This window comes from Polypterus senegalus, chromosome 12 (genome assembly GCF_016835505.1).
Source record: "Polypterus senegalus isolate Bchr_013 chromosome 12, ASM1683550v1, whole genome shotgun sequence".
Taxonomy (NCBI): Eukaryota; Metazoa; Chordata; class Cladistia; order Polypteriformes; family Polypteridae; genus Polypterus; species Polypterus senegalus.
The window spans coordinates 82,009,610-82,153,788 of NC_053165.1; the positions used below are offsets into that span (position 1 = coordinate 82,009,610).

At 42.7% G+C, this 144,179-nt stretch overlaps 2 protein-coding genes across 7 annotated transcripts; one reads left to right on the forward strand and one right to left on the reverse strand.

The window, feature by feature from the left end:
• Positions 1-972: 972 nt before the first annotated feature.
• On the reverse strand, positions 973-106,368 carry LOC120541218 (dedicator of cytokinesis protein 7-like). Of its 6 annotated transcripts, XM_039772647.1 has the most exons (50): positions 106,260-106,360; positions 84,579-84,669; positions 78,541-78,716; positions 71,514-71,582; positions 71,170-71,299; positions 70,865-71,077; positions 70,034-70,119; positions 69,333-69,399; positions 66,482-66,631; positions 66,172-66,252; positions 65,884-66,040; positions 63,829-63,953; positions 62,967-63,060; positions 62,722-62,884; positions 52,454-52,571; positions 50,691-50,761; positions 49,698-49,836; positions 49,466-49,567; positions 48,833-48,919; positions 48,314-48,545; positions 46,869-47,033; positions 46,360-46,535; positions 43,389-43,493; positions 39,385-39,474; positions 36,256-36,351; positions 36,023-36,163; positions 35,731-35,844; positions 35,432-35,602; positions 34,569-34,708; positions 34,187-34,356; positions 33,751-33,905; positions 33,449-33,631; positions 32,253-32,379; positions 31,195-31,279; positions 28,262-28,358; positions 24,984-25,118; positions 24,183-24,335; positions 23,567-23,725; positions 22,358-22,458; positions 20,477-20,669; positions 20,202-20,345; positions 19,149-19,280; positions 15,551-15,565; positions 12,708-12,833; positions 12,217-12,306; positions 8,877-9,113; positions 8,557-8,700; positions 6,616-6,722; positions 4,708-4,875; positions 973-3,011 (listed from the first exon to the last, which is right to left on the reverse strand). In XM_039772647.1, exons 1-50 carry the CDS (start codon positions 106,307-106,309, stop codon positions 2,969-2,971), a joined length of 6,363 nt encoding a protein of 2,120 aa, XP_039628581.1. In that variant the 5' UTR covers positions 106,310-106,360; the 3' UTR covers positions 973-2,968. The 6 variants fall into 6 exon arrangements, with proteins under 6 accessions (XP_039628581.1, XP_039628585.1, XP_039628584.1 ...); XM_039772651.1 differs by lacking the exon at positions 43,389-43,493; XM_039772650.1 differs by lacking the exon at positions 39,385-39,474.
• On the forward strand, positions 56,638-61,803 carry angptl8 (angiopoietin like 8). Its single transcript, XM_039772654.1, has 4 exons — positions 56,638-57,237; positions 57,683-57,853; positions 58,485-58,592; positions 61,387-61,803. The coding sequence occupies exons 1-4, from the start codon at positions 56,893-56,895 to the stop codon at positions 61,396-61,398; spliced, it is 636 nt and encodes a 211-aa protein (XP_039628588.1). The 5' UTR covers positions 56,638-56,892; the 3' UTR covers positions 61,399-61,803.
• Positions 106,369-144,179: the final 37,811 nt, after the last annotated feature.

A 144,179-nucleotide genomic window follows, 5' to 3' on the forward strand; every position in this document is an offset into this window, starting at 1 on the left:
CCTACAATCACTCCCAACAAGATGATGCCAGCCTTGTGAGCAGCAGGAGTGGGCACTGCTGTGGCAGGTGGCATCCCTGTTAGGCCACTGTGCCATTTTTCACTTTAAGGTGAGTAAGTAACTTGAACGCTCACTCCGCTCATTCAGAAAATACCCAGCATAACCGGCAGTAGGGGGCACCACGAATCTCAAAGGCACACACCGCTAAACACAGTGCTGTATTTTATGCAAATATTTGCCCATTTAGACCTTCTGCATGCCCATCTGATGTAGACTCAGCAGCAGTAGGCTTGTGGGCATCATGTTTTCTAACACCACGCCGCTATGATTTCAGATTCAGACGAAAAGAATTGGCACAGTGGCGCCCGAGGAAGCAGATGTTTTAGATGATGGCCAGGCCTGTCAGGGGGCCCCATGACCGTCCTCTGCCACACCTCAGTCTGGTTTTTATTAGGACTAAAGGCCAACATGGGCAGGCCGCCCACCCGCTTGGCTAGTCAGGAAGCTGAACAGCTGTGCTGCTTGCTGCCAGTCTGACAATAACAAATAAGATGGCGAACACGGGCAGGCTGAGCTTGAGGGCAGTGGAGCTTAGCAAATCTGTGACCTGTTGGAGTTAATGCTAACAGAGAGCAGGGGGCACAGGTCTGCGCTTAAGTGGTTTGATTTGTCCACTTGTATGATTTAGCTAGAAACGAAGGGACGGCAATCACCCATTGTAAAGGCGCTATATGAAAGACTCCTGCTTCAAATGCTCCTGTGGAGTTTTCTTTCTACTGCTCCAGTTAACTGTTATTTCTATGGGTGTGCTCTTCAATGATTGGCTCCTGCCTTGTGCCCAGTGTTGCAGTGATAGCCCCCACCCCCCAAACTGCAGATATCCGAGTCGTGGGCAGCACCCGTCCATACAAGCCGATATGGAGAGGCTTGGCACTCACATGCCAACACACAGACACATTAGAGCCGTGCCACTGCTGGCCAAACGCCACTCTCCCACTTTTATTTCTGCACAACAGCACAACTTAGTGGTGTAAAGGAAAAGTGCACTTGGTACACAGCATTTGAAAAACCTCAATGCAGCTGCAGAAATAATTAGGAATAAATAACAAGGAGAACGCCAAAGAAGAAACAGAACGAGGCTGATGTCCTATTTAGATGCGACAAACTAGAAGTGGGGACACCTTTGGGTGTCTAGGTCTGATGTACCTCATTCGGTGATGGAAAACAAAACTGAAGGAAAAGCAGATCCCTTGTGTCAGGACATGGGGGCAAAAGCAGTCTGTACTGGGAATCACACTACACCCGACAAGGATTCCAGACTACACGGTCACTGCAGGACGCGTCACTCCATAAGAGAACTTAGAATGGGCAACAAATTCGAAGAATTCCAGCCAGGAGCAGACATGAGGGCACCAAGCCATCCATACTTGAGGAGACCTGGCTGATACTGGAAACACAGAGAGCTGTTAACCATCCAGCTGGAGGAATTCCAGGAAGTATTGGGAATGACAACACCAACCAAAAGAATTCCAGTCTGCATTGACAATCAAGTGTTCAACTCAAAGAATTCCAGTCTGCGCGCTTCTGGCTGACAGAATTCCAATCTGGTGCCCATACACAATCTTCAAATTGGCAGAATTACAGTCAGCACTGGGAAAGAAGCTTTTTAATCATAAAATTCCATTTGAACTGGAGAAATTTCAGTCTACTCTGGGGCAGCAGAACTCCATTGTATACATGGAATTAAGCTTGTGACTGAGAATTCCGGTCTACTGTGGTGATCTTGGTTCTGGCTAATAGAATTCCAGTGAGCAGGGAATCCTGCTTCTGGTGGACAAAATTCCAGTTGATATTTAGATTCAACTGGTGGAATTCGAGGCTGCAATGGGAATTAAGCATCCAACTGGCAGAATTTCAAGCTGCAGTGAGATGTAATTTCCTAATTGACAGAATTCCTTTCTGGTTCCCAGTGCAATCTTCCATCAGACTCAAATCCAGTCTACCAGTCTTCACCTGCCACAATTAGGTTACACACTGGGAAATAAGGACTTCCGTCTGACTGACAGAATTCCAGTCTGCATCAGGAATCCAATCCCTTGTCTCACAGAATTCCAGTTTTGTTTGGAAATGAAGTTTCCATTTGTTATTAGTAATCAGGTTTTCAGACTAATAGAGTTGCTGTTAGCACTGAGATGACAGATTTCCATTATGCACTGGGACTCAAGCTTCTAACAGGTGGAATTCCGGTCTGATTTCCTGTCCAATCCTCAAATTCTTAGAAATATAAATGAAGGATCTGAACTGGTGGTATTCCAGTCTGCAGCACGATGGCAAAATTTCATGACACACTTGAAAGTCAAACTTCTGACTGATAGAACTCCATTGAGCACAGGGCTTCAGGAGAGCCTTTGGGGGCTCCACTGTCTATTCAGAGGTCTAACTTCTTCTGCGCCAATGACAGTTTTCTCTTTCACTTATAGTATCTGATCTTCCATCCCAGCTTCCTCCAGAGCAGAAATGAAGGCTAAAAGGTGACATGAAATGAAGGCACTGTTGGCCAGGTCTCCTTAGGCACCCTCCACCCGACTAAGACCCTCCCCCCCGCACAAGTCGAGCCCCCAGTATTACAAGCTGCTTTCCAGTGGGTTTCTTTGGACAGAGCAATTGTTCGTAGTGCAAAGATGAGGAGCAGATTCCACCCTTCTGCCATGAAGGCAGCTCCTTGTCCACCTTCCTCCGTGTCAATTCGGAAGAAGAATGCCACCCGCAAACCATGGGGGTGGGGCTCAGGGAAGGGGTATGGTGTGGTGGAGGGGGGGTTGGGGGCTTTGAGTGATTAATAAAAGCAAAGGCAGGTCCATCTCTGCTTCAGGGCCAAGAAATAAATGCCATATGCACTTCCAAGATGTCTCAACCCCGCGCCCAAATGATCCAAACGTTTTTCACAGCTTACAAATTCGGAGCATCTTCAACCTTCAACTTTTCGGAGGCTTGATCGACTGAAGGAATTCCTATGAAAAGAGAATGAAAAAACAAAAGATCAACACATGATTGCGACTAAAAGCGCAGTTATTGGCACATATAAGTAAGAATTTCACTGTACTCCGTTTGACCGACCACCATCCATCCATTTTCTATTACTTATCCAATCCGGGTTACGGGGGCAAAGATGTTCAGACATTCCTTTTCTCTGCCACATCCTCCAACCCGAGGTCTCCTCCTGGCTAGACATGGCCAAAACCCCGCCACAGGGAGCAGTCCAGGGGGTATCCTAATAAGGCACCCAGACCACCTCAACTGGCTCCTTTCGATGTGTAGGACCAGCAGCTCTACTTTGAGCTCCTCATCCTCTTGCTGAGGCTGAGCCCAGACACCCTGTGAAGGAAGGTCATTTCTGCAGCTTGTATCTGTGATCGTGTTTTTTCCGCCTCTACCCAAAGCTAATGGCCATAGGCGAGGGCAGGAATGTGGATTGATCAGCAAATCGAGAGCTTTGTCATTCAGTTCAGGTCGGTCTTCACTACGACGGATTGATAGAACGTCTGCACAAGTGCTGATGCCACTCTGCCCTCACTTGTGGACAAGGCCCTGAGATACTTAAACTTGAGGTTGTACTTCATCTCCATCCTGGAAAGGGCACTCCACTGTTTTCAGGATGAAGAATGTCCAGGATTGTGTCCTCAGGATTGTACCTCTACCCTTTGAAGATGATGTGGTCATGTTTGCTGCAGGATGTGACAGAGTCTACAGTGGAGTGTGAAGTGGTTCTGTACCTACAAGACCGAGGGCACATTTCTCAGTTGGAAAAAGCGCTGGGGGTGCTTGGGGGGGAAAGGAATGTATAAGCCCATTAATTACTGCATATGTCATAAGAGAATATTCTCAGACTCACTTACACAATTCAAGGGCATGGTGGGACCAGAACCTATCCCTGTGGTATTAGGCCCACAGCAGGATGATGCCCGTCCACATGAGCGACTCTTCATTTTTACATGGAGCTCTTTATGTTACTGTATAAGTGGGCAAGTGATGATGAGCAGGACAACAATCTAAAAGTCATGAGAGATCACAACCTGGCAGGGATGCCCTGTCAGCTTGCTCTTGACTGGAGTTCATTACAAAAGAATGAGAATCCCTCAAGACACTAGTGAAGAGGAAGCTGCTCTTGTCTATGGTGTCTCAACTCCCTGCAGAGCCTCTTGGGAAGTGTAGTTTTTGCATGAGGGCTGACTTGGAACTGCTTCCTGAAGGGCTAATAGGCACTAGAAGGTCTTCTTTCTCCTCAGCTAAAAGAGACTGGAATTGGGAGAGGAGGAAGAGGCAGCTCAGAGGAAGACAGGAAGCAAGGCAGGACCTCACTTGGGGGTTTAGCTACTTAACCTGCCTAACTGTGTAAAGACAGACGCAGGAAGGCCACAGTGTTTTTCTTTATTATTTTTTCTCATGTGCCTTATTTTTGAGCAATAAATGAACCCTGCAGCCCCCTGGTGGACAGTACCGGTGTGCCTCTGGGTGTGATGCCCATTCTGTCACGTGTATTAAAAAACAGTCATATCCTTAACACTTCTAGATCATTCCAAAATACACTACAAGGAGAAGAGCTGCCACAGAAAACAAGCACTTGCAGCTGACAGCTCTGTGCCCTTTGGATAACGGAGTCTGGGAGATCCTGAGAGCCCCCCAACCCACCATACCCCTTGGCAGTACCTCTGGCTTGTGGGTGAGACGACCGGCTTGTAAAGCTGTGGAATCTTCCGGTGGATGAGGGGGTTCAAGGCCTCCTTGAGCCGGTGGTAGTTGCGCTCCAGCTCTCGGTGGTACTCTTTCTGGTCGGGGCCAATCAGGGTCTTGTTCTTGCGGAGGGCGTCTTCACACCTGAGAAGGTCAACCATCACAAGAGAGTTAGCGTCTGCCAAGGCTAAGACAGGTTTCTCACCAGCCTTACATTTAAAATTTTCCTAATTTGTCTTCTTTGTTCATTGTTTTCCATTATCTATACACAGTTGTGTGAAAAAGTAAGTGCACCCCATAGAAATGGTCCTTTTTTTATTTATTTATTTCAACATATGTGAAGAGGAAAACAGTAGATCTTCATGCAAACAGCACCAACCGATAAAGGGAAAAATAAATAAAACCATAAGGAAATATGTGCCATCATTTACTCAACAAAAACATCAATGGACGTACTGCCCTGCTGGGAAAGCATAAGTGCACCTTCGGCCTCAGATGCCGGTACTACCCAATTAGAAGAAATGACTCCTTGTAGCCATTTTGCAAAACTGCCCACTGGTCTCTGACATCAGCAGTTACATTTTTGAACATTCAGCCATGCAAAAGTCCTTCAGTTGCCACATGTTTGTGGGTTTTCTTGCATGCCCTGCCTGTTTCAAATCCCCTTAACGTTATCTGAATGGGATTCAAACCGGGGCTTTGACTCTGCCAGTCCATAAACCTCCATTTCTTTTTTGAGCCATTCCTTCATTGATTTGCCAGTGGGCTTCAGATCATCATCTTGGTGAAAGGTCCATTTCAAATTCAACTTTTGGACAGATGGCCTCACATTATCCTCAAGCAGAATTCATAGTTGACTCGATGACTGCAAGCTGCCTTGGCCCTGAGGCAGCAAGGAAAGCCCAAAACAGAACACTTCCACCACCGAGCCTCACAGCTGTTATGAGGTTCTTCTCCTAAAATGCTGTGAAACATGTCTACTGTTTCTACGGCCAGCAAAACAATCTGTCTAGAGCACATTGTTCCAGAAGGTTTGGTATTTGCCTAGATGTTTAATGGCAAACTATGGACATACCTTTCGTTATGAAAATTGTAATATTTGGTGGTGACTTTAGAAGTTCAACATGCAAACAGAGCATTAATTATAGAAGACTGTATGAAGAATAATCCTCGACTTATCAAGTTTGTGGTTAACGCAAACATTGGAGCAGATCCAGAAAAGCTGACTTTATGGAATTTTTGCTTCAAATGGCTAATGGTGAACTCAAGATAAAATTTACAAATACGTGACACTGGTGTGGCCATTATGCACATCTGCATCTTTGACTATGCTGAAGGACAGGATAATATTTACCATTTAATGAAGGCAACATCTGGATCATCTGCTAACCCTGAATGACTAAATGAAATAAAACGCAGCATCATCATTTGCCCCAAGAACATGTGCATCACATATTAACTGACGGAAGGCAAAGACAAGACGGACTTCAGTAGAGTCAGCAAAACTTCTGAAGATGAAAATGAACTTTTTCATGAACAATTGAACTTCTGCATTGAATTCATTAACTCAGCTAATTAGAGCAAACATGTCCAAAAGTGGTTTGGAGCTCCCACAAGGGGGCACCACTTGGTTTATAATGTTAGCTACACTCCACAGACAAGGCTGATATGCCTGTGAGGTTTCAGAGGGCTGGCAAAGCCAGGCAGTGTATGGCATCAAGGCTACCAACTGTGGAGAATTTCCCTGACCAGCCACTTTGCCTCCCCATCATTAAACCAATGAACAGGCTCGTAAATCAAGCGAGTCTAATTGAATCAGTTCAGAATTTTCCCATTGACTCCCACCCTGCACTACACGGTGGCCCAACAGGAGGAGGCTCCCACCTCTTGGTGAAGTCTTTGAAGCACAGCCGCAGCTTGTTATGGTGTCGAAACAGTTTTGGATCATCAGGGATATCGGCCAGGAAGACTTGGGCAACTTCAAGGGGGCCCTGTGTAGAGAAGGGAAATAAAAAAAAAAAAACGTTCATAATGAGTCCTTGCCAACAGAAGACCAACCACAGCCTACAGGTGTGTCCCTCAAAAGTGTGGTGGGAATCCAAAGGAGTCACATTAAGTCAAGAATGCTGGGTGCCTCCTGCCATTTCCCACAAGGTCTCACTTTTTAACTGCTACATGTTCTGCCTGGTGACTGTGGCATGCCAAAGTTAGCAATGTAGTGGCCGACTAGAAGGTGGAAATCAATTTAAAAAATATTACAAAAAAAAGGCTAAAAAGTCAGAGTCATCAAAGACCAAAAGTCAAGGCCAATCTCCCTAAAATAATCTTTAATAACCAACCTGCAAAACATCTTTTAAAAATGCAATCAGAAACTTAAGATGCTGACAACAGTGTGGTTCCATCTTAAATAGCGTTTACCGCCAGATGCCAGCTTCCATCTGATAAGTGTTCACATTAACGCCAAAACAAATTGCACAAAATGGAGGCACCCGACAACACAAATAATCACACAATCAAAAATACCCTCATAGTCAAAATAAAAATAATAAGACACAGAAATACGAGTTTAGCGCACCTCAAACCCCAGAAGTCTTCACATCAGTGAAGCAACAGAGCCTGATGAACTAAATGGTCTGCTCTTTATTGTCAAACCTCTCATGTTCAAGAGACAGTTGACTCAGTGAAGCACCCAAATTGAAACTGCTAGCTAGCCGGCCAGTGTCTGAAGTGTCCGGGCACACTAACTGCCCCACCACACCACGGCCACCTTCACCCTGTCTGCTCCTCATTGGACATTAAAACTTTACATTATGTAGCATCTTACAGTTAGCCAATGTCAGTCCTGCAACGCAATCCCCTTGTCATGTGGCGAGGACTTGTGGCTACAGGCAGTGACACTTCAGCACAAGGATGCTCAGGTGCAAACCCTCAAGCAACTTACTTCAAACGACAAATGTGTGCTGAAGGCTTTTGTTTTTGAGGTCAGGGAGATCTGTTAAATAATCACAACACTTGAGAGTGGAGAAGTGTGGCCTGTCAGTTAGTACTTGTGAGTACCAATGACAATAATGACAATGTATACCATAACAGACTGACTGAGAGATGGATATGAAAGGTACTATATGATAGATAGATAGATAGATAGATAGAGAGATAGATAGATAGATAGATAGATGTCAAAAGTGGACTTATAAATCTTCTGTGCAGACTGTTCATTCACAGTCTCCATTTTCCTCTCTAGAATGGATTAATAACATCCAGAACAAAGCTGGCACCACTTCTACCCCAAGGCTCACCTCTTCCTTCCAATAAAAATAAAAGGATGCAACTCCTAAGATCTAAAAGTCATTTGAGCCAGAGAGTCGGAGCTGTGCAGGCAGTTTTGCAATTATTTGATTTCCCACCAGAGGGCGCCACAACACCCTTTTTTTTGCTATTGGGAATTATTCTTGTATTTTTCTTTTTCTCTTTTCCACTTTCAGCCATCTGGAGCCCCAAAACTTTGGTGCTGTTGAATCTCCTTATTTACAACAGATAGACAGAAAATATATGAAAGGCACTATAAAATAGGTGAGTTAGACAGAAGTTTCAAGGTAAGTAAGAATTTCCCTGGACTCTGTACAGGTGATGGAGATGATGCAATGACCCTTAGTGTTTTAAATACACGATGAACATTTACTCAGTGTATATAGCACCTTTCATTGACTCACTGGGGTCCTCTAATTCTCATAGCATTTTGAATCTTCTTTCAGTAATGATAATTTTTTGCATATGTATATCACCTTTCAATGAACACGATTAGCACTTATGTCTTGCTCTGCATACCTGGTTGACAGTGGTGCCCACACAGCCCTGCAGCACCATTTGCAGCATCTTGGCATCGGCAGGGTCCTGATGTGTGGCAAATGCCAGCTCCTGGGTCTTCTTCTGCATGTCCTCAATTGCCACCTCAATAGGAATGAGTATGATCTACAAGAAAAAAGTAAGGGTAAGAGGGGTTCAAAACAATGGTCATGGGGCTTCTATGCCATTCTGTCTGATGTTAATCATTATAATGAGTGTGATGGGCCAGGAACCACAGTGTGGTCAACAAAAGACTATTTCAAAACTTTAAAATGGGACCCAAAGCTCCCAGTTCTACTCACCTCCTCTTTCTGGGTGACGTTGATGCGCGTCTTGATGTAAGGGAAGGCGTGTGAGGTGGTGAGGATGGTCTTACGCTTGTACTGTTCATGGAGGTCACCGTGCGCACGGCCATCCAGTGTGAAGGGTGTGCAGAACATGAATGTGCGCAGGTTGTAATTCTTGTCGAAGTACGTGACACGGTCCTTCAGCTCATACGTGTCAAAGAAAGGCTCCACATAAGTGATTTGGATGTATGCCTGGGGAGAAGAGGGACGCCAGAACGGTTTGCTCACAGGAGGGTTAGCATTAATACCCACGTTAGATACCATACCATTCTCAAAGCAATTCAGGTTCACATTGAGCCAGAGTTTATGCCAGAAGAATTTAAAGCAAGTCAGGACAGGATGGTAGCCTGTCGCAAGGCTCCCTCAGATTTGGAATTACAAGTTCATTTAATGTGGACCTCTCTTTGGGAATCAGAAATGGGAAGAACAAGCACACTCCAAATAGTCAACATCCAGGCATGGCATTTCAAACTTGGGATGCTAAATATGCGAGGAGACAGCACTACCCGTAACATCACCATGCCACACAAACACAAATAGATGGTGACCCCACCCTCATCAAACTGCACCTTGAATGGAGGCACACTTTTCACAAGCAGGTGGGGGAAATGAGGACATTGGCACACACACCAGTCTGTGTCATCGCCCAGCACGCTGCTGTGTTGTAACTCAAACAAACTACTCTGAGTTCACTCTGGCATACACAGTTGTTACCACATAAAGTCGGTGCCCATCGTTAATCAAATCCAGCAGCATTCAAACACACACTATAGGGGGCATGTGGGCAGCTGCAGCCTCCATGTTGGACCAATGCCAGAGAAAAGTTGTGCTGGTTAAAACATGAAGTCCATGCGGGCTGGCTTTAGGTCCACAGGTGCTGTTAAGGCTTCATGGAGGCTGCAGGTGAAGTGACTCTGTTCTCATTTTCAGCTCATATCGGATTTTTTTGTTTGACTGTTTACATTCATTTTGCAAATCTGATACGACTGTGTCCCAATATCTGTCCTGAACAGGCAAAATTAACACAAATTAACTCATTAGATGGGTGCAACCTCTTAGACAAAAATGAAAACTAACAACACGCAGACTGCAGATTATTTACAGGGCAGGATGTGGAAAGAGACTTTGAGTGGAGCCATCACCGCTAGAATAGCACGTAGAAACCAGCGGACACAAGAGACAAGAAATATGTGCATTTAAGAAAACGGGTCACAGCTGGACTGTACTGGCAAGCTTTGTTTATTGCATTTTATATTTATGTAAAATGACTGAATCGTTGTCGTATAGCAATAAACAAATGACTGAGCAGTATAAATGAGCATTATAAATGGTGGCGGCCTATTAGATCCACCAGCCTTAAAAATAATATCCAACTGTACAGCCACCACACTGTAAGTCAGCACAGGTCTACACCAGCAGTTCCACAACAGAAGTTACATTTGGGGGTCAGTGAGGTTATCATGTAGTGAAAATGGTGTCATGCATGTGCAAGTAGGAGGACATTGTATGGACCAAGTCAAGGTAATTCCACGGCAGGCCAGCGGGTGGCAGACTGCATTTTCAGTTCCCCTACGTTACTTCTGGTCTTTCACTTAAAACCGCCATCTTCCCAAACCTCAAACAGTTCATGTCTGGACTCCAACCAAGACACTTCTGTCAAACAAATCAACCCATTGCAGCCAGGGATAATATACTGGTGGCTGCCCCAAACCTTTTTAAGTGTGCTGAGTCGGATCTTTCACAATGGTTAGGATCAGGGGAAACTGGAGCCTGATTTACATATAAACTAAAGTTCCCAAATTAAAATGGCCAGCCTAATACAGTCACATAACTAATTGAAATCAAAGTATTTAGATAATGTACCCATAACTTTCTGTTTACAGCATCTAAGTCAGAGTATGCAAAGAATGCAATATCACCATCCAGTCAATGCATAATGTCAGAGTTTTTCCAGAGGGAGGACGACTATGGAGAACTTTGTTAGCATGAGAGGAGCGAATGTGAAGGGTGAAGTTAATAATGGTGAATGACCGAGGACGTCATCTGTGGAGTTTTAACACAAGTTTAAAGTTATGTCCATCTGAGAGAGGATTATACTTTCAATGAAATCAGCAATGCATTCAAAGGCCAGAGCTGCAGTCTATTACTTTGTTGATCTTTCAGTCTTATTTTGCTGCGTTTGTCATGACAGTTTATGGATTATCATTATTTTTGCTGTTATTCTTTGATTATTATCTTTGCTGTAGCCTCACCCCCCACTCCCCAATCAGTGCCTTGATTTGAAACCTTGCAGTGCCTGCTTCTTAATTCAAATGATGCCAATATTGAATCTCTTTGTTGTTGTTCCTGAAGGGCTAGAGAGAAGAGAGGCACACAGCATTCTGGGAACAGTTTTCTTTGGCCAGTTTGAATTTTGTTTTTTGATTTTTCAACTTAGTATTATGCATTATTGAAGTTTTTGCTATATGGAACCAAATTTGAAGAGCAATGGCCCTGTTTGTAACACGTGCCACTCAAGCTGTACTGTTTTTAGTCCATAAAAGCAATAACACTTGATTTCAGTTTTTGATGATGATGATTCATAGTTCTGTCTCTTACTTCCCGCTAACCCATTCAGACAGACAATTTCAAACCCTTTTCACCAATGTTCCCTTGGATAATGTCATGTTCACTATCCCAGTAGGCACTGGAGACAAAAATAAGGCAGACAAGTAGCTATGTGTTCAGAAAGAACACTCAATCCCCTTCTGTACTGACTTGAAGAGAGATGGGATATTTTTAATGAAAAGGACCAGGACAGAAAACAAAGTCAAAAAAACAGAGTCAGCAGGACCCATCAACAAAGCTAAAACAAGAAGAAAAATCAAAAGGTGTGGGTCAAGAACTAAAGATTCAAGAACTGGAAAATCAAACATAGAGGTCTTGGAAGTCACAAAAGAAGACGGATTTGCTAGCTGCAAACCTTGATACAACAAGACCATCGATGCCACCTTTTAATCTCTTACCACTTGACCCACGGAGTCGAGGTCACACCCCTCAAGACCAGCACCCGCATCATCAGGACTGGTGGCACCCAATGTAAAACAAAATGGTCATGTGGCTAAACGCAAAAAACGAGAAGTTCCTCAAAAATGCATGAACATATGGAATCTGACTTTGGAATCGAAACCCACGAGTTTCAAAACTCCAAAAGAGACATACAGTTAGCCAGAATTCATTCAGGACAAAGCATACGAAAATATATGAAAAATAATAATCATAACCCAATCCTCCACCAGATGATCGATCACCTTACCTTGTTTGGGTCCAACTTGGCTTTGTCCACAGGGTTGGAATCCTTTATAATTTCAATCATCTCATCACCAAAGCGCTCAGCATAAAACTCCTGAAGTATTAAAAAAGAAACCACAATTTTGTGAAGTAGTGACACACTTCAACGGTCCAGCACAGCCCCCATCCTCCCACGCAACTTCTGACATGTCACTTTGTCCCTTAGGAAAGCAAGGACCACCCATACGGTCACCAAAAGCAGCCGAACGCCTTTCCCCCTTCCATAGGGCCAGCATAGGCCACATTAACTACCAGTGTGTGCCCACCAGTGGATTCAGAAAGTCTTCGGTACTCTTCACTTTCTGCACATTTCCCTGTGTTGTCGATTTCATTTTGAATTGATAAATTTGCTATTTTTGCTCATCAATCTACACTCAATAACCACTAATGACAAAGTGAAAACATCTTTTCAGAAAGGTTTGCAAATTTATTAAAAATCAGTTACAAGTGCTATACCTCCAAGCGATGGGAAATCTCTGCTAGCTTAGTGATTGATGGCTCCTTGTAGACAAACTCCTGTTCATCCAGATCTCCAAATTTGCAGCCATAGAAGCCAACTCGGAAATAAGTGCCAAACATCCTCTGTGAAAGCTGTGGGATGGCGATAGGAGGAAAGCAACGTGAAAATGGGGACTAGACATCCACCGACAGCTAGGGACAGCCATGGGGCCCATCCTGTCTGTCGGGATTCTGCTCTTTCCATCAACAACAAAAAATGCCAGTGAATTTATTTGCTCTGTACACGCTTTAATTTTATGCCTACAGTAAATGCTTCCAGGTTTAAATGAGTGACCTCTGTAGAATAAAGAATCACTTACATTAAATGAAAGAAAACCAGGAGGTGTTTGCATGTCTTAACTATGACACAAAAACAAACTGCATACGCTTTGCACTGTAAGACCACCCAGTAATAGGAGACAAACTGTGACTTACCCCATTTGGGACGAGGCAGGAGGAGTGGGTTCATGTACAGGTCGATGAGACACAGCAAAGAGAAAGACAAAATAAACAGCAAGTCAGCAGAAGCCAAACAGAGCATCACAGAACTGCCTACATAAACTGCAAGACAGAAAATTTTGAAAGAATAGCAGAGGTCAGAGAGGGCGTTTTAAGGACTTTATACATTTGGAGCAGAATGTAATTTAATGAAGGATAAGGGATTATTCAGCAATTTTTTTATACTCTAGAAAAATCGTCCTGGCTATTTCTTTACGTGATCCTACCGAATACAACAGTATCACAAAATGATGTTCTGTTACTGTTATGACTCTACATCGGCCACTGACAACCTTTGTCAGCTGTAGAGGGCACCTACACTGCTCTGGATGGTTTACAATGCATTATGAAAGGCACTATATATAAGAGAGGTTGATTAAAAAAAACTTCTGCCATCTAATCTCTTTTACTATGGTGGTTTTTAAAGGTAAGCCCTCCCTAGTGCTAAGAACCTGTTATGAGGACTTCATACATTTAGAATTTAATCGGCTCCATTTCTGGACAGGACTAGTAATGATGTTGCCACCAGGCAAACTATTGTTCTCCCTACAAGAGAAAATATTCTCAAGAATCATATTGATAAATGATTTATATGATTTTCTGCTATACATCTATGAAATTTTGGCACAGTTGATGCAATGCCACAACAATTCAAGATGCTGGCCATGCTCACATGATAAATGCGTTTCAAAAATAAATGCTGTGTTGTAGTGTTTGATGATAGGGGAACAATGGAGATAGGAAATGCGGGAATTAGTTTAATGGCTGGAGAACAGGAGTTTTAAACCTGACAGCCTCTTAGCATGTTAGTTGGTGAATTTGGGCACAGGGCACGTAAATGGCACTAGAGGCTCCATTTTACACAAGCTAAAGTGCCACAACTGCCCCCTGATGTGATCTCATGCTGGCCATCCACAGACATTGTTCTCTAGGAACAGGGGAGGTAGGAATTTAGAGGGTTGTGGAAGACAGTCCAATATGTGGCAGAAGTAAAGGAGATTAAGGGTGCAGGAACAGGTTGACCTTCTGCCCAGAAGCAATAAAATGTATGCATAAATGTGGCACAAGGCTCTAAGACAGCAATACAAGAAATTCCCAAAGACTGAATGGGGGTGCGTTTTCCAGTGGCACGAGGGTCCTGCAGCTCACAGGCAGGTATGGGTGTCTTGCCCAATAGATCACAAAAGATGAGGGAGTTCAGTAAGCCCAGTAGCCAACAGAGGCACTACACTCTGTATGGGACTTTCATTGTTTTCACATAAAAATGTGAACATCTGCGGTGGGTTGGCACCCAGCCCGGGTGTTCGGATTCAGCGGGTTGGAAAATGGATGGATGGATGGATGGATAAACATGTGAACATTCTGTAAAACACGCTATATAAAGTATGACTGACTGACAAGTGGCTGGAAGTGCAGCTCCAAGAAGTCGGGGCAAAATCTCCAGAGCATGGAGTGTTTTGTCAGGCAGTTTAGGTTGCATTGTAAAGCATCTTCATTATCGTGCTTGTTGCAGAAGGCACTATATAAGACAATTTTTTTTTTGTTTACACCAATTCATCTACAAAAGAAATTAAACGTTTAAAAAACTAAACTAAAATGGAGTTCACATGGCAGAAATTATGAAAGGGTGAGGGATGAGGAACAGACTAAGGATGAAGTTTCCAAAAAGAGAATGAACAACCAAAGGCAGGATGAAGTGATTTATGCTTAGTAGAACTGCCTCTTCATAGTGCCCCAGAACTAGCCCCACCCATTCTGAGGGGGAGAGAAAGAGAGCCCCAGCACTAGCCCTACCATGTCAGAGGAGGAGAGCCCCAGTACTGGTTCTACTTCTCTGGGTGAAGAGAGACCCCAGGAGTATTTATCCTTTCTTTATTTCCTCCCCAGAGTATCCAGGGACCCCAGTATATGCCCCTCTCTCCTCTATTTTGCATGATATTTTTTTTTTAACTCCTCTTTCTATTTTAAATATCTCAAGCCCAGCTGTCAGCCATCACCTCATCCTTACCTCTGGTGAGACAGCATCCCAGACAAACTTGAATGGAACTTTTAAAGTTAAGAGGTTAAAGAAATTTTAAAAAGGCAGGCAAGCGGGCAGGCAATCCAGCTGAACACAACACAGCAGAAGGCGGGCGGGCGGGCGAGCGAGCGGGCTCATGCGATTGACAGAGAATGAAACTGAGCAAGTCAAGAATGAGATCCCTGTGAGGAAGCAGCAACAGCAGCACATGCAGGCGGTTGGTAGCAGGCAGGAAGAGCAGGAGACAAGACAAGGCAACAAAGTCAAACATCGGGGCGCCTACCTCCCAGCCTGAGCTCTGCGAACGGATAAGGGTTGGGGGGTAAAAAAGACCAGAGGAAAGAAAGGAAAAAAAAAAAAAAGAGAAAGACATTTAGAAGAGGTGTTGAGTTTGGAGAATCGTCTGAGACACATCCAGAAATTAAACAGAGATGAGAAGGAGGCCTTCTGGATAAGCAGCACTTTTTAGACTTTTAGCAATCTTCAGTGGGAGAGGCAGAATTAGTCAACTTAGAACAAGGCTTACAAAATGAAACATAAAGACGGTCAGCCACAGCCAGTAGTGCGTTTTATGGTGGAGGTGGACCAGAGGAACATTAAGTAATTGAGCCATTTTATGGACCCACTTATCCCTTTACAGCGTCAGAGGTAAGAAAGGACCCTACCTTTTTTCACACAGCAGTCCGTGCATGCATCTCAAATCAATCAAACAGCCGAGTGCCAGAATACCAAAAATGGAAAAGCGAAACACCCACCAAAAAAAAAAAAAAAAAGGCCAAAACCAATAATAAAACCTGAGTCCTACAAGCAGTGAGGTGCCAGCATTAACCAGTATGTCGTCAAAGCTCATTTTTGAAACATATTAAAGACATTGGTAGGTCGTGTGCACCAAAAACATTCAAAGGAAAAGTTTGTGCCCAGTTTGGAATTCCTTGGATTTCTGCATCAATTCCTAACCCTGTGGCCTGACGTACAGCTAAGGCTGGTGTCGCACCACATGTCATTTCTAATGATTTCCTGTCGTCGTTGAAGATGATTCAGAAAGTACTGAGACCCTGTCACTTTCAGCAGGCTTCATTGTGGGGTTGTTTTAATTTTAATTGGATACACTTGCCATTTTTGCCCATCTTTCATTAAGGTTTTTAAAAAATTTGCACCTCAGATACATGTTAAGGAGGTGGTATTTTTTATAGGATTAGTTGATATTGTAAGGTCTGAGAAATTACAAGAATGGATAGTGCAGGATTTTATTAAACTAATTCAGAAAACATTTCCAGCAGCATTTATTACATTTTTGCCACCTCCTGATTTAAAGGATGAGAAATATCAAGAGAGGATTAAGGAATTGATAGATTTACTTGAGCCAATATTATATTTTTCATCTTTTCCACAATGTGAGGAGTTAGAAAAGTATGTTAGATTATCTGAACAACAGGCGTTTGATCTTTTTGTTGAAGTGGTTCCTTATTTTGAATTTCATCCGGTAACACCATTATCTAAGGTAACTTAGACGGCCCACCCCCTCACTCAAATTCTAACCTTAAAATCAATTTAAGAAGTCTCTGATGTTAAGTTAGCAGTTAATTGGCTATCATAGTTTTTAATACTGTTTCCCTATTTTATGCCTAATCTTAAATTGATTATTATAACCCTAATATTAAATAGATATTTGGAGAACTTCCCTGATGTTAAGTCTATACAGGGCAAGAATTTGTAAGTTAGTAAGTTATAATTGTTTAAGAAAGAATTTACATAGATTCTTGGGATATTTGATGAAGCCTAAAGTTAAAACTATTACTGAAGCTTAATATTAAACTTTTTTATATGATAGCTTTTAAATAGTTACTTTTTTTAAAGGTACTTATTAAATATCAGTTAAGTATTTTATGTAAATGAATAGATTAATTTATTTATTTATTAATTGGGAATCTCTATGTCTTGTGTGGAAAATTGTTAAACATTTAATTTAATATCCCATTTAGTGTACCAGCGCGTTTTTTGCCCCATATTGGGGTTCATCCTCCATTAATCCTAACCTAACCCATAATGACAAAGTGAGGACATGTTTTCAGAAAGATCTGCAAATTTTTTTTTTTTTTTTTTTTTTAAATCAAAACCTGAAATCTCATTCATAAAAAGTATTCAGACTCTTAGAAGCCCCATTGTTCTAACTTTAAGTCTTCCTGGTAAGTCTCTACAAGTTTTGAACACCAGCATTTGGGTAGTTAATCCTATTCTTCCTGGCAGATCCTCTCAAGTTCTGTTAGAATGAATGGGACCTGCCATTTTCAGGTCTCTCCATACATGTTCTATGGAGATGTACAGTATGTCTGGGCCACTCAGAGACTTGTCCTGAAGCCACTCCAGGGTTATCATGGCTGTATGCTTCAGGACACTGGACAGTCACCGCAGTCTCAAGTGACATGCACTCTGGAGCAGATTTTCTTTTAGGACCTCTCTGTATTTGGCCTCAGTTCTGTCCAGTCTGCCTGACCCTGCACCGCCATCACATTACACTGTAGGGCTGGTAATGGCAGGTGATAGGCACTGCTTGGTCTTCACCAGACACAGTGCTTTTGTCTCATACAGTAAGACCTGGGAGTCTTTTTCATCAAGATCTCTGAGTCCTTTCAACTGTCATGTGCCTTTTACTCAAACGTGGCTTCCATCTACCAGTCCACCAAACACGCCTGATTGAAGGAGTGCTGCTGAGATGGTTGTCCTTCTGACGGGTTCTGCCACTTCAGCAGAGACCTTGTGAAACTCTTGCTAGAGTGACCACTGGCACCTTCTATACTCAGGTACACCTATGCCTTTCTAAATGATGTCCAATCAATTCAGTTGGCCACAAGAGGACTCTAATTAAAGTTCTAGTCACATCACGAGGAGAACTGAAGCAAATAGGACCACCTAAGCACAATGTGGAATGCCACAGCAAAGGAGCTTAATAATAATATAAATAGGAGATTTGAAATTTTGATTTTTTTAATAAATTTGCAAGCCTTTCTGAAAACTCGTTTTCACTTACTCACTGTAGGTCATTAAGTATAGACTGATGGGCAAAAATGGCAAATGTATCCATTTAAAAGTAAATACAACACAATACAGTGAGCTGAAAGTGAGAGGATCTAAAATGTTTCTGAATCGACTGCATGTTCTGTTTTATGGGTAAGCTTAACATTCCATGAACTTTTAAAGGAAACTTACTGAGGATTTCTATTGGGCAGCTCACTCAGAAAACTGATAAACCTGAGAGGCAACCTTAGTAAGAAATGGTTGCAAACCCTTGGCATGAAGCATCGCCATAAATTTTCTTCCATTTTCAGATCTAAAGTGTGCATGTTGGGGTAGACAAAATAATGGAGACCCCACATGAAACATGAGTTGAACATTAAAATAACTTAATCGTAACTACAGATGCAGCTGAGCTCTAGGAGGCTGATTGCCAATTCATCAAGTGTCCCCGCTAAAAGGGGTCTGACAATTAGCACTTAGACATGGATGGGGGGGAATGGGTTTGCTTGCAGGGGAGCTTTCAAAGGAAGATATTTCGAATTTCTAAAGAGGCCATTGATTTGTGGTGCAGCAACATGACGTGAAAAAACTGACCCCTTGTTCTCATTGAATCTGTTCTGAAATAACAAAGCAAGATTAAGAAAGACATACTGCAAGAAGCCAGACTGTTAATACAGATTCACAATCTGAACTTTATAAATAAAATGGTGCATGTTTTTATTTTTAAAGGGATGGGTAAAAAGTTTTGTTTAATGGTTCACAAAATAGCATTTATCAATCCAAATCCACTTATCAGCCCACCATAAAGACTGAAGACCCCAACATGTATGAAGTATCAGCCTTTGGGGCCGCAGAGAGCTTATTACCTGGTTATTAATTTTGTTGAAGGCATCCTGCAGCTTGCCGTGCAACACGCTCAGCTTCTTGAAGTCCCGGTTGGCCTCGTGAATGGGAATCAACAGCTTGTAGACTTCGTTGACGGCCTCGTACATGGACCCCTACAAACAGGTAGAGGAAAGTATGGGGAACAATGGGAATTGATTCAATGGTACAGACAAACCTCAGAGCATTTGAAAGGAGACACCAGGGAGTGGCAAGTTTAATAATAATAATAATAATAATAATAATAATAATAAAAAATAATAATAAAGCTGCATTTATGGATGTTGGCCCCATCCCCAAGCCCACCGTTTCTCCTTTTTTGGCTTTGCTGACTTGCAGATTCCTTGTATTGCTGGTTTATTTTAATTACTAAGAGAGTGAGACCTCCAGTCCATTTTCCACTGGTGTTGTGGCAATCACAAGTGCAGTCACCTGAGGGAGATTTAAGACTGGCAGTTGCTTCATCTCTTTGACATGGCATTGCTTCAGCTCCCCAGTCTAAGAATGGGTCTCCTAGTGCTTTGATTTTTACGTCTCTTGTTTAAGCATTTTAATGTTCAATGATTAATACCATGGTTGCTCCCTTGGTTGTTGATTTATCTTTAGTTGGTTATAGAACTGTTTCAATGAAAATAAACTGAGTCCCATTCCGACTGGTACAAGCCCTCACCTTAGTTCTACTGCCATTGCTCCATTCATGTTTCTCAGTGCTGGGTAAACTCTTCCACTGCTCAGTTCTTCCCTACCATAGTTTTATTTCTTCACACTAGCATCTTTCCCATTTATCCGTCGCTTTACCTGACCCCACTACCATAAGTCCATACATCTGCTGCCGCCCCTTCCCGGCCTATCATCACTGGTCTATTCACCAATCCTAGCTGGAATTCCTTTAGTACATTACTCTCCCTTTGTGTTATTCCTGCTTTAATCAATTTATTATCTCCCGATTTTCTGCTTTGATGGCTTGGTACTGAATACCAGTACAATCTCCCTCATATGCTCCCTCACTCACCGATAACCCTGCAGTGTACGCTCACCATAGTGAAGGAAGCAGCTGCCTGCTCCAAAAGCCCAATAAGCCCAGACTCTGTGAAATATTTCCCAGCACAGATCCCCTCCTCATCTGGTGATAGAATGTCATCAGAGACCGCCGATTCTTCCAAGACGTTTGAAGAGATACTCTGTGTTGCATAACAAAGAAAGAGAGAATGAAGGACAGCAAGATGCACCCTCGCGTGACCCACATTTCTAAGTTAATGTAGGGGCCTTTGGAATATTCTAGGATTATACTGGAGATGCTGCTGGGTTTTACCTGGAAGGTTACACAGCCCACCGGCAGATAGCGACAGTCCTCCAGCATGTTGAGGTACTCGGCCACTAGGGCTGCCGAGTGCACTAGGCACTGTGCTGCTTCTGCATGGTTTCCCCGGTCTGAATGTTTCCCTGCCATGTTATGCAGCCATGTCAGTCGGAGGTCTGGCGAGCTCTGGTAGCCTTTGGCGATCCTACATAAAGTACATGTTGTGAGAGGACCACTTAAATATGTACCCGTCTAGACCACCTGACACTTTACATTGTGAGATGGTCCAATTAGGGTTCTACATTCAGTTTGATTTGCCATGATCTCAGCCAGGGTCCCTCCTCTGGGTGGGGTACAAAGTCTATCCTTTTTGCTCTTTGTTGAGGCATTTATTTATGCCAATTACCTAATTATGATATATATATGACCAACCTGTCAAGGTAACCACTTTTTCTAGATCCCTTCAAAAACTGGGTGTTATATAAAGCAAAATGTTTGTATAAAGTGACCACCTGCCTATTGTGACCACTGACCACATCCTTGATCCCTAGGAAGAAAATCATCTTGGCTATAGTGACCAGATTAAAAAAAATAATTTGGGAAAACAGAAGAATTTGGTCCCTTGTTAAAGCTTCCAGAAGGGATGAACTTCCTAGAATGTGGCACACCAGAGCCATGTTTTTCCTGGACAGTGTCATCAGAGGTTTCTACAATTTGATTTTGACTTGTGCATTTTTTCTTTTTTAAATATTGTTTGAATGTTTTACTTTATTTTAAAAAAAGAATTAAAATTGAAATATTTGACAGCTAATATTTCATGTTTTTAATAATTATTATTACTACCAGTCACTTACATATTGTATTCATACTACATAAGATTTGTTCAATATGGTTTTTTCAAAATTTTTCACTGTATAAATGGAAAATTCCCAATTTTTCTTCAATATTATTACTTTTTTTGTTTTTCCTTGTTTGTTAGTAATAAATAATGTTTTCATGCTTCCCTTCGAATTTTTTATTCCGTAGAGTCTTGATTTTTCCTTCGATATGTCCTTCTATGGTTAAGGAGACCACCTGCCTAAGGTGACCATTTTAGGTTGGTCCCTTGAGTGGTCACTATAAGCAGGTTTTACTGTATATAAATATATATACACACATATAATCTTTTTGTGCACCTGTCAATGTTACTTAAGGAGTGTATATATACAGGTTCAGATATGTCCTGCATTTCTATGAACAGCACAATCACAAGAAGCGAGCCCCCCCTGCTGGAGGCAGTAAATAAGTGCCTCCTGCCTTCAGTCGTAAATGCATTTCCATACAATTTCCACTGTTGTCCTTGACTACTTGATTCACCATTAAGTTAAAAGAATTCTGCTGATCTACGTTATCAATGCCTATGAAGATTTTGAGGAACAGGAAAAGGTCCCCACACAGTCTCCTCTGCTCAGACTAAACAGTCGTGGGGACCAGTGCTGGCAAATGCATATGAGCAGCTCAACTCTGCAGGCAAGTGGCCATTGTTAGACTGCACTCACTTGCAGGATTCTTCTTCAATTACAAACAGTCAAGGTATGAGAAGCAAAGAAACAGACAAGGCTTTATAACAAGTTTGATTAACAAATCATCACCAAATGTAACATAAAACGTAACAGGTTGTTAGTTTATAGACACTCTGTTTTAAATGGCAGTGAATCCTAATACATATTTGGGAATGATAATATTATATGCTTCTTCACACCACACCATTATAAATTGTTTATTCGGTAGTTGTAGAACTTTTCACTGTGCATAATGTGATGTTTAAACCAGTCAAGCATTTCAAAGGTTTGTATAAGTTAATAAATCAAAGTACTGTAAGTTTTTATTAAGAGTTACCAGGAGATGTCTCACCTGTACATCAGGTCAATCAGCATCTCAGGGTCCTCCTGGTGCTCCTTCATTTTGACCGTATCCGTCAGGATCATGTGCAAGTTGAAGACCAAATCCTGTACCTGAAAGGAAAAGCAGAAGGGGGACTGAAGGCAGCCAAGGAGATCCCAGTTAAGCTGTCCATGATAATGGGTTGGGAATGCTCTGTCTAGTGGATATAGGCCGGTGGGCTATACTGGCACAGCACAAGATGGCAGGCACTTTTTTTTGGGTGGGTGGGTTTTTGGGGCGGGTGATTGATGTTCCCTTAGCTAATATAGGAAAATGTGTCATTCATGTCATCATCGTTGTGCAGTCCCTTTAATCTCTTCATTTTTATTATATCTGAATCCCTATGATGAATATTATATTCAAAGTGCAAAATACATTGGGGTCTCTGGACGTTTGGGGCCACATAATTAAGCCTTTGACCTCTTGTAAAGCCTGAATCTTAAAATTGTTGAAATTCCTCAACAAAATTAATTTAAAATATTTTATGGTGTTATAAATCAATGAGTGCCCATCACTAGGTTTACAAGAAGGTATAATAAAAGGCAGGTGACAGACAGGTGGGGCAGAACTGGACAGGTGAGTGGCAGGAGGCTGGGTAGGACTGGATTGAAGAAGCTTAAAGTATGATCCAGATAAAGACCAGCTTTAGGAATGCAATTCATACCAAAACTGTGCCACGTACAGCAGACTTGGTACTAAACCAGTTTCAGCCATGTGCCACATGCAGGCTTGGCACATACATATATTTTATGAATGAGAAACTCAACAACTTTCAAACTTCATGAATGCTCTGTGATCCAACTTGATACCAAACAAGCTACAAGGATGCAAGACATGCAGGCCTGGCATCAGACAGATCTTCAGGTATTCCCCTTACATTGCTGGGGTGTATCAGGTGCAAGTATGGCATCAGTCATGCCAGTGATTATGTGTGTTATTTGCTAGTTCAGTTTCGAGAGTGCATCTACTGTAATCCGAGATGGAAGAGGCAGCAAATGAAATTGCTGGGGAGAGACACTGGGGTGTCTTAATCCAGACCCGGCCATATGGCTCATGTAGTAAAATTCCCACCTTCCTTTCACAAAGGCGTGGGGAGATGCTTTCTAGGTAACATGCAGTGTGGGTCCACAAGAGGAGAGCTGATGCAAAATGCAGTAAAAGTGAAGCAAGCAAACACACCTGCTCTGGGAAGGTAGAGTCTCGTAGATCCAGATCCTCCTCAGCGTATGTCAGTATGGTCTTGAGAGAACGCCGCAGGTACTCCTCGTTGAAGTTTTGCGACGTCCCCACCAAAGAGGAAAGTGACATGGTCACCTGCATTTTAACCCGTGCAAAGTTCTGTGGAAGAGAGAAAAAACAAAGGGGATTGGGATGGGATGGGATGGGATGGATGGCAAGTGGACAACTGCTACAATGCATTTCAATTGAAATGCACTTGTTAAAGCCGCACTCCGACATGGTCCAAGTGTAATGTCTTGGTCTCAAATTGTACCTCGTCTCTCATTCCACCTTTAACAGCCATTTTTGTCATGCCCCTGTGCCACCTGCCCCTTATTGTTGACCACTATCATTTTCATCCAGAGTCAAACTGGACGGGTTCTTTACTTTGTCTGTGCCCCTTTGTTGTATGCATACAATTCTGTGTGTATTTTGAATTTCTAAAGGTTTGTACACATATAGAATTTAACTCATGTGGTTTTTACTGTATAATGTTAATTAATGTAACTCTTGATTTTTGTTGTTGATACCAAGTCTTGGTTTTGGTCTTCTAACCGCGTTACAAAGCTTTCCTTACGTTGCCAATCTCAAAGTTTTGCCTCATCAGCAGGTACAGGGAGGCGCTGGCATGGCCACGGACTGATCCTACACTGCTACTACAGTGGCGCAGGAGCCGCAGGCACAGGTCGGCACACAGCTCTGTGTCTTCTTCAAACAGCATCTCTGGATACTATGGAGAAAAAAATGAGAGGAAGAGAAAAGTCAGGCTGCAGTGTGGCCATATTACAGTGAGTTGAGAGAAGGTGTTACACCTGAAGCTGAAAACTGCCCATCGGAAAAACGGCCAAGAAGTGGAACAACTCAATTAGGAAATGAAGCAGAGAGTCTAAACCAGGAAAATTAAGAATCTAATGACTACACCAAAAGCTCTGTTACAGTGTGAAGCTCCGACAGATCACCAAAGAAATACAAAGCCAGCAAAAGGCAATTCCAAAAGTAACCAAGTTACAGAACAAAATACAAAGAATGGTCAGAAAACAGGAAAGAAATGGACAAAAATCTAGAAAAATCACAAACGAACGCTCATCAACTCCCTAGCCCATTTGAAATGAACCGCCAGGAACTGTGAGAGACCCTCCAGATTTACAGGGCGAAGGGCAATTCCTGGCAGGTAGTCTCACCCGTTGGGGAGACCACCTACAAAACACACGCATCTTACATACATAGACAAAATCAAGGAATAACGCATATCAGCAACAGCAAGTAACATTAACATAAATTAAAGAATCAGGAATGAACAAAACGTGAAAGTGAAACACAACCAGGCAGGCAATCCTGGCTGAAATATAAGAGTTTTACAGAGGCTGGCACTTGTTACCTTAAACACAAGAGCCCGCTGAGTAGCAAAGCAGTGCTGCAGAAAGAGGGCGCTCTGGTTACAGGCCAGACTATGCAGCAACACCCTCAGGACGCCTCCCAGAATGCTCTCCTTGGTCTCAGATAGCATCACCGTCTAGGGAGGGAAAAAAAAACAGAAGAAACATCAGCGGGAAAAAATAAGTCCTCACATTCAGTCATAGAGGTGTCACCAAGAAATGTGGTGCTCTTTCTGCCCTCTGCCCATGTCCTCATCTTGAAGCACTTCGATACACTGCTTATGTCAGACTTCAAGTCGTCTTCCTAAAAATGAAGTGTGGGAGCCTTCAAGAAAATACAGACAGTAGTGGGAGCATTACACGTTTACTCAGATCTTTTAACTCTAAATGACGGTTCTCAAAGTGGTCATGTCGTCTTTTACTGCAAAAAGTTCATCCTTTGTTTTCCTTTACAGAGTGAGCACGAATCCCACCCCAATACTTTTTTAACCACAAGATAGGAAAATGTAATATTTTTAACTCCATTACACCAGAGGAGAGCGTCTGTAAAAGATCAGTTTAGCAGGAAAGGAGTATGGAGTGGATGTGCCTTCTGTGATGTCCCTGTCACTTGGTTCAATGCAAAGTAGGCTGCCATTGTGTTGTGTGGTTCTCTTTGCTTAATGAGTACTCATGAGTACACAATTCCTGTTCTTCCCAGTTATGTTACAGTCAAGGACAGAAATGGGTTTGGCAAACACTGGCAACCCAGAGCCCTCTGGCTGACTATCAGAACCAAAATCCAAATAACTCTCTTAAGACAGCAGTTCTCAAAGTGTGGTCCATGAGCATGTGTCAGGTGGTCTGTGGGCTGACCTAGTCATCTTTCTTAAAAAAAACCTTCTTTGCTGATAAGGACACAAAATAGCTCTGAGTCATGAACCATGGAGTCTCTGCATGACTTTCTCACCTGTTAACATCTTCTGCTTCTACACGACTCATTTCCACTCCAGTCCCGTTTCATCTCTTTTACTCAAACTCACAGTCTTACTCTCCAATCCAACCTAACTCCTTCATCTCCTTTTTTATTATTCCACCCCTGGCAACAGCAATCTCTTAAATCTGATTTGAAGGTTTTATTATGAATCACCAGCTACAAAATGGGACCTTGAAATATAAAGCCAGTATGGCTTGAATGTTATTATTGTAATATAGGCATTCCTCCTACATGGGCAGGGTCCAGCACCTGCTAGGCAAAAGATAGAATAGGGACAAGTGTATGCCACCCAGACCTGAGAGAACACACCAGGTGAGCGGTAGAAACCTGTGGGTAAAGCCATCAAAAAGGAGTCAGCATGGTAGCTCACAGATTAGCAGTATGAGACAAAGAGCCCAAGGAGCAGAACGAGTCTGGCAGAGCTCTGTTTGTGTTGGGTTTTTTGTTGTCTTCCTTAGGGTACCTTTCAAAGACATAACAGCGGGTATAGTACTGGCATAGTACTGATTTTCAATAAATGTCCCACGTTTAGGCCTACTAACTCACTATTTTAGCTTGCATGCTAACTGTTCTTCTGAGCCCCTTGGGCCTTTATGATATTTCAGACAAGGGTATAGGGTTGGGCGGTATACCAGTACTTGAAAAGTTCCAAGAAACGCAAATTTTAAAATGGTACAGTATAGGCATTTCAGGATTTTCACTACCAGAAGTAAACATCCTCCCCAATTCCCCTTCCCTTAGCATGATTGAGACTTCAATGGGGACCTCCTGCCTCTTGATGCTTCAACCTGACTGGGACTTAACAGCTTCAGGAAAGAAGTGATGCTTCATGTGGCACAATAGCTTGTAGCACCAGAGAGAACAGCAATTGGTTGGTGTATCAGGGAAGTTGAAGTAAAACAGGGTGATGGGTTTGGAGTTATCAGTTACTTGCTTCACAACCAATACTGAAATCCAAAATCTATCATTGATACCAAAGTCAAAATTTTAGTACCAATCCAACACTACAAAAGTACCTTGTAGTAAAAAGAACTTGATAACTGTAACAAGGAATTTACAATAATTCTTGGCTGCTGGCCATAGTTGGCCTTCCACATCTCTGACTTTGACGAGAGGTCCTAGATCCACAATACTTTGAGAACCATTGCTCTAAGACATATGTGTGGCTTTAAGAAACCGGACTCCTGTGACAATCAGTCCCATTGAGGATTAAAACCCTAGGGGGTGACACAGAGCTTTGACTATAAGAACTTGCACTTGTATCATGCCTAGCCGAGTGTCCCAGAGTTGAAGTCCTAATAATTTGATTGTGTTCCATCCTCATGACAAACTGAAGTCAGAGTTTCAAGTACCGATTATGATATGCCAGAATTGGACTGGCTAGTTCAAGTTTATGTCACATTAAGCTGAAGACCCATTGGTCTTCATTAATCAAACCATCTACAGATACTCCAAAGTAGATATCCCTTTGACTTTTAAACTATGAAATTACACAAATATATATTCACGTAAAACTGGACCCGTGTTGGTCCTCCCATGGCTATCAGACATCAACAGTTAACGGAGTGGCCAATGGCTCTAGACAGCACGTTAGAGCAGGAAAAGGGAAAGAACTTGGCTCTCCATTTCAGGTTTAAAGAGAAATATTTCCAAAATTGTGTAGAATTGCCTGCTCTTCGGGTGATGCCATTTTACAGCTCTGTACAATTACAAATGCAGGCTGGAACGTTTTCATTTCAGTTTTTTTTTTTTCATTTTTCCACATGCTCAGCCCAGTCACTATAGCAGATGCCAAGTTTGTTAAAAAATAAAAAAGCTGACTTAACATGGTATGCATAAAGATGGTTCAGCTGGTAGCCCCCTGAAAGCGCACCCCTCTTTCATGGCCAATGTGAAGGTAGGAGTGACTGACTGACTGACTGGATGGGCCACTTAATTCACCGATGCTGCTGCACTGATGGCATGTCAGAAACTATTGCAGAGGGGTTGACATTTGTACCTTGTGAGCCGCCCTACTGGGTTTATCCACAGTCTCAAGATCTATCAATCCATCTACCTACCTTGTTAGCTCCCTCTTTGTTAGTCACATCTGTCCCACAGCAGTATTTCTGTACATTGGCTTTGAGTTCCTGATCACAGGTTACACAGAACTGGAGGAAGTGCAATTTATTTATTGGAAACAACTGGGGAGACTTTTACTGACCATTGAGATGATTTATGTGGTGGGGCCAGAGACCCTAGAGTTCCTTTAAAAGCCATCACCTCCTCAGGTGCTACTAAAGGGAAGAAATTACCACTTGTTACCTTGACAATGATCTCCAGTGTGTCCAGGACCACCAGCATGACCTCTGTGGCCAGGTTCCCATCCACAAGTGACTCTTGCTCCATTTCTGCCTTCGTCCTGCAGAGCAAAAACACAAAGAGCATTACAGACGCTACATATATTGACCTTGCGTTAAAAGTGGAGGAGAAAATGGCGCTTTACTGCTGATGACCACTTCTGGATCTCTGATGGTTTTACCTCAGGGATGGAGGTTTTATGGGTATTGGATCTTGAATGGACTTTGCATGGACCTCAGGTGGCTTCATGGTTTTGAATGCCGGTATAGCCCCAGCTTGTAACTTTGAGCAACTCCTTTATCCAGGAGTGAAAAACATGAATGTAAATTACAGTTGTACAGATCTGTAGCCATAATGGATTGTGTCCACCACACACGGTGGCTCTAGAAATAAGGCTGCTTGATTAATTGTGTGCCCAGTGACCTGTCAATTGACTTTATTTTATTTTAATAAACCCATGCTTAACTTACATCCATACTGCACATACTTACAATTGAGAAATATAGTGTAACTAGCTGTTCCCTGTGGCTTCACACACGTAGAAGTTAAACAGGATAAACTTTAAAAATCAATAAACAACAAGGTAATGCTAGCTAACTGGAGGCAAGTTACACTCCAAAACACAGAGGTAGACCGATTCCCCACTCCTGATGTCACGCTTGCCCCTCCCCTCGGCCCGAGGCCTCTGTCTCAGATTAGCACGAATATATTGCTCCTGCAAGCGAACTATGATTCTTAGCGCGCAAAATCAACTGGAATGTTCAAGAAAAATTCTAGAAAAAAACCCGATCTAAATCTGTTAGGTAGTACTCTTGTTCCCTAGCTAAGCAGATGTAAGACGCGCCCCGAGGCTGATGCGCGAGTCAGGAGGGCCCCGCTGCGTCTCTCTCGGATTTGCGCAAATAAATCGCTACTGAAAGCGAACTATGATACTAAGTGCGATGAGAAAAGTCGCAAAATTAGAAAAAAACCCAATCCAAATCCGAGAAGTAGTTCTCGTGTGAAAAGTGGACAGACTTACAGACAGAAAGACAGATGTTGGATTTTATGTATATATTGAGATATAATATACCAAGCACATTGACCCCACATAGAAGTGGGAAAAGACTCTTTGTATGCAACTAAAACAATTTGAGTATTACAAATGGAGGAGGCTCAACAAGGTCAAGTAAAAGGTTTCACTTTAACAGGAGCAGTGCTGAAAATAAATGGCATGTCTGATAATGGTCACTGGATGTAGTGTTCCTTATAGAAGGCTTTATTATATACAGGATTGTGTTAGGAGAGAATAAACTCCGTGTACAGTATTGGCCAGCAGATGTCATTTCATTGGCTACTTTTTTGGAACCAAGGACTGTCATAAAGGAATAATCTAATTAATAAAACTGAAAATCCATGTGTGTGTGTGTGTGTGTGTGTGTATGTCTGGCATACAAGTCCACACCACTGGGCCAATCTCTGCCAGCTCCCTCATTTGATAAGAGGAAGATCGCAGATTATATGCCCCAACTCCTATTTTTGACCTGATATATAAAAATATTTTGGGGTAAAAACTGTAGCTATGCCAAAGTTCACTGACTGTGCCGCACTGTAAAGGGAGTTCATGCGAATGAAGGGAGCAGGAAAACCAATTGATAGGCCACATGAACAGCACCACTGGCTCATGGGTGGACAGATGAAGACAGGGTGGTGTCCTGGACAGAAAAACAGACAGCAGCACATTAGGCGTGGAAAGTGAGGTATCATATTGAAGAAGAGCAGTCTGTGCAGCTCAAGCAATACATACTTGGCATGAGTGCTTTAAAGGTTGAGTTCCCGAGAGCTTTGGTGAGGCATCTCTAAAAATGGTTAGCAAGGCAACTCTGTTATTGCCGACTGTCACCCCATAAAGCGGTGTCTAAGAAGCATCTCCAGTCCGATATTACAGACAGAAGAAACACGCAGTAATATGTATGGTTAAATGATCTTGTTTATCAAAAAGCTCATACTAAACATTTCTAAAGCTAAAAATATGTTAAGTCAAAAAAAAAAAAACAGTTTGCATTAATTACACAACTCATTTGAACAAATTACATAACTTGTTTGAATGAATTATGTTTATTTTATTCCCTGGCTCTTATTTCAGTAGTACGGAGCCCTGTTTCATATTAATTAATTTGAACATATCATTTTCCTCCCTTGCAGTCCAGTTCTTATTACGAAGCCCTGTACGGTTCTCCTGGCATACAGTACAGTGAACTGTAAGTGAACTTTGAGGTGTGTATTAAAATCAGAGAACGGAAGAGGAACTAGTTTAAAGACCATTGCGGTTGAAATGGTTCTTTTGAGGAGTCCAGAAACGAGTTTTAAATGTGGGAGAAGTTACGAGAATGGATTAATAGAATTTTCTCAGAGAACGTGATATTCTGGAGTCAGTGATGCAAACATTAATAGAAGGAAAGGTAAGTTTAAAATCTAGCTGATAAAAGGCATTGAGCAGCGCAGAATTGACTGAAGCTATTGGCTGGCTCAACTCTTCCTGTTCCGGTTCACTAAACTGCATACCAAGAAAAGAAAAAAAAAATAAATAAATAAATAAAAATAATTTGTTTCAATGAGTTACTAATTTGTTCAGATTTTTTTTTTTGCCTGACACCTATGGGACTATGTAGAACTTTATTAATAATATCCACAATCTTGGATAACCTGTAAGTGTACAAATGCTGACCTTCATACTGTTGCAGTAACAACGTTACACACTTCTGGCTGTCCTACCATTGCAACAACCACAGTAAACAAACTGACCGCGTCCATAAGAGAGAGACATAAAATATTTTTTAACTCTGTGAAATGACAGCAAAAGAGAAAAACAACAGAAATTGGTATCTGGTAGCAAATAAAAACAAAATACAACTCACTTGTCAACTTTGTCAGTGTTCTGCTTCCAGTGGGTGACGTTCTTTCGCCATCGAACGTTCTCCTGATTCCCATAAGGACTTCTTTCTGCAAGAAAGAAAAAAAGGCAGAGGATGAGGAGGCGGTACATGTATGCATAGCCAACAGGGTGCACTGTCTGGTGAATATGGAGCTTCATAAAGCCCCAGACAAAATACTACAGGGCATGAGGGAAGTGTGGTTGGACTCCTTGAAGGTACTGTAGAGGACATCTTGTCTGGGCTTCATATACCGGGACCCCAGAAGTAGTCTGTGTCTGGGATCTTGACCATTCAAGTCAGGCAGAACACACAAAAGCTTGTCTGATAAAACAAAGACAGGTCACGATGTGAAGGCGGAGGTGGTGATGGTGAGTGAGTAGGAAGCATTAGAGAAGTGTTGTGTGTAAATGGACTGGCAGCCCACATAATGTACAGAATGTACAGTACATACAGGTGGGCTCTGCGAAACGTTAGGTCTTTATTACAGTATTTTTATGGGTTTGTCCCTGACCCAAGTGGAGTTTCTTTTTACTTAGTGTTTTAAGTATTATGTTAGTAAAGGGTATGTTTGATATTTTTCAAATTAAAGCTACTTCTTTACAAACATGGTGCAATGCTACAGCAATGAGATCACCGTAATCCTATATATATATATATATATATATATATATATATATATATATATATATATATATATATATAGGATTTTCTTTCTTTCTTTCTTTCTTTCCCCACTCTGGTTGGCAACATCATTGTCAGCGGTCACTAGAGGATGAGGACACTTACTGGGAATGGCAGATAGGCATGATGGTCCATTCTACTAAGGACGGCAGGACCTCTGTGCTTCATTAAAGGTGCTGAAGTGTAATGGTTTCCAATTCAGTGTTCCCACTTGCTTATTGTCTGGCAGGGACATCGCCCCCTAATGGGGGCTGAAACCTTGTTGAATTTTTCACACTATTTTTATTCATTTAAAGATATTCAGTAAAATCATGACGATACACCACAGCCCAGCGTGAAGTCGATGGGTAAAGGCCTACCTCTGCAGCGGCGGACCATCTCCTGTCGGGCCCCAATAGTTCCCAGAATGGCCTCTTCCAGACGGGCTTTCATATCTTGGGACTTCTTGAAGGTTAGGCTGTTTATTCGCTCAAAAGCCTTCTTCCCCTGTGCAAAGCAAGAAAAGAAAGTTGAGGGTGGGAAAAGCAGCTATGTAGACACATGTGAATGTATGTACCCTTCTGAGATGTTACAATGCTATTGAAGCTCCACGTGGAGCAGGAGAGAAGCTGCCCGAATGGTTAAATATTGAAGTGGCAATAACAGACTGTTGGTCAATTGACTGTATAAGATTTCATCTGGAACCCAATGCAGTCAGCTGACTAGGTGGAAAACTCAATAAACACCTTAAGCAGCCTGTTAACCCCTTAGAGAAAGTGAAGCTCATTTAATGTTGGAACACTCAAAAGTCTCACATGGCCAGCATCCTACGTATCAAACTCACAGACAATCTATTGACTATAAGTGTCCGGACAGCTTATTGGCAATATGAGATGCTATCGGTGTAGCCTGGGCACTTGGACTTCAAGGTAATTACCATTTGTGCATTCTGCCAACTTGATCATTCATTGGTCCACCATCACATGTTTGTGGTTTAGGACCAGGACAGTGTGACAACACAAGTTGGGTAGTCTAACAAATAAGCACAGTGAAATGGAATGAGATATGTGCCCAATACACGGACAGTATGACAAAATGAGATTCAGGTATAACATGAGGACAGTGTGTTGGCATCAGATGCTGGCTTAGGACCTGGACAGTGCAACAGCATGAGAAGCTGGTCTGCCACATCAACAGGGGGATGAAACAAGATGCTGACAACATGAAATGCTGGGCTAGGACCGAGACAGTGTGACAGCAGAAGATTTCAGGCCTAACGCCTGCATAGTGGGACAGCGTGAGATGCTGGACAACACGATGGCATGATATGTTGGTCTAAGACGTCAGCAGCGGAACAACATCAGATGTAGATGTAACAAATGGACATTGAGACAAAATGAGATGAAGGTCTCATATTCAAGGACAGTGTGATGGTATGAGATGCTGGCCCAACACACAAACAGCAAGGCGGCTTAGAGAAATTTTAATCTAAATGCTGTACAGCTCTGTTGCTCTAAATGATGACAAGAATGCTGTTGAACACATGGCTCAGAGGGCTTCAAGATATAAGTGGTACCTTATACTCAAAGCAGGACACGCAGAGATACAGGAGCTCAAGGAGTCGGTTGATCTGCAGCACAGGCAGGTCAGAAAACCACTTCTCCAGGTCATCTTCATTGGCGTTTTTCAACACCCACAGGAAACAAATAAGCAGGTTACGGCTGGACTCTGCTGACAGGGCACTATACTGGCGGGCGGCCTGCAGACAGATAAAGCATAATGAAGACTGAGTGACAGAATCAGGAGTGGAGGAACAGACAGCAAGGCTGTGGAGCCTACAACCCCTTGTGGCTGCAGAGATTCCTGTGTCCTACTCACCGTAGCAGGCAGCTGGAACGCGCTCACTTTGTAATGGGGCAGCGGAGAGCCTGCAATCGCCATGGCAACTGACTGGCTAATCATGCTGCCATTTTCCAAGTCAATGTCATCACTGTTGGGAGCAGAAGCATGGCGGACCCTAGGAATGTGGCTTTCTGCATATAAAACAGTACTTTCATGTGAATGGTGTCGTTGCAAGTCATTAATGAAAAGAACATGAGTGGTGTCTGACCACCTCCAGTACCCCCAACCCACCACATTTTTGCGGTACTTAGTTGTCTTATCATGACAGATGGCACTGCAAAATGCCCTTCTCTCCTTACGGGGATGTGGGCAGTCAAAACCGTCAAACTAACCTACTGGAACTCCAAGAAAACAAAGTTACCACCTCAATACCCAACAAAAAAAAGGTCACAATACCACCACCCCACAATACCTGTGAAGTCATACAGCTGTGGAAGGCTCTCCATGACAATTCCAATGAGTGGCAGGTACAATTGAGCTATCTGGGCCCGGACTTCGGGGTCAGTGTAACGAGGGTCCGTGTCATGGGAGCACAAGAGGTTGTGAATTGAGCTGATGGCCTTCTTGTGTAAGAAGAAAACCCTGAAGGTGAAATAACACACATTAGAAGGAGAGCGGAATGATCGTCTGATTCCACTACGTTGTCTGCTGAATTTACTGAGACCGAGAGCAACAGCATCTGTATGATAAAATTTGGTCAGTGTGGCTGCCGCTACTCAACTGTATTCATTCCAGCAGCAGCTCATAGGAGGCGTTGCTGAGGCCAAGATCAGTCTTTCGCATCTATTTCTTACCCTTCTCCATCAGGCTCCAAAATCAGTGCCAACTCTGTAAGCAGGAGGCCTGACAGAAAGTGTTGCTGGCGGAAAGGCACGGACAACTCAAACATGTTGGATATGCGCAGGTCCTGCACATGGCTGGAGAAGGCCGAACTCTGGGGGAAAAAGAAAAACAAAGAAGATGAAAATGCCACTTGATGAGCAGAGAGTGAATGTACCGTCTGGCCAGTCTAATCACACTCGGATTGAAAAACGACTAAGAAAGGAGAAGAAGAAGTAGAAAATGACAACACAGGAGGAAGGGAGAAGAACAGAGTTGAAGGAAGAAGTAGAAAAAGGGAGAATAAGGGGAAAGAAGTAAAAGAAGATCTATTAGGTTCTCTAGCTCCTTATGAGTCAAGTGAGTGTGTGTGGCTGGATAAGTGTCCTCTGTGGTGACAGACCACAGACTTGTGTCCAGCGATACCATATGTTGGACTAAACAAGTTCAGATGATTAGATGAGGTGGCCCTGGCAGTCACTAAAATCCTCCCAAATCCAAGGGAATCCACTGGTGACTATAAACTGGTCTGCTCTGAGTGAGTTTGTGGTGACCACCTGACCCCAGGTCTTGGCATCTGTTAAATAAACATGGGTAGCAATTGAAGAAATCAGCCAGAGTGCCTACATCAACTATGGATTTGAAAATCGACCCGAATGTCAGGGGACATAATTGGGCCAGTCTACAGATGATAAAGCCCATTCAAGCACATTTAACTTTTGATCCCACAACCAGTGTTGTGGCGGCACACAGATGTGTGTACCTCAGGACCCATTGGCACAACAGCCTGTCACATCTCTGTCACAGTACAACAAATAGAATGGAACCTCCTGTGCACCTGAGATGTGGCCGAGCAGATGGAGGGCGAAGGAGAGGCTGGAGGGCTGAGGGCACTGCATGGCAGGTTCAAGGTGACGTAGTGCTCGTGGCTGCACACAATACGCAAGAAGTCCATCCGCAGGGAGATCAAGGAATTAGGATTCTGTGTCGCCTGAAGTTTGTTGCCAATCTACATCAGTCAAAAAGAACAAAAAGAAAGAAACATGAACCCCACCGGATTCCAAAACAAACCGCCCAGTTTTAGCTAGTAGTGCTGAGAACAGCTTAATGGCACCCGGTTTGCTTTGTCAATCTAACCTGCTTGCAGTAGGTGCGGATGAGGCTGAAGACAAACCCTCGGTCCATCAATGAGAGTAGGTCATTCAGAAAGAAAGCCAGGTTGGCATTCAAGCGCTCCATCAGCTCCACGTCCTGGAGGAAAGACAGAAAGAGGATGAGTGTGAGGCACTATTTTGGGAAAAGGGTACAACACTTATAGTCTGTGACAATGGACATTGTGACACAAAGATATGGGGCGTTGAGAAAAAGAGGAGTAAGAGAGACCACAGAGGAAGAGCGAGAAAGAGACATGAAGGATGGACATGAGTACCTTGTGGGCCCGGCTGGAAATGTCAACACTGATGGCTCCCACCAAAGCTGAAATGTCATCCACAAAACGGTCAGGGAACCTCATCTTGCGGGGGGTATCCAGCTTTTCAGTCAGGTACAAGTGGTGGGTCATGCTTTTCACCTGCACAAGTAGAGGTAGACCAGACCAGAGCAGGATGGTCAGGAGTGGCAGAAGGGTAACTCAGAGAAGGGACAGAGGAGTCACCCACTTACCATGAGCTGAAAGAAAAACCAGGCTTGCTGCAAGGCGGCCTCTCGGACCGAGCTTGTGCTGACCACCCACTGGAGAGCCAGTTCTTCATGGAGCAGCTAGACACAGGAGACAGACTTTAGAATCACGGGGTCTGGGGGACACCTCCTGACTGCCCAAGAATGCTATGGTGGGTACACTTGAGCAGATTTGTGATTAACCCTTCAATTTAAACAAGAGGAGGTTAAAGGCACCATACTCACATTACAAGTGATGAGCCCTTCACACAGGAAACAGAAAGTGGTAAATGACGGTTATGGGGGTGTGCAACACACACACAGGAAAGGGAGCCACCCGCGGGTGCCACATCACTTCATTATCAAGTGAAAACCCAACAGGAACAATCATACAGGAAAAAGGAGGCAGCAACAGCCACCCCCGGGTGTTACATCACTTCACACACCAAACAACACTCATTGTTCACGAAGACGTGTTAGTAATAATCACACAAGAAAGAGGAGAGAAGAAGTCACCCAAAGGTGCTACACTCAGCCACCCTGATATGAAATACTCCGTCATAGATGTGACGGAAATTAGTTAAAAATGGACAACTTAAGGTGTCATACCACCTCCCACTGGGACAAAGGATCCACCCAAGGGTGCCGCAGACAGAAGCAGCAGCCCTTCACTCAGAGAGCAGCTTAAGTTTAAAAGTGCAAGTCTGACTCACACCCACCATACACGTGAAATGACACCACCCATGGATGCTACACAACTTCATTCACAAGTTTTGATCCGTATTAGTCATATGGGTGCCACACTAAGAACAGGAATTATTAATTAATGGCCACCTTAGGGTGCTGTGTCACCTCCCACCAAAACACAGATACCAAAGGGAACCATCCACTCATGTTCTAGTACAGTCATGGCAGCCCCTAAGGGTGACAGGGGGTGGTGATGGCCGGACCACAATGCTGCACCCATTCACCAAGAACATTAGCAGCAGCCATTTTAAGGGGATGTGTGTCTTCATCAATTAAAACAAATTAGCAACGGAACCTTGAGGGTGCCATGCCATCGCCCTCCCTCCAGGACGCAGATATTAAAATGAGCCACCCGTGGGTGTCACCATGTTTATATTTAAAAGAAAAAAAAAAAAGGTAGACTCAAGTAATAACCCAGACTTCACCAATCACACTCACTAATGCACTCTTAGAAAACAGCAGTTAGTGGCACTCACCCAATGGTGGGATTAGTGCCAGTCAACCTGTACTGTCAAACATTCACACTGACAGGAAGATGTCGTCATGGAGGCTGTCAGGTCTGTTTCCTGTGTGAAATGGCGTGAGAGAAACACCAAAGAGACAAGACCTACCCCCCTCCCCAATAATTCTGCCACCCCAAGGAACAGGAAACAAGTGTGAGAACAGCGGGTGCCACAATACAGGCAGGGCAGACCAGATTTGACCCATGATTCTTAGCTGGCACTCTGGTGTCAGTGACAGGACAGGCCCAACTATGGGTTAGCAGGTAACTGGCACAGAGAGAGATCCCAGTCAAGAAATCCACACCAATGTGTGCACACGGCCTCACGTCTACAGCAGCGTGGTGGTAAACTGGTCCCAGCTGAAAAATGACATAGCCTGACACTGCTGGTTTCTGATGATGTGAACCGTGCAGCCAATCAAAAGTTATGAATTGGTGTCAACAGGATGATGGCGTACGTGTTAGGGGGCAGTGGTGGGTTGGGGGTGCAGCTATTCAGTCAGCTAACATTAGGACTGCTGCGCTTTTTTTTTGTGTTTTTAAATTTTTTATGAACTTTGTCATTTTCTTTCACTCCTTGCCTGGTTGTGTTTTCATGTTTTTTTGCGTTATTTATAATTTGCTCTCCTTATAATTACATGCCTAAGACTTTCAAGAGTATTTTATCTGCCTGCCATGTTCTGGTAGTATGATGCCCACTTTGCCAATTATCATGACAATTTTGGAGATCGTAATTCTAAGGATGCATAGGAGACAGAAAATAAACTTGCAGGTCCTCAGCATATGCAAGGTGTGAACTTTCACCTGTAGGAGTTAAGAAACAGGAAAGGACAGTTGCAATTAAACAAAAAGGATCAGGACAAAGGGATTAGATTGCTAATTCTGTAAATAGTTAAAGTACTGCAGAAGTAAATATAAATAAACCCTTCCAAGACATTTGGCCTTTCCAGTTGCATTATTTATGACTCCATCTCTCCTATACTCTCATAAATCTGTTATACGGAGTGGCTTGGGTCTTCCATGGGTCATTACCTCCGTATAATCTTTTCGATATTGCTATTCATTTTGATCATTTTTCTTGTTACAGGCCATTTTTAACACGATTTTCATGGTGTTCACTGCCGTTTTTCTTCACTGACGATGACTTAGTGTTGCCATCACTGACCAATCGTGCACTCCACATGATGTCATCACAATGCCATTGTAGAAAGTGGTGGTGTGCACTGTAAGGTACCCGAGGCCTCAGATTGAAGGGAAAAACAAATTTTGGCCAGTTTTTCTAGTGACGCAGGACAGACATTAGACCCAGGACTTTTAATTTCAATACTCTGTTTTTCTTTTGTTCTCTGCCTGCCATTTCCTTTCCGCAAAACCTTAATTAGGAACTATCTAACTAGGAAATGATCTTTTGGCTGCTCTTTTTTGACAGTCATAACTTACACGGGTCCTCCTTACTCAGGCGATATTCTTCACATTTTGACCCCACTGTGCTCGCAGGAAGTGAATTCAGGGTTCTCACCCTGTGCGGAGTGCAGAACAAGCCTGAGGCAGTCACTCGACCAAAAACACTCTCGACGACTCTTCTTCTTGAGCTCCACTCCATTGGCACCCTCTATCATCTTTAATGTGTGCGTCAAGGGAAAGCTTCAAGATGAGCAATCGGTCTGGGAATTGGTCAGAAGCGTCGGAGCTTCGGATAATGTTGTTGTGCAGGTTGTTTACATCAAACGTTAAATGTTTACCACCACACAGCTGTGCACGCTGACCACTTGTTGTCCTGTGCCCTGGCAGGCCCTTCTTTAACAAACACCAGCATGAATAGAGAGATGACCACCCACCCAACCAACCAGACACAAACAAGAGGAGAAAGTGACTGGACTGTCTACCTTTCGGGCGATCTGCCGCGCCTGGGTGGAGGTGGAGAAAGTGGCGGCGTCGACAAAAGCAGACATGCGGTTAGGGCACCGCTCAGCGGCCTGTGGGGTGAAGAGTGACAGGGATGGACCATGTGGAGGACAGACAGAGAAAGGAGACTTTCAGAGATGAATAATGATGGCAGCAGGTCATGTGTTTTACCAGTGGCAACTGCACACAGAATTGCTAGGGTAGTCCAATGCGGGTGGGCCAACCAGCCCACAAGGGTCTGTTTTTTGGTTAAAGAAAACATAGTTAAAGCCATCGACGTACACATCAACAATTCACAATCTTCATTTATCAGATGGCAGCAGCATGGTAAAATACCAAAAGAGAACTTGACCTTGGCTTTTGGAAAGACCCCTTTAAATGCCACTTCGGCCCAACCTGCTGTGGAATTCATGGGATTAAGAGAGATGAGACAGACAGACAGACAGACATCGAGTTTCTGTCCTACTGGGAAATGAGAGGGGCAGGGAGATGTGGATGGCAGAGAGAGAGAGACATGCAGCAGACTACCAGCAGTGCCTGTCGAGACCCCAGTCCAGGGGGCGTCCCCCCTCCACCTACTGGATTCTCCAATGGCCATGAATAATAAAAATGACTGCTCATTTGTCACAGTGTCCTGCTCAACTGGAAAATGATGGCTCACCCATTACAACACAGTGGGAAAGGAACTGCTTATTCTATTTTAAAATAAAAAAAATCTAATTTTTGCATTTTTGGAACAAGGCGTCTTTACCAAATGGAAGAAATTTTTTTAATGTTGCTCTTAAATATTAATGCTGGGCTTATGCTCGTCACATTAGTGATACCCCAACATCTTACCGATTTTCATTTTTTTAGCTCCACAGACAGGAAGGCGTTAAATTTGATATGAAATCCGAGCCCCCAAAATCGATGTAATTTGTATCTTGAGGGGGCAAATTATTATCTTTTGAGCTCAAGGGCCATGTGCTCTGATCTGAGGGTATTGATGTGTGCACATAAGACCATGATGACGCACGGTACTATCAGGCTAAACTTAAACCTGGAAGGCCAGTTTTACATGATGGCAACCGAGCGTCTTACACCTGTAAAGGTCAATTTGAAAGAGTTGACGAATTGGCCCTCAAGGTCGCACAGATAGCTACTCTGTTTAAGGCGTCCCCCCAATGTCATCCTTTGACAGCACCGCACGTCACCATAGGCCTAAGCCAGCAGCTTCAGGATGGAAGTGCAGAAGTTTTATTCTCGTAAACATACAACATGAGAATTCTAACAAATACTAAACTTCTAAAATTAGGCAGTAAAAAGGGAAGAAGCCAATCAATGAGTGTCATATAGACATGTGATTGTCAGTAAGATACTATTAAGAGAATTATTTTCATACTTCTTGATGAAAAATTAAAATACAATCTTTGAGCATGACTGCATTTGTCAACGTTAGAAGTGTGAAGCTTTCCCAAACTGTCTTCGAGTGTATTTGAATAATGTGAGTGGGGACTTGGAAAAACGCAAAATGACATCAGAATGAATTGTCCAGCGGCGACTTCATTATTTCCATGACAGCTTCAAGTCTCTCAATATATTTCTGTTTGGCCCTCTAACAGAAGCCTTAAAAATGCTCCTTTGTTTTCAAAAACAAGTAATTTCTGCCATCTTAATTGTTTTTATTCTGTTATGTAACATTTTAAAATGAGTTTTAAAAACACTAACATAACTTCTGGTAGACATATGGCATTTAACACAAAAGTGCCTCAAGAGGGAGCCGGCCAGTCTCTGTACTCTGCTGCCCTCTACAGGTTATTATATGAGAGACACTTTGAAAATCCTGTTATAAATGGGAGTTTTTGTTAAATTTTAAACATATGTATAGAGAGCCTATTTTTGAGATATTTCAATGTCAAAGTACCTTATAGAGCAACTGTACCATATTTCAAATCTACTAGTACCCCGGGAGATGATTTGTTTTATGCAGATTGATGGAGGAATATTAATACTCTGCACTTCCATGCAGTATATACAAACTCTGCCTAAATTAAACTGACAATTTATAAAGGAGTACCTTTACTGTGGCACTCCAAACTGTGCTCAGGTCCATTCAGTTTGCTTTAATTGCCCTTGGGATGTGTTCACAACTTAGTCGGAGTCCATCTGTGGCAAACTGAACTGACTGGACATCATTTCCAAAGGCACACGTCTCTACCTGTCTATAGAAAGTCCACAATTCTCACTGCATGTCAGGACAAAAAACAACCCATGAAGTCCAAAGACCTCTCTGTAGACCTCTGTGATCAAACTGTGGTGAGTCAGAGATCAGGGCAAATGGATCAAACAGTTTCTAAAGCTTCCCGGGGACACAGTGGCCTGAAGAATTGTAAAACAGAAGAAGTCTGGAGCCACCAGGACTCTTCCTAGAGATAGCTACTCTGCCAAACTAAATAACAAGGCAAGGAGGTGGCCAAGAGCCCAATGCTCACTCTAACACAGCTTCACAAGTCCTCTGCTGATGTGAGAAAACCTGTTGGAAGGACGACAGTCTTAGGAGTTCTCTATCAAACAGGCATTAGCGGTAGACCGGCTTGAGGGAAGCTGCTCTTGAATAAAAGGCATACGACAGGTTAACAGACTCTGTGGGCATGTGGAGAAAGATTCACTGCTCTGATTAGAAAAGAACTGAACTCTGTGGGTAGAATCCCAAGCACTGTGCCTGGTGAACAACAGACACTGCTCATTGGCTGCCTAATAACATCCCCATTGTGAAGCATGGTGGTGGTATGATGTTGCTATGGCGATGCAGGGACAGAGAGAACTGAGGGAAGGATGACCTTGAAGAGATCCTGCTCCACAGTGCGTCCCACCTCAGACTTTGGTGACGGGTCAGTGACCAGAAGCATATTGCCAAGAAACCGCTGGGGTGGCTTTGGAATACATCTGACTGTCTTTGAGTGACCCAGACCTCATGTGTGCACAGACCTGAAGATGGCAGTTTACAGACACTTCCCATCCAGCCTAGCAGGACTTGAGAGGATCTGCCAGGAAAAATGGGATAAACTGCAAGATCAAGGTGTACCAAGCTTATAGAGACTTCCCAATAAGATTCAAAGCTGGAACTGAGGGGTTTCTATGAAGCACTGAGTTAATGGTCAGAGTACGTCACAAACTGAAATCTCTCATTTGTAGATTTTGTATATGACAGTAGTGAGCCACTTAGTCAGCGCCTGGCCTGCAGCAGGTCATGACCTGCAGGTAATTCTTTATGGATGAGCATTTCAGACAAAATTAAATAAAATGCAAATTTAAAAAAGTGTATTGTGAAATGTGATTATAAATAAATAAAAAATGATATGTGAGCACAAATGTGCCTCATGAAATGTGTTTTGGTTGCTTATTTCTTTCTGTATGTATTTAATTATTTCTACCATGACGTCACACGCAGTAAGAAGTATATCCTGAAATGAAGACTGTCATGGTCACTCATAACAGCTGAGTGGGTGGGCTCTGGCCAGGGCCGTTTTCTTTCTCTTTCTTTTTTTTTTTTTTGATAGAGTACAACCCTTAAAATCTGGTAGCCTTTACAGATCGACCTTTTCAAAATGGAAGACCACTTCTGGCTGGTTTTGCTCTGGTGATGTTAATCCCCTAAAATGGCAAGTCGAGGTGGGACAGACGCAGACTTCAGGACTGAGCTGGAGGAACACTGCTGGCTAATCAGAAGTCAAGCACAGACAGAGGATGGCAGGAGAGAGTGGAAGAGCTGGAAAGCCCTGTTTGCTTTTGCCGAGCACGGGTTCATTTAGTGTCCAATGAAGGCCACACAAGAAATTTGACTGTGGAACCTCCCAGGTCCCAGCGCCCACCAATCTCCCAGAAACCATACACCTTGATTAAAAGAGCAAGGAAAACCCAGAAGGCCAAGACCTCCATACACTATGAGGGGTCCTGGAAATGGCAATGGTGGACGTGCACCACCCCCCAGCTGCAGACTAAGCACCTGCTTGAGGTCACCACTGGAAATGGGCTGGTTCCTCCGCAGCACAGCCTTGGGACCACCCGGAGCATAAGCAGAGTTCACCCATGAGTGAGAGCGATCGATGCCCTGTAACCAAGAGGGGAGAAAAAAAAAAAACAAGAGGTGGGGGAGAGGTAGAGAGAAGTGGGGGGGACACCCAAGGGGGGGCCAAGAGGGGCACAGGAGAGAACAATCAAGCATCAATTAAAGCAAGCTGATGGGCCACCAGCCGCAGCCTGAATTAACTGGGTGACATTAGAATTTCACCCCTTCAACATTGCCAAATCCCACCCCCCACTGCCAAATCCCACCGTTTCTCTTAGTCACACTCTGTCTTGGGAAAACATAGTAAAAATAACACAACTCAGGCAACCATTGGTCTGGACAGGCTGAAGGGGCCCTGTGAGTCATGTCAGAACTAAGGGTCTCTTATTAATAAGAAGGAATTTCTTATTAAAAATGACAGGCCCTCAATATTTACTTTGTCTGCCAGATATTTTTCAAAAAAATTAATAAAAACTCTAAAGAAACCACAGATACAATTGTTTAATCACTGAGAATACCATGAGATGGTTATAGACAGAATAAATGTCATCTTGGTGACTTGTAGTGGTCCTACTGCCACAGTGTACAGTGTAAGTTAAATTTGCACTTGAAACTTTGATTGACACATTTAGTTTAGTAAATATGCCTGACAAGAATGCAGAAAGCCCACTCTGCAAGACTTGGTAACACAGAGGGGAAAGAATGCCACGTTCAGAAGGCAATAAGGCAAATGATTGAATGTTGAACTTTTTATGCTTTGATTTTCCTGCTCCATAATGTATGACATACACAGACCCTCCAACAGTACCTTGCAAAATTATTTGTCCCACAACCCCCCACATCAATTTTATCATTTTACAGAATAGCAAATCCCGTGCTCAATTTTCTTCTATATAATACATTGCTGCCCAAGCATTACATTAGTCCAGCTAGACATGCCAGACCCCCTCTTCTTACTCGTCTTCACTCATGTATGTTTTAAGAAGCCAAGAAATTGCAACAGTAAGCTCCGATGAGGACCATTTGGGTTCACTCTGGGGTAAAAGATAAGCCACCATGCAGGGTTGCATCATCCGAAAAATTTTGGCCAGACTGCTTGTGTCTCTTGGCAGCAGGATAGTGAAGGCCAAGGTGAGTGACAGTCAGTATTGATCGGCCACAGAACCACCAGCATGGCTGAGTAGGAATGGCAGCCAAAAGGCAGAGGGAAGAGGGAATGTGCCATCTGGGCATGGGCAGTGCAGACAAGAGAAATATAACTGATGACAATGGCAGCACACTACAGTGGAAGGCCCATAGTGTGATGAGACACCAGAAACATGGGGGCACCCCCAGAGGAGCTGGGATTTGAAAGTCAAAGTTTCAGTAGTCCACCTGAGACAGCCTGTAGAGGCTTGGCTGTCCAGGTAGTGCATGGGGGCAGTGCCAAGGATTTTAGTTAAAGTACACATTCATGAGTCACTCACAAGACCTTCAACTATGCTGAATGAGCGTTCTGTGAGAGAGAGAGAGACAGAAAGAAAGAAAGAAAGAAAAATTTTGTGCTAAAAACAGAGTTACTTGACTCTACAAAGTGCCTTTGACATTCAATTGTCTTCTGTACAGCATATTTGAAATACATCCATAAACTACAGATAGGCAAAAAGGGAGTATATAAAAGTTACAAAAGGCATTATATGATGGATGGCTATATAAAAGGTACCTTTTTCATTACAGACAAAGGTATGGGGGGCACTGTACAATGGAAACAGATTGGTAGACAATGAAGGGCACTGTATGATGTATAAATAACAATGAAAGGTACTATGTTAGAGGTGGATATAAAAAGGCACTGTACAATGGTGACATAGACATTAAAGGCATTGTATAATAAATATGGATAAATATTAAATGTGCTAAATGGCATAGAGATGCATATAAGGCACAGTTTGATGGACAAATAAGGAAAAGGCATTAGAAAATTATAAATAGACTGATAGAGCACTGTAACAGATATAGATAAACACTTATGACAATATATAAATATTAAATTATGCAGATAGATATGAAATGTAATATATGATACACCAATAATGAAAATGATAGATTAGGAAGGGTACTATGTAAGAGGTGGATGTAAAGGCACTGTATAACAGCTATATAGATATGAAAGGTACTATATGAGACACAGATAATGAAAAAAATGCTATAAAACAATAGATACATAAACAGACTACTCGGAAAGGCATTATATAAAAAGTAGATGTAAAAGGAATAGTATAACAGCTGTACAGATATAAAAGGCACTATAGGACAAATGTAGATAATTATTAAAAGTATACTAAATAATGTAAACAGATGGACATGAAAGGCACTATATGATAAACAAATGAAAAGGCACTATAAAATAGATAGATAGACAGATAGATAAAGCACACAAGACAAACAGGTGCATGTATCTAAATCTCGATCAGCACAGCTCTCCTAATCGATTGCATAGCCGCCTTCATTTTAACTCAGACTTGCTCATGGCCTGCTATCACGTTTTCAGGCAAGCTGCTCCTTTCCTTTACATCGTCTTTTGGTTTAAAGTTTCTAAAAGACACAGGATCACCTGACAAGTAACACAATGATGTGGAGGCAGACAGCCACAGTCAGTATACGCTGTATGAACGGCACTTCATGAACAGGTAGTTAAGGTGGTCCAATGCACATCTATGAAGCTCAGTATCAGACATCAGAGAGCTCAGAAGGAGCTTCATGTTGTGTTTCATTCAGTCCCCTCTGTTTCACTTGCTTGTTCTCTTAAGGGTTGTCCATTGGTTTCTATCATTGTCTGACTTTACTTACTTGCATGGTGGCTCCTTCTTGAGGAGTTTCCTCCCGCGTGTCCCACACCACATTTTCTCCCAAAGTGCCCCCCACTTACCTTGTTCCCGATGATCTTTTGTACTTCCTCGTCTGGTGAATGTGGCGTGGTGGCCAGATCAGGATTGCTGTTACTGATGCTCTTTGAGCGAGAGAGGTTGAGGCTGCTGGGCCTCCCGGTGGCTCGGGAAAGGGTGGCATACTGGATGGGACCCCCATAAGGCGGACTGCCTGCCACTTGCACAGCAACAAAAAGAAAGAGCAAAAAGGCTAAGTAAGCAAAGCAGACAGGCCTTCATGTCAGAGAGCGCTGGTCAGCACAACTGGCTGAGAAAAACAAACAACAGACAGCTCAAGGTGACCCCGTTCGTGCCCTCAGGTGAGCCAGAAGGTTGGACGGGTGGGCAATCAGGATCAGATACAGACAGGAATGGCTTTATAAACTAAGCACATGAACACATGAGGGACTTCTAAAAAATTTGGAAAAGTTCATAGTGGGCTGGAGCTGCTAAATGACAAGGCTTAAATAATAAAACATGATGGAGTTTAGGTAAACAGTGCAATACTCACGGCCTCCATGCAGTCCAGGATCAAAACTTGGCAGGTGGAAACAGTAGTGGACGTAGGAAGCCAACAGGCTGTTGCGCCCGTGTTGGTCCTGGTTCCCCTCAAGATTTTTGTGGATCTGATTAACAATGAGCGCCATGGCTTCAAAGGCTGCTCGGCCCAAATTCACTAAAGAAAGAAAATGCAGACATCTGTAATTCAATGTGAGTCAAGAATACACAAAGTCGAGAAACAGAGGAAAACAAGCAGTGAAAGACAGAAGAAAGAGGAGGCAGAGTGGAATCAGAAGAAAGTCGGAAGAAAGAAAGAAAACAGGAAGCCAGAGCAGGAGAGAGGAGCACATCATATGGATAAAACAGGAAATACAATATATGTAATAAGTCAAGAGAGCGAGTCAGAGGAGATGCAAGAGAAAAAGAAAATTGAGAAAGTGCAAGAAAGATGCTCTTGCTCTCCGGTTTCTTGTAAGTCAGACAATGGAGAGAAGATGAAACCAAGGAGAAGAATCAGAGGAGAAAGAGGTAGAAGTAGTAAAGTGGAGTCAGAAGAAATAAGAAGGGGCAAAAGATAAATGGGACAGAGAGAGACACAGAAAATGGAGGAGGGACACAAGAAAAACAAAAGCAAGTCAGATAATGGTGAGAAGAGAAAACAATGGAAAGACAAAAGACAAACAGAAGAAAAAGACTGAGAAGAAACAGCTGAAGGAAGGACAGTTGGTTCAAAGAAGACAAAGGATCAAAGAAGAAATAGATAACAGTCATGGAAAAAGAACTAGAGGAACTACAGTGGAGCCACAGGAGATAAAGGGAAGACACGGGAGGAAAGAAGAAATAAAGGAGAATCAGAGGACAAAGAGCTACAGGAAGTAGAGTGGTGTCAGAAGAAACCTGGGGTTAAAGCTAAAGAGAAAGAGATAAATCAGAGACAAATTACAGAACAAACAGCCTGAAGAAGCACAGTGGAGCCAAAGGGGACTAAGGGAAGACATGGGGTAAAAGAAGAAATAGAGAAGATTCACAGAGAAAGTTGTATAAGGAAGTTGAGAGGAGACAAAAGGAGAGCCATATTGAAAAACAGAGGAAAGACAGAAGAACCCGAAAAGAAAGATTCTAAGGAAGTCATGGAAAGCTCAAGAAGCTCTCACTCGAGCATTAAGACAGGAAGAGTCAGAGAAAATGATCCGTGGCAAGAAAGACGAATCAGAGAAGGAAAACCTCGAGAAAGCTGAGAGTGGTTAGAGGAGGAAAAGAGCACAATTGCAATGAGAAGTAAAGATGTAGAGAAGGAGGAAGAAGGAAAAAAGTAAACAAGCAGAGAAAATGCAGAGAATCAGAAAAGATGAAGAGTAGAGGAATCGAAGGGGGGATACAACAGGAACAGTCAGGGGAACCATAGTACATGGAGTACTAGACTAGCTAAACTGAAGTGCCCGCTCACTGCCTTACCCATTTGTCCTCCAATGACTGGCGGGTGCACAATGAGCAAAATGAGCTTGTTGAGGATATGATGGATGAAGCACACGGTGGTTTCCAGGTTGGCACACTTCAGCTGGGTGATGCTGGACTTGAGCTCAGACTCCACATTGTTCTCTGTGATGATGACATCTTTCAGGCGGAGCGGGAATGAGTACTCCTCCAAGACATGTACCAGTGTGAAGAACTTGTCCAGGTGGGCATCCTGGGACAACACCACAAAGAGACATGTCACTAAAGTGTTACTGCATCACAGCAGGTGAATAGACTCACACACATGCCAAGGCAAATACATACACACAGGGGGCACAACCATTAAAAAGAAGCAGTAGCCTTGTGGTGTGTCTCAAGGTGACAACACATATCATCTGTTGCCACCAGAAACAAAACAGCATAGAGCAAAGCCCCATCTCGCAGGACAGAAGCCATTCTGCTCCACCTGCACTTGCAGGTTTATTTTTAAACAAAAACATACAAAAATCCAAAAACTACCTGAGTGTGAACTGAGGAGGCGGCGGTCACGCCCACTGTGAAGACCCCCTTGTGATTGTCCACCCACTTCATACCGGGTAACTGCACCTGAAAAATAAATTACACATCTACTAGGTGGCATGAACAAAAAACGGGGTGGATTCACACTGGTGGCAGAAAGACTGGCAGGAATGAAAACTGAATGCCAAGTAGTGTGGATTTGTCAACGTCAGGGACTCGGGTAGATGAGGAGGTCTGGACTGCACAGAGGACACGGGTCCAGGGACGATCAAAATCAGAGACCCAAGACCTCAACAGAGAGGCTTTAATGACCAGAAAAAACAAATGTGAACCGAGTACCCATAAAAAATGCAGCAATCAGCACAGCACTTCAAGGAATCATGGAGCATTTGGGGTTTGTGAGTGGCCTCCAGTTGTCGTCAAAGTGGAACCTGCATGTTCTCCTTGTGTATGTGTGGATTTTCGTTCCTCCCACATCCCCAAAAACATCTGTGTTAGGTTTCATTTGTGATTGCAAATTAGCATTCCCAGTGTATATAACTGGGCATTGTCATGGACTGCCACTCTGTCCAAGTTTGTTTTCTGCATTTCATCCAGTGCTATATGGAAAGGCTCAGGCACAGTGGGACTTACGTCAGGAGTGAGGACTGAGTAGCTGGGAGGAGGCTTCTCGATGGACACTGGTAGGCTGAAGACGCCGGTGCGCAGGCGACCATGCTGCATCAGTGGGATCCACTGTAGACAAAAAGGACAGCAAGCAAGTACAGGGTAGATTGAAAGAGGCACTCTGGTGATGAACTGGTTAAGACTAAACACACGGGACAGACAAAAGGTCAAAATTCCTAGCAGCAAGGCACCCACTTACCGTGTAGCCGACTGGCGTCTCCAGAGGGGTGTTCTGTTTCTGTTGGCAGCTGATGTGGTAGAAGGTGAAGAGCAGGTGGTGGTTCTCAGTCAAGTTGGCTGGAATCTTCATCTTTATTTCTTCATAAAACTCTGGAGACCTGAGTGAGATAAATACATAAAGAGAGGGAGGAGAATGGTATCCATCTTAAATGCCAGCATTTAATATTAGGGCCTTAGTCTGAGCAGGGAAAGACCAGCCCACATTATCAGTTGGTGTGACAATCTAAAAAGAATATGTTCCTCCATATTAACACAGGGGGCACTGTCACTGAAAGGTATTGCAACCAACCACCTTACCTGGTGGGGCGAAGGCAACAATGTTTTCTTAACCTTTTTAAGGAATAGCTGGGACCATTAGCATTGAATTGGATGAGAATCAAATGGGTGTTATGTTGGTCCTGCTGAGCCTCAGGCATGTACAGCGATGATTTCTACCTCTGCCACCAAAAAGATGCCCACTTTTACCAAATTCAAATCAGTCAGCTCTGGTCACGTGCAGCATGGACAGATGCTTCACATGTAGCCCATTCCTTGCATCAAAGGGCACAGATTGGCACATGTGATTTAATACACATCTACATACACTTTAGGTAGATATTTGTGAGTGTGCCAGACTGGCATACTGGATTTAGCTTGTGGGGGTGGGCACATGAAATCAAATGAGAGAGACCACCACTGTTTAGAAGATACAAGTCCACTTTTTCACTTGGGGAGTGAAGTTCCCTTTAGCTCAGGCGGATGGGCTGCCACTTCCCGACCTGAAGGCCACAGCTTCATGGCCAGCCTCACTACGTTAGGACATAAACAAAGTGGTGACACTTTTGAACGACTTGTCACTGGTGTCATTCAGTAGCTTTGCCCTGGGTGCCTTTTTGGCCAAACTCTTATGGGGCAGGGTGTACCCCTGTTAGGACTTGGTTGACACCATGCACTCTATATTATTGAACCTTACTTGCTATGATAGATGACAGGCGTGTAGGCTTCTTTATAGAACTCTGCACAGCTCGACTTTCCAAAAATCACCTGAGAAGAAAAAGGGGGAAAAAATGATATTTTATCTCAATTGCATTATTTAGAACACAAAAAAGAAACAGTTTTAAGGAGATAAAAGTAGGGGAAGTCTCAATGAAGAAAAAGATGACGATGACTGAAAAGAAGGTGATGGTGTAGGCAGGTACAGGAAAAGAAGGGCACCTTTATAACTGCTGTGGAGATAAAGATTTACTGGTAATGAATGATGGAGAATCAAGACATGAGGAAGTCAAGGATGATGATGTATGTAATGGGATAAGAGAATGTTGACTGGTGGAGAAATATGGCGGTGGGCAGAGCCTTCAATTCTGTTTCTGCTCAGTAACTGGCTTTGGGTGATGCCGGCCTCAGTTGCACGTCAGCTGGACATAAACTTGGCGTCTCTGGATAACAGAACATCCTTCTTAGTCCTTTAGCTACACTGGGCGAGAAGTGTGTTCAGTAATCAAAATGGCCAGAGTTGAGATCCCACTGCTGACTGGAAGAGAACAAGAAGCTGATTGGATCGCGCCACCCTGTGCAAATTCTTTAATGGAGTCCAATGGTGCTGTGACTCGCATTTGTTTAGTCGGAGGGGCAAGATAGAGAGAGCCCTTTACAAGGGGTCCTCTAATAGGCAAAAACCGGATTGGCCTTTGACTGCAGTTCCTGAAAGGGTTATCCGGTTATCCATAGGCTTTGTATTTGAGTCCTGTCATTGCTGTCTTACAGAGAATGAAAAGCTGGAGAGGGGCAGTTTAAAAATGATTTCCCTGTTAAAGAGAGGGGTGAGTGGGATTGGTAGGATCAATATAGAAGTAATAGTATAGCAAGGCTGAGAAAGAGGGGGGCTGCTTCTAAATACAAGACCCTCTTGTTGTTAGAAACCGTATTAGTTGCCGAGGATGAGGGATTTCTAATTTGGCCCCAATAGCTAAGAATACAGTTGTGTAATCCCAAGGTCTTCCCATGTCTGACGGAGGACAAGCTGCTGAGAGGAGGGCATCTACCTGATCAAAGAAACAAAAGATTCGTTCAGCAAAGGAATGAGCAGAGCAGGACTGAGAGAAAAAGAGCATGCTGCATGTGAAGAATACACACTCAAGAAGCTCTCACTTAGCTACGCTGGCAGAGAAGGGTGTTTTGGAATGTCAAGGCTGTCCTAGGTTCTAAACTTAGCCGCTGCTGCCTTAAAAATCAAGGGTAACATCTTTGTCAAACAAGTGGGGAAATCAGATGGGGGAGTGTTCTGCAGCAAGCATTGATGATACATGGACACCAGAAAAAGGTGAAAAGCCTTCATTGAATCCAGTACCCAAAAAAAAAAGGTTGGTGATGCATAGGTATGTCATCCTTAACTGGTATTGGGGAACAGCAAAACAAAGCAATGACTATAATGATTTGGATACCTAGATGGGAAAGGTAAAGGCACAGGGAGGAACACATTTCAGGCAAAATGGTGGCCAAAAATAGATTCATAAAGATGTGGAAGGTGATGGAAACACAGGAATTTGAGGGACAGACAATACAGGAATTTGAAGGGCAGAGCAGATGATGGTGGCAATGATTTACATAACTCAGAACACATTCACATGGAAGAAAGTGAGATGACCTTGATCATCTTGGGTGTCCAGACTCGGCAAACATCAGCTATAATGACACAAAATTTGGAAATTTGGAGAAGGTGGTGTGGACAAAACTTACTGGCATCGCCTGGCTGGGGTCCTCGCCGCACATGAATTGCACCTTGACAGTAATGTTCCTCACAGAGCCCTGACGGCTACTGAAGTTCAGATTCTGGGGGTAGACGTAGAGCAGGTTTCTAGAAAAGAAAAACAGAGAAGTGAGTTGGAATGAGCAGAATCCAGACCTTCATCTCGGTCTTTCTAGTGAAGTGTGAAATTCACAGATCCAGCACTGAATCTTTTGCTGTCCCATAAAAGCACGGAGAGGAAAAGCAGGTCGACAGCTGGACAGATATGGCTTTTTGTGGCCACTTTTCAACAAGCGCGAATAGCCCAATGCTTCTAAGGGTATCCGAGAAACAAAACAATGGAGATCCACCACAACTGGTGGACATGATTCCCCCAAAGATCTGAACAAATAATATGGATGTAACTGACCAAATTCTGTACTTAACTCTGGCTGTAACACACCGAAAAGGTTTATTTCCCCAACATACCTTTAATTTTCTTCTTGATGAACTTTATGTTAATATAACATTTTTACATTCTTTGTGTTTTACAGGTGGAACCCCCAAGAAGCAGGGCCTCTATGACATCACTGCTTAAGGACCACCACCCTTATCCTTTCTATGTGAGGCTGCCGAGTTGGCACTTCAGCGGATCACCCAGTATTTTCAAGGGTTTATGGTGGATATTGTTTTCCTTTGATTTATCCGATTTTGTGAAATTTTGATTCTATTCTTGGGATTTCTGCATTTGGGATTTCGTATTGGGACTTGTTCGCCTTGGGTTACCTTTACAGGAAAATTTTTCTTGCTCTTCTTCCTTCCCTGCTTTCTGTTTTTGTGATTCTTTGGTTGCTTTTTGTAAATAATCCCTTGATTTATAAGGATTTGTGTCTCCTCATATTTTTGGGACATTTAAGGTATATATTGAATTTTAAAAGGCAGGGCACCATTTTAGGTCTGTGCATGGCAAAGCCTGCCTGTCATGTTTAGTAGCAAGCTGCCCCCAACCACACTGCACCACATGCCTGCATTTTGGGACTTTTGTAAAGCCTCCCAATCTTTTTGCTGTGTTTGTGACTCCTATTCACACCAAAAGCAAAGGTCGGATAAGCCAACAATTTAAAAGTCAGCTAAACAGATTATTAAAGCAGTTACAGGGGGTATTTAAGGAGTCTGTATTGGTCATCATGAAGATGTCAGAGAAATTGCCTGAAGCAAATCTGGACTTTGGAGTCTATAGAGTGAATCAAAAAGTACAACCCCTCCTGAACAAAAAGTGCTCTCCAGGGGACTGGAACTGCAATTTTCTGGAGGGAATGCTTAGAAAGAGCAGGACTGGGCACCTACAGATTGACACAGTATAAAAACATAAATAGTATGGGAATAACACTTCAGCTTTACAGATGGTATACAAGTCCATCGTTACGCAATCATAAAATCAGCTCAGACAAGAGACACCGTGCTGCTTGCATAACCTGGCACACAATGGCTTTAGCAAACAACTGAGAGGGTCATACCAGAGCAGGAGGCAACACTAGTGCAGTGGGGCAGAAGACAAAGCAAGTTAGTGGGGAAATTCAGATTGCAGTGTAAGATACCTGTTTTTGGAACTGATCAATGCACCTTCAGTGACCATCCAGGCAAAGAGAAGCATCAAAATTGTGCAATGTGCAGTACACCTCAACATGTCAGACAAGAGGGGTGTTAAAGAGGTCTATGTGACACCATAAAGACAACAAGAATAGAAGACAGACAGTACGCAACAGACTGGCAAGAAACTGAAGATTTATACAAAGGTGTCTGTTACTGTCTTGAGAGATGAGGGCAAACTGCATCTGACCAGGGCACCAGAAGAACAGAAAGACCCAGATGGACAACTGCATAAGAGGAGGACATCAGAGTGTGTAGTGTGAGAAACAAACGCCCTACAGGTCCTTAGTTGGATGGCAAGCTGCTGCCATAACATTTATTTTAGATCTCATGGCATACCTCTGCCAACCACAATATATACAATACAATATATACACACTGTGACAGGTCAGGAGACCCTTAAGTCTTAAAACTGGTTCACGTACAGAGGGGACACACTTTACCCATGTGGGAGACCGCTAAGCAGTCACACGTATACTCCCATATGTCATGGTGGTACAAAGCTTTAAAGTTGGGTTACTTATATTCTTTGTCCGGGCTGCTTTGTGTCTTTTAGATGGTCTGCAGCACCGATCCCGCCGCTCTTCAACTTGATGCTTTAGAAGATGACACCTCTGAATTCTTTTAATCTGAAGGGACTGAGCAGAATAACTAAAGATGCTGTCAAATTTGTTGTGTGTTTAATAAAAGACTACAACTCTGGTTCTCCAAGTTCAAGAAAAAAAGTATTTTTTTGTGTAGCACAGAAATCCAAATATATATGTATATATTATTGTATTACTAGCTGTGTAAGTCTGTACTGTAAAAAGCCCGGGGTCCTAGAAAGTATTGAAATCATCAGAAAAAAATTGAAATGTAGAGATGTCAGGTAATTACAAGGAACTACTCAGGGTGTCTCTCTCCTAGGAGGTTTCATGTTGCCGATGTGCTTGCATCGTTTGTGCATTAGCGGTTAAGCAACAGTCTTTCTTCAGAGGTTTCCTTTTGCCGATGTGCTCGCCTCACTTGTGTATTAGCGGTAGAAGGAAAAGTAAAAGGGATACCATTTTACTGGCATGCTCACCTCACGTCTGTATTAGCCGCTAAGCGCGTGACTCTTTCTACAGAGGTTTCGCTTTGCCGATGTGCTGGCCTCATTTGTGTATCCTCTCAGGTGGAGACCTCACCCCGACTCCACCTCTCATTTCCGGGCCGGACAGACACACACACACACACACACTTCCACGCATAGACGTTTATATACAAGATACTTTATATACACGGGTGGACAAAAGTATGTTTACAGCTGTTTGTATGGAAAAAGACACGCAGGTTATGTTTGCTACACTCAAGCATACCTAACTCTGCCTCAAGGCACACAGAGGGTTATTTAGTAATCAACAGAAGTTGGAACACCTGAGCAAATTGTCTGCTTCAACTTGCAAGACTTAATTTACTTGAATTGCTGCAGAACGTCTGCAAGTTGTAACCTATTAGCGCTTCTGAAATTAATTTTTTTTTCAGGTTTTGCTAACTTAACATTTAAATTTAAACCTCTGGTAGTTTACTGCTTACTGTTTCACCATTTCTGGTTATTCATTGCAATTCAACTGATTAAATCTGAAGAAAAAATGGAAAAACCAAGGTGTTCTAAAACTTTTGACCGGTAGTGTATAGATACAAAAACACACACACAAACACACCTTCGCCTGCTTTGGTGCCATTGAAAGTGACAACAGGTGCATGACAGAGAAAATTGCTCTCTCCCTATCCTTCCTGTCTGATTCGTCTCTAGCTTTTCATTTTGCTAGTGTCCTTGTCACTACTGGTAGCATGAAGCGGTACTTGCAACTGATTCAGGTTGCTCAGGTAGTCCAGCTCCTCCAGGATATGTGCCATGCCAATAGGTTTTGCGGTGTCTCCCAGCAGAGTCTCAAGAGCATGGGACATATACCAGGAGACAGGGCATTTCATTAGGAGAGCTGCACAGGGCCATAAAAAGGCAACACCCCAGCAGCAGGACTGGTATCTGCTCCTTTGAGTGAGTGACACAAATGTACACATGTACAGAATGCAGTGTATATGTGTACACTCTGAAAATGTGTATGCACAGTATAGTAGGCACTAGGCAGCCCCACTCACCAATCCTGGAGAGGTGTTGCATGTTGATTAGCACATACATGTCAGACCATGTACACCAGCACCTCCATCTAACTAAGACAGGCTGAGGATGGCATGGTTGGCGACTCTGCTCTTTAAGCATTTCTTGCAGGCCTCTGATGTGTGCCTCACCCTTGCCACCAGGCAGCAGTTACTTAATAAAGGGCGATGTATGCATTTATTTATTTTTTTTACGTGCAGCTGTGCGGCACACTAGGGTTATTTTCAAAGCAAAGAGAGCCACAAAGACAGGTGGAGTTTGATGCCAGGGGTCAGGGACGGCTGGGTTACAGTCAGATGTTTGAAATCTGGAGTAAGTAATACCAAGTTAATGATTGCCCATCAAATGAGGTGAGCTATACAAATGTAAAAACCCACAAACATCACTGGGGTGGAGCTCGCAGTTTGTAGCTGGTCTCTCGCCTTTATAAACTGGAGGACATCTCCTTAGATTACCAACACACCTCACCAAGGGGTCTGTGGGATTCTGAAACTGAGAAAACATTGAGGGCTTTGATTCAGTAGCACATTTGGTATTTTCAGATGGCCACTCCTAAAGTTTAAATTTGATTTAACATTTAATTCAGATCTTGCACTGCTCACCCGTCATAACACCCCACTGGTACCTGGGAGTTTCATTTCAGTTCTCACTGGCTTCAGGATGAGACGGCACATCCATCTCTGCTTGATGGTCACATTGCTGAGATCTCTGTGCCATGCGATACCCACTCCTCCTTCTCCACCACCACCACCTCGACTGGGAAGAACTGCCAAGCCCAGTGGGGAGCCTCGGACAGCCCTGACAGAAGATGTGAATATCTTGATGTATGGAGTGCTGCAGTTCAGCCAGGGCCTTCATGATGTCTACCAAAGCACGAGCAGTAAGCTCACCCGCATCTGGCACAAGCAGGACATCAATGATTTGCGAGTGGGTGCACTGCAGCAAAAGCTGGCAGAGTCTCAAAATGCCGTGGTGGCACTGGAATCAAAAGTTTATCAGCTAAAGGTAAGCACTTTATTACAATATTTATGGATTCTGGGCATCAGTAAATCAATAAATAACCTGGAGGACGACCACTAAGCATTGGGGTGGGCTTGGGTCAGAAATGGACACTTCTTACGTTGCCACGTCCTTCCACTGTACGTTAAAACTGCAGGGGCGTGCCTGTTATGATCAGTAGTTTTAATTCATTTGATTTAATTTTTGCATCTCTGCAAGGTTTAGGATAAAAGTCAAATGTCTATTATGGGATTTTAGCACTCAAGTAGTTTAAATTATGATTTTTCTTTATTCACAAAGTCTTCAGGCACCTTTGCATTTTAAAAAACTGATAGGAATTTCTTAGTGGGTATGAGAAAGCCTGCTGGCACTGGCAGTTGGTACTACCTGCTGAGAAAGCCTTCAGTGTTGATGTCTTCTTTAATTTAAATGAATTCTCTGTCTCTCGTAGCAGGAAGAGATACAGCTAAGCAGTCAAACGACAGAAACGAAGAAGCTCTTTCAAGATATGGCCTACAACCAACGGGTACTGCAGGGCCAGGTGGCCAATCTGGAGAACGTGTTGGATGGCATGGAGGAGGTCAGGTGGCAGTCTGGAAGGCAGCAGATCGCCAAGCTCAAGGTACTGACATGACTCATACACCCTGCTACCTCCCATAAAGAATGTGGGCTGAAAAAGCAAAAAGGATTGTCCAGAGGAGCAGAATGGTAGACAAACTGAATATGACAAACAATCAGGAGATTCCTAAAACATTACAAATGTTAGCATTATTCAAGTACAGCTGGCACAATTACAAAATTGTTTTTAATATTCTGCTCTGAACTGGCATCCCCATCTGTACATACACTATGATTCTGTATATTTTATAATAAAGGCAAAGGGGATGCATCACATCATGACTAATTCAAGAGAATAGGCTTGAATCCAGGGCCCAGTCATGGTCAGTGAGGACCCTGCATGGCCTCTCATTATTTGAAGTGGCTCAGTGGTGTGTGTTGCTGCTTCACGGCTGCAGAAACTTGGGTCCAGACACTGACCATGTGACAATGCAGTCATTATATTTGAGTGGCACAGTTCAACCAACCTAGATGAAGAAAAAGTTAAATCAGAGTTCATGACCAAAAGCTGGTCATCCTCACACAGGACATATTGTAGCAAGTCCAGTGAGCTGGAAGCTAGACATTCCCTGATTCAGGAGGAAACTCTGTTGTGCAGAGCTAATGGTGGGTCACTCTCCCTCCTCACCCTACAGGAGCTCAGTGAGTCACACAGCCTCCTGCTCCAGCATCTCCAGCTTCTACTCAGTAGGCAGCAGGACCAGCTGAGGGAACAGAGAAGGAAGCTGCTCAGGATAAAAGAGGTACGTGAGTGAAGCATCTCCAAGTATGGCTTATTTAAAAAAATTGGGTTGATTTTCCTTGTTATCTATCTACATTTTACATTGAAGGACAAATACAGATAGCAGAAGCTAAGGATATGACATATGATAGTCGATCTGTGATAAGATAGATGATATATGATGGATGATATATGTATGATATGATAGACAAGATGATATACAGTACAACATGATAGTTAATAGAGAATATGATGGATGATATGATAGAAGATATATGGTGTATAACACAACAGATGACAAAGACTACAATATGATAGGATGGTGTATTATATGCTATGATAGGAGTGACAAAATATGGTAGACAATGACAATATAAGTAGACAATATGGCATCATTGACAACAGATAATGATAGATGACATGAAAAAAATATGATAAACTCTGTATGATACAATGGACAATATAAGTATGATACAACTAACAATATGTGATGTATTTTACATTAGATGACATTCAATTTGATACACCTTTATGATGCACAGTGAAATGTAATAAGACAAATGACATACATTACTATGTGATAGATGGTAGACAATATGACGATTGACAATATATCATACATTATATGACAAATGACAAGATATGGAAGATTATATATGTTATGAAGTTATGAAAAAGAAAAGGAAACATTTTAAAAATAACGTAACATGATTGTCAATGTAATTGTTTTGTGACTGTTATGAGTGTTGCTGTCATCAAGGATTTGATTATCATTATTTCTTTCAATCAGGTTCGTATTTGGAGGACATGTTGTGTTCAAGTTACATTCCGTGTTTGTCAACCGTTGTAAAGATAACAGGTTTCATTCATCGAAGTGTTCACTACCCAAATCGGTACTCGTGAATCTAAGATGTTTAATAGGCATTCCCGGTATTAACTTGTGGATCTGCCTGTGACTATTTAGCAACAGCGTGTCTATTAACTTGTGGATTTTTCTGCGAGTATTTGGCGGTAGCGTCACAAAGTTGTTTCCGTCTAGCTGCATCAGAAAATGTACCGCAAAGTCTGACACGGCTCCTTTTTACTGTTTTCTCACAGCTTGGATTGCTGCTATCATAATCGGTTTGAGTTTCGGTAAGTGACGGTTCTTTGATCGATGGTGATCACCTCGATAGACATATTAATGGGGGTACGGTTGGAACTGTAAAGGAAATGGGTACCTGAACAGTAAACTAATTCTAAAATACCTACACAATAACTATAATCGTAATAAACGAACAATAAAACAGTGGAGAAGCCGTGGATTAAATAAAAAGGCTGCAGTTATCAGCAGGGAGACATGAATACTGTGGCGAAGCAAGGAAGGGAATGAAGAGACCGGAGTGATGGACGGCCTTATATGGGCAGGCAGCCAATTACGTGGGAGGTGTGGGGATGGGGGACGCAATGCCGCTTCACACAGCAACCGAGCTGCAGGCTATGGACGTATATATGTACGTAAGTAGGATTCAGTTATGACGTTACGTGTAGAATTTCAAAATGAAACCTGCTTAACTTTTATAAGTAACCTGTAAGGAATGAGCCTGCTAAATTTCAGCCTTCTACCTACATGGGAAGTTGGAGAATTAATGATGAGTGAGTCAGTGAGGGCTTTGCCTTTTATTAGTATAGATATAACATGGTATGACATGATACACCTAATATGGGGGAATCATATATGATACAATAGATATGGGGTGATTGGCAATAAGATGACAGATGATATACAGTATTGTAGAGGACATAGGACATGATATAATAGACAATATAAGATATGAAGAATGATACACAGTATGATATGCAATATAACAGATAATGTATGAGGTGTCAGATGATACACTATATGACAGACAATATGGTACAAGATAATAGGCAATATACTAGATGGCATACAATACAATAGGGGACAGCAGATGATACACAGCTTTGACAGATGACATGACAGAAGATATAATATGACAGACAATGCGAGATGATTGACAGTGTTTGATATGATAGATGGCATACAATATGATATGTCAGATCACATGATAACATATATCATATGATAGATTTATTGATCCATTTTTGAGCCTGCTTAATTCATTTCAGAGGGGGCACAGCCATATCTACATAGCATTAGGCATAAGGCAGGAGTTACTTCAAGATGGGTACCAGATGGTCACAGGGCACACTCATACAGAACACTCTGCACTGTTTGCCTTACTGTCACTTTTTTGGAATGAGGAAGGCAAACCAGAGGGCAAAAATGGCTCATTCCCGGAGTGCCTGAAAGGCTTTTCCTACCACATCCTCAAAGATGTCCAGGTTAATTTAACATGTGCATATGGAATGTGTAAATGAGTGTGATCCTAATTCAATGTTAGATTGAAGCCACCACACCCCAGGATTGGACTGACAAGGTTTGAGAAGAGGATGGCATGTTACGATAGGGGGTACAATGGATGATGATTTTAGTTCCCTCCTGCTCCCTAATCCTCAATACAATGTTCAGTTTTAGTTTTTTTTCCCCTTCATCTCTGCCAAACAGTGCAGGCCCACTGATCACAAGAGGGTTTTATTGCTCCAATTACAGCTACATATTACCACAAATGTTCAGTAAACAGAGCCGAGGTCAGGTTTCTTCTCTCTCATCTCTCTCTTTCTCAGTTTTTCACTGTTGCTTCAGCTGTGCCACCTGCCACTGTGCCCTTTGGCACTGATCACAGCATCTGTTGTAGAGCAGTAGATATTCTGTAAGTGGCACACACTCTCATATGAATTTCTTTAACTGGCAGAATCACTTGTGAAGAGCACCTGGACAGTAAGAGGCAGTGGTCAGCATCACAACCAGCTTGCCCACTGGGCAATTGTGATTTGTTTCCATGCCGCTCCCCAGCTGACAACACATTGGCTACCTTTCCAGATGTCTCCTGGCTTCTTAAGCAGTAAGAAGAGAAAAAGGACCGTCAGCATTGTCATCAGGATGGCGCCTACGAGCAGAACACAGGTAACTTGAGAGGAAAAGGAGGAATGAATGAGCAGGACTTAACCAGGGAGATGAACAAGGGTCAAAGACCCCAAACAGGTTGAGGTTTCCCTGGGCTGCACTCTTAATGGGACTGCTATGAAACTTTTGCTTATTTTACTTGTACTGTATGTGTTTACATTTATGATTGTTAAATTATTACAGCCTACAATAAAAATAAAGTTTGTGTCTGCAAACCAATTTATTATCAACTTGAAGCCTCATCCTGGGATTTTCCAAGTATCAACAGTCTTACAGATTTAAAGCCATCTTCACATGGCAGGAAATGACAAACAAGGTAGTCTGCCGGAGCGCAGAAACCCAAGAAATAAACAGTGACAGGAAAAGACAAAGCCTTAAAAATCTAAATTTTGAGAGCGTCTTCAAAACAAATGTTATATGCTTTAAATAAAATTTAAAAACATTATATAGTATTACAGGATGACTCATTTACACATTACTGGGTTTGCAACAAAGTATTGCAGCACTTAATGGATGGGTCAGGCTAGAGAGGCAGCCAGCTAGACGGGACCTGAGAAATATCCATGTGTATTGCAATTCATTAACTTGAGGCGTGCATATCCTAACTGACAGCATTGGCCATGGCTAATCGATTCTGTAGTGTCAGAGTCAGATTTCATGTTTCGACGAATTCCCCTAAATTTAGATAGTTTGACACTGGTGGTTAATTTTCGCTTGAAGATGGCACTATTGAGCAATGTCTATGGGTTTTGTTTTTTTTTGTTACCAGAGGAGTCTGTGGAAAGGTACAAAGTAATAAATTAAATATATTACTAAACCTTCTTTTAAATTAATTGCATTGAGTACATAGCTATTGTTGATATTGAAAAGCTTCATTATTTACAATATTATTGTTTTCTTGGGTAAAAGAATTGCAATAAATGACTGGAGAGAACAGTCATAAAACCACAGTTCAAGCATTTGAAGCATCTCACACATGTCCACCCCACTTTCTCAAAGAGTATTAGCAAATAAAATTCACCCCTGAGTGAAACACACTCTTAGTATTACAAATGGCTTGAGTCACACAGGTGCAAGTGGTGGGATTTAAATCAGCTACATCATGGCTTCAGCGTCCACTAACCTGTAAGTGGTGTATGGGATGTAGACCTCCCGGGCAGGGAATTCCAGCACCTCCTTGGTGGGTCTGATGCGTAGATCAGGATAAGGCTTGACGTGCAGCAGTTCTGGGGACAGGCAGTAAGGAGGGCTGTCTGGCACTGGGGAGATGTCAATCTTTAGTTGAGCTGTGACAAGGAAACAAATGGAACAGTTAAGGGCCTTCCTCAGTGATACAGTGCATAAAAGAGCATCTCGATGGATACCTACCTGTGACGGGCCGCAGTCGCCTCAACACCGACGAGGGTCTCCGCATATCTGCCAGGAACTTGTACAGGTCTTCATCACGCAGGCGGTCACCCTCCTGAAACAGCAAAAGCAAAAGTTACAGGAGATGTTCAAAGCAGTGTGTTGCCACCATGGACTGGCAGAAAGAACATCCAACGCCAGATAAAGTGAAACAGTCTATTTGTCCACCCATTTCATCCTTTTTGATCTCAGACACCAATCAATTACTCAGTTTAACTTATAGCTATGGAGTGTCAAACACCAGGATCACCTATTACATTGGATGTAGCCCATAGCCACAGTGCCACACACTTACTAAAGTTTTAATTCCAGAGGTACTGATCAGTTTTCATTTTCAAGGGTAGCCCACAGAGGGCACCATTTCAATTGGAGTGAGTCCAAACACGGGCCAGCTGACCCCGCCTGTGCTCCTCACCTGCAGCTTCCCAGTTTCCCAGCTTGCCGGCTCCAAGAGCCCACAGACCAGCACCAACTGGTTCATTCTCCCCTTAGTGACCCCCGTTTATCGCTGGCATGTGTCCAGTATAATCAGAAGGATTGCAAAACCCACTCACATTGCCCGTCTTGGTCATGATGTAACTAGACCACCATTTGTCACACTGCAGGCTCACTGATAAGCTTTCCCATTTCCAAACACGATGCCCTTTGGCCAACAAAGGCTTCTGCAGACTTCGAGTTACGTAATTGGAGAGTGCTTACAGCACAAAGCGGGCTAAGCACTATACACAGTAGGAACACAGACACAGTAGCACAGAACATCATCACAAGCAATGGAGCACAGGGGCTGGTGTGCTGTGTGCCGGTGCCCCCATGCTGGACTCACCTGCTTGAAGAAGTTGGTCACAGTGAGGGTGGCAGGTCTGAAGGAGGTGAAGCTGCATAACTCTTCTCCCACACTCATCCTTTCAAATGTCTTCCTCTTGCGCTCGGTCCACGTCCCCTTCCGTTCTACAAGTAATTACAATGTGTTATATAGCTCCTTTCCTTTGTGCACCTCATCCCATGGCACTTTATAGCACAATTGTTCACACACATATTTGTTTCTCACAACCAAAGGTCAGACAATGAGACGGAACTGGGGAATGAAAATCTCATGTGGTAAACTGCACTGGGGGCCGGGCTGCTGGCAGGAAGTACAAAGGGGATGAAGTCATCGGGAACTGAACCCAAGTCCTCACATAGTACATGCAAGCCATGTACTCCACTACGCTGTGACTAGCCACCGGCCATAACTGCTTGCTATCACACTCTTGGCACAGAGAGAAAGGCAGTCAAAGCTAGGAGATATCAGTTTCCAGCAGGCACATGCCAATGAGTGCCAACTAACAGCAGGTATTAGTCAATGTCAGTATACAGCAGGCCCTGTCCTCAGACTGCCCCATTAATGCCACATCATACCATGGTAACATATGCCAGTTTAGACTTTCGGATATGCTGCATTCCTACTTACATGCCAGTGGGCCTTAGCATAAAAGACAATAACAATATGATAAAGGGCACACCCACTCCCATCCAAATCAATGCCACCAAAAATCTGGGCCCAACTACTCATATGCCAGCATACAGCAGATAATATGTAAACACACACACACACACACACACCCCAGGGTCTTGACGCTCAGTAGTTCGTGAATGCCAGTATATACCAGGCAATAAACACATACTGTATGTCAGACAATGCCAGGATACTAGAGAGTCTGAGACCATGCCAATACCACAATACCAGGTAATGGGTAAACACACACACACACCCCTCAAGCCTATTATCAGGCAGTGGGCCTTGCCACTGTATTCTCAGCAACACATGCCAGTGTGAAACAGGTTAACTGCATACAGGCCGCAGCCACTCACATCCCAGTATATAGCAAGGAAATGTAAATCAGATAACCCATATCCATAACACACATAAACACAATACTCAGCGAGTACTCTGCCTGTCAATGCATGCCGAATAAAGCCAGCAAAGAACTTGCATGTCCATAGGGAAACAAAACACAAAATTCAATGGGTATTCCACTCCCAGCCATGTCTAGTTTTCCTGTCAGTCAATATCACTGCTGCGCACCAGTGCTTAAAAATATAAAAGTCAGTGCCAGTACACACAAGGGCATACATGCAAGGCCAAGACCACAAAACACCCTAACAAGTCCACACAGGCTAGTGAATGGCAGCATATGCCAAATACCAAACACACATTTGACAATGCCAGGATTTGCAACTTGCACAGGAATGTCAGACCAGTCAGCCCTACACATGCCAGTCACTGCCAGTGCTAAGCAGGACCCAAACCCAGCACTCAGTATCAGTATGTGTGGTCCTGTCCATGCCACTGACATTACTTCAATTCTCACACACACACACACACACACACACACACACACACACACACACACACCCCCCCAGACCATTCAATACCAGTGTACATGCATGCGTTTACTTGCTTATAGTGCCAGTCAGTGCTAAGGCTACCCAGAATACAGCTCCACATAGTACACAGGGTTACCTGCCTGAATGCAAGAAGCTATTTCAAGTTACACCAGACTATGGTTGCCCATGTTAGTTAATATGGTGTGTACATCGGATAATGCTGGCCCCAAGCCCACACAAATCCAAGTCAGCATTCCATGGGCAACTCCCACTCAAAAAGATTTACCAAATCAAGTCAACACTGAGAACAATCAATCAATCAATCAACCAACATTTATTTATATAGCACATATTCATACAAAAAAATGTAAGTGCTTTACAAAATGAATAGAAAAATAGAAGACACAATAAAAAATAAACATAAGTCAACATTAATTAACAAAGAAACAGCATGCAGTAATGCCAGTTAAGAGCCCACTTATGCCAGTCATTAGCTCCCACCCAGACTCACCGCTTTCCGAGTCAGAGTCACCACGATCCAGGCTCCCGGCGCTGCTCACAATGTTCATCAGGTGAATGGCCGTCCAGGCAAAAGGCATGCGGTACTTGCCGAGCCGTGTGCAATACTGCTCCGCCTGACACCGCAGCTTCTCCACCTTCTCCTTGTGCTGAAAACCAAGGGGCACACATAAAGTAAGCACCACATGTTAGATGTGTCAGCATTACAATGCGACTAAACATGGCACCCCAAGTGACCAAAAAGAAAACGAGTCTGAGCAGGCAGCCCTGGGTCTCCTACCTTAGTGGAGTCCGACTCCTTCATCACCATATATGGCTCGCAGCACTCGCCAATGTCACCCTGCTGTAGAACCTTCTCGAGCTGTAGAGGGGAGAACAAAGTGTGCACATCAGAGCTGAAACTATGGACAACCAGAGTTCAAATGGATTCCTTCATTGGGAGCAGACCAGACACTAGTGAGTTCCCTAGTTAAAGTCACCTCTCTTAGGAAGCAAATTGAGGTACAGATGGTGACCACACAGCTAACAGGTGACCTCTCACTAAGAAAGAGGAAGTACAAAAAAAAAAACAATACAGCTGGTGGGCTCACCCTGATGACTAGGAAGATCTCTGGGGAGGGGTAGGTGATAGAAAAGATGGCCGACCTCGACATGGTGGAGATGGCAGTGTGAGGAGTGTGCGGCCGCAGCATTGTCTTCATCTGATCCGAGTTGAGGTCGAAGTAGAACGTCTCTGAGATCTGTGGGACAATGGAAGACGACAGATAAGGAGCTGACCAAGCACCAGGGCAGCCAGGCAGCAGAATATCACGGTCCCAGCAACAGCCAAGTCAAGGACATGGAGATATTCAGAATTTTGATTGGAAAAAAGCAAAAATTTATGACATTAGCTTACATACAGTGATGTGAAAAACTATTTGCCCCCGTCCTGATTTCTTATTCTTTTGCATGTTTGTCACACAAAATGTTTCTGATCATCAAACACATTTAACCATTAGTCAAATATAACACAAGTAAACACAAAATGCAGTTTTTAAATGATGGTTTTTATTATTTAGGGAGAAAAAAAAAATCAAAACTACATGGCCCTGTGTGAAAAAGTAATTGCCCCCTGAACCTAATAACTGGTTGGGCCACCCTTAGCAGCAATAACTGCAATCAAGCTTTTGCTATAACTTGCAATGAGTCTTTTACAGCGCTCTGGAGGAATTTTGGCCCACTCATCTTTGCAGAATTTTTGTAATTCAGCTTTATTTGAGGGTTTTCTAGCATGAACCGCCTTTTTAAGGTCATGCCATAGCATTTCAATTGGATTCAGGTCAGGACTTTGACTAGGCCACTTCAAAGTCTTCATTTTGTTTTTCTTCAGCCATTCAGAGGTGGATTTGCTGGTGTGTTTTGGGTCATTGTCTTGTTGCAGCACCCAAGATCGCTTCATCTTGAGTTGACGAACAGATGGCCGGACATTCTCCTTCAGGATTTTTTGTTAGACAGTAGAATTCATGGTTCCATCTATCACAGCAAGCCTTCCAGGTCCTGAAGCAGCAAAACAACCCCAGACCATCACACTACCACCACCATATTTTACTGTTGGTATGATGTTCTTTTTCTGAAATGCTGTGTTCCTTTTACGCCAGATGTAACGGGACATTTGCCTTCCAAAAATTTCAACTTTTGTCTCATCAGTCCACAAGGTATTTTCCCAAAAGGCTTGGCAATCATTGAGATGTTTCTTAGCAAAATTGAGACGAGCCCTAATGTTCTTTTTGCTTAACAGTGGTTTGCGTCTTGGAAATCTGCCATGCAGGCCGTTTTTGCCCAGTCTCTCTCTTATGGTGGAGTCGTGAACACTGACCTTAATTGAGGCAAGTGAGGCCTGCAGTTCTTTAGACGTTGTCCTGGGGTCTTTTGTGACCTCTTGGATGAGTCGTCTCTGCGCTCTTGGGGTAATTTTGGTCGGCCGGCCACTCCTGGGAAGGTTCACCACTGTTCCATGTTTTTGCCATTTGTGTATAATGGCTCTCACTGTGGTTCGCTGGAGTCCCAAAGCTTTAGAAATGGCTTTATAAACTTTACCAGACTGATAGATCTCAATTACTTCTGTTCTCATTTGTTCCTGAATTTCTTTGGATCTTGGCATGATGTCTAGCTTTTGAGGTGCTTTTGGTCTACTTCTCTGTGTCAGGCAGCTCCTACTTAAGTGATTTCTTGATTAAAACAGGTGTGGCAGTAATCAGGCCTGGGGGTGGCTACGGAAATTGAACTCAGGTGTGATACACCACAGTTAGGTTATTTTTGAACAAGGGGCAATTACTTTTCACACAGGGCCATGTAGGTTTGGATTTTTTCTCCCTAAATGATAAAAACCATCATTTAAAAACTGCATTTTGTGTTTACTTGTGTTATATTTGACCAATGGTTAAATGTGTTTGATGATCAGAAACATTTTGTGTGACAAACATTCAAAAGAATAAGAAATCAGGAAGGGGGCAAATAGTTTTTCACACCACTGTAGATGTGACAATAAGGACCTTATAAACACACTCAATGTCTGTCTGCAAATTATAAAGTCACTGTGGAGCCAGGCAAAAGATAAACGTGCATGTATAGATAAGTGAACACACATTTACACACACACACACACACACAGACATAAGCATACATATATACATACACCTAAATAGCTTTGTGTGTATGTTATATATTTTACAGATTTTTGTTGCTGCCATTGTATCACAGTCACTATTCTGAGGACACAGACTGTGACCAGGCACGGATATGATCACTAAGCAAGCTCAGGTGTAGTGAGACAGCAACACTAAAAGCTGTACTACTGTGATACCTACAACATTTTTATCTTTTTTTTTTTTTTTTGTAAAGCCCCCATACCAAGTGGAAGGCACTATATAAATTGATAAATCACATTTAATGAAAACAGCCTGCTTTCATTGCGAAACACACTGCCCACTAGTAATCACCTGAAGCATTACACCAGACTTCCAAATCCTCACATACTTTCATACTTAAATGGTCCATTTTGCTTTTGGTTTTCCTTCCTTTCTCAGTGCATAGCAGTGTCTCCCTAGCCCTGTGATCAGAGATCCTCCGGACTCCCACAAACTTTAAGCAGGTTTCTTGTTTGGAGAAGCGTTAAGATATTCCTTGCCTCACTTTTATTGCCCATAGTCCCTAAACACTATCCTCAGAGTAGGTAACTACTTCCCCCAAGTGGTGATCTGATGAAGCCAAAGGACCGCGAATTTCTTGAACAAACCACTTTGGTCCACAACCTTTGGGGGTAAGTAACACGTTGACCAAAAAACAAGCTAAACAACTTTAGTTGTATTGATTTTTCATTTGGTTGGTACACTGCCCACCCATAGCCACACCCTGACTCAAAGCTTTATACTCGGGAAGAAGACATAATAGGCAGAAAGGTACCTTCTTTTTTTCTTTTACATCATAGAGAGCGAGGCTTCCAAAGATGGGCTCAATCTCAATTTCAAACCTTAAAAAAAAGAGACAAACAGAATGAGTGACAATACTATATGGCAGACATGGGCATAGGCCTATGAACATGTCCAATTTCTTATTCAGTTCAGGCAGTGCCTCTCCTGTCCTGATTCATAAATCTGTGAGAGATTTGGCTTGAACCCCCACACCACCATTAACGATGCTACCCAGAGTCTGGCTTTTTTCTGGTAAGCCAGAACTTCTGTTGGCAGCAATGAGCCAGAAGGGGTCAGACATTGCTTTGTAATATTGTATTACATTTAAAATAGCACAACTGGGAAATGAGGAGAACATGCACACACCATGCAGATGACATCTCAGATGACATGTTTCAGCATGCCGTCCAATCAGATTTTCAGCTTTGCATGAAACTTCAATATGAAAGGCAGGAGGGAGGACTGCTGAAGTAAACCAAACAGTGCAGAGGCTGAGAATCAAGGCTGCCCTCTCTGTTCTGTTTTGAGTGAGGTGGCTGGTGGGCTTATGAATTAGCAATATAGGCAGCCACCCACTATGAGTTTGGCAAGGATGTGAACTGGCATCAGTCACTGTACACACAATGAGCTTGGGCAAATCTCCCCTGCCACAACACCCTAGGACCCCTCTAGCAGCAGCAGCAGAACACTCACTTTAATGACAAGCATTTGACCATGATCCTTTGCCCCAAGTGCTCCTTAGGGACCTCCGGAATTGTGCAGCGCTCAATTGCTTCATCCTGTCATGAAAAAGCAGCAACACAGAAGTGTTAGGGAGAGCTGTTGTTGGGGGAAGAAGACGGCTTTGACATTACAAAGAGGAAGTGCCAAGCTGAAATCCTGGCCTGCTCTGATGCTTCCTCTTCTGCAATGTAGTTTACTGTTTTAACTTCTGTTATAAAAATAAACCAAAACCCGGCTCCATTTCCATACTCTGAGGCACTTGCGTGCTTTGAGCCTTCCTGCTGGTTTGAACTCTAGATGCCAGGTGGCAGATTCTTGGTTGGTCACCTTTGCACGTTATGTGTGAGCGCACCCAGTAAGAGAAGGTCCAGCTACAGTCTCCACTTCATCTGTTTTTGCTCTACACTGAAGGCATTTGGGTTTGAGATCAAAAGATGAATATGAGAGGAGAGTTCAGGATTTTAGCTGTTATTTCAAGGTATGGATATCTAGAGGTGTTCAACAATACAGAAGATAGCACCTTTTGTAGCAGACCGATTGACTCTCCCTGTCCATATCAGGCCCAGTGCGCTCCTGTAAATGTATGCTTTCCTACACTTTATTCCAAGACACCAACTCTTGGATTCCTACTACTTTACAGAATTAATCAATTAAAGTAGGAATGCGTTTTCATTAGGGTAAGTAGCTCATCGTGGGACTTAGTTCCTAATTCGAAGCTTTTTTAAGAGGATGTGAGAAGAGAGACGAAGTGCTCCTTAGGAGTGTTGGGCCACCACACAGATACACGATTTCAGTGCTCACCTCATCAGGAGCTGGGAAAAGGCATAGCAGCTCGGGGAGCCGACTGTCCTTCCTCTGCTCCTGGTTACGCCGGTCGATGTCGTCCACCGCGGTGCGATCCAGTAGACTGGGCAGTAGGTTGTCAGCGGTCGAGTTCTTCAGGTCAAAGATGCTGGAGGCCCAGCTGCCTCGCGGCGTGTCATCCAAGGAGACGGAGCGCCGCTTCAGGTCCTCCTGTTCGTCAGAGAGAAGATTTGCTCTAACTGCAGGCAGGGAAGACCTCTAAGACCTTCAATTATCATCGACATGGAGCAACCTAAACATACCTGCTCATCCTGACTGCTGCGGTCATCCACAACTTCATCCAACTCAAAGGTTTGCTTTGTTAAGCCTTTCTGTCTCTCTCTGAGTTTTTCCGATATGTTGGCGTTATAGATTGTGCTAAACCGTTGATACCTGTAGGGGGCACAGAGATGCCAGATAAACTGTTTTTTAAATAACTGGAAAGCAGCCTCCACAGACACCTAAACAAAGGGGTGGATGACACCTGAAGAAGGTCGAACGAAATGGAAGTCAAAAGCTTAAGAGGTGGAACTAAAAAAAAAAAAAAAAAAAGACTACGTGAATAAGATAAAGGGAACACACAGAAGCAGCTGAAAGTGGCACCTACTTCCGATGGACAATGAGCCAGTCATCTGTGTACACTCCCAGTGCGTCCCTCACTCGCAAATCCAAGATCCTTAAACAGAAATAAAATACACATTTCAGGTAAATCAAAACACGTTGCAGTAGCTGTTGGCATCTTCCATCTCAGGGAAACAGAATATCTACAGTGACCTTGACATCATCCCACCCATCTTGATGCCATCCCTACAAAGCCTGGTGTACATGTAATATTGCTAAGTTTCTTTATTAAAACACATCTGAAAACTGATTGGGAGGACCGCATTCTTTCCCTTAGCCAAACTCCGTTCTCGTCACCGTCATGCCTACAGCATCCCAACACTATTCTAAAGGAGTGATCTTGCCAACTACTCTGTCGGCACCACTGCTTCCTAAGTAAATGTGGCGAGAAGGTTGAATATAGTGAAGAAGAAATAGGTAGAGAGAGAGTAACAGATTGCCCTCACAGTAAGAAATCTGATTGGTTGAGAGAGGGAGAGAGACAACGCAACAGCTTGCTTGCCCTCAAAGTCAGAAACCTGATTGGTCAAGATTGACAACTAAAGACAGAAAGATCACCCTTGCAATCAGAAATCTGATTAGTCCAGAAAGTCAGAGAGAGAAACAGTCAGAAAATGTATTGGTCAAGATTGAGAAAGGGCCCTTGCAATCAGACACATTACTGGTTGAGCAACAGAGAGATAGAGAGAAACAGAAATCTCATCATCTGCAGTCAGAAATCTTATTAGTACAGAGGGAGAGAGGGAGCCCTTGTAGTCCGTGAATTGTCTAAATTGAGAGAGAGAGAGAGAGAGAGAGAGAGAACAAGGTCAATCTTCTTGATCTCGATTGGCTAATATTGTCGAACTCCACACCCAGTGGTCCAAATTTACATTGGGAACTTCAAGGGAGGATGTGCAACTGAGAGAACTTTCTTGTTATGTCAACAACATAGGCATCACTTCCAAACACTGTTGCTTCCTAAAAGTTGCACCAACTACATTAGCCTTCTAATCCCTCCCTAGGATCAAGGAAACAACTCTGCAATACTAAGAGTTGCACATGACAATATTGACCATACAATAACACCTTTCCCCATGAATAAGATCTTTCACATCCTTCCAAAAAAATGTAGATGTCACTGTGTCCACCCTAAAGAGAACAACAGAAGTTCGCAGGTATTGTTAAAAATCTGGCTGACTACATCAGGAAGCCTTGCTTTCTGTTAAATGGAGGTCCATTCGAGAATTCCTCTCTCCTAAGTACGCATCTCCAAAAAATTGTGCAGATGTCACATTCACATGAAAGCAAGACAACAGAGTCTGTAAGTGGCAGATTATCTACCTGAGCTAAAGAATAACTCCTTTGGTATGGTGTCAGAGAAGACTACTCTGTAATCCACATGTTTCTGGTTTGTGTTCTGTTGCTGCTGCATCATCTTGAGTGATCAGGATGACCAGGGTGAGTTTAATGAGAGAGGTAAGCACATTAGTGGCTGAGGGGAAAGGAGACAGCATTGGCTGCTATGTAACAGGCACCCAATTGGTCATTACAGCTGAGGGAGTTTTCATTTAGCTCAGCTGGATAGAACACTGCTTACCGACTCAGAGGTCCTAGGTTAATGTCGAGACTCTCTGTTTGAGGATTTGAAATGGAGAGGCACAGGGCCTCAAGTTATTTCTCTACAATTTCACATCAGCCACATCCCAACTTTTCCTGGTGCACCTCACTGACAAGAACCCAAGCATGTGTCATTTAAGCTAGTGGAGCTTTGGCTTTCAGACTTCTGTTGCAAGGCAACAGTTATGGGTTGCATTGCAGCTCACCACCTACCAAAAACAACACTCAGCCTGCGATCAACTTCAGGGTTTCCTCCCAGCCTCACTCTGAACTGCTAAGGCATCTGTCACGTCTCCCTGTTTTCTCAACCTAGTGCTTACATCCTCTACAATGAAATTTCTTTCAGCAAATTCTAATTCCATGGTGCAACATTTGATTTTCTTATTTTCTTCACTTGTATAAAGGGTCCTACAACGCTGGCTATCACACTGTAACAGTATCTCACCAACTATAGTGGTTGGTTGTTTAAAACAAATGATCAGGAGGGCGGGCTGCTCCTTGAGTGTTACAATACTATTCTTTCCTGAGTATCACACAATTTGCATCCTAAAACTCTATTCACAATCAGGCTGTAATTTCGCTCAAGGATCACATTATCTACATACTCCCACGGCTTTCCCAGAGATTGCCCCGTCCTCTTCCTGACACTGCTCTGGAATGAGGATTAGCACATCCTCCTAGCTGATGATTGCGCAGACTATTCCAAAATCCAACTCTCCCTTAAGGACCTTCTGGCCTTCTCTATACCTCTCCCCCTTTAGTTACTACAGTCCTGCACATCCCCCTTATTCCTAAATATCGGCACCAGTACACTTCTTCTCCACTCCTCAGGCATCCTCTCACTTTCCAAGATCCAATTAAACAATCTGGTTAAAATCTTTCCTAAACACCTCTATGATTCCATAGGTATGTCATTTGGACCAATGGATTTTCCATTCTTGATCCTCTCCATAGCTGCCCTTGCTTCCCCCTTGGTAATCCGTTGCACTTCCTGATTCACTATATCAGTGAACCTCTTCTCTCTCTTGTTCTCTTCATTCATCAGCCTCACAAAGTCCTCTTTCCATCTGCTCAACACTCTCTCCTCGCTTGTGAGTATGTTTCCATCTTTATCCTTTATCACCCTAACCGGCTGCACATCTTTTCCAGCTCGGTCCCTCTGTCTAGCCAACCAGTCTTTTTCTCCCTCTTTAGTGTCCAACCTCTTATACAACTCATCATACGCTTTTTCTTTAGCCTTTGCCACCTCTCTCTTCACCTTGCGCCTTATCTCTTTGTACTCTTGTCTACTTTCTGCATCTCTCTGACTATTCCACTTCTTCTTTGCCATTCTCTTCCTCTGTATACTCTCCAGTATTTTCTCATTCCACCTCCAGGTTTCCTTTTCCTCCTTCCTCTTTCCAGATGTCACGCCAAGCACCCTTCTTGCTGTCACCCTTACTACACCTGCTGTAGTTTCCCAACTGTCTGGTAACTCTTCACTGCCACCCAGTGCCTATCTCACCTTCTCCCTAAACTCAACCTTGCAATCTTCCTTTTTCAGCTTCCACCATTTGATCCTTGGCTCTGCCCTCACTCTCTTCCTCTTCTTGATCTCCAGCGTCATCCTACAGACCACCATCCTATGCTGCTTAACTACACTTTTCCCTGCCACCACTTTGCAGTCTTCAATCTCCTTCAGATTAACTCTTCTGCACAGGATGTAATCTACCTGTGTGCATCTTCCTTCACTCCTGTATGTAACCCTATGTTCCTCCCTCTTCTTAAAATACATATTCACCACAGTCATGTCCATCCTTTTGGCAAAATCCACTACCTTCTGACCTTCTTCATTCCTCTTCTTGACACCATACCTACCTATCACCTCCTCATCTCCACTGTTCCCTTCACCAACATGCCCATTGAAATCCGCTCCAATCACCACTTTCTGTCCCTTGGGTACATTGTTCATGACTTCATCCAACTCATTCCAAAAATCTTCTTTCTCACTCATTGCACACCCAACTTGCGGTGCATATGCACTAACAACATTCATCATCACACCTCCAATTTCCAGCTTCATAATCATTACTCTGTCTGACACTCTTTTTACCTCCAAAACACTCTTGACATGCTGTTCCTTCAGAATAACTCCTACTCCATTTCACCTCCTATCCACACCATGATAGAACACTTTGAAATTTGTATTGTTGTCCGCATATTGATTTGGCAAAGTTTTACACCGAATGCCCCTCCTGATGTAACCCTCCCCATTTATCCGGGCTTGGGACCTGCACGAAGAAACACACTGGTTTGTGCATCCCCTGTGGCACTCACCAGAAATTGGAAGCCCTGAAATATATGTGGATGCCATCAGTAATCCCAGAAGAGGACAGCCTTGAGTTACCATCAAATACCAGTCTCCATTCACCAGGGGCCTCATGTATAAATGGTGCTTACGCACAAAAATGTTGCGTAAGAACGTTTCCACGTTCAAATCGCGATGTATAAAACGTAAACTTGGTGTAAAGCCACGCACATTTCCATGGTACTTCATACCCTGTCGTACTCAAGTTCTCCGCTTGGTTGCACACAGCGTCAAAGCAATGCTACTGATCCTGTGTGGTTATCCTTTCTTTTCCTGACGAGGTTTTACAAATACACTGAAATTAACCGCATATTGTTTATTAGTTTAATGCATCTGATTGTAATTAACCTGTAACAATATAATGGTCCACGGAATGGTCAAACTATTCTAAATACCATAGCTGCTTTAACGTTGTTACTCTCACTGCACCTTCTTCTTCTTTCAGCTGCTCCTGTTAGGGTTTGCCACATCAGATCATCTTTTTCCATATTATTCTCACTGCACCACTCAGAGCAGCTGATCAGAAAGAGAATTATCGGTATACAGCATCAAGCACACGTTGCCTCAGCCATGCTTGCTATTTGGACTGCTTCTCATATGACAAACGCATCAAAACTTTCCTGTATGGACCTCGTGGTTCAGAAACAGTTTCATCCAAAGAACTCTAAACACACTCAATCAGTCCATCAACTGCTTCTTGTAGAACTGTTAGTACTTATTAGTACAATTACCTCACTGTAAACTTGCAGTACAGTTATAATATTGCACAACCTGAGCCACTTTATAAAGAGTGTATTTACATATGATGACGATATCATTTTTAAGATTAAATGCAGCAAAATATGTTTATTATATTATAAAGATAAAACTTTAACTTTGTTTAAATAATCATATATTGTTAATAATTAAAGGACATGGTGTCGCTACACTAGCAAGGATCTGGCGCTCCGCTCACACTGTATGCTTCACTGGGACTGGCGTGAAGGATAGAATAATTAAACATGTACTACGAAGATATTTCAATGTTCCTTAAAAATTTTGAAGAATCAGCGTTATAAGCTTACAGATGGTTTAACGTCCATTACAAATGCGATTGTGTGGCGATCGGTTACTTGGAGAAAGAAAAGGAAGGACATGAATTGGAGGTTAGTACGTTTGAAAGAGACAGTACTGCAGGGGCGGCCTTAGGCATGTACAAACTGTGCACCTGCACAGGGCCGCTAAATCAATATATATTGAATATAAAACAAAGACAAAATAACGACACCTAAAAACGCAGCGGCAAATTTCAGCAAAAGTTAAACGCTTATGTCATGAGCACGAGGCAGCTATGCAGTGTCCACAATGGATGTGGCCATCCGTCGTGCATAAGATACCGTATTGACATTGGCGGGCAAAGAAGCCACCGATTCTTCCTCTGCCCAGGGCCGCCACGAGCCTAGACCCGCCCCCGAGTATTGCTGCAATAAATTATTTCTATTTGTTGCACACAATCACTGCACCACTGTGAAACTCATGTTTAATAACATGCTTTAATTCCTATCATCATGAAAATTATATCACATATATATCTCAGTATTTTATTTATTTAGAGATCTGTAATATCATGAATGTAATGGATTCTGTGTCCTGTCAGAGGTAGAGAAAGCCGGTTTAAGAAGCACTAGTGATTCACACACAGAGCACATAGAAGATCAAATACAAAACAAAGCATTTAACGTGCTACTTTACTTACGATGTGATTTGAGAAACTAGTTAATTAAACGATTTTAAGATTAAGTTTATGATGTTCTACTTTAATGACAAAATAAACTACGTGATTAAAGTGGACATTTCGAGATTGAAGTTGACATTTCGTGCTTTTTTCCTCTGTACCCTAATAAGCTTTCATATGAAACTGAGATGGTGGGCTAAAACTCGCCATTTCACAGCGACTTTGATATCTGAAAACTTCTTTTTTATTTAGGGCACTGTGCGACTTTGTAAACTTGATCTTTCGAGTTTCTACAACATGCTACGTCAGTCGATCAACTTCCTTTTGTTGTTTATACCACTGTTTAAACCAACAAATAGAAAGTTTTTCCTTGCCTCCACTTGATATTCGCTGAAATTCTTCCATTTTCCCTCTTGCTTTTCCCATTGTCTTTTCACAGAATGCTGAGCTTAAGGGATATTTATATTAATTTGCATATTCAAAGAGGCGTAATTCTGGGAGGAGTTGGTGTGGGACAGCACATGCATGCACGAGAGTTAACTTTTCACGCTGACCGGGATTTATGTAGCGGAAGAACACTGAAGTTGGTGAACGCACAGTTTTCCAAATCTGGATTTCTGTGCGTAAGCACGTTTCGGCTTTTGTGCTTAAGTCATGTTATAGTGCGAGTTCTACGCACGCCGCTATGTAGAGGGAAGCACTAAGCTACTAGTAGGTACCATTCTGTATTTGCCAGTATATTGCACCTGTAGTGTACTAGGAGGTACAAGTAGGCATTTACCAGCAGGGGGAAGCCTGAGCTACCAGTCTGTATTTACTAGAAGAGACCACCCGTAATATACTAGGTGTACCAGTTTGTACTCACCAGCAAAGGACATCCCTGAGATACTAGCAGGCACCAATCTGGATTTACCAGTGCAGGGCAGCCCTGACCTGCCAGCAGTTTACCAATTTGATAATCCAAAAGATGGCAGCCTTGAGCTCCACAAAATTAAGTATGACTGCTAGGCATATACAATATATAAATTATTACTTTTTTTTTTTATAAGACTAAGTCAAGTGACCATCAGATATCAGTCTGCATTCACCAGTAACGGGCCACCCTGATCTACTAGCAGTTATCAGTCTTCATTTATCAGTTAAGGTCACCCCAAACCTACAAGGGGGTACCAGTCTGCATTCACCAGCTGAGAGCAGTACTGAGCTACTAAAAGTTTACTAGTTTGATTACCCAGAAGATGGCAGCCTTAAGCTACATGAAATGAAGGATGGCTGCCATGCATATATGAAAATTATGACCCACTCTTTTATGAGTGATATATCCCAGCATGCACTTTATTCATTCCCACTTACTCCTCATCAGGCAGGGTGTTTTCCAAAGTGCGGCACTCCTTAGGCTCTAGCACCAACTCAATGTCATCGGAGGGGAACTCAATGAGCTCCCTAAGAGGCCCAGGCTCAGCGGCAGGCGGATGTGTGCTCAGATAATCTTCAAAGTCAATGGGCTCTACCACCTCAGTCAGGGGCACCTGGAGAAAGAGGGCAAGTGATATGAAGACAGGATGCTTGAATACACAGTCATAGTGATGAACCTTAACTATAATTAAGAACAAAGAGTGAAGGGACTGAAACACAGAGGGTACTCTCATAGTGGCTGTTCTTACTCAGAAGGATGCTTAGGAGGCAACAGTATATAAGAATCCAAGTTTTTTTCTAAACCTGCTTAGCAGTGCCTATCCTGAGCAGTGCTGGGTGCCAATCTATTACAGGGCATATTCACACACACCCAACACCCGTGCATACACATGTACAAATTGGAGTTGCTAACTAATCTGATTAAGTTATTAAAATAAAAAATAACCACTAAAAAGGAATGAATAAACAGATAAAGTATCAAACGAACAAAACATACAGAAAATCCCAGAACTGTCCCTGCTGAGCCTACATGGCTTCAAGTCCCTGTCTAACTGGTCGGGGAGCCTGTTTACTCATCCAAAAGGGTACCGAATAAAAACCCCACCAGTCAAGCGTAACTGGCATGAGGTGGCTTTAAAAGCTGCCCTCAGTCAAGCCTGGAATTACTTCTGGAATTGGGGTACACAGTGCCCTCTGGAGGCCTTGAAAACCACTGCAGGCTGGAAAGAGCAGGGCCACTTCAATAAAAAGACCCATGTGTTGCCACTGCTTATGTCCTGGGAGATTCTATATGACCACCGTAATGGGCTGGTTGAACTCCACTATAAAAGGGTAAAATTTTGCCATTCATGTGGGTGCCCCCTCTTATCCACTAGATGTTTTGATCCTTCAAGACCATCCAGGCTCTTTTCCAGGTAGCCTGCTAAACCCTGGCAGTGTGCAGCGCCAACATATCCTCCTTTAACTCTCATCGTCTCGCCAGGCTGCCCATGACAGGTGGCATAAAGATGACAGCGGTGAAAATTTTGATGTACTTCGTGTGCTACTCTGCAACGGCCAGCCAAGGTCTCCCCAGTTGTCACTCACGTCACCACAGACTGGTGACATCTTGCAGCTGTTTCCGCAGCTGCTGTTCCTGAGGCTTGTAGGATTTTTTTTTTCTGGCTGTGATTCTACTATCATCTTTCCTTTAGCAACCTCGCCCAGATCCTGAGAGCCTGTAAAATGGCTGTAAGCGTAGGTAACCGGGAGGAAAGGAATAACACAGAGTAAATAAATAAGACCTCCATTTTAACAGCAACAGCCCACGGGCATCCATTTTGGGGTGATTATCCTGACAGGTCAACACAGAGTCATGTTTTAGTGGTGGCATTCACAAATCCACCTTAGGAATTTCAGGGACACAGAGGGCCCAAATATAGCAGCATCGGGTGCAAGGTTCGAAAAGACCCTGGATGGGGTGGCAGGCCAATGCAGAGCCCACTCACACCCAAACCGGACCAATTCGGAGATGCCAATCAACACAACTTGCTTCAGCACCATAAAGGGTTTTAATTTTTATGCTTGTTATGCACCACAAATTTCACATGACAAGAGAATCACAAGATTTGGCAGTTTTCTAAAACCATAAAGATGAATCGAATATTGGAACATTTGGCATCCAGTATCCACCTCGTATGTACTTTTGCAGATAGACAGCATTCACCAGTAGAGCGCAATTGTGACCTACCAGCAGTCTGGAAACCTAGAAAAATGCGTACTGGAGTTACCAGCAGGTGCCCTTCTGTATTTGCCACCAGAGGGCAACACCAAGTTACTAGCAGATACCAGTATGGATTCTGCATCAGATGGCATCACTGGACTACCAGCAGATACCAGTCTACAGACCTAGAGGAGTTCAGCTTTGAGCTACAAAAGTCATTTAACTGTAGGGGTCAGCCTTCAACTGCCCGAAGGTACCATTCTGTATTTTCCACCAGGGGGCAGCCCTAGCATACAAGGAGTCTGAAAACCCAGAGGAGGGCAGCTTTGAGCTGCCAGCAGGTATCAGTCTTTATTCACCAATAGGTACCAGTTTGCATTCACCAGTAGAGGGCACCCCAAGCTACTCACAGATAGCAGACAGCAGTCACCAGTATACTGAGTCACTAGCACGTTACCAGTCTGCTCCAGTACAATAACCTAGAAAATGGCAGCCTTAAGCTACCAGCAGGTACCATTCTGTACTCTCCACTACAGAGTAGCATCAAACCACTAGAAGGTACCAGTATGCATTCTGCATCAGATGGCATCCCTGTACTACTAGCAGGTCACCAGTCTGGAAACACAAAAATGGGCAACCTTTAACTAAAACCAAGTACTGTACCATTCTGCTTTTGCCTTTATGGGGCAGCCTTGAGCTGCTAGCAAGTACCGTTCTTCATTCGCCACTGGAGGGAAGTCATGACCTAGCAGCTGGTACCAGTTTGCATTCACCAGAAGAGGGAACCTCTAAACAATTGATAGTACCAATCTATAGGGTGGTCCAGAACTAATTATTAAATTTTCATTACGCTATAAATTATTAAGTTTATTACACATAGAAAATCACCCAAAAAATCCCGGATCATCGAGAAGTGTGTGAACTGATGACATGAAGAATCATCTTTGTGCCAAACTGGAATTGTCCCCACATAAATCAAAGTCATCCTGATGGATCTGCAGAATTAGATCTGGACCACCCTTTATTTTGTACAGCAGAGGGAAATTAAATGACCAATAGGTACCACTTTGCATTCATCAGTAAAGAGCACAGCAAGCTACTAGCAGATACCAGACTGTAGTGACGACCAGCAGAGGGTGGTTCTGATATACTAGCAGGTACCAGTTTGCATTCAACAGCAAAGGAAATCCCTTTACTACTAGCAGTTTACCATTCTGAAAATCAAAGGGAGGGCAGCCTTAAGCAGCCAGTGGGTGCCATTCTGTATTCACCACCAGATGATAGCTCTGGACTATTAGCGGGTACCAGTCTGCATTCACCAGCAGAGGGCAGCCTTAAGTTACTAGCAGATAACAGACTGTAGTGACCAGCAGAGGGCAGCCCTGAGCTACAGCCACTGGCCCACCGGTTCTTGTCAGCTCCTCAGCATTTGTGTAGTAGGATAGGACATGGCTGAGATAAAGTCAGTTGTGTGTCGAAGTTACAAAGCTGTGACTGAATCTTGCACCAGACAGGGAAGAGGATTCGACTCCAGTGACCTCCCACTTCCTCCAATCTGCCTCAAATCTTTAAAGAACAATGCAATGTGGGAGAAGGTGGAGAGGTCATCATTTCCTGCCATTCTTGTTGAGCTGCCTAGTGGATTTGGAAGTGTGTGTGTGTGTGTGTGTGTGTGTGTGGGAGGGCGCACAATGCTTTCCTTTCCTCTCCATGTGCACAAAATAAAGTAGCTCAACAAGTCACACACAAGGCAGGACCCATGAGGGCAGTTGGTTAGGATCCACAGGCCTGCAATACATGACGGGGGTGACAGTGAATGAGGCGGATAGGCTTTTGGACATCGGGGGGCTAGCTGTGCTACCTGTCTAAGATGGCTTGACATCAAAGTAATCAACATAGACCACAGCGCTTACGTTTGCAGTGCACCATGCAATGCCTAAGTCTCTGTCATTTAGTATGGGATTCGTAAAAAGCCATGCCAGTGTTTGTGATGCGCCATCTTTTTGAATAACGGAGACATACCAACTGGATGGACACACAGACACTTATCCTTTAATTAAGGTGGATGGGAGGACAGGGGGCTTTGTCCACATTGGGCTAGGTCACGGTGTGACAAGGCCTGGCATATGACTTAAAGGAGGCAGGGGGCAGCCTGGTATCAAGTCAGATAAAGCCCTGAAGCTCCAGGAAAACTTGGATTTGAATAACATTACAATGTGTCGCATTGTCAGTTGTTTTATTTTGGGGGTGTAACAAAAATTCAGCGGATGTTCACTGTGAAAGACACTACAAGGATTAACAATCGCTTGACACAAGGTGTGGGTATCATTAAATCACCAGACATGCCTGCACTTTGATTCCAAAAATGCATTTTGGACACAGTGCACTGCCCAGAAACATTTACTGCATTGTGAAAGGCTCTTTATAGAATACAGACTGATCAACTGTTTGGGGGCACAGAAGATTGTTACTCCCGCATGTATGTAATGCAGATTCAGGGGAGAGCGACTGTGAAAGGCATTATATAGGATACTACTAGCATGCTTGGTGGAGTGAACAATTGAAAACAACTGACTGACATTATGAAAGACACTATCGAAAATGAATGGATATGTAATGCATGTTCACAGGATGTTCACAGTGAAAAATGCTGTACAGTACAGTTGCTTGATTGACCAGGTGGACATTAAGTTACGTTCTAGAACTTCTCATTGTGAAAGGCACTATATAGAATTCCCGATTGACCAACTGACTGTGAGGCCCAGAAGACTGTGGTTTATCTCTGATCTACATAGTGTTAAAGTAATGCAAATTAAAGGTTACTACCACTGATAGATAAATAAGAAATGCAAGTTCAGGACTGTTCATTGTGAAAGACACTATATAGGAGAAGGACTGCTTGTTTGGTAGGGTGGATATTAGTAAGCCTCTTCCCGTGGCTACTCCTTTATTCCACTTATATGTCCTGTACATAATGTATCTTCATGGAATGCCTGTTGTGAAAGGTGCTATACACAATACAGATTAATAAACCGACAATGCAGCTGAGAGGAATGCAACTGTGTTTCTCTCCAAGTGCTTTTCTAGCGTACCTATAATTCAGAGGTCGTTCACCATGAAAGGTGCTATACAGGTTAACGGGTTCTTGTTTAAAAGGGTGGACATTTGTAAGTCACATTGCATGGATGACCATTTATTCCACTAATAGGTCAGGTACATAGTGCACCTGCCTGAAATGCTCATTGTGAAAGGCACTATAAAGAATACAGAATGATAATCTGTTTGTATGGTCCAGAGATGTACAAACATATTTATTTCCAAGTGCTTTTATATTGTACCTTTAATTCAGAGGTTGTTCACTGTGAAAGGGGCTATACAGGTTAATGAGGGTGCTGCCATATAAGGGAGGATAGGCAGATGAGAGAGAGCATCTGCCATTAGCAGAGAGAACCCACACCTTAGATACCTCATTGCTTGTTGGGCAGATGGAAACGTCCCTTAAGCTGAGCCAGACGAGCCCCCACTTGTGTCAGGTGGAACCTGCCTTTGAAAGCATCGTCTCTAAGCGAGGACATGAACTTAAGAGGGTCAGAAGCGGTTCTCCCTGGTGACAGACAGAATGGATTTGAAGCTCCCTGAATAATCCCAGTAGACAGATTATGAGATGTGTGTGGGTGGGGGAACTCCATGAAGAACCCTACTGGGTGATTTTCTGTATACGAGAACTGAACTGGTGTGACCATATATGTTCCCTGGATATTTAGTGGAAGTCAAAGGTGGATGAGAAGCTCCGGCTGATGTGAGTGGAATGGGACGAATGGACGTTTGGCGGGCATGTGGGGTGTGAAAGGGTGGTCAAAAAACACCCTGAATATTCCTACCAATGAAGAAATGCATCATTAGCAAGAAATCAATTAGTGTCCCGGACCCTTTCCATTTCAAATCCTCTCATGGAGTGGCTGGCCTTGAACCTGGGGTCACCGAGTCAGTAAGCAGCAGCTCACCCAATTAAGCTAAATGAGCGAAGGGGCTTCCGACATGCACTACGGCTGCATGGGTGGCAGACGCCCAGTCTGGGCCTCACATGGTCAGAGGTGCTCCAGTGCAGACGCCTTATGGACCAGGACGGCTGGTGATAATTGCTGGATTACTACGGGGTGGGGTGAATTTACAGCCAGCAGCTCTCTAGAGACTCCTATCAGATTTCTGGATATGTCATGGGCCTGCTGGAGTGGCAAGCTGATGATCTTCCCCATTTGACCCGGCTACTTACTGACTGCTGAGAGCTGCTGCGTTTCTTTGACAGCTGGGGTGAGCCGCCATACTCCCGAGACACTTGCTTCCTGACATCAGCTGCTACAGTCCTGTAAGGAGAGAAACAAAGAAAGATAAGAAAACCACATTTGACATTTTAGAGAGGCCAATGCGGCTCAGATGGCATAACAGAGAATGGTGGGGGAGGGGAGAGATGGATGGATGGATGGATGGATGGATGGAGAAGGAAGAGAAGAACAAGAATTTCATAATGAACCCCACCGGTCACCCAAAAAACACAATGGATGGAAGGACAAATCTTTAAGATCAAGAATGACATCAGAAGTACTTCATGAAGACAACAAAATCTTAACAACACATAAAGCTGAATGTGCATCTCAGGTTTACAAATACACATCATCTCTGCAAAATTTTGCCTGGATTTACCATGCAAGATTTTTGGCTATGTTCCATTAACAATTTTTTTCCTTATTTGATAACTGTACCCACGGTTTATGCCACCCCGGGTATTGCTGGTTGTTATATACACACTAATATTATATATATATATATCTATATTTATTTATATCTATATTTATTTATATATATATATATATATATATATATATATATATATATATATATATATATATAGGAACACTTTTTAATCAGAGTATAGCATAAAGTCAATAAAACTTATGGGATATTAATCTGGTCAGTTAAGTAGCAGAGGGGTTGTTAATCAGTTTCAGCTGCTGTGGTGTTAATGAAATTAACAACAGATGCACTAGAGGGGCAACAATGAGATGACCCCCAAAACAGGAATGGTTTAACAGGTGGAGGCCACTGACATTTTTCCCTCCTCATCTTTTCTGACTGTTTCTTCACTAGTTTTGCATTTGGCTACAGTCAGTGTCACTACTGGTAGCATGAGGCGATACCTGGACCCTACAGAGGTTGCACAGGTAGTCCAACTTCTCCAGGATGGCACATCAATACATGTCATTGCCAGAAGGTTTGCTGTGTCTCCTGCACAGTCTCAAGGGCATGGAGGAGATTCTAGGAGACAAGCAGTTACTCTAGGAGAGCTGGAGAGGGCCATAGAAGGTCCATAACCCATCAGCAGGACCAGTATCTGCTCCTTTGGGCAAGGAGGAACAGGATGAGCACTGCCAGAGCCCTACAAAATGACCTCCAGCAGGCCACTGGTGTGAATGTCTCTGACCAAACAATCAGAAACAGACTTCATGAGGGTTGCCTGAGGGCCCAAATGTCTACTGCCCTGTGCTCACTGCACAGCACCGGGATCTCAATTGGCATTTGCCATAGAATACCAGAATTGGCAGGTCCACCACTGGCGTCCTGTGCTTTTCACAGATGAGAGCAGGTTCACCCTGAGTATATGTGAAAGATGTGAAAGGGTCAGGAGAAGCCGTGGAGAATATTATGCTGCCTGTAACATCGTTTAGCATGACTGGTTTGGTGGTGGGTCAGTGATGATCTTGGAGGCATATCCATGGAGCGACTCACAGACCTCTACAGGCTAGACAACGGCATCTTGACTGCCATTAGGTATCAGGATGAAATCCTTGGACCCATTGTCAGACCCTACGCTGGTGCAGTAGGTCCTGGTTTCCTCCTAATGCATGACAATGCCCGGCCTCATGTGGCAAGAGTATGCAGGCAGTACCTGGAGGATGAAGGAATTGAAACAATTGAATGGCCTTCACGATCCCCTGACTTAAACCCAATAGAACATCTGTGGGACATTATGTTTGGTCCATTAGGCGCCGCCAGGTTGCTCCTCAGACTGTACAACAGCTCAGGGATGCCCTCATACAGATCTGGGAGGAAATGCCACAAGACACCATCCGTCGTCTCATTAGGAGCATGCCCCGACGTTGTCAAGCATGCATACAAGGTCGTGGGGGCCACACAAGATACGGAAAAGCATTTTGAGTAGCAGAAATTAAGTTTTTGAAAAAATGAACTAGCCTGCCACATCTTCATTTCACTCTGATTTTAGGGTGTCTACACAATTGAGCCCTCTGTAGGCAGAAAACTTTTATTTCCATTAAAAGACTTGGCATCCTTTTGTTCCTAAGACATTGCCCTGTCGTTATTTGTATAGATATCCAACTTCATGTTGAGATCTGATGTATCTAATGTGTTTCTTTAAAGTGTTCCTTTAATTTTTGTGAGCAGTGTATATATATTCACACAGTAGGCGATGAATTAGTGCTTAGCAGTTCAACTGATCTGTCACTAGAGCAGGGGTGCCCACACTTTTTCGGCTTGCATAACTGAATAACCTTTATGGCATAATAACAATTCAATATATTTATGGTCACTACAATATTTGGATTTAATAATCGTCATGTGGGAAAAGGCTGACTCACATAAATAAGTAGAGCCGAATAATGCAGTCAAGGAGCTTTTGAATTCAGCCAAGTGAAAAATGACGGCTGTCCGACTAACTGCGATTTTAGTTCCCTCTCCTTTCTCTTTCTCAGATCGCTTTTTGGAAGGACATCAGTTTCGATATTTTTTTTTTTTAAACAGTTCGAAAATGCCCTTCCATATTTTCCTTCTTTGGAATAGCAGTGATAGATTGACAGATCAGACAAACGCACTTCGATTGTGACATTGTGAGAATTTTTTTTTTTTAAATCCCTTCTTTAGTCGATATAAATTGGAAGACTAACTAGATCACAGCCGGAGTTTTGCAGTAGCTCGTGCATTTGATCGGGAGTGCAGGATGACCAGTGTGTTAGAAGAGAAGAGATCTCAGACTGGCCGCCCTGTATGTCAATCAAGTGGAAAATGCCATAAGGAGGATATATGATAGACTAACGTTTAAAATTATTTTTTTTTGAATGCAACGCGATCTACCTGCACTACCTTTGTGATCTACCAGTCGATCGCGATCGACGAGTTGGGCAACCCTGCACTAGAGGGTCTAGCTGCCTCTCATGACACACTGTAAATGTCTACATGTACAATGAATGGGGTTGGACAGTTGCGTGTCAGGACCAGTAGATAACTGGCACAATGTTGAAATGACGGGTGGTATCCAGGTGTGAATACCACCCAAAAGTGCCCGTTCAAATGTAGCCCTGACGAAGTTGCTTAATTTGCCATTACTGCAATAGCTTTGACTACTGTAATAAGAAAATGCACTATATGAAATAAGGCGCTATATAACTCAAGTATGGATTCTAAAGTATGCAGGGGTGGTGGGGTATTGTAAACATCTGGCATTGCCCATAAGGACCAGTAGATAATAGGCACATTTGGTCTACCACTGCTACAACACCTTTGAATAAAATGAAAACATGCTATATGAAATAAAGAGGTCAAAAATAAGGTGTGTCACTGTGAAAGGTGCTATATAATACGTATGGATTCCACAATATGGGTGATGGTGGTATCTTCAAACTAAAATATTAAATAACTCAAGTTGACTTCAGTCATGGAAAAAAGAAATGCCCTCATCATTGGGATGGCATTGCCAACAGCAACCCCAGAGGCTCAAACACCAATTATTCTTTCTTCATAAAGAAATTAAAGAAAAAAGGACTGCCAAGGCACAGCTTCACGTTAAAAGGCAGGCAGCAGTCGTCGAGGACAGCGGGGCGCACAGTAGCAACAGATGGCGCTTGTCTGGAGAGCACAAAAGCAGCAAGAGACCCCCCACTGTCAGCAGTAGTGACCCCTGCACTGAGCAGCTGCGGCATTCAAAGAGAGAAGTGGCATTCAAAGCAAAGCGCTGGATGGCATACAGGTGGCGGCTGCCTGGCTGAACACCTCACAGCTTTATACAGAGGTGCAAGGGGTAGCGGGCCGACTACAAATGGGCAACCGCCTCAAATAGGAATATGGTGCCAACTGCCCATTAGGATGCAAAAAATGTCTGAGAAAGGTGCCAGAATTGCATTCACTATGAAGCCAAGCTGTTGTGAGTAGACTAAGAGGATCAGATGGGTGTGGCAGACATCCAATTGGATCAGACAACCCTGGGTGGGCACCCAGAAAGAACAGCTCTAATGTGAATAGAAAAGGAAAAGAAAAAAAAAAAAAAGGGCACAGGGATAAATTCCTAGTTCCAAGGAGTACTACAAGTGTCCATAGCAGGCAGTATGCAAGTAGCGAGTTGCGACCAGCCAACCAATGATTATGTGAGGGCCATTTCAAGAAAGCCAGGGTGGGCATCAAAGAACTACCCACATGAAATGTGGAAGGAGGTGCCGATGCCATACAGTACATGCCAGGCATGTCTGGCATTGCCTTACACTTGGAAGTCATCCTATCAAAGGTAATGAAAAGGTGTGAAAGGATGTCCTTTGCCTTGAGAATTGGCCAACATGCTATTGGAGGTCTTGGAACACCACACCAACAACAGGAAGACTGACCAGACGGCAGAAATTCCATTTCCCAATCACATGGAAAAACAGATTCATTACTGATGCCCGACTATCCACTGCAGCCAGATCAAGCTCAATACCAGGCTAGTGGCAGACAACAGCAGGCATTGTAATAGACACCTTAAACTGAGATATTGGCCCATTGACTGAGACTGGCCCAGAGGTCCAAGGCAGGCAACATACCTCTGTAGATGGTGGAAGGTCCACAAGATGGCAATAGAAAAAAAAAACACAGGGTCTGTCACAATAAGGATATGGAGATGTCAAATGGCATTTTGACAGAAGGATTAGGACACCAGAATGTGATGGAGTCAGACAAAAAGTAGCTAAAGCTGTACAACAGGAAAATGTTGGGAGGGTTGGAGTTAGAATATGTAGGACACTACAACATGACAAGAGGAGTGAAGCTATGGGACTAAAGATGTTTTTAGAGGTTGGGGTAAAAGCTGCAGTACACTGGCAGGATCAGACTTAACATGGCTAAATGTGCCGAGTATGAAGATGCCAAAGAGGGTTTAGATAGAGGCCGCTGCACACTGAAATCTTTTAAGGTCAGACACAATAAAATGCAGTATGAGGAGATGTGGGTGAGAGATGCAGAATACTGGGATATGACAGGATTAAGCCAAAAATGACCAAAGCTGCAAGATACAGGGCTGAAACTGGTGTTCAAAGTAAAATCTACAGTCCACTAAAATCAGACACAGTTACACTCAATATGGTTAAATGTGCAGAGTGTGGAATAGCAGTAGAAGACCCCAGATACAGGTATTTGATTAGGGCAGACAGAGATTTTCAACACGTGGTAATGTCATGGAGATAGGGTTAGTAAATAAAGGGCAGAAAATCCCAGCTGGAGTTAAAAGACATGGACATGGCAAAGAGATTGGACGCAGAAGCTGCAGGATACTAAAACTGTAATAGGGTCGAGGACAGCAAACAGTTCAGGATGTGGGAAGGAGGTGCAGAACGCAGGGATATAATAGGATCAGATCCAAAATGGCCAAAGCTGCAGGATACAGAGTTGCCACCAATGTTCATGGTAGAAGCTAAAGTCCACTGAACTCAAACAGGATCAGACTCAATATGGCTAAATGTGCAGGACATGGAATAGCAGTAGAAACTGTCAGGTCAGATACTATATGGCCACAGTGGTTGGACAAGATGATGTCATGGAGGATGAGATCAGTTTATATTGAGCACTACAGCATCACAGTCAGATATAATATGGCTAAAATTTTAAGAAGTGGAGATCCCAAAGAGGCTGAGGGTAGAAGCTGCAGGACACTGAAATTGGTTAGGGTTAAAGATGATAGAGATTCAGGATGTGGTGATGTAGATAATAGCTGCAGAACCCCAGGATATTACAGGATCAGAATGAAAATGGCCAAAGCTATAGGACATGAAGCTACCAGCCGCTAAAAATCCGACGGGGTCAGACGCAGCGTGGCTAAATCTGCAGTAGCAGTAGAAGCTGCTGGGCATAGGTATCTGATCAAGTCTGACACAATATCACCATAGTTTCAGGACAAGAAGATGTCATGCAGGATGGGGTTACTAGACCTATATTAATAGAACCTCACAACTAGATAAAGCTAAACATCACAGAGATGCCAAGGAGGGCATGGGTACAGGGTGTAGGATAATGAAACTGGAGAGGGTTTGACACCATACAGTTTCAGGATGTAGGTAAGAGCTGCAGAACATTGGGATATAACAGGATCAGACCCAAAATGGTCAAAGTTGCAGGATACAGAGCTGTCACCGGTGTTCATGGTAGAATCAACAGGCCACTAAAATCAGACATTATGGAGCAGCAGTAGAAGGTGCCAGGCACAGGTATCTGATCAGGTCAGATACAATATGACCATAGTTACAGGACAAGGACGTGTCATGAAGGATGGGGTAAGTAGATATGACCGATGCCATATGGCTAAAACTGAAAGAAGTCGAGATGCCAAAGAGGGTGAGGGTTCAAGTTCCATGATATGAAAATATGATAAGAGCACTGGGATCAGACAGGAGAAAAAGCTGCAGAATTTGAAGAGATCAGAAAAGTGTGCATGGAGGCTACGGGACATCTGAATATGACAACATCAGGCACCACATGTACTGTATAGAGGAAAAATACTAATATACAGTGAGATAGGGCAGTTAATTTGAGAAAGGGGCTACAGGACACAAAAGATCAGAAACAAAATGTCTACAGCTGCGAAATACATTGTAGCTAGATGATGTGCAAAACTAGAATGTGACATTATCAGGGTTAATATTGGTAAGGCGGTAAGACTTTTAAGACCAGGTGGGCTGGGTGTCGGTGGCAGGATGATGGAAGCTACTTTACGTAACACTTGGATCAGTGTTAGACATAATGGGAATAAATCCAAGGTAGGTGGGATACGAGGGAAACAGGAGACTACAATCTGTTAGGATCCGACTCTGCATCACTAAAAGATATGGATATGTGAGAAGACCACAGGTGCCTAAGGATGACCCTCCATGGGATCAAACACTAACATCTTACTGGATCAGGAACCAAGCAGAGTCGAATGCTCTGACTTTGTCTCTCACAACCCAGTAGTTCTGTATCACGCCAACACCAAGTGGCACACACCCTCACATTTGCACAACGGCACTGCCAAGCAGGGAGGGACTCGGGCTGGTTGTACAGCTCTCATTACTCTGAATGTGAGGAGTGTCTCATCTGCTTCTGGCTAAATGTGTAATTCTTACCAAAATTGCTTCAGTGCTCATGGGAAAATGCACAGCTCCAATACAGGACACAAAAGGAGTTAAAGTGCGCCTCAGTCTCGTGTAGGGAGTCGGCTCCCCACGATCAGAGATACAGACAGCAGCCACCACAGACTTGCCCCCCCCAGGCTCATAACATTGTGACGATCGTCCCAAAGCACACAGCATACTTAGTCACAGCCGCACCATTTTGGCACTTGGCTCCGCCAACTTTGTCATCAAATAACAGCTGCTGTGCTGACAGACATGATGTCTGTTCTGATGGCAAAATATTTCACACATGCAGGCAAGTGTCCAACAAATGCAGGGGCCTAAGCAGTAAATCTCATAATGCACAAGTGCCGAAGTGAAATTAATATTCAACTACAAGTTAGGGTTGGGGATCCTGAGAGGACACCCCATATGTTGGGCTTAACAGGCAAAAAAAAAAAGGATATCAGACAGCCATACCAGATGTATAATGAGGCCTGCCAGTTCATCTAAGACAAAATGGAAGGGGTATGACAAGGGGTGCAGCTAAAACTTTTGCTCTGATGTGTCTTCATGTCTGTGATCAAAAAGGACGAGGAGAAGGCTCCCGTTTCACCCTGAACTTCTTCTCCCTAATGTACCTGCGAAGGATAAACCTTTCCTATACATCTGACGGCCCAGTGGTCTGAAGTGAGGCGGGCAGCATGACGAGGGAGTTTCTGCTGCAATTCAACAAGGCTTTTTGAAGCTGATGGTAATCTGTTAGACCTCAGACAGAGGATTACCAGTGGACAGCCCATGATGAATGTGAACCTTCACAAATGAAGAGTTCAACCTCAGATAGAGGATCCTAAGCAGGTGGAACTGGCTGGATCTCAGGAAGAAGACTACAAATGGACATTTGATAAAATTGAGTGAGAAGATTTCAAACAAACAACACCATGGCATAGTTTCACAGATAACAATTTATGGAACTCGATGAGAAATTAATGATAACATGTTCACCAATGATCAGACCAGTACATGTCGGACAACAGCTCTAAGCAAGACCTCCCTGAAAAGACTGCAAGTGGACAGCACTTGACAAATCAAAAGAAAATTCTATGTACACAATGTTGAAGAGAAGTCAAGGAGAAGATGTAGAGTGAGGGACACTTCATGGACCCCAATGGTTTAGGGAGCTAGCATGAGGATCCCATGAGGACAACATTGGACATAACTCGGCTAGGAATGAAGGGGGCAACTTCATTGACCTACGAAAGAAAACTCCACGAGGATAACATTTAACAGAATTCGGAAACAAGTGTACGGCAGCAAATATTATTCATAGCAAAATACCCACGCTTTGCAGCGGTGAAGTACAGCCTTAAAATTTTTATTAAGAAGAAAATTAAACCTTTTTAAACTGAGGGAAAATATACCAATAATTATTTGTTAATGATCTCTTTGTATACCACATTGTGAGTTCGGCCCTCCAGTTGTAATATGACCAAGCTGTGCTCTGAGCTTACTCTTGAGCATGCAACGTACAGTTGGCCATGTGAACAGTAATCTTGTCTCGCTGCGGTCATAATCGGTTTGAGTTTCATGGTTTGTTTCAATTACGACAGCATTTGTAGGACTTGTGTTGAACTAACATTCGGCATCTGTCAAGCGTTGTAAGTATACAACTGGTTTCATCGATAAAATCACATCCAGCTTTTGAGAGTTTAAACATTCATAAACATCAAAGTGTCCACTACTGAAATCGTCACCTGTCAATCTAAGATGTTTAAGAGGCATTGACGGTTTGTGTAAAACATTTGGCCATTTTGGTACACTTGAAATCGACAACCGAATAGTTCAGCGGCAGCCATCAACTCACATGCAGATCCATAGGTGAAGGGCTTAAGCATTTCACTCTTCTAGTGCTCCTGTGTAGTATAATTATCTCCTGTACCGTCATCAGTCCACACCTTGAACCTGTCCCAGTCATTAAATACATAAGACACAATGTTCCTCCGGATATCAATATTGAGCTTGATATGGCCGTGCAATATGTAACACAGAGAATGGAAAAGGCAGGTGCCATCTCAGGGCATGGAAACAACTCTGTAAGTGACAGTTCTTTGATCGATGGTGATCACCTCGATAGACATGTTAATGGGGGTACGGTTGGAATGATAAAGGAAATGGGTACCTGAACAATGTAAAGTAAGTCTAAAATACCTACACAATAACTATAATTGTAATAAATGAACAATAAAACAGCGGAGAAGCCGTGGATTAAATTAAAAAGCTGTAGTTATCAGCAGGGAGACGTGAATCCCGTGGCGTAGCAAGGAAGGGAATGTAGAGACTGGAGCGACGGACGGCCTTATATAGGCAGGCAGCCAACAACGTGGGAGGCGTTGGGATGGGGGACCCAACGCCTCACACGTGACCGAGCTGCAGGCTATGGACGTATATATGTACGTAAGTAGGATTCAGTTAGTGTTGGGAACCCGCGTACCAAATTTCTTGAAGATGGGCCCATAAGTAACAAAGACCATTGAAAAGTTCAATATGGTGGCCGACAGTGGCATCATACCACCGAAATAAGTACCAAATTTCAGCCTTCTACCTACACAGGAAGTTGGAGAATTAGTGACGTTGGAAAGTTTAATATGGCGGCTGACAGTGGTGTCATACCACCGAAATAAGTACGTACATTGGTTTCGGTTAGCGCAGGGAAGCCGCCTACCAAATTTCGTGAAGATGGGGGCATGAATAAGAAAGTTCAACATGGCGGACGTTGTTGACCGTTATGACCGTTACGCGTAGAATTTCGAAATGAAACCTGCTTAACTTTTGTAAGTAATCTGTAAGGAATGAGCCTGCCACGGGAAGTTGGAGAATTAGTGACGTTGGAAAATTCAATATGGCGGCCGACAGTGGCGTCATACCACCGAAATAAGTACGTACATCGGTTTTGGTTAGCGCAGGGCACTACCGACACATACCTCAGGCCTGAGCTGTAACTTCAGTGCAAACACTATAAGCTGCCAGTGCCAGATGGCTCTCAGGAAGGAGATTCCCAGCTAGCAGTAGTGGCAGACATGAATGAGAGAAGAATCCCAAGTGGGATGTGTCAGCTGGACCTCATGTACCATCTATCTCAGCCTGGGCTCTTCACTCATCAGGGCCTGAGCAGGAAGGCTAGCAGTTTGCTCTTTAGCTACAAACTAGCACTGCACTAGGAAATGAGTGCCAATGCCTTATTCCTCCTCCTCCTCCCTTTCCTGTCACTTACCAGGATACAACAGACCTGGAAACTAAAAAGAATCTGAAAGAAACATCAGTGTAAGAAAACAAAAGGTCCCGTCCTGTCACTTACTCTGATTGGGACAGGACACTCTGACATAAGATGGCCACTGTCAGCCGTACTAGAAAAATGCAAACAAGAATTCCAGGGTTTCAGTTACATGGACAGAGCACTTGAGTACCACTGGTGGCAGATTATAACAAATTATAATTTTAAATCCCATCGCAGGCTCATTATTTTACACACCAGTTATTTTAAGTCACCTGCACCAAAACAGCATTCACAATAAGCAGTGTGGGTATTCATCCAGAAACATAAGGCGGATTAGGACCCAACCTTATTAGCACAGTACTGGCACCTTGGTGGTCACATCATACCTTAATTTGCCATCTTTAACAGACCAGAAACATTATTATTACTACTACCACTAAATGTTTGGCTGATGCCTTTATCCAAGGTAACCTACAGTTGGTTCCATTTCTTGACTTGATCATGCTCACACACTGTAAGTAATGGCATTTGAACCAACAGACTCAGGGTTTGAAGTCCAAAGCCTTAACTACTACACCACATTTCCTTTAAAACATTCCGAAGGTAATGTCATGCTTGCTTTGTTTAAGAAAACCGATGACATGGATGACCAAACAAACCACAGGCCCACATACACGTGTATACTGTAAATAGAAAATGGCACATGTACACACACAGTGCAAACAAATTCAACAAATACAGAAGCACACACATGTACATGTATACATGCACACACACAAACTTACTGTACTGTATATAAACTCATAAGTACATAAATATGCCCATACATACAGTATCTCACCTCATTAAACATTTGATTACTGTAATCCAGGTTTGGGTCACAGGAAGCCAAAGCCTGCTCCAGCAGTACTAACTACAGTACAAGGTAAGAGACAGTCCTGGAAGGAGGTAAGGCGGGCATTCAAAATACTGGGGGCATAGTGCAATGATGTCCCAAAAATATAACTAGTAATAGCAAAGTGGAAAGTGTGCACGTTTTGGATTGACACGATATTTGGGGGGACTTAATGACTCCCAGGAGGCAGGCCTGGTCCCAACCACATACATACATACATATGTAATGCATATACAAACACACACACACACACACACACACACACATCTTGCATGTAGTATATATAAACATACACCTACATAGTACATGTTATACACACACAGACATTATATTTACAGTATATAGCCTATACTAATATTATAGATAGTATAGGTTATATACTGTACATATGTGAGTGTACACAAAATGTACGATGCAAGTGTACGTTTATATATAATACATACAATATGTGTGTGCATGCATATATTATACACACACACAAACTAATAATGTATATGAGCATATATGACACAAGTATATAGCATGTTGCAGTGGGTTGGCACCTTGCCCAGGATTGGCTCCTGCCTTGTGCCCTGTGTTGGCTGGGATTGGCTCCAGCAGACCCTCGTGACCCTGTGTTCGGATTCAGTTGGTTGGAAAATGGATGGTATATAGTATGTGTATGATATACTGTATATATTTTTTATAGTTATATTCAATCTGTCTATCTATATAAACAAACATACACACACTACAAATATAATCACATTATTTACAAACAAACACATATGAATAGATAAAAACACACACATGAAATTAACGCATAAAGGTACACAAATTCAAATATACACACACCCCTTTACTGTATTCACACATATAGTAAAATACAGTGTATATTTGCAGCTGGAGATCCACAAAAGGGAGAAAAATGAATCACGTATCATAAAGTAGTTTTTATTCCTGAGCTTTCAACCCCTACCAGGGGTCTTCATCAGAGGATAATGCTTAGACTTACAAGAATCAAAGGCAATATATAGCAAAAAAATATGTGGGGTGGAGGAGGTGTTTAAGTCAGTGTGGTCGGGGGGGGTATTGGGTGTAAAGTCTTGTTTATTATGAATATGTTCTTCTTAAGTTTGCATATGCTGGATTTATGTCCAAGTGTCTGTTGATGGCGTTCTCATTTGATAACCAGGATTCGGCCAGCTCTCTGGCACTTTTCGTACTGGCCTTGAATTTTATTTGTACTGTACATTGTCCCAGTTAAATGTTATGTCCCGTTGATTTAGTATGCGTATAGCTCAATGATAGGGAGTCATTTCTTCTGACGGCGTTGCGATGTTCCTGTATACGTGTTGCGATTCCCCCTCCTGACCACACTGACTTAGCCACCTCCCCCACCCCCCTCCATGTACATTTTTGCTTTATATTGCCTTTGATTCTTGTAAGTCTAAGCATTAAAGCTCAGGAATAAAAACTACTTTATGATATGCGATTCATTTTTCTCCCTTTGTAGATCTCCACCTGCAAATATGCAAACCGTATCACAGACCTTCTCTTCCATATTATTATTAGATTATATAAAATATACAATATATATATATTTTATATATGTATAAAAATATACACATGCATCTTCACTGTGTACACACATATAATATTGTATACTCTGTCTATAAGTTAATATTTTTAGTTTTTCTTGGTCTTAAACATTTGTGATCCTTTCATCTCTGCCATTCAGACCAGTCATCAAGGGGAGAAATAATGAAAAAACAAGGAAAAAAAAAACAAAACATGAAGGTCATTAGCTTCCTAGTAAGCCCTGTGAAGAACTGCATCTTCCAGATCTCCCAGACCTCCACACGTTCACAAGGCCTTCCCCACCGAGCCCAGAGCTGCCCTAAAGGGCCTCACTGTTAATAAACGTCATCTCTGCGCTGGCCAGGCTACACCAGCTGCCAAGATCATCTGTGTTCAGGGTGAGCCAGTAATTTCAAGCCCATCTTGTCGACAAGGCAACGCTCCTCAATGCACTATGCTGCCCCCACATCCCATCCCCCTTTACAGTATTCCAGTCCAGACACTGCAAAAAAAAAAAAAAACAGCTGGGCCAGGTTGGGGGTGGGTGATGATGATGAGGCAGCCCAGCCCAGCCCTGCAACTTATTAAAGTGTGAAGGGTCCAGGCCCACCACTTGGAGTGTCACGACTACTTACTGTACTGGTTTAAGCCGCTCACTTGGCTGTTGACCTCACAATAGCCTGAACTGTGGATATACTTAGTGTGTAGAGATGGGCACTTTGACCTGTGTATTAAAAACATACAAGGAATTACTTGGGGGTGGGAGGGGGGTGGTTTCACACTGCAGTATCTGATGAGGTTTGAAAACACCAAAACTGGTCCCTGGTGGTCCACCAATAGAGGCTCCAAAACACCCCTGAAATATGGGTTTAGAGTGAAAAAAAAGGAAGAAGCAGAAGGTGTAATTCAGAGAAGTCAGGGGAGGCATTGTGCAAATATTGGATGAAAATGAGATGCCAGGATATGTGGAACAGGCAATGTGATGGCAGATGTGGGTGGCACCAACAATACAAAACACAAACTAGTGCAACTGCCTGTCTAAACTCTAGGGGGCATCCTCCAGTGCATCTTTGTGTCTCCACCTCACTACTATACTCATACCAATAGTCGTACGGAAAATTAAATTGTACATTTAAAATGACACAGGAGTGGCAAAGTTTCCCAACTCCCACTATATAAAAACAAACTGCAGCAATTCCAACACTTGCTGCTCCCGTCACCTCCCCCATACACGCGCCCCGGCAGGAGACAGTGACGGCTCTGCCAACAGAGATTAAAAAAAAAGAAAAAAAGAAGCCGAATTCTGACAGCCTCTCACAGCTGAAGAAGAGCGCAGCTGGCGTGAAACAAATACTGCAGTGTCGCTCTAAAGACATACAATAGGCACAGAACTGCCCAACAGCTTGTGTCCACACGATGGGGGGGGGAAATGGGGCTCAAGATAGAATAACAACCTCTCACAGCCAAGGGAACACGTCCTTGGAACAGCCTCTTACTTAGCCTTGCCTGTCAGGTGGCACAAAGCAGCCAGGCAGTGCCAGAGATCTGGGCATGGAAGAGCAAGGCAGCACAGGTTGATAACCTTGTGCAGAAGGGTCATGCTCTGTACGAAGTGGGAGACACCAGGGGTCTGAACTCATTGGCCTTACAGGCTTCAGGCTGCTATTCCCAAGATACAAGAAGTGAACACCTTTCTGGTTTTGTGGATCCACATTGGTGGAGTTAGGACTGGAATCTGGGAAGTTTGGTGACGCATGGAAAGGCTACTGATGGACCTGACCTTTACCATCTATGTCCCAAAGGTCCCCCGCGGCTCATGCTGCTGATGTACAGGGACATAGATTGTAGTCTGCCTGGTTTGGACTCGCTGAACCACCTGCTCTGCACTGGGTTCAAGCTGTTATGACTCAGGGATGGCACCATCCTTTTTATCCTTCGCAATCAGGGATTAGGGTGACATAATTATGCACCTGACGTACACACAGCAAGACCAGGCAGGAATGGGTACCTCTTGGCTTTGGACTTTCTGCTCAAGCAGCATCATATCACGTCATTTGTTGAGCTCAGGAGGACACACTGAAAGTATATTAGTGAACCCATATTGGTGCCCTATCCTTGGCAGGTAGCATGGACTTACTGGCACTCAGGTTATGACTGCTTATAGATGATTGTGGATCAGAGACGAGATGACTGAATCACACACCTAGTGGTGGCCAATGAACGGAGATGCCAGTGGAACCTGGTCCACAAAGGTGCCACTGATTTAGAACTTTCAACCTGCTGGGCCACATAACCTACACTGATGCCAGGCTGCCAGGGCGCAGGGAGGGCATAGTGGAGGTCTGTTGGTGAACTGTAAGATCTCTGCTCTACACTCACATATCTGGTTATCAGGGATGACACAACATGGTTCCAAAATGTGGGTTCAGGTACAGACTTTCCATTAAAAGATGAATTCAGACCCCAGTGGTCTCTGGTCCACAATGGCACCCTCGAGTTCAGTTTGACTTAGGACTCTCTATCTGCTGGGCCACATGGGCTACATAGATGTCAGGCTGCCAGGCTCAGGGGTGGCATAGTGACTGCCTTTATCTGACCACATGGATTATTTCAGATGAAGGCTCATGCAGCCATGCTTTCCAGCAGCAGTACGCCACTCCTCGTGCTCCATGTCACAAGGCTGTTGCCCAGCATATTGTTCTTTGTCTTTTCTTTGTGCTCTTCTCCATTGTTCTCATGATGAACTGCTGGGATGGTCCAACAAAGGGATGTATCATCAGATTACTCATCGGCATGAGTGTGCCAAGCGACTCCAGACCAGCTCTCATTACAGAAGAAGAGCTGATGGCTTAACACGAAGGAGCTTGCAGATTAAAAGAGGTTGCTGGTTTGCAATCAAACTGGATTCTCATCCTCCATGCCGAAATCCCAGCTCAGCTGAGGACTCCTCATATGACCCTTAGCAGGGTCTGCAGATTTTTCAGAGCCAGCATAAAATTCAGCTTCAACCTGGCCCCACGCAACGTGACCAATTCGTAATCCATTCTGTCAGGTAAACTCCAGTTTGGTGAATCATGCAGGTTCAACATCTGAAAAGGACTCATCATGGCCACTCATTCCCTGAGATTCCAAGATAACCGCTATGTATTTCAGAGATGACCCCCCATTAAGAATGATAACACTTTCCTCCAGGCCAACCCCTCTGCTTCATCTTTCAGAGAAGGCTGCTTATTTAAAGCTCAGGGCCACCACATTACCTCCTTGTGCTCCTCCCTGGATCACTCATGTTCTGTTAAGTCTCCAAGGTGATCAAAAGAAACCCCCAGATTCATATGATGAGAAGGTCAATCTAAGCTGATGAGGACCACATCAAAATTTTGAGCTTATGCATGAATTTCCGGACAGTTGACTTTCTTTCAGTCCAAGAAAGAAGCCTTCTTATTTAAATCCATCCACACCAGGGGTCTCATGATCACATCACTTTCTACAACTCCCTATGTCAGCCTCCAAGGTTTACTGTGCTCATCAGAAGAAGCCTCCATCCCTTTCAGCCTCAGACGGATATGCCATGTCCTTGAGTTGCACCTTCAAGAGAAGACTCACACACTTGTCACTGCTTGGGCCAACACTTCCTTGTGCTCCAACCTTCAGAGGGGACCACTCATCTTGATCCAAGTACACTTCAAAATCAGTTTCATCTCCTCTTACTCCTTCTTTCAGAGGAGTCTTATATTTCAATTAGACAACTTTCTCTCTCTCTCTCTCTCTCTCAGAGTTAGGAGCTTTACCTCTTTGTGCTCCACATTTCAGAGAAGATTTCTTATTTAAAATCATGTCCACACCAGTGGAGCTCTTCTTCAGTCCCTTCCTGATCACATCACCTTCTCCTGCTCCCTTTATGAGTCATTACAGCTTGAGACGGGTACACCATGGCTCTGAGGTGCACCTTTTAGAGGAGACTCACAAACTTGTTATTGCTTGGCCAAACATCTCCAAGCTTCAGTCTTCATTGGAGACCTCTTAACTCTATCCCACCACACTTCAAATTCATTTACAACTCTCCCTGCTACTTCTTTCAGAGGATAAGCTGCAAACTGGCCACATCACCTCTTTGTGCTCCACCTGTCTACACGTGCAGCTTTCTGTTTCACCCAAAGTGACCTTCTTTAGCTCCTTATGCTCATCCCTCCACAGAAACTGTATTTTGAGCTCCAAGCTACAAAGGACTTCCTGCTTCACCCCAAATTGCTCACATCAGCTCCTTGAGCTCTTCTATTCACATAAGCTACAATTATATCCATTTTGCCCCAAAAAGAGACATCTTTCCCTTCTTTGTGCTCTAGCCTTTGGAGTAGACTTCACTTTAGACATATCACCGCCTCATGCTCCACATACAGGGGACTTTAAACCCCTCCAACGATTCTGTGTGCTCTGCCATCAAAGCCCTCTAAACAGGCCCCACACCTCCCACTGAGATGCATGCTGAGGATGGCAAACCCTGGGTTGCCCTGCTAAGACACTGGATTAATAAAGGAGGCCTTGGATTTGTGAAGCTCCTTTTCTTTAGCATATCCTTCTCAAATCAGGCGGATCAATCATCAGCTCAACTGATGAGGACAACTGCTATGAAAAACAGGAAGAATCACAGGGCAGCCAGTGGGGGCAGCGTCACCGATCACTGCACTTGTATGTCTCCCAGTGAGCTAATCTACAGTGCACCAGCTGAGCAGACTGGTCTGGATGCAACTGGCCAGTTTCATGGGGGGAAGGTGGGGGCTTGTGTGTCTAAATGCACTTAACATATTTATTTCAACAAATCCTCGTATAAAATGACTTTAATGGTGATATAAACTGAATATAGCACCTTTCACAATGTAAATGACAGCAGCACAACATAACAGGAAGCACTTCAAGGAATTATAAATATGACATAATGTGGAAAATATTCAGATATTAATGGCATGAAAACAAAAAACAGATCATCATCTGGGTGCCTGCACTCACGTGGCAAGGGAACAGGTGGAACATAAACCCAAAAACACTATGACGTGGCAGATGGCAACGGGTGGGAGTACAACAGTCTGCTGGGACTTCAGTAAAAAGAACAAATTGAACAAAAATGTTCAGCCCCCTGCAGTCGCAACCACCCTAAAGCACCTTCAAAAGGTCCAGCTGAGCCAACACCTCCAATTAATAGGATGCCCAGTCCTTCATCCACTGTCAGGCTGTGCAGTTTGGAGTCGTGGTCATAATGAGCTTGGTGGCTCAAACCTGCCACCTGAGATAATGTAAAGGGCAGCCACTCCACCCACCTGCAGCCTGGATCAACAGGAAAGGTGGAGGGGTGGCAGTCACTGGTCAGTACCACATCTAAACTCCCATTATCTACAAAAACATGGAGGGCACCACTTCAAGGACCACAACTGAATGGCGTTCTGGATGGATGATGCTAGAGGACTGTGGTCAGAATGGCCACTCATTAGACTGTTTTATCAGAACTATAGCATAGTGGCTAAGGCTTTGGACTTGAAACCTTGAGGTTATGGGTTCATATCCCACTACTGTCACTTCACCTGTCTGTGCTCCAATTGGAGAAAACAACACAAAATGGAACCCAATTGTATATCAGATGTCACTATAGATAAAGGTGTCAACCAAATTTGTAAATAAATAAGAACAGCAATTATCATTAGACACCAATCCACAAATTCAAGACCACAAAATCACATAGTGTGTGAGCACAGGGTTAGAGTGCCTGACACCACACAGAGCATTATGGCAGCTTGGCTAAAACCCTTGTCCAAAATAAGTTTCAGGAATATACTGTACTTGAAATTGACATATATACAGTATATTTTACTGCAATTCAACAACAACATTATTTTTTGAACAAGTCCTTTACTTGTTATTTATAACTGGTTGAAGAAAAAAACAGTTCATAACATTTTCCTTCTACACATAACAGTATGAATAATAACACTACTTTAATCCTCAGCTCGAATATTTGTAATTGATATTCTGACGCCAAATGCTCTTCACGTGTTAAAGCGCACCATGCTGTCCGGGGCCCTGCGGACTTTCTGGCCGCCACTCTAAATCAAGCTGGACCGGATTTTCAGCCTGCAGGGGTGCCTGACAACACACGGAAGGAGATCGTCTTAAATGATAATTCTAGCGCTCTACCTAAATATGATATCACCACCCTTGGAGGATGTGTGTGTCTCTCTGCGCGTCGCTTATATTCTTCTCTGTGCGTTTATAACGCCCAGGCAGCTGCAAAATCACGCGCAGTACCCTCGTATCTAACATACAGTAAACTCCGCGGAGTCAGGGCCGCCTGCAGTGTTTACTTTGGGATTTGTCGCAGCAAATTAAGTTTCAATCCACCGTCGAGTCTTTTTTTGCACTTCCATGCTTTGATGTTAGCTCGTCCCTCAAAGCACATATGAGATCAGCGGCCTCGGATTTGCTGTATGTGGGTCGAACAGCAGTCTTAAACCGCACTGCTCCGTATCACCTCAATGAGCAAGCAGCCCACCTCGACGAGTGCCCCGAGTTTGATAAATGACAAAAGCTTCTTTACCCGCAGCCTTTACGCGAAACGATGCCCTTGAGTCGCACCTTCCGTTATATCGCCTATGTTCAATTATGTGGCACACCATTTTAACACTAAATACTTTCATTTCAACTTTGTCATATTATATTTTGTCGATTCGAATTACAGTTTAAACGCCTTAAAAAGGATTTAAAATACAAAAAATTTTACAAATGGAATTACACATATATATTTCGACGGGATAAAACTGAACTGCAGATAATGAAAATTGAACTTTAGCTAACTTCAATTCAAACACATTACAAGATGAATTTCTTATTTTGACCAATTATCATAAAAAACTCCGATTCAAATGTGTTGATATCAAGATTATAATTATGGACATCTCTAAATGGATGTTCCAGAGCAGTTTCTCGAAGCAAAATAGAATTTCAGATATCTAGGATGAGAACAACAGCGAGACTATCAGTTTTATTCACATGGGGATACTCTGCTTTAGTGCGCTTTCCAGCACATCCGGCTTCATGGGGTAAATATTTACCTGGGCTACCTATACCCATGCATCCCCCCTTTCGTATCACGTCAAGTCCCCCGCTTTCGGGTATAATGTCATTATTGTGATTTTACTTGACCTTATCACACCATGGGCTCCCTTTCGCATTTCTAGTGCCCCTCGTACCATTTTAATCTGGAGCCGTGATTGATTGCCTTAAAAGTTTCTATTTAAAAAATCGAACATCTCGTATAACGTAATACAGTATATTTCCTGCACTTCGTCTTTTCATTGTTAGAACCTAAATGCGAATGTAATCTGTCTTTTTATAGCGCTGTGTTGTCTTTGTTCATGAAGATAAAATCTCGCTTATTTACTATGGGATGCTTATACGCGTTTCGATCATTTCTACGCGGATTTCCTTTTACGTACTTACAGCACCTCTATGTGAAAATAAACTCCCCTCTTTATATCACCGCTATGGGCACAGAGGACTTGTTTTATAGCGCCATGCTACCTGTCAAGTACTTATGAACAACCATAAATTTTCTCGTTTATAACGCCTTGAAATACGAAAGGAAACTCTCTTTTCGATAACCACGGTGCCGATTCCCTGTCATTTATTGTGGTTACATTTATATTGCCGATATGTGTGTAGAGGCCTTGTTTTATAGAGCCATGCATGTAACGTCTCAAGAATTTATGACTAACCATAAACTCATAGCGCCTTTTAATGACTATACTAAAGGAAACTCGAATTTCATTTATAATGAGAACGTTGAATCTTAACGTATAGTGCCTCCACGAGAAAGCTGACGTCGCCCTCATGTGCGTAGATGCCACATAACTCTTTTGACACTTTTATAGGATTTATGACGACCACACTCGAATACGAAAGAACATCATCGCTTTTCGATCACCTTTGACTGTGGGCGGAGCGAACACCTTTCGTTTATATCGCAGCTGTTTTATAGCGTCGTGCTTCCTTTTTTAGGTTTGGATAGATACTGTTCCTGATTATAGCGCCCTTCACTCTAGGCGCGAAAAGAAACTCAAGCGCTTATATCACCTCTACATCAAATCGCTTTTATATCGCCTTGCAGTTCGCACCCCGCGTGCCGTGGCTCCTCCCCCATTAATTCCCGTCACAGCGGTGCGTCTCCCGAACAATAAAGAAACCTGACACAGGAAAACAGGAAATAGGAGTTACAGCGATAACACGCTCCTGGCAGCAAAGCAGAAGCACAAAAGCGCTGCGGCACACCCCCACTCCCCTTGTCCTGGACCCTCTAGGAAGCCCAGCGCCGTCTTCACAGTCCTCAAGCGCACTTTCATATAGATGGCCTCTGAAGAATGATTAACAAAGCCTGTGCTCACTTGGTGTTCTGCACTTTTAATTGTTTCTTGGGAAAGTTTCCAGCGAAGCTCCGGTTGGAAAAAAAAGTGATAAACAAGAACAAAAGCTGAGGGGAACTGCAGGGAACAATAAAATAGAATTCAAATCTTAAATAGTTCATATTCGGTCGAACCTCCCCGCCCGGTAGACGATGACAGCGTTACAATAATAAGAAGTCCGCGCCAGCCTACCGCCCTACCTGCCGGCAGGTGAGCTGTGCTTACAAGCCTCAAGAACGACTTCTCTTAAAGTTAACAGCTTTCGTTTCATTCATTGGCAGCTAACGTCACCTCCATCTCATCTCCCGTGTCTAGACTTCGCACTAGATTCATCGTCGGCGTGCAATAATGCGTGAAGGTTCCGTTTCCCGCGAGCACCTACCTGTTAATTTTGTGAGCGAAAGCCCTCCGTTCCGTCCCCGTAGCGGCCATCCTATTGCTGGCCGGCTCGATCTCCAGTGCCTCCCTAGCGCTCGCGCGGTCTGTCAATTCATTGTGTCTTCACCGCCCTCTTCCTGCTGCGGTGGCGCTCGCCAGTGCTGCCCCCTGTCCGGGAGGAGCACAGCTGCGACCTCTCGAGTTGCGGGTTTTTGGAGATACGCAGCTACTATAATAAAAGAAAATGGTATTCATAATTTTGACATCTTTTTGTGATGGTACAGGCTTACATTCATTTAGATTGATAGCATCACTCTGAATAACAACTTTGGCGCTTTTATTTCCAAGAGTCTAGTTGGCACAACTGGATCACAGATCCTGGATTCAAATCCAGTGGCTGCATGGGCATTATCTGCATTTGTTTGTTCTCCCCAAGTCCATGTGAACCAGTGTTTCTCCTGTATCCCTAAAACGTGGAAGTTACGTTAATTGGTCACTAAACTGGACCAAGTGTGGGTGAGTACTTGAGTGGGCCAGAAAAAGGGCTTGTGCCTTTGTTTAGAGCTGTTTCCTACGTTGTGACCAGTGCTGCCAGGATAGATCCTGGGCCCCTGTCTCGTATTACGGATGTTATGAGACGTGTGTATATATGCTTGTGTGATTGTATATAAACAGTATTCATTTTGTTAACTTGCTTATCCTGAACAGGGTCGCAGGGTCGCCAGAGCCAATTCCAGCAAGCATTGGGCACAAGGCTGGGACAAGAATAAGACGCCAGGGCGTTCTGTTAGAGTTTACTGAACAGACATGGGCATACTGCAAATAAAGCATACAGTTCATAAATTCCTCTTTCAGGAGATTAAATCTCAAGGTTAAGACACACTGTAAGTACTGTATGTGAGCTTGCGCAGAAGTTAACTTTCCAGTTCAGAAGATGACACAATAGGGAATTCCCGGGGAATCACACCTCAATTGCAATGGTTAGTGAGACGGGTTCAGATGTTCTGATTGTGCTGAGACAAGAAAACAGCAAAATAATTCAAAAAGACCAGGATGATCTTCATAAAGTGGGACACTGTCGACAGGCTGGTAAAAAAAAAGGGAGGGTGGGGGCATACACAATTTTTAAAATGAGGAAGGCACAAAACTAGAAGAAATTCTGGAAAGGGTTTATGTACTTGTTTTAACTTAATTTAAGCTCTTCTTGTACTTGACCTCGATTTGGATTAAGCTGGTTTAAGTTTGTAACATTATGTTTGTGGATGTGATGTTATATAAGAGGGTTGAGGGAAAGAGTACGTTTGTGAGGCTGTCTAGTGGCAGAGAGGTAGCAGTGTACAGCCATAAGCTCTAACGGCCAACCCTGAATCCACCTTAATAAAAGGATAATGGTCAGTGTGTTTGTGTCCGTCCCATTGCTATGTCACTTTCATTCCAAACAAACATTTAATAATAATCTGTTGGAATGATAAAGGCAATGCATTTTATTACTACAAATGTTTGTGAAGCACCATCTGTTGAAATGAAAATGCAATACATTTTATTTCTGCATGCATTACAAAATACATTCCAATAGATGGTGCACTGCAAATGTTAATGCTGAGGTCTACATTGATTACTTAGATTTCAACCCATCTTAGAGGGACTGGGCAGCTAGTGGCTCAATAAACCTGCCTGAGATGCAGTTACAGAAATGGGGAAAAAGTGATCCTACACTGATGAACTGGTGTTGCTAAATCAGCCCGAGTGTTTGTATGCATGTGTGTTCACCCCACGATGGACTAACATCTCGTCCAAGGATTATTCTTGCTTTGTGCTAGGTGCTTGCTGGGATAGCCTTGAGCTGCCCCATGGCACTGTTCAGAACAGACCAAGTTTGAAAACAGATGGATGGATAGTAAAATGTCTCAGTGTGATGTCCACTATAAATGGCACTTGAATATCATAAAGTTCACTCCCCATGAGGCCTACTATGTGTCTTTGGCAAAGCTGCTAAGCCTTCCTCACACAAACTGAGCAACTAGTGGTACGGAACCAGTAAGGTGCCATAGGCTGGAATTCATTATAAATGGCACTATATAAAGCCACTTTCTGTATGGCTTGGACCAATTTTCTAAAAAATCCTAACAAAGCACTGGCTATGAAGAGAGGTATATACTGTAAAATAAAACATAATGTATGATGCATGAGCCACTTATACATCTTCTGATGCACTCTGATGCAGCCTGGGGTCACTGGCTGTTTCAAATTTTTCAACATCATGCACCCTTGGCCAGGTGACCCAGCAGAGATTGATCAGACCCCTGCCAGTGTTTTTATAGAATTAGCCCAAAGCTCACTTAATCCTTAACCACAGCCTTCTCTAATGCCCCTGTGTGTTTTCTGATGGCCTGCTTTCATTGTGCCCCCTTGATGCCCAGGAGATGGAATACCTTGCAGACTATTTATCCATGAAGCTTTCAATGGCTCATTTCTATGGGCAAACACCATGCCCTCCTTCTGCAGCACTCCTCCAACAAGTTTATATACCCGTCATGCTTCCTCTCTGTGCCTTTCTCCATCCTGTCTTTCCAGGGGGCTGTGAGCTCCAGTATGACCACCTGTCTTGTTGACAATGATAGCAGCACTAAGTCTAGTCTGAGCGTGGTCTCTGAGAAACTCTGGAAATCACAACTGCTTCCCCAGGTCAACTTTCAATTGCCAATACTGGGCCATTTGCGAGGAGCACTGTCTTCATCCTTGGTTGCGCCTGGGTCTTTTCCACCACTTTAACATACTGAAGCATCTGCTGCACTGGCTGCAGGGGCTGTGCTGAATGATGGCCAAGCTGATGGTATCCAATACCATCTTTAGCACTTGATCATGGTGTCACCAATAGCACCCTTCTCCCACAGCTTTTGAGGAACTACTAAGGATACGATTCTGCATCCCCATCCTGGAGCATAAATGGCATGCTGGTGTGTCAGGTATGGCCCAAGTGTAGATGTTAGATGGACAGGGGAGCACGTCATAGACTGACTGGACCAGCAATTTTAATGTGTTGGTGATTGGGCTGCCATAGCTCTGCCCAAGATATTTGGTGGCCCAATGCCTGATCCCATTTTGTCCATGCTCCTTACATTTGGGCCCTTTCATAGCTGACCGATGGAAAGCTACCCAGTCCAGTTCATCCCGCTGGCATTTGCCCCACCAGCTCTTTGCGTAGCAGCCATGTCTCAGTCTGCTCTACAGCCACCTTGGGTCCATCACGTTCCTCCTGTCCTCACCAGACTTCAAGTGTCATAGCAAAGAGTCTGAAAACATCTGTCAATGCAATATTTAAGTTATTTTTAATAAATTTGTGAAAATGTTTAAATCCTGTTTTCACTTTGTCATTTTGTGCTGTTGAGTGATGTTTTTATGAGGGAAAAATTAATTTAAATGATTTTAGCACAAAGAGGCAACATAAAATAATCTGAAAAAAGTGAGTTGGTCAGAATACTTTCTCAAGGCACTGTAGCTCTTAGGGTATCAATCAATCAATCAACATTTAAATATATAGCACATTTTCATACAAAAAAATGTAGCTCAAAGTGCTTTACAAAATGAATAGAAAAATAGAAGACACAATAAAAAATAAACATAAGTCAACATAGTCCCTAGTATAAAAAGTCACTTGATTCAATGCCCTTGTCAGGGTCTCCAGGTATACTTCAGGGACTCATTTTAGACATATTATATGGAAATAATTTTCTTCAGCATGTAAAACACCTGATAATAAATTTGACCATAAAAATATCCATCCATCCATTTCCAAATATTTTCAGGACACTGCAGATTACAATTTAATCCATCCATCCACTTTCCATTCAGTTTTTAATTGTGCTGAGTCGTCGCCTATCCCAGCAGCTTCGAATACTGGATGGACAGCCAGAATATCACAAAGTATGAAATGATATAACTTAAGATCCATATTCTCTCAGGGACTTGAGCCTATCCTGGCCATGTCCCAGGTAAGGTAGAAGTCCCTGGGAATGGAGTTGCTAGTAAGTCATGGACTGTGCATTAGATGTTGTATAAAATAACACTTGCTGTGTGATCTGTGGCCCTCTAGTGGCAAAGGCGCTGTACTACATATTCAATACCCCCATCTGGAAGAAAAAGACATTGCATTTATCACAATTATCCTTAAAAATTACCACTCGGAGAGCTTTACAAAGAGAGTGGGGAGCCACTTCAACAACCACCAATGTGCAGCATTCATCTGGATGATACGATGACAGCCATTTTTGTGGTAGTACTCTCACCACACCTTAGCTATTAGATGGTGAATGGGTGTGAGACATGGTGTGAACCTGAGAGAACTGTAAAGTCGGAAGGTTGCTGGTTCGAATCCCATAAATACCAAAAGGGACTCTGCTCTGTTGGGCCCTTGAGTAGTGAGAAAAGCGCTATATAAGTGCAAAGAATTATTAAAGTGTGACTCGGCACTCATTGTAGAAATATACAAACAGCTGTGCTAAGAGCACAATTTTGTGAGAATCAACACACACACACACACACAAGAAAAAGCAAGCAAAGGGCAAGCCCTACTTCTACAGACCTCAGAAATTCAGCCATTTTAGTCCTCAGGCGAGAAGAAATCCTCAGCATTCAATAAAAGTCTTCAAACTTCTAAAAAGTGCTAAACAAGAGAGCCAAACTTCAAGTGGACATCAGGCGTGTCTATAAAGGGAAGTCAATTCAAGGCTGAAATTAGGAAGCTCTGTGGTTTACTGGCACATCAGAAATCCGAGATGTGGTACTCAACAATTTTCAATTGCCTCTTTCAAGCATAAAACCTGGGAAATTCCCAGATTAACCAAGTCTGGGATTTACTGCTACGACTTTATCAGGATATTTTGGTAATTTAACTGTTGACTGTATTCCCCAGTGGGACTGTGAAAGTCTAATTGTACACCTTACTGGTTCTCTAATGGCACTTTACTGGGTTGTGTGGTTCCTTGTTGACAAATTGCTTGGCTAAGAACCATTTCATTCTGTCAAGGGTTCTCTGTATATAAAATTGTTTCTTTGGGCTTTGAAAAGGAATATGTGGATGAAACAGAAAACTTTAATGTCTAGTAGACTAAACCTAGCAGGATATGACAGATTTAGAAAACCTGAATTTAGCCAGCAGTGAGAATCATTTTAAAATCAGGAGCCCACTGGAACTTCACAAAGTTTTTATTGTCTCTTTGTGATTATTTATGGAACCTGTTATGGATCTAAATAAATAAAAAGTTCTTTTTGAAACCTTCCCTTGGATGCTTCTTTTGGCATTGTTCTGGAGAACTACTTTAGCACTTTGATTTTTAGGAATGTAGTGTGGTGGAGACCAGTGACGTGCGGTGAGGTTCATGGCTGGTGAGGCACTGACTCATTCAGAGTCAGATTTACAAAAATATGAACTAAAAAGAGTAGCTTATTCACTACTCAATTGGCAGCCTGCACTTTGACTTCTGGATATGTTTCATATCTCTTCAGCATTCTTTACACACACACATATAGTAAAGGTACATATTTGGCTAAGAAAGAACGTTACATTTACATAGCAGAGGGAGCGCATTTGCTCGGCACCCTCCATGTGTTCTAAAGTTGCCGTTGCAAGTCCACAATTTCTACTCATTTAATACAAATGAAAGTATAGAGTGGTGTCCAAAAAACGCATTTCAATTTTGACCTTGATTGAAATATTTAGTTGTTTTTAAAAGCTTTTAATTCTGATACTTTAATCAAATTTAACATAGGCTGATCAACAAAAGGATAACAAAAAAAAAAACAAAAGAATATTTAAGGTCAAAATTTATGTTTTTAGATATTTTATTCTTTTTTTATTAGTTTAATCCCATTTTTTTTAAAACTGAAAACCATTTATGGTCTTACCTTTATTTGTAAATGAAGTCCATGTGCCTGTCCTTCTCCACGAAAATCTCAGTTACTTTCAAGTAAAAGTCCTCCTTATTTTCCATTAGTTTTAAAAGTCTCAATCTTCCATTTTGGCAGCCGGTTGGAACAAAAACTAAAAATAAATGGAGCGCTGCACTGCACTTGACTTGCTGATATCGCTAACTTATTTGTGCCTCTGTGTATTATTTGCACCTTCAGGTCGGCACAGTACTGTCTGCCTCACCTTGTGCCTTCTCACTGCGGTTTAATGATCAATCAGCAAGACTAAATATGTCACACACTTTCATTAAAAATATTAGCCAGACTGTGGAAAGTCAGGGTGTATAATAAACATGTCTGCAAACATTATATTGGCGACATAAAGAGAAACAGTAACAGGCACGCACCAACTGCAGGCATCAACCCTACATGTGAGGGAGAGCGCAGTCCGAGGTGAGGTGAGGCTCATCACTGCCCCACCTCGTGTTTCTCCCGTATTTGAACAGGAAGTGCGCCAATTCAGCAATTTTGACTATAAAAATGATCACAATTATTGGAATCATACAGAAAACAGATTTATCACACAGACCAGTGGACACATTTATTTTATGTTATCATTATTAGTTTTTGTGCTCTTTATGATGACCTCCCCTGACTGCACGTCCATGGTGGAGACACTGAAACCTGCTGACCTTGTTTGGAAAGTGGAGGCATTGATGTTTAATTATACAGACTGATAAAAATGACCAGAATGGATAAGAAATTCAAAATCAGGAAATAAAAAGTAGCCATGCAATGCATGTGGTCTATTCAAGTAATGCAGCATACCACATTCTGCAGGATGGGTTTGAGAGCACTGACTGGAATATGCTTTGGTGAGGACATTGAGGGGCTCTGTCTCTCTGCAGATTACATCAAGCTTTGTGTGGAGAACACAAACATTCCCACAAAGACAAAGTGCTTTTTCTTCAACAGCATACTGTGGATCACAAAGGACATGAAATCCAGGCTGAATAAAAAGAAGAGGACCTTCAGGTCAGGTGATAAGGAGGAGAGCAAGCAGATGCAGCCAGAACTGAGGAAGAAGCTCCATGACTGGACAGTTTGCTACCAGGACAATTTGGAGCAGAAGCTACAGCAGAACCACATACAGGATGTGAGGAATGGGATGAGGAATTTCACTGGCTACAAAGTTGGGAGCATGTGCTGATAGCGTGTTGACGCACCCACCATACGACAGACCCCCTGGATTGGAACCCGAGTGCAGCGGGTGACAACTCAACAAGCAGGCTGTAAAATGTGTGGAGGAAGGGAATAAAGACAAGATAAATGAACAAGTTTGACTCACATTGGTCATCCTCCAGCACCGTCAGCCTCTGTATGGCAGTTGGGGGCGTCTCAAGCTCCCTAATGCCACCTCTTCCCCACATGACCTTTGTACCTCCCTTCCAATGACTCTACACCTGTGGTCTCCATCCCCAGCTTGCCTGATCAGGTAAGGAAAAAGCTGGGAGAACTCTGCATTGACAAGGCCGAGGGCCCTGATGGAATCAGCTGCAGAGAACTGAAAACATGTGCCAGTCAGCTCTGTGGCATGTTTCAGTACCTGTTTTCTCCTACCCTGAGTTTCCAGAAGGTTCCCCTGCTGTGGAAAACACCTTGTGTGATTCCAGTGCCAAAGAAGAAACACTGTGGCACTCCCAAGGACTTCAGAGCCAATGCTAACATTTCATATATAATGAAGACCTTTGAGAATCTGTTTCTGAAAGAGCTCAGGCCTCTGGCTACACACTATCATGATGCTCTGCAGTTTGCCTACCCAGGCACATACAGGTGTGGAGGAGGCTCTGAATTATATGGTCCACAGCGCCAACTCCCACCTGGACAAACCCAGCACTTTAGTCAGGACAATGTTCTTTGATATCTCAAGCGTCTTTAACACCATCCTGCCACTTGGACTAGGGCCCAAGCTAAGGGCTATGCATTTTGATTCCCCCGCAGTATCCGGAATCACGAGCTACCTGATTAACAGATGGCAGTTTGTGAGGTGAAAGGAGGGCTGTGTGTCAGAGATGGTGCTGTGTAACTCTGGGGCACCTCAGGGGACCATCCTGTCTCCCTTCTTGTTTACCCTCCACACAACAAACTTCCAGTATAATGCCAGCTCTTGCTATCTACAGAAGTCAGAGTACAGGAGATTGGTGGATTACTTTGCCTTGTGGTCCAGGGAGAACAACCAGCAGATCACCATCAACAAGACAAAAGAGCTGGTGGTGAATTTCCAGGTTGTTAAGGGGCCCTGAGACCAGTCATCATTCATTGAGAGGAAGTGGAGGTGGTACAGAGCTACAAGTACCTGGGGATCCATATGAAAAACAGACTAGGCTGGACTGACAAGACAGTGGCGCTGGACAATGTGGGCCAGAGGAAACTGGATATCTTGAAGAGACACAGGCCTTTTAATGTGACCAGGAAGATGCTGGAGATGTTTTACCAGTCTGTTGTAAGCAGTGTGTTGTTCAGCGCAGTGGTTTCCTGGGGAAGCAACTTGACTTCAGGTGAAGCAAAACACCTGAATACACTTATCAGAAAAGCCAAGTCCATCATGGAATTGACTCTGGACACTCATGAGACTGTTGTGGAAAAAAGGAGTGCATCTTAGAGGGTTCTACCAGCTGTACCATACATGCAAATCCCTGCCACCAGATGCCTCTCAAAACATCTAGAAAGGGGCTGTGGCAACTGGTAACCCTCCACAGGCCCAAGCAGCAGCAGAAAATGCCTGGAGATGGCATCTCTTGTGACAGTTTTCTTATGAATGTCTACACCTAATGCTGAAGAACTGTATTTGAGAAGGTTCAGAGGGGTACTTGAAGTAGAAACAATCAAATATTTGTTAAATTAAGCAAAGAGGCGCAAATCTTATTTAACACACCTTGGTAGTATTTATGTACACTGCATGTGAGTGATTAGTGTAACTAAACACGTGCTGAACGGATATACATGTTACAGAAATTGTGGATCTTCATTTGTGTAAATACAGGAGTAGCACAATCAACTGCACCAGAAAAAAAAATCCGAAAAGACCTGGAAGTTCCTTCATTATGAACATATACCCTGAAAAAGAAGCAAAACAAGAAAATGTTTGTTTCCCTATAGTGGAGTCTGCTTGCTTGTTCTTCCTATGTCGTGTGGAGTTTCGATTTCCACCGTTCGTTTATTTTTACAAACCTGTGAGTTTCGATAAAAATGTTGTGACATTTTCAGTAGCGTTAAGAAGCAACTGTAGACGTGTGTCCTATGCTATCCATCCATCATCATCATCATTATTCAGACATCAACCAACTTATCTATCATTAATTTTATGTAAACTTTATAAACCATTTATCCATCAATCCTTCAATCCATTTATCCACCCATTTATCGGGACTATTATTATTTAGACGTTGTCCATCATCCATCCATCATCATTATTTAAATATCATCAACTATTCATCTGCCCATCTATCCTTCTATTGCTGTTATTATTATTTAAACACGATTCACCATTCATTCACTCATCCATCTACCATCACCGTTATTATTATTATTTAAACATCATCCACCATTCACCCATCCATCTATCCATCATCTCCATTATTATTATTTAAACTTCATCCATCATTTAACCATCCATCCATCGTTATTATTATTATTATTATTTGGACGTTGTGGTGGAGCAGTGGGTAACGCTTCAAACCTCAGCTCAACGACTTTTGAGTTTATTAAATTAATAATAAAATAGACAGCTTTAAATTAAACGGTAAACGGGTGTGTTTTGGGATGCACTAGCGCCCCCTGTCGGGTTGGCTCCTGCCTTACAATCGTTACTCACCGGTTAAAGTGAGTTTTGAAACATTTCATCTTGCCTGAAGAAGGGGCCCGAGTTGCCTCGAAAGCTTGCATATCTTTTTAGTTAGCCAATAAAATGTGTCATTTTGTTAGACTTTTCACTATATTCACTACATATTTCACTACATTTCCTACTACTATAGACATACGAAACATTTCAGGTAATTCAGCAGTTTTGACATGCAGCTCTCGGTTTTCCTCACATGTTGTGTGCGATATTCTTTTGCGTCAGAAGGTGGCTCCCTTTACCCATTTCTTAAACTCAAGGTGTAAGACGATACTTTCTGTCGCTAAGATTCTTAAATTTGGATTGGGTTTTAAGCTTTGCAAAGGCACTCGCTAAAACTTAAAATAAAACTTGATGGATGTATATATTTTTACATTCTTGATGCCTCGGGGCACTTGATCGTCTTTATTCTGACACAGTGGCTAAACAGTAGTGCCTAGCAAAGGCACACATCGGGACTCAAATCCAGGCGCAGATGCCGACTGTGTGTATAAGTCTATATGCAAGAGTTTTCGAGTATACTTGTATTCCAGTTTGCTCTGCTCTTTAGACAGCTTTGCGTTTTCAAAATATCGTCCAGGGCTGAAATGCATTGTGGGTTTTGGATTGGCCAGCATTTTGTAGGCGACTTTACAGAGGCTCTGCAAGAGCTACTAGCACTCCTTTAGAAGGGGGGCAACATCTGACTCTGACAGGTCAACCTCAAGCTCCATAGATGAAGGGCCCCACCAAGGTCAGCAAAGCTGTCAGTTATTTCATCTTCCGGCTGTTTTTCAAAGGGTGTGCCACCCAAACCCTCTCAGGCCCACTGTTCAGTCATGCACACATATGCACTGAACACTTCAAAATGGACAAGAGGCTGAATGTCATTAACCGGCGACTTTTTTCATCCTAATATTTCACAGTCTGTTTACTACACGAGTAACAGCCGGGGAGCTGAAATAAGCGGAAACATACAGAACATTCTACAATTCACCATTACGGAATGCCACCTGAGACTCTTTCTAGGTTTGCCAGGGAAGCCCCCAGCTGCGACCCACTCCACGTGACAATGTGAACAATATGAGCGGCGATTTCCAGAGGCCCCTGCTGAAAGATCTGAGAGGTGCGAAACTGCTGGGGTGCACTCTTAAAAATTAAACTGCCACCGTGGATGTTCAGAGAGATTCCATATGTGATTACCAAAGGAACATCTGCATGAGGGGCCCAGAAATAATCTTTTATTTAGATGTGTAACAGGCACCCTAAATAACCATAAATAGATGATAACGGATTTGTGAAATGCAAATGGGGTCCTGATTTTAAAAGGATTCTCACTGCATACAATAATACTGGCTCATTTCCGGTTTAATTGATTTAAGAGTAAGATTTCGGTTGTGTCCACAAAGTAAGAACATTTTCAAAGGCCATAAAGTCAACTTCGCATGCATGGAACCCTTCTCAGAATGAATTGGATATTCGTCATGCAATGGGACCATACAAACCAGTTAAGGGGCAATAAAGAACCGTTATTTTTAAAGCGGGTGCTTTCGTTTTCTTGCTCTATTTGCACCTGCGCAGTGTGAGTATGTTAACTATAAAAAGAGGGTGTGAAAACAACAAGAGAACGAAAATGTAAACAGATTGAGGGATAGGAACAAAACAAAATAGTATCTGTGTATTAAGAGGGAGTTTAGTTCAAATAGGAAATTGACCTCCACCAAAACCTGCGGCCATCTGTGCTCTCGCTTTGACCCGTTCGGTGGTGGGTATGGAAGTCTGAAGACTAAGGAAACACTACAGACGTGAGAGATCGGCATAGCGGCCCCAATTCGAGACAGACCTCACGAAAGTTGCAGTTCTCGAGGTTCTGCGTCACGTGACGCGTGTCCCGCGGATATAGCGCACCTGTCCTCCGCATCAAGTCGGGTGTTTGGACAGCAGGATGTTGCACTCGGCTCAGCGTTTGCCAACTGGCATTGCCGCGCCTTTGTCTGCAGCCTTGCAGCCAGCCTTTCTGCGGCGGTGAGGGATTTGCCAGTCAATCGACTGCACGGGGGGCTTCGCTCCACTCGCACCCTCACGTGATTGCGACATCTACGAATCGCTTTTATTCTGGTTTGTTATCTATTTACAGTGACACCGGTCTGCATCCTCCTTAGTTAATTGTGCTATCTGCAGGGTTCTTCTCGAATCATCCAAGACAAAACGGGGTCTTGTGCCACGTGCGTGCGTGTTACGTATGGGAAGAACTAAAGGTGTAGCTGGTATGGAGAAGGTGGTGTGTGTGTGTGGGGAGAGATGTTCACCCATTTTCTCGAGAAATCCTCGTAAACCTTAATAACATTTGGAACAATGACCAATCGACTAAGACGGGCGATTGTGATAGCGGGGGACTGTGGTATTGCAGATAAACATTGCCGCCTGCACCACAGAAGCGGGTCTGATCGCTGCACCCGTCGCTTCCTCTCGCTCAACTGACAACGAAAGGCTGATGAAATGCCAGCTCAATTAAAATGCGTTCCGTCGGTAGAAGCGCCTGACTACTGAAGCGGCGCACCGCGTGAAGAAGGTCGTGATTTTGCAGGAAACAGTCAAATAGACACAAAATTCTCAGGGGGGATCAGCTATTCCGTGCCTATGCTGTATTATTCATTGCATGATGGGTCTTTCGCTGTAGCTCACGATCACTGAACGTTTATGAGATTAGGTTTTCGTTTTAGTGTTTCATTACTCTTAAATCTAAGGCACGAGTTGTCAAACTGACATATACGTTTGGAGCAGAGGTCTTTCCCGTAACCCTTCAAGCTTGACGTGGGGAAGTGCTTGGTATGATTGTTCTTAAAACAATGCAACCTAAAAATTGCGAGTGTGTCCATGAATTGACGAAGGACACCAAGGGCAATGAAAATGAGTGACTACGAGTGGGCAGTCGGTGGTATGGACTGGCAACCCCATAGCTTCAGTTTTCAAACTCCCAGTAGAGATGAACCGTGTGAGGTTTCACTTGCAATCCACTAGTGTATCAGCAGGGGGCGTTGGGGGCTCATAGCGGTGGGGGTCCATAAAGAGCCTTGCTAGTTATATAGTGCTCACGGTTGCCTCCTTTTATGTTTTCAAGGGATCACTCCTAGCCCCTAACTCCCTGCCAGGTCACTGCAAATTGAACTACAACTCTTCATCTTCAAGTAAATAGTGACTGAGATACATCATTAAGGGGCCTCTTTTCCACACTTACTTACTCACGAAACAGTGTCGTGCACTGCACTGGTGCCCCATCTAGGTTAGGGGTTATGCCTTAAACATCTGGCAAAAACTCAAAATGTACAGATGAGCAATTGACTGACTCTGATTGATTTCGTGACTTGCATGGATAAAGAAACTGACAGCTAAACATAAGGACGCAGGTTCAGAAAAAAATATCATGGAGAAGAGGACAACAAACATAGAGCAAAAGTGACCAAGGAATATGACGTGGAGGTTAATGGTGGAGTGGGCTGACTTTGGACTGAAAGAGGACTCCCACAGTGAAAATCTCCAATTAAAATGAAAATTAATAGGATTTCTGTTGAAGAAGACTAATGAAAACGGAGAGGACGGGGCAAGGGGTGGTGGTGGTCGTTAGACGGGGAATGGCGACAAGAGTACACGCAAAGGAATACCAAAGGATTAGGCAATGAAGTGTAAGAAAGATATCTTCCAAAGCTTTTTTGGGCCATCCTCTTTTCTACAGCTTGGTTTGATGGGATTAGTCAAATAATATTTTATGTTCAAGCCACTAGAGGGCACCCTTCAACTATCTTGTATTGAAATACAGTATCATTAGTTTTTTTTTATTATTATTATTTTAAGTGTCCTCGTGACGCATCATGTTGGCATTTCTCATCCTTTAACAATAAAAGGAGAAAGCGTGATTTAAACCTGTCCAAGTATATAACAGGCATTGGAGAATAAGAATGCCATGTGCCATTGAACAAAAATACCACCTACAAGCCTCAGGTAATAAAGAAAAAAATGTCAAGTATAGTCTGTTTTAAAATGGATCTCTGGTGCCAGACATTTTCCTCCACGTGGACTTTTCTAAACAGAGAATGTAGGAAACCCCCACCAAGGGAGCAGTCCACTCGTGTTTAGCTGGCCTTGTGCTGGCTTTGTAGTGATTAGGGTTACAAACGATGTTATCTGTTCCATTTTGGGAAATGTGGCTTTTTGCAGAAGCTCAATAAATGAATAAATACACCAAACAAGTGCACACAAGAATTACTAAAAGGAAAGAAAACATTTGACTTCACTAAAGATAAAAGAAAGGAGTCTCAGTCACAGTGAGGCACTACAAAGACGTATTGCTGTAGGTATGAAGGAGTCCCAGTCGTGTCTCTGACTGCTAAATAATTTGTTGTGCTGAAAATCTTCAATCTTGTGTGTCACAGAGAAGACATGCAGCACTGTTGAAAATGGCCATCATGTTTGTCTTCATTCTCTCTTTCAGTACAACCTCCAGCAGGTCCAGAAGGCATCTCATAACTGAGCCTACTTTCATAATCAGCTTGTTGATTTGGTGGGCCTCTTATGAAGTGATGTTACTATCCCAATATCCCACACTGGCCATCACATACTGTAGGTCTACAACAAGTAAAGGATGTCACTACCTATATTTGAGGAATGCAGTCTCCTTAGAAAAAAGAGTCTGCTCTGCCCTTTGTTTTCAATTTCCTCTGTTACTAGACCAGTCCATCCTGTCATTGATTTGGAATCCCAAGTTCTTGTGCCAGAGTACGACCTCCACATCCATTCCCTAAACAGCGCCTGGGCATGGATTCTTTGGTGTGGTGAATGTCAATCAGCAGTTCCTTGGTGTACTGATTTTGAATTTCAGACAATTCTCAGAGTTCTCCACCTGACTCCTCTCTTTTTTTTCAACCCCCCCCCTTGTCAATTCACCCCATTAATGCAGAATCATATGAGCATTTCTGCAAATGACATGACCTAGGGCCTCATGTATAAACGGTGCATACGCACAAAAATGTTGTGTACGAATGTTTCCCCACTCAAATTGCGATGTATAAAACCTAAACTTGACATAAAGCCACACACATTTCCACGGTACCTCATACCCAGTCGTACGCAAGTTCTGCGCTCAGTTTTGCAGACTGGTGGCACCCAGCATCAAAGCAGTGCTACTGTTCCAGTGTGTTTTCCCTTTCTTTTTTAGATCCACATCCCTGATGCGGCTTTATAAATACACTGAAATTAACCGCATATTGTTTATTAGTTTAATGCATCTGATTGTAATTAACCAGTAACAATATAATGGTCCACAGAGTGGTCGAACTATTCTAAATACAATACCTGGTTTAGCGTTGTTACTCTCACTGCACCTTCATCTTCTTCTTTCAGCTGCTTCCATTAGGGGTTGCCACAGCAGATCATCTTTTTCCATATTACTCTCACTGCACCACTCGGAGTATTTATATCACTGTATCTGAGTGTGAATCACAGCTGTACAGCAGCTGATCAGAAAGAGAATTATCGGTATACAGCATCAAGCACACACTGCCTCAGCCATGCTGCCTATTTGAACTGCTTTCATACGGCAAACACTTCAGAGCCTTTCCTGTATGGACCTCGCGGTTCAGAAACAGTTTCATCCCAAGTACTATAAATGCACTCAATCGAGTGCTCCTTGTAGAACTGTTTGTACTTACAGTATTAGTACAATCACCCCACTGTAAACTTGCACTACAGTTATAATATTGCACAACCTGAGCCACTTTTTAAAGTGAATATTTACATATGATGATGATATCATTTTTAAGTTGAAATGCAGCAAAATAAAACTTTAACTTAATTTAAATAATCTATATTGTTAATAAATGAACATGTGAGGACACGGTGTCACAGCACTAGCGAGGAGCTTGCACTCCATTTATGGATTGTTCCTGCCTTGCGCTGTATTCTTGCTGGTGCTGGCGCAACACTGGATGGATAGAATAATTTAACATGTACTATGAAGATATTTCAATATTCCTTAAAAGTTTTGAAGATTCGGCGCTCTAAGCTTACAGATGGTTTAATGTCTATTACAGAGCTGATTGTGTGGCGATTGGGTATTTGGAGAAAGAGAAGTAAGGACAGGAATTGGTGTTTAGTACGTTTGAAAGAGACAGTACTGCAGCAATTAATTATTTCATCGAAGGTCACGCATGGTGCGGCAAGCATTTTGCGTGAGGCATGAACAATCACTGTGACACCGTGTCCCCATGTTTAATAACATGCTTTAACTCCTATCATCATGAAAATGATATCACGTATACATCTCAGCATTTTAATTATTCAGAGAGCTGTAATATCATGAATGTAATGAATTCTGTGTCCTGTCGGAGGAAGAGAAAGCCGGTTTAAGAAGCACATGATGATTCACACACATAGAGAACATAGAAGATCAAATACAAAACAAAGCATTTAACGTGCTACTTTAGTTATGATGGGATTTGAGAAACTAGTAAGTTAAACGATTTTATGATAAAGTTTATGATGTTCTACTTTAATGACAAAATAAACGTGATTAAAGTGGAAATTTCAAGATTAAAGTTGACATTTCATGCTTTTTTCCCCACCGTGTGCCTATTTTTTTTTCTCTGTACCCTAATAAGCTTTCATATGACACTCAGACGGTGGGCTACGACTCGCCTTTTCACGGCGACTTTGATATATGACAACTTCTTTTTTATTTTGGGCACTGTGCGACTTACTCTCCGACACTCTGTGTCACTTGATCAACTTCCTTTTGTTGTTTATGCCACTGTTTAAACCAACAAATAGTAAATTTTTCCTTGCCTCCACTTGGTATTTGCTGAAATTTTGCCATTGCCTTTTCACACTGAGCTTAAGGGCTATTTATATTGATTTGCATATTCAAAGAGGTGTACTTCTGGGAGGAGACGGGGCAGAACAGCAGATGCGTGTACGTGCGTTACTTTTCACGCTGACTGGGATTTATGTAGCGGAAGAACGTGGAAGTTGGCGAACGCACAGATTTATGCATCTGGATTTTTTTGTGTGTGAGAATATTTCTGCTTTTGTCCGTACGCCATGTTAGAGTGTGAATTCTACGCACGGTGTTATGCATGAGGCCCCTGGTGTTTTATTTCTAGTCTGGGGTGTACAGGGTGAAGATTAAAGGAGACAGAACTGTCCCTTGTGGTACTCCAGTGTTGCTCACACAGCTAACCCTAACCCTAACCCTAATCCTCATAAACTTGGGTTTGCCAGAGAGACAGTCTATTATCCAGGACACCAAGGACTCATCCACCTTCAAATCCCTTGGTTTATACATTAACAGACAATGCACAATGATAATGAGGGAATTGGAGAGATCAAAAATCATATTACCTGCAGTGCTGCTAACTTTGTCTATCTATGGTAAATGTTTTTATTTTACTGGATCATCTTTATGAAACAGCACCTCTGATGATACTGGGGCAGGGGGAATTCAAGACACACCTTTTGGCCTGGATCAGGTTACAACTTTTAAATTGTGAATTAGAGGTGGGCTAAGAACTATGAAGGAACTACTGTGAGGAAATGTTGCCATCATACCTACTGTAGATGGAATCCACAAGGAGCTCAGATGCAGCAACCCACAGTATGGGCAGAAGGCAGACCATGAGGTTCATGTCTTTGGTTTGGCCAAGCTGTAAATTGTTTGAGTGGCTCAAGAGAACCGCAGGTGGTGTCCCACTCTGCATGTACTGAAGAAAAACCACAGCTCCCATTTTTAGCCCCAAAGATTGGTGGGAGGGTAGCATTGAGCCGTTGAGCCAAAGAAGGTCTGAGCTGAAGGCAACCCCCAGATAATACCATAAAACTAGGAACTACTGTGCCTTGTAATGGAACTTTGATGCTAGGCAGCTACCGGGAGTTGAGCACAGAAAACCCTCAGCAGAAGCCACCAGAGAGGTTCATGTCCTTTCCAGTCAGGATTGGCCAACAGGGCTGGTCAACAGCTTATTAACAGTCACAAGAGGAGGAGACTATAAAGCCAATGTCATATCACATGACTTCTAGTTGCAGGAGATGTCAGACTTACTAACTGCAGTTACTGATCTTCTCACAGGAACATGTCAGTTTATGCAACTGAACATCTATGGACATGACGAATTTAGAGAATGCATGATGACCTTCCAGCACAGTCATGCTCACCCCCCTTTTGTGCTGCCTGATGGACCCAGTGCTGTATGAGGGATTGACATATACGGCAAGTTCGGCCAAAAATCTTGTCACCTTTTTCATCAGACAGATAAGTGTCTCTTCTGCTTGTGAGATCCAGAACACCTGTGTTTCTTAGTCCTCATTGTTGCATTATATGCATTGTTGTTCTGACTGAGCCCACATTAATTGACAGTTTTCATGCACACAGACACCACCCATGGTTGATTTTGTCAGAGCGAGTCGCAGTCCAGCTGGAGTGAGTCAGACTATGTGACTAGCCTTCACAGGAGCACACCGCCGATTGCCTCCAACTTCCTAAGATTATGAAATGAAGTCTATGACTAGAAATTGCTGGAAAAGTCATCAAACGTGACATGGCCTTAAGGACCGCAGTGTAGTTAAGGAAACTATATGTAAAGCAGATGTCTGCCTTGAGCTGAAATGTCCATTCATTTTTTAGACACCTTCTTCCTATACAGGGATGAAGAGTAAGTTCTGACAGAATGAGCCAAACCTGCAGAGAATGGTCATCAACTACATCCACTCTCAGTCACACTGGGCACATTGCTGGTATCCGGAAGGAAAGTGGATCTGGTGAGAGGGCCATGAGTGGACACAGGTCCCTGGCGCTATGAACCACCTGCGCTTACCGCTTTGCTCTTATACTGCCCTAAGGTTTAAATTTCCATTCATCCATTCTGTAACCACTTTATCCGGTTCAGTGGCTGACCCAGGTTTGTTTCGCGTAAGACACCCAAATACAGCAGCAGTCCTTTACAGGGTACATTCACTCACACCACAACACGTAGGGATAAGCTGTGGCAAGGCTGATGGACAGGTTCGTATGAAGAAAGCCAGACAGCAAGCCTTGTGACTGGGGTGGGTGGCATCAGGCTTGGTGATCGGGGGTTTGGAGTCACACTACCCCTCTACTGGTCCTGTTTGCTAAGGGAAAGGGCCTCTGCTGTTTTCTAGTGCTTCCACAGAGCTCATGCAGTTTGTCAGTGTGACATCTTAAGAAAAAAAAATGTCCCCAAACAGGACAAGGACACGCTTGCATACAGAAAAATGTCAAGCAGACATTGTGTGAGTAGAAGGGAAACTGCCTAATTAGAGCTGATAACGTCATTAAAAAAATACCAGGCCGTGAGCTGTCCAGGAAACGCCGTGATGAATCTTTAATTTGGAGCCAGCTGCAGAGTGCAGAGGACCTGCCATTAGACATCTGGTCCCCAATGCACACTTCTGCCGAGCTGAGATTGCAGTCTGGTCTGTGGTTTGAAAGGTGGTGCTGGTGGTGGTGGTGATGGTGAGGAGGCTTTAGACAGATGTAGAGGTGAAATGGGGAGAGAGAGAAAAGTCAGAAAAGAGAGAAAAAGAAAAGGAAAGAACAACAAAAAGACTGACAAGAGGGCCTGAAAAGAGATGGTGGACCACCCAGGGCAGAACACATCTACAGTTTACTAGGTTCAATTATTATTTTTCATATTAATTCTGCTTTTGGTCTTGATTTGTTTTTAATGTATGTATGTAACATTGTGCTGCTTGTGAATTATTTTGTATTTTTGTGTTGTTAATTAATTGTCGATTCTAAATTGTCCCTAGTGTGTGTGTGTGTGCGTGCCCTGCGTTGGGTTGGCACCCTGCCCGGGGTTTGTTTCCTGCTTTGCACCCTGTGTTGGCTGGGATTGGCTCCAGCAGAACCCCATGACGCTGTGTTAGGATATAGCGGGCTGGATAATGGATGGATGGATAAGTAATTGTCACTCCTATCTCCAATACGTAGAGCCAAAGGGGTATTGGCCCAGCGAATATTTAAAGGAAAGCTCCCATATTGTTTAATTTTCTGATTGCTGTTTGTGTTTTTCTTTCTTTTTATTGTCTGTATTTACTGGCTTTGCCTCCTTTTTCATTTCAAGGTACTGCATTTTTGATTTTGTCCTTTGGATTTGTTTGCTGTACATTTTACCCTTTCAACGTCTTTGTTTTTCTTTACTCCTTTTTTGAATTTTGAATAAAGTATTACATATAAAGGAACTTTATTTTATTTGTCCTTTGGAGCAGAGGTTCACAGTCCCCTTTACTCCTTTCTGGACATTTTGAGACTTGATATTTTAAAGACTTTGTACCATTTTGAGTATCTGCAGGTCAGAATCCTGTCTTTTATAAATTTGGGAATAGGCTGCCTAGGGTGAGGCCTATTCTCAGAAGTCAGACCTGGGTAGCGTTTATTTTTTTGGGGTCTTCTCTTCATTTTGGCAGGAATCACAGCAGCCTGGCTCTTTAAAGCAGGGTTATTCAATTGCAAATTCAGTTGGGCCAGATTTTCAAACCAAGATATTTAGAGCCAGACATTGTCAGCAGCCAGTAAGCAGCAGATAATGTCAAATTTTTAACCAACACAAATGAATGTATTGAAAAACAAGTTACACTTATTCATTGTTTCCCTTTTAAATTTGGTCACATCTGACACAGGCACATCAAAAACGGCATAAAACAATAAAAAAGCTATAAATGAACAGAATCTGAGCAATACTTTTATCTACAACAGAAATAAAAAAAATAAACACTTTGGTCATATCTGACCTGGGCACATCTCAAAGTGTATGGAAACAAAATAGTGCATAGTATTAGCAATAACATCTGTTTCCCCTTTATAATAAAATAAATATTTTGGTCATATAATAATAATTGAACCTTTAGATTTATACAGCACTTTTCTCACTACTCAAAGTGTTTTGTGCTCCATGCAGGAAGGACCAAGGACATGAACCCATGACCTCCTTACTGCTAGGCGGCAGCAGTACTATTGCGCCACTGCTTATATATGACCCACTCACAACACAAAGTGCATTTAATAGAATGAAAAAGAACCATCAAAGCTATCAAAACCATCAGTGCAACCTATAACAAGTGAGAACAGTAGCTAACACACATGAATATAATGTTTACTGCCCACTGAGGGAACAAAGGTTTGTATTAAATCACTTTGTTACACATCCCACATTATGTTGGTATTGTGACGTGTCTCACTACAGCATGGGCTGTGTGGGGTTAAATTCTTGGGGAAAACACTTTGAGTGGGCTCAGGGCACCTCCCTAGAAGGAGCTGAGTGACAGGATCAGAATGAGTGGGGAGCAAACGATAAAATAGCAGGAAGAGGCAGAAAGGGAGAAGGCTATCTTTGTTTTTATTTCAAAATGTGTTTGTCTTGGTTTTTCTCAGCGTTTCCGGTGGGCCTTTGGGCTGGACCACTCGGAGGTTGCTTCTGGGCCTCATGTGGGCCATGGGTTTAAGGTCAACAGAAGACCCATGGGTACAGGGACACCAAGAGGTGCTAAAGAGAGTTTTTGCCTGGTGTCCTGGGTACAAAAGGAAGGTCACTCCTGACCCCAGACATGATTCCCTAGCTTGGCCAGAAGTGACCTGGGGTAGGATTTACAAGGCCACATGAGTGTAGACTTTCCTCAGCTGCCTGCTTTATTAGATTCAGCCCATGAAAGAAACAGAAAGTTAATTGCACAGACTAAGAACCTTAAACCACCTCAAAACTTCATTTGATTACAGTGTCATAGCTATAATGGAAGGATTGGCATCTTGACTGGAATGGCAAGTGGTGCCTTAGTAGTACAGGAGGCCATAATGAAATTGCATCTGGGATTGTTGCTATTCCCTTTCCCAGTAGCAATAAAAGAAATAATGGATGGATTAGAGAAGCTGCTTGCCAAGAACAGTTCATCCCCCAGTATGACAGATGGCAATGCTCTTATGGGCTGGCACCAGTTTGGAGGCCTCCAGGGCAGCTTGGGACTCGGTGACCCTATTGGCTGCTTCCTGGGTGCAATGCTCTGGCACCAAAAGTACTTCTGGGTCTGGCATAAAGGCAGCCGCCCCATCTTGGGGTTATGAGGAGGTGGACAAGTCTTGTGTAGGATGAGTTGAGGAAAGAGAAAGAAAGAAAGAAAGAAAGAAAGAAAGAAAGAAAGAAAGAAAGAAAGAAAGAAAGAAAGAAAGAATTGGGCATTGTGATTGTGCTGACTTTGGGAAGAGACGTAGGCATTAAGGCATATATTTCTTTAAAAAATAAACAGTCATCTGAAACTGGGACTGAGTCTGTGCAGGTGTGTCTGGGGATTAGGACTCTGCTACACCACCTATAGGCTAAAACAGCTATTAAATAAAGAATTCAAAATTGAAAAATACTGAACGACAAAATCTATCTATCTATCTATCTATCTATCTATCTATCTATCTATCTATCTATCTATCTATCTATAATATAGTGTTATTCATCTCCCTATCTTATACACGATAGTTTCCATGGAGAATTGTTGATATAATGAATGTGTGTTGGATTACATCTTGCTGTAGGATTCCTGCTCCTTGATTCATGGTAGTCTCCTTTCCACTTTCCTGCATGATGCCAATGCTTGTTTTCACATTACTTTCCTTTATTAAGCAAATGTCTAAGCCAAGTCCTCCATCCATCCATTTATTTGAAACTTCCCTATCAATTTAAGGATTATAGAGAAAAGCATCAAGAGCAAAGCAGGATGCCGCCCTGGATGTGATGCCTATCTTTCACTGGCGACACTCACTTCTGCCAAGGCAGTCTAGAGTCACCAATTGAGCTAACCAGCATGACAATTCTTTCCCCTGACTTGTGCTTTCCAATCATCTTTTCATGGAGTTGCTTGGTGTGTTTTTTGCCTAAATTATGTAGGTTATGCTACAATACTGACTATGAGGAGCTTGTATACTGCAGCCAATTGAAACCCCAGACAGGTAATCTCCAATGAACTAATTCTGTGACTTCAGTTTTTGGAACAAAAGTTCAGTGGACAAAGGAAAAGTATGCAACGTCCACACAAGCAGGGCCCAGAGAGGAAGAGAACCCTGGACTTGTCACTATCTACTGCGTCACCCTGCCTCTCTGAATTAAGCACATCTCTGTAGGAATGACAGACAGTTTCTTTCAATGGGAATTCTGTTTGCAAAATTTTTCTTTCTTACTGCCCATTGTCAGGACACTTCACTTTATGAAGTCCTTCAGCGTAGTGACCATTCTAAACCCCAGTGCTGTGACCATTTGCCATTCGATTTCTGTTTATTCAGGCACATTTTCAGTCAGTTCTGCTCCTTGAGAAAGCTGCTTATGTTCACTTTGACTTTCCACCTTTCCTAAGTATTTTTATATATTTGGTGACCTCAATTTTCGCCTTATTAAGCTCATGCCATTGCTGTACTCTGGAATTGAGGGGTGTTGGATTTTGGCAGAGGACGAGGAGTTCTTTAAGGAACAGATGCAGTGCACATCATCAGCAAGCTTCAACGTGTTTATTCTCCATGTCCGCTGACTCAGATTTATTGAAAGACGGGACTGAAAGCTGATTCCAGACCCCCACCCCCACCCAACACCCCCGCCACCATGTTGCGGTGTGCGTCTCAGGTCTCACTGCCAGGCACTCTTGTTGTGCAGTCCTTGAGCTCACTCTGATTAAATGAGCCAATCCCTATTGATATGGTAGGGGGGGCTGGGTGGGGACGCTGTAACATCTCTCGCTATAAAACTGAGAATGACTGCCAACCAGCAAGATTAAATATTCATCGAGTACAGAGAGAGCGACTTCTCCAGTAATTTCTTTTTCAGAACGACAAGCCTGAAATTGGCTCAAATGGCTGATGTATGAAGAGGGGGGTGTCGCTGATATTACCTGGAGGAGACCATCTTCGCCTTGCTATTTGCATATCCAGGAGCAGGCATTCCCTCCATTTTCATCTTTGTCAATTCCGTAGGCAGAGTAGAGATGAGCTTTGCATTTGGAATGCAGAATGGCTAACAACCCCCTAAGCCCAGATCCCCTCAATCTTTAATCTTGGGCATGTGTTATTTGCACAAAGCTCAGGGATGAATCTGAACAACAGCTACAATGCAAGAGGATCTGCAAAAAGAGCAGAACAAAGGGTCCAGGAAATCAAGTTATTGGTGAAGGTAATCCGATCAATAAGGCGCCATAATGAAGGACACCCAGATGTGATTGGGGGAGGGCCCATTGTCTGCTCATACAAGAAGAACCTCCAAGTGGGCTTAGATCAAAATGAGATCTGACTTTGTTGGCAACAGAAGGAACTGCCATCAAAACAGGGCAGAAGAGCAAAACTGGGGTACTTGGTGTGGCCCTGCATGGTAGCCCCTGTAGGATTAAAGAGCACAAACAAACACAGCAAAGTTCTCAACATCCCACAGAAGTGACCTGACATGCCGCTTCCTGGCAGATGATAAGAAGCAATCTAGCAGGGCTGCGCTGAGGTTGTCTGACGCGATTTGTCACCCAGACGCTGCATCTTCTTGTCTGTTAAGTTTGCAGGAAATGTGTGCCTCTGCCAGGCCGGCTGCTCTCCGTGCTCTCAAGCCACTTTCCATATAATGTCTGCTTAATGTTGTCTACTTAACTTCGTGAGCCTTTGTCTCAATTTCACAGTAATTCATTGCAATACACATTTCTGGTCATCAGGGGTGCTTCTTGGCTCTTTTCCGTTGTTCCTTCCTTTTTCCCAAGTTGTGGGCAGGGGTGGTGCAAAAGGATTGGGTCAGTCCTCAGAGACCTTAGCCATTACTGCATTCTGGCGTCCAAGGGACACTCTCATGTTGTGGGAGGTAAACGTCATCCAAAATTCAGAGCATCATAAGCAGTCAGGGCCTGTATTATATTATATTATATTACGGTGGTGCAGCAGTAATGCTGCTGCATCACAGTAACAATTCTGGGGTTCATGTCCTGGGAGTTCTCTTTGTGGAGTCTGTATGTTCTTGAAATGTGGTGTGAAATCTTAGATAGTAAATCTTTCTCCTGTCCTGTCAAAGTAAAAGTGATACTAAGGAACCATTGGCACCCTGCAGCGATTTATTCCACTAAGACCAGACAAGCTCGGCTTTGTGGCTTTCAGACAGCTCGATTACTTTTAAAAGTGGCCAAGGAAGAGAAGGTGGTCAGAGCTGCAGATCGACTCCTGTTATGCTCTTCAAGTACCTCTGGGGGGCGGTGCAAATCAACACACACACACACGCACACACACACACACACAGAGAGCCAGAAACCTCATTTAGAACTAATTTGCAGCCTTGGCCACTCGCGGAACTTTTCTGACCTTCGCCGCTTCTTTCGGTGATTTAATGGAATTGGCTCTTCTATCACGTGATTCCATCTCTACAGGGAGGCAATAAAAAAGACCCGGCTGGTGAGGTTCAAAAGAAACTTCTCACCTTCTGGAACAACTGCCAGTCCCTCTGAAACACAAATATTAGGGCATGTCCAAACGGAGCCCCAGTCTCTCTGCCAGTCCTAATCAGTGGTGACAAAACCTCCCATGCGTCTCTCCTGGCACATTATAATCTGGCCTTCCTCAGCACCTCCTGACTGGATGAAAACAGTGCCATGTGAGCCTGTGCATCTGTGCCTAAAGATCGCTACTGGCCATTGGAAAGAAACCAGTCAGAAAGCCAGGCTTTCAGTGCCAGCCTTGAGAGACGCAGTGCCCCCCACAAACTGGTGAAAATGCAGAGCAGTATTAGAGACTCAGTGGTGTGAGGGTGGACAGTCAGACCTCTGTCCACAAAGCCCACAAACTGCTTAAGATTGGATCAACCAACAGTCTTCCATTGGCTAAATAATTCAGAAAGGACAATTAGGAGGGGTGGCAAAGTGCCACTCCAGGGAGCCTTTCATCCTGGAGTCAAATGCCGGCGTTTCAGACAAATGCGCTTTCATGTTCTTCTTTCATGCTCTGAATTAATATCAATACACACACCCCTCAATCAAGATTCAGAATATATAGTGCCTTTTAAAATGAGTGGCACAATCACAAAGCCATTAACAAAAAGGAAACATCAATACTTTAAACTGTCATGGAAGAAAACGGAATCAATCTCGGCTGAACAGTACAGCCAGGGAGTAGTTAATCAATAAAGAGAAGAGACAGGCCGGGAGCCATGAATTAAGGATGAGAAAGCGAAACGTGCGCCTCTTTAGAACACACTTGAATTTTAGGGCCGCAGGAATTTCATGATCAGGCAGACACGGTGAGAAACGAGTTGAGACATCATGCCTGGCCATTTCGAGTTATAACCCATGACATGACATCAACGGGTGACCCCTGAAAGTGGCTTCTCTGGGATGCTGAACTGCAGGTAATCTGCTTTTTCATGAAGAGGAGTGTTAAAAGGACACAATGAATATACAAAGCCAGGCACCTCCCAACTAATGAATATTCAAAAGCAGCCAGCATTGCCATGTGCTTTGACTGAAGCATGTGAAAGTAAAATCACCTCAGCAGTTTGGGGGGGTGTGACTTTTAATTTCAACAAATAGCACAATCAATCAATCAATATTACATTTGTACGTTTATCCATTTGTTTCCTAACTCCCTCCTCAAATCCATGGCAAATAGGAGCCAATTATACATAATCAGTTACATACCAGTCTAACATACAGCATGTAGTGCTTATCAAAGTGTGGGTTTTAAATCTTAACTGAACAACACGCTTAAAAAAAATCAATGAAGAATGCTTCACATTATGCAGTGCCATATGGATCATGCAAATTCTATGCCTTATCAGAACAAAACAATCTATTTTATATAGTGCCTTTCAACATTTGTCATAACCTAACAGCATGACAGACGAATACATGAGCACATGTCTTCATTATATGGTATCATTCAGAGCATGTGGATTTTGTATTGTGATAGAATGATACACCCAATCTCTACTTTTATAGTGCCTTTTGTTACATGTGGATTTTAACAATCCGACTCATTATATAGCACCATTCAGAGCATATGGATTGTACGTCTTAATAGAACTGTACAATGATATCTTATATAGTGCTTTTTCAGCAAGTGCAGACTGTATGTCATAACCTGCATGATACATAAATACATCAACAGAGAAATCTTTACATCCCATCGTGTTATGCAGAGCGGGTGGACTTTATGTTTTCAGAGAACAAATTGTGCTTAATGTGATGTTTTTCAAAATATGCAAAGTTTACTTCAAAATCAAGACAAATAAATACACAAGTTAATTAATTAATGTACAAACCTACACATTATGCAGCACCATTCAGAGGAGGATGCGGATTTCGTATCTTAATGGAACAGTGAAATCAGCCTATATTTTATGTATTGCCTTTCAAAGTGTGAAGATTTTGTGTCATAACAAAACAGCATAATAAATAAATAAATCATTGAATGAACAAATACATTATATAGTTCTATTCAGAGTGTGTGGCCCTTATATCTTATCATAACAACATAATCAATTTGTACTTTTGTAGAATTTATTTCATAATTTGAATTAACTGATGAAAAACCTACAGATTGTATAGCACCATTCAGGAGATGCAGGTTTTGTCTTGAAATGGTAAATAAATAAATCATTGAACAAACATATACATTATATAGAAACACTCAGAGCAAATGGATTTTATATAATAACAATATGAAAAATCAATCTGTATTTAGATTGACCATAGATTGTGTGTTATGAGCTAACAGTGTGATAAATAAACATATCAATTAAAAAACCCTTATATTATATAGCACTAGTCTAAGCATGTGGATTTTGTAACTTAACATAAGAATACAATTTACAGTATATTGTATATAGTGCCTTTCAATGTGTGAGGAATTTAGTTCATAGCCTAATAGTATGATACATTAATTAATTGATGAAAACCTACAGATTATAAAGCTTGACTTCATTTTATGTAGTGTGTGTAGAATTTACTTTATAACCTAACAATAAATGAATAATTTAACAAACCTAAACATTATATAGCATCATTCAGAGTGTATGGATTTATTTCTTAACAGAACAGTACAATCAATCTGTACTTTGTATAGTGCCTTCAATAAGTACAGATTGTGTGTCATAACCTAACAGCGTGATACATAAATACATGAACGTACAAACCCTTATATACCAATTTTCAGCACTTATGGATTTTATATTGTAATATAACAATTTGTATTTTATATATTTCACCTTTCAACTGAAATTACTTCATAATCTAACAGCAAGAAAAAAATTTTTCTTGATGTAAACCTACATATTATATAGCAAAATTCAGAGCATGCAGAATTTGCCCTACCAGAACAATAAATCAATCTGTATCGGATATAGTGCCTTTCAATGTGCGTAGCTTTTCTTCTACAATCGAAAGGTATAATAAATAAATGAATTAATAAACAAACCCTTATATAGCATCATTCATAGTGTGGGTTTTTTGCCTCAAATCTAGCGACAAGTGAAGTGCTGTCTTAATAGTCCAGTTAGGTTTGTAGGGTACTCCAAATGATAGGAAAGATTTGCGCTAATTTATTCATTTGTTTATGTATTTATTTGAAAAAGAAACGGCAGAACTATTAGCGCCAAAAAGACAAATTTAATCAAGAAAGTGGTCTTCCCGCAGGTCTGCAAGTACGGCTGGTGCGCCCAGGCCTGCAACCATTTTTGTAATTGAATGGAGCAGTCCTGCTTCCCCATAATTTCCCCAGGGAGGGGCGTTGCAGACTGGGGACCGCAGTAATTTAGTCACCGGGCCTGGAAAGCACTCTGGCAAAGTTGCAGGCACTAAATCTTCGGCTCTGGCGCAGTCCGTCTGTTGACAGAGTTATGTAAAATGCCTGCTAACAGACAGCAGGAGCGCTCGAATAATTAATTGCCCGACAGTCAATCTCTCCACTTCTCTCCCTTGGGCTTGGCGCATTTATCAGGAGATATTTATTCTGGTATGCGTGTTTCCAAAAAGCGCCCGTCACCGATGGCTGTCGCGTGTTATCGCTGGTGCTTAATCTCGTCTCTTTTCCTTGAAGGTTTCATGTGAAGGCCGTTTTCTTCAGCTGCGGTTATAAAAAGCTGACTGTGGGGAGAAATCAAATGAAAAATGTTTTTTTTTTTTCCATGTGATTTTTATTATTACCAGCCCTCTCGCCAAAGGGCACCATGAGCCACCTGTGGAGTAACTTAACAGCGCGGCTCCGTGAACACAACCCAACCTGGAGGATTTTAGGTAGAGGCGCAGGGTGGCACATTTTCGCATCGAAACGCTGCAGCCACTAACAACAAGGAGAGACCGACCTGGCCGAAGACCAATGAGAGCCCAGCCTCTAGACCCGCCCCGACTCCAATGTGGCTCCGCCTCCACAACTTAAATACGGCTGACTTGCATGATGGCGACATCATGGCTTAGATCCGATGCACTGGTATCACCTGACTCAACAAACGGTTTTTCTTCATCTCCATTTATCAAATTGGGCTGCCACTTTTCCTTGCGTTTCATTTAAACAGCATAGACGGCACACATATTATCCTTTTAAGATAATAAAAATGAGAAATCGGGCTATTCACATAAGTGTTTTTACAGCAGTCATTTGGTTTTCTTAATTTTTTTTTTTAGTTGACTGTTAGCTTAAACTGTTACCCTTGTCTTATTCTCACATAGACTGAATAAGACAGACGCTCTGACAGGTGAGCACATTGATTTGAGTGGCACAGTAGTTAGTGCTTCAGGGACCTGTATGGGTTCAATCACTGTGTGGAGTATTCCTATCTTTGCTTGTTCCATTTTGAATGGGAGCTAGACAGGCAGGTTAATTGAACTGGTGGGTATACACTCAATGAGCAAATTCTCAGGACCACTATACCACTACTGGGTAGGGCCTCCTGTTGCTCTGAAAGCAGCCTCAATTTTCCATGGCATGAAGGATTCCACAAGATGTTGGAAATATTCCTTTGAGATTCCAGTTGACATGAGTGCATCACACACTTTCTGCAGATTTGTCAGCTGCACATTCATGAGGAGAATTTCCGGTTTTACCACATCCCAGAAGTGTTCTCTTGAATTCAGATCTCACGACTGGGAAGGCTACTGAAAAACACTGAACTCATTGTCAGGATCACAAAACCAGTTTGAGACTACTTTTGCTTTGTGGTGTGGTGCATTGTTGTGCTGGACCTAACCATCAGAAGATGGGTAAATTGTGGCCATGATGGGGTGTACATGGTGGATGGATTGGTAGTAATGGACTCAAAGTGTTCCAAAAAAAATTACTCACATCATTACACCACCACCATCAGCCTGGAGTGCTGACACATGGCAAGTTAGGTGCATGGTTTCATGCTGTTGATGCCAAATTCTGATCCCTCCACCTGTGTGTCTCAGCAGAAGTCTGTCCAGTTTAGGTGAGTCTGTACCCACTGCAGCCTCAGCTTTCTGTTCTTGGCTGACAGTAACAGAACCCAGCGTGACATTCTACTGTTGTAGCCCAGCTGCCTTAAGGCTTGACATATTGTGCCTGAGATGCTTTTCCACTCACCACAGTTGTACAGAGTAGTAGACTTTCTGCCCACTCAAACCACTCTGCCCATTCTCCTCTGATCTCTCACATCAACAAGGTGTTTCTGGCTCTAGAACTGCAGATCATAGATGTTTTTGTTTTGTTCAATCTTTGCATTACTGCACTCTTAAGAAAGTAATTCTTAATTTTTAGAATTATCTAAATAAATGATATATTCTGTCAGTCTTCGGTTTATTGAGCGTGTGGATTTTGCCTCCTTAAAGAACAGAACAATCATTCAGTTTTTATGTTATAATGCACTGTTCTTAAACATTTTTGTAATGGGTGCATCATTTATATTTATTTTAACAATTTAGAAAAACAGTGTGACGCTCTTTATTTACTATGAAGAATGATATCTGATAAATCATTAAATTGGAAACAATGAAAAACCGGCACAGTTTGGTGCATTAAATGCCAGCATCAACCGGTAAATATTTCTTACCAGGACCTCTTGCGCGGAGTTTCTTTGATTAAAGCATCGCGTCTTCTTTCCGATCTGCTGCACCTTGTACCTCCGTAACTATATAGGAAAAAGAAAACAACGAACGCCATTATCAGGAAGGCTTCGCAAAAAAAAAAAAACCCTGACTGTGCGTTCAGCACCGCGGACAGATCAAATCACTGTTTGTCAATTTCGTTTAAGATTTTTTTTTTTGCTGGTCAAGTATTGAAGACGAAACCGACGGACAAACTTGAATCTCTACTAAGTTGAACGTCAAAACGTTAGAGATACCAAAAGCGAAAAGCAGAATTCGTTATTGATCTGTAGTTTGAAGTAAAAAAAAAGTGTTTTATTTGGCAATAAAAGTAATTCACATAAATGTCTATAACAATATGTTTGAGATCCAAAATGAAAATGGTTAATGGAGGTTTAGACCTCTGGTCCACTTGAGAATCTAAATTTTGGGGGCTTCCTGAAAATACATTTTTAAAACCTCTTATAATACAGAGTGTTAAAAATCACTCTGTTCCCATTACTAGGATAGTGAGAAAGTATAACAGCACCCTACTGCCAGGAAAAGCAGGACACCAGCTGTCTAGGGCTAGACACTTGAGTGGCAGGAGTTGTGGTGAAGCGAGATGCTTGAGTGGCAGAAGCCGGACAGGGCTAGATGCTTTAGTGGAAGGAGACAGCATGGGGCTAGATGCTTGAATGGCAGGAAACTGGATGGAACTAGACGCTTGAGTGGCACAAGACTGGATGGTGCAAGATGCTCAATTGGCAGAAGATTAGGTGGTGCTGGATGGTTGGGTGGCAGCAGTCAATCCAGCAGGGAAACAAGCACATCTTTTGACAAGCCTCAAAAAGAAAGAACATGGACAATCTGAGAAAATTTTAAAATCAGGAGCTCCAAACTGCCTTTAGTCCTTGCTTTGACATCAGTGGTGCAGATCAGTGTGATGGTGAACTAGCTAACAAAAGGAGAACTCTTAAATTGCAAAATGAAGTCCTAAGATCAGAAGGACAATGTCAAAGGTAGAAAAAAAAATCTATACTGAAGTTAATAATATTTTTAAAAGTCTAAATATATATAGGCCAAAACACAATTCAAACACTCATAGGTAATTAAAGAAGTAATCCCATAAATCTAAATATGTAAATCAGACTTTAAGGAATTTAATAAGAACCTTCTCAGGATGAGAAGGGTGCCAGAGACACGAGACAGAGAGAGCTGGCTAATGGCAGAGTGAGGTGCTGGCCCCTTTGGTACCAGAGAATCTTCAGTGCCTCCAAAGATGGTAATGTTATTATTTTGTTAAATCTTTAGCTTTTCTTAGGGTTTTGAAAGTTGCTTTTTTGGGTTTGACTTTGTGTTTAAAAATGTAATGTTTAATTTCAGCATTGTTTCATGACACTACTCTTTTCATTAAGGATGCCGACATTTGTAACTGCATTTCTACAGCTGCTTTCATGTGCTATAGGACAGATGCAGGGCCGGATTAAGGTGGGTGCTATTGATGCTGCAGCATTAGGCCCATTCCTGAAATAGGCCCAGAAGGAAACAGACGAGAATTTTCCGGAAGCTGAAAAGTTTTCCTTTGCTATATTAACCTCAAAATTATTCTTAGAATGAAATTTGGAGTCCGACTTTCAAATGCCTAGACACAGCGTTATTATACAGTTACTATTGTTCTTTGCACTGTGACATAACTATAACGTCATTGTGTTTATTGTTAACTGGAGATTTCAAGTTAATGCTATCAATTTTACGTTAAACAGTTTACTTAGTAATTTAGCTGCGTTTTTTGCAATATCTTGGGGATTCTTGCCACTTTATTATTGTTCGGTAAGTGCCACGTAATAAATTTTTCACCTTGAAAGTTAGTTGTACAGTAAAAATCGATGGCTATTTAAATGGTTATTTGTAAAGGTAAAACTAAAAGCCGGCCCACGGGCCCGGCATTGATGTTTAGAATTTTTTAAATCTTTAACAGGATTCTGGTCTATTATGAAACTTAAATCGTGGACACATTTTTACCCTCAAGAGCCTGAACTGAGTCACTTTGACCCAATGTCTCTGCAAATAAATTTTCTCTGACTCTGTTTCATAATAGAGTTATGAAATTTTGTGTATTTTATTGTTAGGTTTTTTGCATTAAGTGCACTTTTCAGACAATTGCTATTGAACGTTGATGTTACATAGTTTGATGTTAATCTAAAGTTGTTATGATACTACGTTGTTATTATTATTCATGTTCAATAAAGGCTGGCTGGTTGCGTGGCAAGCAATTAAGGCTCCATGGTCAGTCTGAGTGCGTATGTACGGTGAGTGTCGAATGCAGGTGCCGAGCAAAAACAGGCCTTTTTTGCAATGGAGCATCAGGCCTAATTTCGTCTTAATCTGGCCCTGGACAGATGGGAAATGCAAAATTAAGTCAGAAATGTCACAAGAATGCCGTATAAAGCTGGAACTCTGAGATGGGCAATTTGGAAAAAAAACAGATTCTCATTTTGACATAAAACTCACCTTTCACTTCAGTCAATTGTATAATATAAGAAGTATAGCCTGGTCAACTACTAATGGCATTTTTGTGGTCAAATCACATCTCAAGACACATATAGTTTAGTAAATATGTTTTGTTTACTCCTTATCTTCACAAAAAAAATACAGTGTATGTTTATTTGTTTTTTTACAGACCAAACAAATGATCAAGAAAGACCTCACATTCCTCCCAAAGATCCAACAAGTTACACATGTGAATGCACTGATGTAGGAAGGTGAAAATTTGGAACATCAATAGCATGAGAACGCAGCATTAGATGTGGGGTCTCCATCACCAAGACACGCCCCTGGGAAATGGTGTCATGTGACTTCATGGACATGGTGCTATTTAAACTGGTGTGATGATTTATCAGTTGTCCAAGTCTGGAATATTGATATTAATAATATTTTTATTTATAAAAGCACCCATTGTACACTATCCTCAACCAATAAAAAACACAAACAATATAAATTCAAAAAGTACATAATAGTGTAAATTGTGGCCCATCATGGGCTGACCTAGTCATCTTAGAAGAACTTTCTCACTGATAATGCCACATAAAATGGCTCTAAGACTCTGACCGTTGTGTGCCCCGTTCAACTTTTATGCAAATGATAGCATTTTTTGACTTCTTCACTTGTCCTTCCTGCTCCGATCCTGTCTTTTGATTATCCCATAAAACCTGCAGTCTCTGTCCTGTTGTTAGAGATGTTTGACTCTTTTTTTAAATCCACCTTAACGTCCACCTCAAGATCCAGCCCCTGGCAACAGCTATTCCTTAGTTCCATGTGGAGGCTGACGTATGCTACTTCTGATGTTTAAATTTTCTATATTTTTTTTGTGCTGTAAGATCATCTTCAAGACCTTATTTCATTTAATCTGGAACATAAAGTCAGCAAGGTTTGAATGTTAGTCTTATAATGCAGACTTATCCTTACAGGTGGGCAAGGTCAAACACCTGGTAGACAAGAGTTTCAAATAGGGACAACGTATGTCACCCAAACCTGAGATAAGACACCAAGTGAGAGGTGGAGACCTGCAGGTAAAAAGAACGAAAAGGAGCCAGGATAAAGAATTAGCCTGCAACATAAAAAGTAACTGGGAAGCAGTTCAAGTTTGACTGAGTTCTGGTTGTGTTGGGTTTTTGTTGTCTTTCTTAGGGTACTTGCCAAAGACATAACAGCAGAAGTAGTACAGGCACTTAAATTAAGGATTTGCTTGCCAATAAACAGACCTGTTCAGGCCTACTAATTAGAGTTGGGGTTAGGGTTTGCAAAATATTCCTAAAATTGGAATATCCCCTACCTTTATAACTACGTGAGGGAATTGCTAAAGAAAGAAGCATAACTAAAAGAAAAGTGCCTTTGTTATAGCATCACTTTGATTCATTTTGTTTTACATTTCTCTTGTTAAGTGGCCAACTTGAGGACCATAAGAAACACATTCAGTGTAACACCCCGATTTGTTAGGCTTTATTTTGGGTATGTGAATATTAAATAAAGCATAAGATAAAGTTGTACTCAGTTAAACCAAAGCAGTAGAAAAATGGGCAGAAATGTAGTGAATAAAGATAACTGGTGTGAGTGTGACTGGAAAGCAGGTTGGATGCCATTTTCCGATGTGTTTCGTCACATCACTAATGTCCTCCTTTCTTTACAGTTTCAAGGGCACCACTCTGCACGACTTTCGGTGTCTGCACACCTACACTGAGGAGATGCCTCTTCTGCGCACATCCATAAACAACGACATTGCCTTCCTTTGTGTGATTCTCAGATAAAAGTCTCATTGTCTTTTTTTTTTTTTTTTTTTTGCAGTAAATGCATATTTATAACTTTACTTTGTGGTCCAGATTTGCTCAGTTTAATGTTTTTATGCTTCTGTGTGTTTTGATGATGCAGTGCTTGAAAGGTACTATATAGAAAGACCAATTTACTGAAGAAAAATACTCTAAATAAATAAACCATCACAAAGTAATTCCAGCCAGAAATAATCTTCCACAGGGAAATGCCTTTTACTCTTTGCTTTTTCAGTTTATAACATAAAGGTGAATTATTTAAAATCAAGAATTCAACTCAGATTTAGTTATCATAATGGAACGAGCGAAAGGGGGAAAAGAAAAAAAGACCAACATGTTTACTCTGCAAAGCTGCTCTGCCACTTCGGCGTGTGTGCAGGCTTGAGTGTACAAAGGACGAGGGTACAGGAAAGTGTCAAAAGGCTGAGACGCTTGGAATGAAAAATCATTCATTGATCCTGAACACACCTGCTGCACTCATCTCTGTCCTGCCCTGTCCTTTCTACTTCAGTACTCACTCGTTCATGTATTCATAGACTTAGTTAATTCCCCACAACTTTGATTGCTGATTCACTCATTCACTTAATCCCTCACTCACTTGTCCATTCATTTATTTAGCCACTCATTCATTCAGTCACTTGCTCACTCATTCACTTACCTGTGTTGTGTGTTTTTACAAACCTGCACTTATATGTGTACCAGTTCTGTATTTGGTAATTGTATAATTGTATTTTAACTGAGAATTATTCACAGTGCTCTGTGCCTGCAATCAGTGAAGAGTGCTATACACAAAATGAGTTGTACTGTATTGTATTGTATCTGCTGACAATTTTATTTACTCGCTAGTTTGCTTGCTTTTCGTTTACGCACTTGTCCACTTACTCAAAGTACTGTAGCTCACCTGTGTGATGGCTTGTTCATTCATTCACCCCTTCTTCCTTTGCTCTATTGCTCACACATTCACTCATGTGCTCACTCATTTGTTTAGTCACTCATTCATTCAATTCGTTGCTCACTCACTGACATACCTGCTTGTTCATTTACTTCCTAGCTCACTTGCTTGCTCACTCACTCACTCGCCAGCTCACTCACTGATTTACTTATTTCATTTAGTAATCACCCCCAGGATCATTTGCTCATTCAATCACTTACTCGGTCAACAGCTCACTCACTTGCTCACTCCTTCACTCACTCATTCAGTCAGCAGTTTCTCACCCTCTTATTCAATCTCTTTTTCTCTTGGACACATGCTGTATGTTCTTTCTTTTATGAAGGAATATTTTGAGAAAAATTGAAAGTATAAAAATGCAAATGAAAAACTATTGAGAAAATATGACATTAAATAAATAATAACAAACTGATATGTAAAGGTATTTGCATGCTGGAGCAGCACTCACCTCTTTCCAACACTGTGATTGTAGGTCATGTAAAATATCACAATTCAGAATACAATAGATAGGCCAAAAATGCCCTGGCCTGGACGTCCTCTGAAGTTTTAAAATAAAGGTTCCAGTCTGGTTCTTCCAAGTGAGGCTACAGGGAAATTTTGGTTCCTTACAAAACGTTCCACATGAATGATCCAGTAAGAATCTTTATTTACTTAAATTTACAATATGCTCCAATAGTTTTTGATTATTGGCTTTGGAAAACGGATGGATGATAACAGAATAGTGAAACACAAATGGGTTCCTGATCTTAAAAGCACTCTCGCTACACACAGTAACAAGTTCCGGTTTTCTTGAACTTTGGCATCCTGATAGGTAGCCAATGTTCTGTGTCAAGCAAGGGTTCTAAGAGAAGTCAAACAACCCATTAGTGCCATTAACGAACTTTCATTTTTAAGAGTGTACAGCAGCCATAAGTCTCCTGCTAATTCGGCCTTCCACGAGGCGTGGATTTTTCTTTTCCTCTGCTTTCCTCTCAAATTCCAAAGAGCTAGTTGGTAATGCAAAAATCTCAAACTATGATTGCGTGAATGAAAATATCCTGTGGTGAACTGGCATTCCATTTGGAACTGGCCCTGTGCCTGTATGCCAGAATAAGTCCCTATTCTGCAATCAGCATCAAAAATGGATCATTTCTTTTACAGTATGAGACTGAAATTTGGAGTGATGCTTGCCTGGCAGATAGCATGTCTGTATTCCACTGGGCATTTTTGGGGAACATCTATCACATCTCAGGGTGACAGCCTCTTGGCAGGAGGGTCCCAGTCGATTTGTTCTGCCTGTGTACTGAATTAAAGAGAGTAATTAAAATCAATATGATGGGTTGTCTGCTGAGCTCAGAGGACAAGCTACTGGCTGAAATTTGATTATAGGGAAACCGGGGGGTCGCTAGGGTCCTTGAAAGATGATGTTCTTCCTGCAGCTTTAACCTTGAATGTCACAAGGCAAAGAGACTCCTCAGCACCTTGTTTGTTTTATGCTTACTAAGGAGAAACCCGCCAGCTTGTATTTTTTCTTATGAATCGAATTCTCTTTCGAGTTTTCAGATGGAGATGTACTTGTATTACTGTTAAAAAATAAATAAAAACACTGGCAAAGATTTACAATGCCCTCAACCTCTTTCTCTAGGTGAACGATAGCATAGAAAATGCAGACTCAGTCACACAAGCGGACGTTCTTATTGGATCGTCGAGATTCACAAGGCAAAATAAAGCCTGGAAGCCAAGTAATGCCTCCCACCCAGTAATACATGCAACTAGAGGTTGGCACTGCTCCACTGTCGTGAGGAGCATTTCACGGAA

Excerpts from the sequence above, each read along its gene's own strand:
- angptl8 (XM_039772654.1), top strand. The coding sequence starts at position 56,893 with ATGAGACGGCACATCCATCTCTGCTTGATGGTCACATTGCTGAGATCT. Across the intron at positions 57,238-57,682 it reads CAAAAGTTTATCAGCTAAAG|CAGGAAGAGATACAGCTAAG; the intron begins GTAAGCACTTTA and ends TGTCTCTCGTAG. Across the intron at positions 57,854-58,484 it reads AGCAGATCGCCAAGCTCAAG|GAGCTCAGTGAGTCACACAG; the intron begins GTACTGACATGA and ends CTCACCCTACAG.
- LOC120541218 (XM_039772647.1), bottom strand. The coding sequence starts at position 106,309 with ATGGCCGCTACGGGGACGGAACGGAGGGCTTTCGCTCACAAAATTAAC. Across the intron at positions 36,352-39,384 it reads CGCGGCAGATCGCCCGAAAG|CTGCTCCATGAAGAACTGGC; the intron begins GTAGACAGTCCA and ends TCCTGTGTCTAG. Across the intron at positions 9,114-12,216 it reads CCAAGTTGGACCCAAACAAG|GCATACATCCAAATCACTTA; the intron begins GTAAGGTGATCG and ends TCTTCTCCCCAG.